Source organism: Sciurus carolinensis, chromosome 9, assembly GCF_902686445.1.
Source record: "Sciurus carolinensis chromosome 9, mSciCar1.2, whole genome shotgun sequence".
NCBI classification, from domain to species: domain Eukaryota; kingdom Metazoa; phylum Chordata; class Mammalia; order Rodentia; family Sciuridae; genus Sciurus; species Sciurus carolinensis.
In genome coordinates, this window is record NC_062221.1 from 71,211,519 (window position 1) to 71,316,356 (window position 104,838).

The 104,838-nt window shown below is 39.9% G+C and overlaps 1 protein-coding gene across 4 annotated transcripts; it reads right to left on the reverse strand.

The window, feature by feature from the left end:
* Nucleotides 1-20,290: 20,290 nt before the first annotated feature.
* Nucleotides 20,291-86,648, reverse strand: Cd86 (CD86 molecule). Of its 4 annotated transcripts, none has more exons than XM_047562998.1 (7): nucleotides 86,510-86,648; nucleotides 45,535-45,584; nucleotides 34,935-35,270; nucleotides 32,266-32,574; nucleotides 29,433-29,585; nucleotides 21,957-21,990; nucleotides 20,291-20,407 (listed from the first exon to the last, which is right to left on the reverse strand). In XM_047562998.1, the coding sequence occupies exons 1-7, from the start codon at nucleotides 86,548-86,550 to the stop codon at nucleotides 20,308-20,310; spliced, it is 1,023 nt and encodes a 340-aa protein (XP_047418954.1). In that variant the 5' UTR covers nucleotides 86,551-86,648; the 3' UTR covers nucleotides 20,291-20,307. The 4 variants fall into 4 exon arrangements, with proteins under 4 accessions (XP_047418954.1, XP_047418953.1, XP_047418956.1 ...); XM_047562997.1 differs by having other exon boundaries at nucleotides 21,957-21,993; XM_047563000.1 differs by having other exon boundaries at nucleotides 21,957-21,993; nucleotides 29,426-29,585.
* Between the last annotated feature and the right edge of the window lie 18,190 nt (nucleotides 86,649-104,838).

The following is a 104,838-nucleotide window of genomic DNA, read 5'->3' on the forward strand; positions in this document are numbered from 1 at the left end:
TGATTTTTCCACCCCTAGGTGCTCCAAATCCCTTACGTTAGGAATTTTATTTTTCTGTCACCTGTTGGTTGGCTCAGTTTTCTCCGAACTTGGTTTCTCAGAGCCAGAGTGACCCACACCATGCTAAGTCAGCAGCCACCCCAGAGACAAGGAATGGGGTCAAACCTGGACCTGTCCCTGTTCGGGATGATGACTCAGAGAAGAAAGGTGTCAGACTAGCAGTGTGTTGGTGGCCAAGGTGTACAAGCCCCAGGGATCAGGCAATTAGAAGACAGCAAGAGGAATGCTGTCCCGGAGGTGCGCTGGGCAGCACCCACGTCTCTCACACACTCTGCCCGCTCCTCTCACACTTCCTGTGGTATGCAGTGGGTCTACACATCTGCCTACTTGTTCTATGAATGTGTGTTCCACAGACTCCACGAGCTCCGTGAGGGCCAGGCTCTCGTCTCCTTTACCCACTGCTGCATATCAAGGGGTAGTACTGTGCCTGGCCCTGGGGAAGTACTCTATGAGTGTACTTGAGTAAGTTAATGAGTAGAATACATTCATTCAACCACCCAGGGATTTGTTATCTCACAAGATGTGTACTGCATACTATAGGGTGGATGGTAATAATCAGGAGCAGAGAGAGTCAGGAAGGGGTTTATAGGCAACAGCAGCCTTTGGCAGCTTCTGACTTCTGTGCAAAAAAATGTGTGTTCTCTAGACAGAGCCTTTTCCAATAAGATACTTAAAGAAGGACTGGGGTTGTGGCTCAGTGGTAGAGTGCTTGCCTGGCATGTGTGATTCATTCTCAACACCACATTTAAATATATAGATAAAATAAAGGTACTAAAAAAAATTTTTTTTAAACATGCTCTCATTTTAGGGCCAGAAATTTAAAAAAAAAAAAAAGATACTAAAAGGAAGTAAAAGATTGATAATTTGAATACACTGAAATGAAAAACCTTAGTATGTTACATGGTGCTCCAAAGTTAAATGACAAAACAAACCAAAACAAAGCAATGAAAACATGTATAATAGGCAAATGATTTGTATCATATATATGTATGAAATAATTCTCACGAGTTAGTAAGTGAAAGACAAACGAATTACTAGAAAAGTGGGAGGGAGAGGTAACATCAATGGTTACTGGAAATGAATTTAAAAAGCTTCACTAACAATCAGGGAACAGCAGATTCAAACAAGAAGATGGTATTTTCATCCTTGGGTTATAAAAATATTAAAAGATTGATAATGTCCAGCATTGCTGAGGACCTGAGAAAACAGATATGGTCATACTGCTTGGAGAAGGGTAAATTGGTGCAACCTTTTGGAGGGTGCTATAGTTTGAATCTTAAGTGTCCCCCAAATGCCCATATTGGGGTACTGGAACCTTTAAGAAGTATGTGGTGGAAGGTCTTCTCACTATTTGGGGAATGTCCTTGGAGAGACCCTGGCCCCTCTCATTCCTCCATTTTTTGCTCCTGGTCATGAGTTTGCTCCACCACGCTCTCCCTGCCATGATGCTGCCTCACCCAGGCCACAGCAATGGGACCAATCAACCATGAACTGAAGCCATCAATCTTTCCTCTTTATAAGTTGATTATCTCAGGTATTTCCCCTCATAACACAGAGGGAAATTTGGAAGTACCATTAAAAAAAAAATCAAAATTCCACCTGGTAATTCTGCTTCTCAAAACCTAATGGCATAACTAAAAAGAAAAAGAAATCTACTAAAGGTAGAGAAATGCTTGCTTGTGTGCCAAAAAAAAGCATATACAAGGATTGTCATCAAAAATGTTTGTATTAGTAAACCAACTAGTATTCATCAGTGGAGGAATAAAGTAGAATGAAGTGGATTTATAGGTATTGACATGGCTTGAAATCCAGAATGCACTGTTGAGTGGGGGAAAAGGCAAATAGAAACTGTGCAATTTTTATGTAAAAAATTTGTACAAAACAGCACTATACACAATATACTATATACTTTGCATATCTACCTACATACAAATGCCAGAAATCATGAAATAGTACACTCACTAAATTGCCAACTGTGATTATGACTGGAAAGGAGACAAGGATTGAGGATGGTTGTCAAAGGACTTTCAATTTCTCTGTAATGTTTCATCTTTTTTCAAGAAAACTTTCATGCATTAATTATGGTATTAAATGATTTTTAAAATATGTACCTCTCTTCCACAAGTATTCTATTGGCCTATGTCCATGCGGAGGTGGGATGTCTGCATATGGAAGCAACAGTTTTGACCAGAGTCCTCCACTTTTTAAGAGGATGACAATTTTACTTCCTTTGTTTGGTTGAATATCCAAATGTATTCCAAATTTTATGAGAAAATAGAGCCATGACTTCTGCATGAATCATGGTTGAAAGTTTAATTTTGAGAGATAATGTTCATAGAACACTGCACAGAAGACATGCAAACTATTCTGCAGGTAGTTTAGATTTTATTCATAGTTCTAGTTTGACTGTCAAGAGCCCTTAATTTCTGGATCACATTATTTTCACCTATGTAAAATTGTTTCCGTTTGTGTCATTGTTCTCTATTGAGGTCATAGACTTCATGATTATATTTACTACCAGGATATTATTGATGATACTACCTGATATACCTCATGATATTCCCTTTTTACAATCTTAGGAAACTTTTTCATGTGTCTGTACTAAAATTAAATCTTGCTCCTCCAGAACAATTGGTTTAAAATCTTTTACCCGGTCATGTTTTTTACTTTTCTTTATTGGCTTTTGAAGCGCAGGTTCATATTGCAGCCTTCCTCTAGCACCCAAATTGTTTTTATTTGCATGAATATTGTGGATTTTTACTTTGATTCCATTTTATTTTGCCTGATTTAATTTCCTTTCATTTCAGTTTCTTCACCTATGGGAAAAGATGTTGTAAAATATTTTAAGACATATTTTTATAAGCCACCAAATCTTTTGGCAGTTTAAAAAACAAATGAAAGCCTAAAAATGAATAAAATAAAATCTATCTCTTCTGTTGGAACCACAAGAATCATGTAAAAATTCCCAGGCTGCCACTGGACAAATGAACAATGTGAATAGAAACCAATATGACAAAATTTCACAGGTCTCCCCATTTCATTTTCACCTGCATATCCTGAGTATGAGTTTTGGTTTCTACTGGAAATAACCTAAATTCAATAAGTGATGTCCTTCCTCAGAAACAGTTTCAAGGAAAAAAGTGGTCCAATCCCTGGAGAAGCAAGATGGTAGGTGTAGTGGGTTGAATAGAGGCCTCCAAAAACTTATGGGCAAGTCTGAACCCAAGAACCTATGAATGTGATGTTTGGAAAAAGAGTTTTTTTGCAAAATACAATTAAGAGATGAAATCTTTAGGAGATGGGATCATTTTGGATTTTCTGTGGTGAGCCTTAATTCTAACGGCAGATGTCCTTAAGAGTGAAGGAAGAGAAGACAGACACAGAGGAAAAGGCCACATGAAGGTAGAGGGAGAAATTGGATCAATGCAGCCAAAAACCAAGGAATATCTGGGGCCACCAAGATCTGAAAGAGACAGGAAGGATTGTCCTGTAGACACTTAGGGAAAGTGTGAGCTGGCTGCTATAGACTTATGGCCTTCAGAACTGTGGGAGAAAGTATCCATTGTACCAAGCTACCACTTTTGTGAATTTTAATAAAGTGATATGGAAAATGTGGCATTTCTATATATACTGAAGGGTTTAACTTACTTTTCAGATTTAAATAAAGATATTATTTTAATATGGGCTGATTTGTCTTTTCCTCAAGAGTCCTGAAGATTTTTCCTTGCAAGTATAAAGAAATAAATTGAGTCTTTTAGGAAGTTTCTCAGCAAGCTGAAGCTAATATTGGGGTTTTTTTGTTTTTTGTTTTTATTACCAGGGATTAAACCCAAGGGCACTTGACCACTAAGCCATATCCCCAGGCCTCTTTATATTTTATTTTGAGACAGGTTGTTAAGTTGCTTAGGGCCTCGCTAAATTGTTGAGGCTGACTGACAATCCTCCTGCCTCAGCCTCCCAAGCACTGGGGTTACAGGTATGTGCCATGGTGCCTGGCTAATATTGGGTTTTATGATCTCGGATGTTATATTCCCTATCAGAAATTGTCACAGAAACCTTGCTCTTGGAGAAATACACAGGCTAACCGATAAGAGTATATGGCTAATTCAGAAATCATAACAGACATAAATAGTAGGTAAAACAACATATTCAAAATATGTAGTTGAAGAATTTACCTTAGGGAAAAGGAAGACCAAAAATGATCTATCTCAAGTGGATTTGCAGCTTGAGTTCATGTCCCTTGGGTCATCCATATACCTGTGGCCATGAACTTGAATCAAGTTATTTTTAGTAAAAAAAAAAAAAAAAAAAATCCTTTCTAGAGAAAGAGATTTTCATTTTAGGTCATAAATAGCTCTACAAATTCAAGGACAATGAGTATCGCAAAGTCAAAGAAAACCGTGTCCAACAAGAAACAAGGCATATAGAAACAAATGCACAACGATTTTGGATATTGATATTAGCTTTCACAGTGATAAAATAACTGTTTGAAACATCTTGCGATAGGCTGAATGCTTGCTCCCCACTCCCAGATTCACATGTTGAGTCGTAATCTCCAGTGTGATAGCATTTAGAGGGGGCCCTTTTGGAGGTGATTAGGCCCTGAGGGCAGCATCCTCATGAATGGGATTAGGTTCTTGTATAAGGGACTCATCAACAGAAAAATGATAAAGAAAACATGGACCAGACTTGCCTGGTTGGAGAGTTCTACCATATTCACAGAATGGAAGACGTGACAGTGTGAAAAGATGCCAATTCAGTAAAATGGATTAATAGATTTAACACAAAAGCAGCCAAAATTCAAAAAGATCTATTTGTGATATGCGGATGATAAATATGTGTGAGAGTACCGATGGTTAAGAACAGTTGAGGTGCAAAGCGGGAGGAGTTGCTCAACTAGAATTGAAGATATTTTAGTAAGTCCTAGATGGTGTAGTTTGGGCATAAGAATAAAAAGTAGACAAATGGACAAAATGGAGAACCCCAGAATAGATCTATGCATGTTATGGTTTGAATTATAAATGCCCCCAAAGTTTTATTTCTGAAGGCTTGGTCCCCAGCAGTGTTGCTACCCTTGAAGGGAGTATCGGGCCCCAGTTCCACCTTTTCCTCTCTTGCATCCCTGCTATAAGAGGTGAGCAGTTTCCTCCACCATGCACTCCCTGCCATAACAGTATATTATTATTAAATCTCTTCTCCTTTAAGTTGATTATTAAATTATTATTAAATCTCTTCTCCTTTAAGTTGATTTTCTCAGGTTTTTTGTCACAGTAATGAAATCTGACTAACATACATGTTCATGTTAGTCATATGGACATGTGACTTATGATAGAAAAAACATGTCAGAGCAGTGTAGGAAGGATGATAGGAATTTATGAACAGCGCTTGGGAAATTGGGTATATGTATTGGAAAAATAAAACTGTGGGACATTTACTTCATACCATACACAACAGGTGGTACTTACATATGAAAGGAAAAAAACAAAAATATTTTAGAAGATAATACAGGAGATTATTTTTGTAGTTTGGAATGTAGCAACTGATTTCTTAAGGCATTAGAAGCACTGATCATCAATGAAAAGATTGATAATTTTGAATACATTAAAAGAAGAATTTCTGTTAATCTGATGATGCAATGAATAAAAAGAATGAGAAGACAAGTTATTGAGTGGGAGAGGATAAGTGTAACATGCAATTGACAAAAGACTTAGTAATCAGAATATTTAAAGACCTATGAACCCCCAAAGAGATAATCAAAAACCAACCAAACGAAAAACCCCAAACAAACTAAAAACAAAGCAAAAATGAAAAACTGAGCCAAGACTTAACAGGTGTTTTATAATTGAGAAAATCTACCCAACCAATAGGCATGTGAAAGAATGGAATTAGGAAGACTTAAATGAGAACTACAAATGAAATACTATCATGCAACCACCAGCTTAACAAAAATTAGTCTGACAATACCACAAGTTCATTAAGGATAGGGAGCAGTGGGAATTGTCAAACATGATGTGTTTAAATTGTCACAAACGCTTTGGAAAATAGTTTGGCTTTATCTAATAAGATGGAAACTAAGCATATCCTGTGATCCAGCAGTTTTAGGCACATTTGTGCATATGTGCACCAGGACGTGGGTATGAGACTGGGAATATTTTCAATTACCCATCAAGAATATGTGGATTTTCAGTCACATTGAGTGAAAGAAGCTAGTTGCAAAAGATTGCAAACTATGGCTTCTTGCAAATTAATCTGTCTATGAACTATGATGACAGAAAGCAGACCAGTGTTCACCTGGGGGCAGGCATGGAGGCAGAATCCTTTGCGGGCTGGGAGAGTAGCTCAGTAGTAGAGCACTTGCTGCCTAGTAGGTGCCAGGTCCTGCATTTGATCCCAGCACTGTAAAAAAGAAAATAAACTCTTAGAGGTAAAGAAATGTTCTGGATCTTGGATGTGGCAGCAGGCCATAGGTGTTAAAATTATACATTTTCAAATGAATACTGGCTGTAGACTACTAAAATAACTAATAAGTGGGTAAGTCAATTACAGGGTCAGGGCTGACCATATAATTTTTCAGGCCCATTGCCCAAGAAAATCTGAGCTGCCTTGTTCAAAAAGGAGGAAGAAATACGTTTTCCTTTTATTCCATGATCTTTCACTCAACCTGTCATGGTGTTTATGATTTGCTCTTTGATGTCATGCTCCTGGAACAAGGATGCTGTTGGGCAGGTGTAGATTCTCACTCCAGGACTTGGCTGAAGCTCAGGCATGAAGCCCACCAACTGCTGGGTTGCGCCCCCCACAGCTGCCAGATTTAAGCCCCCCAAATTTGAGGCAGTCATTTCCTCTTCCCATGAGCTGCCATCCCAGTGGCAACTCCCAATAGTATGGCAACTTTCATGCATGGACAAACTAGGTTCCTGCACAGGGGTGGGTGAGAGTCACCTCTAAATGCACTGTGGCACCGCAAGTCTAGGGCAGGGATGGCACCACCATTGCTACCCCGGATAATGCAGCTCACAGTCCTGACCCTTTCTGAACCTTCACTCAGGACGGTGGATGGTGGCAGCAGTTTCTGGGTGGGGCATGGAGAGGGAGGCCCAGGATGACAGGACTGAGGAGTGGTTGGCTGAAATCCAGTCCCAGGAGGTGAGATGCAGAGGCTCCAAGTGCTCGGCATACGTTGCATTGTTCCAGCAGACTTCCTTTATGAAACACAAAATCAAAGATAAAATTATGAAACCAAAACAGGCCCTTCCACATGTGGGGCCCTGTGTGACTATTCTGATCGCCCCATGAAGCTGGTTTCACATAGGACAGTCATAGAATGGAATGACACGGAGCAGTGAAAAATGAAGATCCTGTAGGCACGCCCAGCAGCGTTCTGAGTCTCATAAACATGATCTTGAGTGAAGGAAATTAGTTACAAAAGAAAACGTATAATATGCTTCCATTTGTATAAAATTTGAAAAACTGGGACAAATTAAAGTGCACACTTAGGCTGTAAAACAAATCAAACAAGAAAAGGATTATCACAAAGGCAGGATTAAGGTTACCTCTCCGGGAATGATGGATATGTTACCTCTGTTTTCTTCTCATCCAATCTTGATCCCTTTTGATCTTATATATTAAGCAGGGCCCTGATGGCTGTCTGTCTTGCTTCTAGAAATATCATATTCTATAAGACTTCTCTATGCATTTCTGCAGGTTGGGGCCCCTGGTGGCTGTTCCAATTTGTTGCCCATCACACTAATTATCAGCAACACCTCTGATGCGTAGGTGCTTCCCCTGGCCCTGGGGTTCCGGGATCTTGCTGTCTGAAATGCACTTTCCACTCTGGGTCTGCTTAGAGAGAGCACATGTCACTAGACTTCCAGTAGTGCTTGTCCTCCTGTCACGAGCACATTTCCCACTCCTTGGTTAATGGAGGATCTTTCAGGTCCTCCTGAGAAATAGAGAGATGGGTTTTCCATTTCATGTCGCAGGCTTAGTCTAACATTCCAACTTCCGGAAACCTTTCCAACCTTTCCTCCAGTTTGTTGTGGCAGTTCTGGCATCTCTATTTCATTTACCATGGGCCACAATTTTTTCTGTCTTCCAAGAGCCACCCCAGCAGAATTGTGACCTAGGATGCTTGCCAGGTGTTAAATCCCTTACCTAGATTTTCATTGTCCATCTCTTGCTCCAGCAGCCCCAGGGTTCACTCCTAGTTCTGGCCAGTATATCTGAGCCAGCCTGCAGCTCCTTTGGCATTCTCTCTCTCTCTCTCTTTCTCTCTCTCTCTCTCTTTCTCTCTAGCTCCATATTTCCCCAATCAGGTTCACTGACACTGATCTTAACAAAACTTCTGGTGGCCAGATGAGAGGTAGGGGAAGATCCTGAAGAGGGTAAGAAAAAAACAAAGGAGTCTAAGATACTAAAAAATTATTCATTGTTTATCTAAAAACAGAACTTAACTTGGTATTCTGCGTTCTATCTGGCAACATATTTACAGGGCACCACCTCACTTGACACCTCTCTCTAGTCCTCAGGCAACAGAAGGGCCCTATCCTATAACAAGAATCAGTCACTTCTGCAGACCCAGAGGTTCAGGCCACTCAAAATTCTCAATAAATCCTCAGTCTGATAGTCAGCGGAAGTTTCTCCCCTGCTGCAAGAAATGAGTCTTTAAGTGCTGTCAAGGTGAGACACTGATTCTAACACTTTGCTTCAAGTTGTCGATTCATCTGAGTCTGTGATTTTTTTTCTCTATGAAGAATCAATAGTGATTACCAATAGCTCTCCAATTCCACAGTCCTTTGTGGCCCCTTTCCTCCACCCTCAATTGCCAGAGCCAGTAGTTTCTAAACTTGTCAGCACATAGGAATTACCTGGGACCTCTAAAGATACTGCGCCTGTGTCCTGCCCGCAGAGATCATCATGTAATTAGTCTTAAGTGTGGCTGGGTGCAGGCATTTTGAGAAATTTCCAGGAAACTTTAATATGCAGTGCCCTGGAACCACTGGCTCAGGATATTGTAACAGTTAGTGTACTCTGGTACCTGTGTTTCATTTTAGCTCACCAAATGTTTTAGTAATCCACTATCATAGTGTCTTAGTCTGTTCTTGCTGCTACAACTAAACATCTTAGGCTGGGTAACTTATAAACAACAGAAATTTTTTGCTTACAATTCTGGAGGCTAGGAAGCCCAAGATCAAGCCACTGGCAGATTCAATGTCTGATGAAGGGTCACTTTTTTCTTCCAGGATGGTGTCTTGTTGTTGTGTCCTCACATGGCAGAAGAGCAAAAGGGACTATAGCACTCCTTTCTATCTATTTTATGTTTTGGGGGGTACCAGGGATTGAACTCAGGGTCCCTTGACCACTGAGCCACATCCCCAACCCTATTTTGTATTTTATTTAGAGACAGGATCTCACTGAGTTGCTTAGCACCTCATTTTTGCTAAGGCTGGCATCGAACTCACAATCCTCCTATCTCAGCCTCTCGAGCCACAGGGATTACAGGCATGTGCCATTGCATCCAGCCTCAATCTATTTTAAAAGAACACTAATCCCATTCATGAGAGCAGAACATTATTGATTGGATCACTTTCCAAAAGGTCCCATCTCTAATGCTATCACATTGGGTATTGGGTTTCAGCATATGAATTGTGGAGGGACACATACATTCCAACTATAGCAAATAGCATTCAGTATCAACAACTGGTCTTATTATCATCCAGCTGATAATTCAACTATAAAATCCCACCCTTGGTATCTACTTGTAGGACCCTGCCTGGTATTAGTCTCAGGTAGGCTCCCTTAGAAGCAGAGTTTGAGACAGGGAATCTTATCCAAGTTATTATGTGGAATTTTCTCAGGAAAAGAGAATAAGGAAGGCAGGCAGTCATATGGCATGGATAAAACCAACAAGAGTGTGGTCCTAGCTGGAGACTAACTTGGAGCCTGATCCTGTGGGGAGCTCTTGAACACTAATTCTGCCACAGAGTTAGCCCTACCTTGAGGCAAGGAGGTGACCTTTTGTAGCCCTAGTTAATCATTGTCTACCCCCAGAGATGTGATGAAGGACTGGAGTATAGCTTCTTAGCCAGGGCTAGGACTAGGGTGAGGTGAGAAGGGTAACATTTTAAAAGGGTGCCCCCCCAAACTCAGTAATATAAATGAATAATCTTAATACAGTATTTTAAATGAATAAAAATCCAAAAATTATGATGAACAAAATCAGATTTTAAATAAAGATAGAATTAAGAGAGGAGGTTGCTGTTTGGCCAACACCAAGTCTCAAAGAGAAGGCAGTTTTGCGTCAGTCAACACTCAAATCATCTGGGGATGGTGCATTGAATAGGTAAAGGGCACCTGAGTGGGGGACCAGTAACATCCATCTTTCCCTCATTCCATGTATTTAAGTTTGGGTTGACTCTATTCCCCTAGGATTTGGGGGAAGAATCATGGGAGAGCAATGGTTGGGACTATCTATTATTTAATATTCAATAAGATAATAAATGTCTGGCCTTGCACTTGCTTCCTGGATGAACTCGTGATTCAAGCCAAGCCCAACCAGGATGTTTCTGTCGGAGCTAACAGAGAAGATGCTCTGGACAACATAAGCTGGAGCTACCTGTAGCCATCTTTACCAGTTGCATGGAGGAAGCTGCCAGGAATGGGAGAGAAGGAAGACAACAGGAAAAGAAATACTGAGTCAGGAACTAAACTTCAGAGAGCAAAAGAGAGTGGCCTGAAAATATTCACTATGCCTTTGGAAACAGCTAGGTCAAGATTTAGACATCACTTAGGACAATTTTTGTTGTGTCAAGTAGAGTGTCTGACTTGAGGACTAAAACTAACTTAGGGAATAAAGACAGAGTGGGTGGAGAGATGGAGAGGGACAGTAAGAGAAAAACAAGGTATTAACTCATGAAGCTAGAGTCCAGGAGTTGTTTCAGGTGTGGCTGGAAACAGGCTCTTAACGACCTCACCCTGCTTGCTATCTTCGATCTCCTCTCTTAGGACTGGCTCCATCTTCAGGTGAAACAAGGCGCAGACATTGAACACCTGGGTGATAGATATTCTGGTTTCCTCAAAAACTGCTTACCCACTTTGGACAACAGTTCCATGATTCCTGCATCAAACGTGCCTGGATTCTTCCATTCTTTAGAATTAACGATTCATCCTATCCCCTGCTTCCTGACACTAGTTCTGTCTACATGATGGCTTATGTCTGAGCTGTAGTGTCAGGCCTCTTGGGCATGAATTGCACTTCCTCATCCTGCCCTAAGATGACAAAGCACAGTTTCACTGTTCTGCTGCTCTCATAATTTTTCTTCTGTAAGTTGAAAAAAAAAAAAAACTTTTTCTTGCAGTGCTGGGGAGCAAACCTAGGACTTTGGGCAGGTCAGGTGAACACTCTGCCACGGAGCCACACCCAGTTCGTCCCTAATTTCTTACGCTATTTGACTAGTTTCTTTTGGTTCCCTCTCTCTTCTTAAAACAACTTCTTAAATTTTCGAGATGATGCTTCTTTTCTTCTTTCTTCCCAAGATAATGTACATAACCTGTTTTGGGAGCACAGAGTGCTTGGGGACATGCTGTGCTCAGTAAGCATGGATGATGACCAGGGTGGACAATGAGGCAAGGCCGCTCCCTTATGCAGGTTTGGGAAGATTATCAATTTTTTTCCAACACTTAATATCCCAAAAAATCAAGGTTTTCCTTATATCTTACTTATATTTCCTGTTGAAAATAAACCATTTCTAGTAATTTCTACAAATCAGCGATTCCTCAGAAAGAATGAAAATTCTTAAAATTCTTATGGATCTGCTTCTTCAACTCTTGCTACAATACTTATTTTTCCAGTTAGGATTCTTTAAACCACAAGGATATTTGCACATGTTGATATGCATGGCTGGTTTGGACACAGGAACAAATTTATTTTTGACATTAAAGGAAGCATTCCTTTTTTTCCCTTTCTTTGTAATTTGATAACAAGAGTCTCACATATAACTCCAGGATTGTGAGTCTGAGAGTTCAACAAATACATTAAGAATTGGAAGAGAAAATAGTAAACCAGTAAAAATAGAAAATGTGAAAGAAGCGATTTGCTTGGCTTTTTATTTTTATCTTTTTAAGTTAAACAAACTTGATGTTCTGCCATTGAGTGGACACAGCTCAACTGTTCTTACAGAGGTTAGGAGGCCTGAAGCCTGAGGGTGAATACTTGATGTGTGTAGTTAAAAAGTGGCAGGTGGACTGGTAGAAACAGCATGTAACTAGTTTGTGTTACCAGTCAGCATAGTAACTACACCCTGACATGTTTTAATAATAAACTTTCTTAAGATAGAGTTCAATTATCTGGCAGCCAGTGATATGGAAGCTACCTGCCTGTTTCCTAGTTTGCATCTGGATGCTCATGCCTGACATTAATCCCTTCCCTAACCTTGTGTTGCATCTATGACAGAGAAAAAAGGATCTTTTCACCATACTACTACATGGAAGACTGTGATTTATAATACTATTCCCAGTTTGCTACCAGTGCCCCGATTATCCAGGCTTCCCAACATCATATTTTAGGATATCTTCCTTCTCATTCAAATCAAGTGCAGAAAGTTCCTGTGGACCATCTGTCCAAAACATCTCCCATAAATTTCCATTCCCTGCTGATGTCTTTCCTTTTCTCTTCTTCTCTAACCTTGCCAAACTCCACACACCCTCATGCATGCCCATCTCTGAGTGAGTGTTTTCCACTCCCCATCTCTCCAGACCCTGCTTCCCAATCCCTGTGGTGCCCCACCCTTGGCTCTTGGGAGGGTGTTTGCTCAGTACCTTTAAATGTTGGATATTTGTAAATTGCTTTTAATTTTATAGGAGCTCTCGATGTGAGATTGCCTTGAGCCTCAAAGACACTGGACTTGAACTTTGAAAAATCTCGGAACTGTTGAGACTGTGGGGATTCCTGGAAATAGACTAAATGTATATTGTATTGTCAGATGAGTGTGAGCTTTGGGGGGCCAGAGTGGAATGTTATACTTTGGATATGAGGTGTCCCCCATGTTCATGTGTGTGACAATGCAAGAAGGTTTCGAGGAGAAATGATTGGGTTGTAAAAGTCTTAACCCAATCAGTGATTCAATCCCCTGATAGCGATGAATTGAGTGGTAACTGAAGTGGTAGGTGTGACTGGAGGAGGTGGGAATTGAGGCGTGGCTTTGGGGTATGTATTTTGTATCTGGAGAGAGGACGCTCTCCCTCTCCCTCTCCCTCTCTCTCTCTCTCTCTCTCTCTCTCCTTCCCAATTGTAACGTGAGTTGCTTCCCTCTGCCACACTCTTCCACCATGATGTTCAGCCTCACCTCAAACCCTGAGGAATGGAGTCGGCCTTCTATGGACTGAGACTTCTGAAACCATGAACTCTCAAACTTTTCCTCCTCTACAATTGTTCTGGTCAGATCTTTTAGTCACGGCAGCGAAATAATTGACTAAAACAGAGGGTCAGGGTCTGTTTGAGTCCTTTTAAGTTCTAAAAGTGTAAAATGTCATAAAATGAGAGGTTTTGCTTTAGTTAAAAAAGAGGTCTTCTAAAACGGAGGGATCGATGCATGGCACGCCCTGACCTCCGGGGTAGGGAGCCATGTCCTCTATCATCCTGCTTCCTGTTGGTTGGGAAGAACTGGTGGATGAGAATGCTCTGAAATAATGGGTCCTGGAGGATGAGATGAGTGGGCAGATGCTTCTCCTGGATGGCCAAAGGCAGTTCTTTTGTTTGTAAATCTAAGTCATAGAGTGGGAAGCCAAGGTCCTACCCTGGGAGGAGGAACTGGTTATGGGGTCTAAGCATTGTGGCTAGCATAGGCAGCAAGGATAGGCAGCAACTGGGAGGTTAGGAACCAGAATAGTTGGAAAAAGTTGGAACATATAGGGGGAAACTACCCAGACCAAGAGGTTTAGGATTAATTCTGTGTACAAACCAAAACACTTGCTTCTGGGGAAGCTTGAAGCTCCTTTGTATGGCTGTAAGTGGGGTAGAGGGGAACTGGGACAGAAATTAATTACTGTTAGAAGGTGTATTATGACCCAAGGATATGGTGTCAGTTGTATGCAGACAGGGTAGTAGTGAGGTGTGCAGACTGATAGAGGTAGTTGTGTTTAAGCTGTGCTTAAAAATGAGCAAGAATGTAATTAAATGGGAGAAAGGGGATTCTGGAAATACAGAAGGTCATCAGTGAAGATGACCCAGATAATACCAGCTGTATTTGGAGAATGATGAGTATTTAAATCTAGCAGGATCATGGTTTTCTAATAGAAACAGGAGGTAAAATAAGATTGGTAAAGGGTTAAGTTTGAAGTTGATGACTTTGAATTTTAGATTGAAGGCAGCTCATGGTAGAGTTCTTGAAAACATTAAGTAGTAGAATTACAAATAAGAGGAAAGATTAAATACACACATCTAATTTCATTCCCTCTGAAATTCCACTAAAACTAAAGAAAGATCATTTTAAAATTTAAATGGCAACTAGTTTTCTCTTGTGAAACATATTTATTTTGATATTCTGTATCCTTGTATTTGCTTTCTATTTTTTGTTGTTTTTATTGTTTTATTGTTTGTTCTATTTAGTTATACATGACAGCAGAATGCATTTTGATTCATTGTATGCAAATGAAGTACAATTTTTCGTTTCTTTGGTTGTACACGATGTAGAGTCACACCGTTCGTGTAATCTTACTTGTACACAGGGTAATGATGTTTGTCTCATTACACCATCTTTCCTTCCCCCTAGTCCCTTCCCACCCCTCATTTCCCTCTACACAATCCAACATTCCTCCATTCTTCCCTTACCCACCCCACCTTATGTATCAGCATCCACTTATCAGAGAAAACCATTCAACCTTTGGATTTTGGGTATTGGCTTATTTCACATAGTATGATATTCTCCAACTCCATCCATTTCCCTGCAAATACCATAATTTTATTCTTTTTTATGGCTGAGTAATAGTCCATTGTGTATATGTGCCACATAAATGCCAAAAATTAACAAGTATGAGAATAGGAAATACAACAAAACTGACAACCATTTGGAATCTGAAGTGGGAACACCTAGAAAACAACCCAGTTGACATCCCAGGATGCCCAGAAGACACAGGAACTGGCAGAACTGGAGACAAATTTAGACTTACAGTGGGAAGAACAACAAGGGCTAAAAATAAGGAGGATTGGGTGACTGTTGTTTGAACCGCAGTTAGCGTCAAGTCTCCTCTTTCACACTACCACTGGGCAATTTCTTTCTCCAACCCTGGTAGAAGTCTGGAATCTTGTTCTCTGGGTCAGATAAAGCAGAGAACTTGAATTGGGAGAGACCTCACACATTTGAGGATGGGATTGTCATGCTGACAACACATGGATTAGGTACATTCGTGCTCAGTGAATGAAGACGGCAGGTGCCCCACCCAAACCTAGCTCCTGCACCCCTCTTTTCCCACTTGACACTCAAATTCTGGAAGCCAGACTTCTACCTTTCAAACAGGAGTGGAAAACCACCAGGTCCAGCGGAAAGATGTAGAGATGGTTTCCCGACAAAGGACCATCCCAGATCCCCTTACAGAGAAGCTGGGGTTGATATGTCCATCCATCCTTTCAGATCCTCCAAACAAAATTTTAATTCCTACACGACCAATGAAACTCCACATCATGTACAACTAGAATGGGATCCTAATTAAAATAAGCTATGCTCCATGTGTGTATAATATGACAAAATATGCTTTCTGTCATGTATACCTAAAAAGAACAAATATAAAAAGAAAAAAATTAACTCCTCCACTCTTAATCATGAACAGATAATCAAGGATCATCAACTATCTGAGGAATATTTTAAAATGAATGATATAGATCAAAAGAAGAACCAATTTGGAAAATAAAACTTTAAGAAGAAAAAAATGCCTGATACACTGATATCCTTAGAGAGTTACAGGATGACATTGCAGTCATTAAAGACAGGCTCCTTGCAAGAAGAAACATTCTTAAAAATACAACAACTAAGGAGTTCTGGAAATAAAACATGATAGCAGAAATTAAAATTTTAAAAGAAAGTGTGACTGACAAAATTGAGGAAATCTTTAAGAAATGGAACAAAAGATGAAAAGATAGACAACAGGCAAGAAAGATAGGAAAACAGGAGACTTAAGTCAAAAGACTCAACATCCAGGAATCTAACCTTCTACAATGAGAGATTAGAGAAACAGAGGGGAGAAAATCATCAGGGAAGTAATTCAGGAAAAATTCCATGGAGGAAAGGACCTGACTTTCCAGGTAGAAAAGATCACGTAAGTGTTAATCACAAGTGATGGGAAGACATTTTATGACAAAATTTTAAAACTTTGGACAGAAGTTTCTAAAAGCAACCACATCCAAAGGAGTTGGAAAGTTTGTAGATTTCTCAATAGCAACGCTGAAGCTGTAGACGACAGAAATTATTTCCAACCCCAAATTCTATAGCAAGCCACATTGTTAATGAAGTGAGAAAGTAGGATAAAGACATTTTCAGTACACAAAATCTCATTAAATTTACTTCCCAGATGTTCTTTCTAAGAAGGCTGCTAGAGGAGATGTTCCCTCAAGGTAGAGAGTAAATCAAGAAAGACAAATAATGGAGCATAGGAAGTAGAAGATCCTGTTCAGGGTGACTGTTGTCCACCAGATTGAGGGTAGGATTTGTTCAGATTGGAGAAGGGTTGGAAATTTGTGTCTAAGGACAGTGCAGGACTCCATGTCTGTATCTCCTTCTGGAGTGAACAGGTAGACACAGTAAGAGCCAATGGAACCTCACTTTAAAATTTTTTAAAAATTTGTTCTTTTTAGTTATACATGACAATAGAATATACTTGGCATATCATACATACATGGAGTATAACTTCCCATTTTTTGTGGTTGTACATGGTGTAGAGTTACACTGGTTGTGTATTCATATAAGAATATAGGAAAGTTATGTGTAATTCATTCTGCTGTCATGTCCATTTCCATCCCTGCTCCCTTCCCTTCATTCCCCTTTTTCTAATCCAATGAACTTTTATTTGCTCCTGCCCCTGCCTTATTGTGTGTTAGCATCTGCCAATCAGAGAGAACATTTGGCCTTTGGTTTTTTGTGACTGGTTTATTTCACTTAGCATGATATTCTGTAGTTCCATTCATTTACTGACATATGCCATAATTTCATTCTTCATTGTGACTCAGTAATATTCCACTGTATATATGTATCACATTTTCTTTATCCATTCATCTGTTGAAGTCACCGAGGTTGGTTCCATAGCTTAGCTATTGTGAATTGAGCTCCTGTAAACATTGAGGCAGCTGCATCAGAACCTCATTTTTAAGACCCCCTACTTGTTAGCATATGGGCAAGGCTGAAAACTCATAAAATTGCATGTTTTTAATATGAAGCATTATGGTGAAGTCTGGTTTCTCTCTCAATGATCCTAGCAAGAGTCATCTGAACTTCTTAGACTGCAGTGTACGAAGAAACAAATTTGCTCAAGTAAGGGTTGGGTTAACCACTGTGAGGATGTGGCGTGGAGGACACTGGTTTCAGAATGACCGAGGGAGAAGGGTGGATCACAAAAGCATCACAAAGGGCAGGGGTGGAGGGGGAGGAGTGGAGGCAACTAAGAGGTTCCACTTTTCCTCTAACTGAAAACCTCCTTTTCACTGGTCTTACCATGTGCCTTACCCTCCACAGCTACTGACCTTATCAGATGAGAGACCGGCTGTGCTGAGCAATGCCGAGTCCTCTGGAGTCACCACTGCTGGGCTGAGGTGGTGTAGTGCAGGACCCTGTGCCGGCGTCCCACCTGTGAACAGCCAGAGAGGCTGAGAAATAAAGTGGGGTGTCAGGGTGGGGGGTGTCTCACAAAACTTCCCCAGCCCTACCCCTTACTCAGGTAACAACATGGGGTCCACTACTTGGACATCTCTGAGCTTAGCTTTCTTCTTCAGCAAAATAGGCATAACACCCCATTGCCTCCCTCTCAGGATCGCTGTGAGTGTTAGAAGGGATGATGAGTTCAGAGGTTTTGAAGAGCAGCTGTCACAGAGTACACACGCAGCACCCACACTCCTGCTATCATGACACCCCGTGACCCCTTCCACTCCTTTTTGCTGTCTCTTCCCCAACACCTGTAACACGGCCGGTCTGGAGAATTCAGCATACACGGGGTGATGCTTTCACCAAAGGGCATGTTAATGTCCGTTCAATCTTTAAGCAAATGTGTTTTTGAAGCACTACGTTTGTTGACTGGGATCCAAGGGTGAAGTTAGTCACGTCCCTGCCCTGACAGAGTCTGGTTTTCTTTTTTCCAGAAACTTCCTGTCTCCTCTCACATGCTATAGGTCTATATACATGTTTCTTTTTATTTTACAATCAGGGTATTTTCTGGAAATAGTTTACATTTAACAGTTGTTTAATGTACATACAAGCCCATGATTTAAAAATTACTCGGTGTGAAAGGTTACAAACTTCAAAGTAAGCATCCTTCTTATTCTGAATTTCCCAGTTGTCCTTAGAAGCAACCACTCTTACTTGGCTTTAAATGTTTCATTACTGAGATGACTATATAGAAGTACTTCTGCAGTGGCCAGGGGGAAGGAAGGAGAGGAGTCAAAGACTTCCAGCCCTGAAGATGCTGGAGAAAGACGTGCATAAAAGGACGAAGGGGAACATCAGGCTACAAGGCTTGGGTGTCACTGTGGAAGTGGGAACAGAAGATGTAGACAGAAGTAATTGTACCAGAACTTTATTGAGAACTACTCTGTATAAAACATGCTAGCAACCAGCCAGGTGCAGGCAGGGGCATGGATGGTAATATCCCAAGGATAAGCCCCACTCGGATAGCAGTTGGCAACCCTTCACAGTCTTTTATGCAAAGTACAAAGAACGGTTTTTGTGACTTGGGTCTCCTAAAGTTCTCTCGGGGCCTGGGCTGAGGCTGGTCCCTCCTTTACTGTAGAGCCAGTCTTCCCAACTCCTTTCTACGGGGTTCTCCCTCTCTTGTATCCAGTTTTCCGGTCATTGCCTTGAACATAAATGGTCCTCAGTTGGCCAGCCCTGCTCTGGGCCATCCATATCCCCGAGGACATCTGCAGGCTAAGTTGGCCTGGTCTTCCTACTTCTACTCCAGCTCTTCTCTCTTGACCAGGGTTGAGAGAGTCCTAGGCCTCTTTCCATTCATTTCCTCAGAACGAGAGCTCTCTCCTCATCTCTGCTTCCAATCAGACGAAGCACCACAATAACTTGGGTACCGTCAAAATCCCTCACTGACCACCAGGGAAACTTCTAAGTCCGTTTGGCCCGACTATCCATCTTAGCTTCTTTTGAGACTTGTCAAAGTGCTGGACAGACCGTTGGCTTCCTGCGAATCGGTGTTGGCTGAAATCTGTCGTCTTCTCAGGCGCGTTGTGGTCTCTCTTGCAGAGCTGCCACCACAGCCCTCCCCTGCTCTCCTCAGTGCTCTCTGCCAGCCCGTGTTTAATGGCTTGCTGGACAGGTGGATCCTCCCAATAATAGCCGCAACCTGGGCAGAAATGGCTCAGGATCCAGAGCTAGTTTCATCTCCGTCTTTCCTGATTCCCCAGCATGGCGGTGCTCCCCTCCCGGGGCTTGTACTCTAACGGGGTCATTGTGTTCTCTGCCATCCTCAAGGGGAAGCATTCCTTACAGCTGGCAGGCTTTTCTCTAGGGTACAGTAATTACATCATCACAGTACACATTTCTTTCTATTTTAAAATATTAATATGAACACTATAAAGTTGTAAAATAACATAACTCCCACTCCGGCTGAAGAGGTAGTTGTTCAGTTCCAAGTACAGATGAGGAAATGAGGCACCACCTTGGAATGTGGGGGGCAGATAAAAGGTACTGTTCCCGGAACTAGGAGTTCCACATACAAACAAATTTCGTAAGACTAAGAAAATCATCTGATGGGAAGGAGGAGGTGTGGGTCCTAAACTGGCAAGGAGCCAGTCAGGGGGCCTTGGCCCACGAGTGGGATCTGGAATTAAAAGAAGCAGATGGAGAATTGAAGTCTGCTCACTGGCACGGGGAACGGGACTGGGGTTTTACGGAGGTTATTTCACTTAGAAGGAGCCCGGAGACCCCGTTACTACTGATGGTAATGTTCTCTGATTTCCAGGGAGAAATAAAAAAGGCTGCCCAAAAACTTGAAAAAGAAAGGGTATAAAACGTGGATACTTATATGGAATTTGTGCTTTAATTAAAAGTGTGTAGCATTTCTGTTGCCCGAGGGTATCTTTGAACAGTGAAGGACACATGGGGCTTCTTCGTCATCTTGTTCGGGTACGTGACTTTTCTCTCTGGAAAAACAGAGAAGAGCATTGGGTGAGATTTCATGTAGAGCCACTTTCTTTTTTTAGATTTCAGCGATAAGGCAGACATAGGGGACGATCACAATAACGATAAATAGAAATAAATTATTGAAGGGAGAGATGGAGAAGGTGGGAGAAAAGAACCCTGGTCTATACTGTCATCCGTGCCTCCCTCAACAATGAATGACCTTGGCATTTTTTAAATTTTTTTGGGGGGGGATGGAGGGGTTCCTGGGATTTAATTCAGGGTCACTTAACCACTGAGCCACATCCCTGGTCCTATTTTGTATTTTATTTAGAAACAGGGTCTCACGGAGGTGCTTGGTGCCTCACTATTGCTGAGACTGGCTTTGAACTCTCCATCCTCCTATCTCAGCCTCCCAAGTCACTGGGATTACAGGTGTGCACCACCATGCCCGGGCCAACCTTGCATTGTTGTCTGGCCCTGCCCCTGCCTGTGTTGATTCTCTGCTGCCTTCTTACTACAGGATTTTCTACGCCATCTCTGAACTGAGTCTGACAGGACAGGCAGGACCCCGTACTCTGGCTCCCCATCCAGGATGCCTGGAATTAGTCTTGCTGCTGGAATCACTGGATTAGTGTAGATCACTCTGGTGGCTTCAGTGCCCTGGGCATCATGACTCTGTCTCTGTGGTCAGGTTTTTGATTGAAGGTTGTTTGACTCTATGTCCACACAGTCAAAGCCTTATTATTCTGGAGAGCCTAATTCCTCAGAAGAGATGGGAGTCCAGACAATATGGTGTATTATGTTGTGAAAGGACTTATAGTCAGGAACTTTCATGCATTCTCTCATTCTTTTAGCAAACTTTAATTGGGCACCTACTATATGTCAGGCACTGTGCTGGGTGCTGGGGGTGCAATGATAGTCTTATCTGCTAGGTCTTTGCCCTCCATAGAGTTTAATTTAGTTAACTTCATAGAGTTTAATAAGATATTTCACAAATAGGTTAGTATGATGTGCTGTTATGAAGAAAAAGTCCAGGGATCCACGTGACACTATAACAGGTGGACATGATCTAGTTTAGGGAAGTGTTTTAAGAAAGTATTGAGGCAAGATCTGAAGAATGAGATGAAGCAGTGGCAGAAGAACCTTCCAAGCAGAGGGCACAGCATATGCAAAGGCACTGAGGCTGAGGAGAACATGTTGTTATTCCTCCATTCTTCATTTATTCAGCCCACATATGCAGGGCATTCACTAGCTCAGGCACTGTGCTAGGAGCTGAGTTCCCAAGGTGAACAAGATGCAGCCCATGGTCATCTCATCAGAACCCTGCGTATTCATTTTTATGTGACCAGACTTGACTTGCCATGACTCTGGGCATTGTGTGGCACATACCCTGCTATCCAGTTACAGATAGGCCACTTCCCTCCCGATCCTAACCAGTCTCACTTTCCTCTCTCTCCCCATTAGCTTCTGTTTGCTGAAGTCCCAGCATGCTCAGACTCAGGCCTATTAGAACCGTAGGCACTCTGGGGATCAGACCTCTTTCAACAGAGCTGCAGGGTCAGGACTCACCTTTCTTTGGTCTCTTCACTCTCCGTGTTGATGGCTTCTGAAAGAGACCAGAAACAACCTTAGGAATTGCATTCCTCACACATAGGAAGAGAGGGAAAATCTGAAGAGTCTTTAAAGTCACAGGACTCAGAGAGACATTGTGATGATCTCATACATGAAAGAGATGGTTACTAAAATGATGCCATTTCAGAGGGATTGGGAAGGAGTTCTTTGCATCCAAAAAGTAAAAGCCTTCTCTTGATCACTGTGTCTTAAGTGCTAATGTTGGACATAGAAAAAAAATTTTTTTCCACTTAAAACTCTATCCTTGCTGAAATAAAAATACCACCAGGAAGGGTAACACATTTTGTTTTAGCAATCATTTAGTGGTCAAAAAAGAATTTCCAACCCTTTTTTTTACAAGCAAGTTTCAGAAGGTGAAGGAAAGGAACTTTAGAAGATGTTGATGCCCAAAGGTGCCACCAAATAGTACCTGCTGTTGTCTGCACGGCCCTGTGGAATTCTCCAGTCAGTCAGAGTTCCCAGTGATAATTGCTATTTGTATAGACTTAACTGCAGATGTAGTCTGGGGTGTATTTCCTCTAGTTTTACTTAACAGTTGTGTCAGCATTATTGTCCCAAATCAGAATCTCACAGTAAGGCATCCATGGAGGAATTCAGGGACCACAGAAATCTTCTCGACAACAGCCCTGTTGGTTTTGTGACTCAATTTTTTACTACAAATAAAGTCATTTGAACACTTCTGTCATTGACAGTTTTATGTGTGTGTATTTTTAAAATGATCATCCGTATGGAGCTACATTAATGAACAGTAAAATTCAATCCTTTTCAACATAAAGTTTGGTGAGTTTAAGTATACAGTTATGTACCAACCCAAATCAAAAGAGAGACGTCTGTGTCTAAGTTTCCTCCTGCCCTCTTTCAATCAATATCCTTCCCCTATCTTTTTCCCTAGTAACCATTGATCTGCTTAATGCCACATTAGTTCTGCTTTTTCTTGGATTTCGTATAAATAGGATTGTAAAATGTATTGTCTTGTGTGTAGTTCTTTACTTAGAAGAATGCTTTAGGAATTCATCTGGATTGTTACATATTACCAGTGGCCCATTTCTTCCTACAGTTAAGCAATTTTTCATTGTATGAATTTGTTCTTTTGTTCAATGATAGACTGTCTCCTTTAATCAGTAGTAATATAGACTTATACACTCTAGAAATACATTCTTTATCAGATACATATTTTACAAGTGTTTACATTTTCTCCCTGCCTGTGCTTGACTTTTTCTTTCTTAACACAAAGAGCACATGTTTTTAATTTTGATGAAGTCCAGTTTATCAATTTTATCTTTTAATATGGTTTGCGTTTTCTGGGAACTATCTTGGAAGATTTGCCTAATCAAAGGCCACAAAAATCTTCTCCTATGTTTTCTTTCCTAACTCTCTTAATCTTAGCCCTCACATTTGCATTTATGATCTACAATAAGTCATTTTTGTATGTACACATTTCTCCATGTGGCTATGCAATTCTCCCAACACTGTCACTTCATGGAGTTACCTTGGCATCTATGTCAAAGCAGTTGACCATGTGTTTATCTTTTTTTAACTTTGTTTTGTTCCATTGATTGATGTGTCTATTTTTTCCAACACTATCACACAGTCTTGATGAATATAATTGCACAGAATCTTGAAGTTAGGAGACATGTCTCTCATCTTTGTTCTTATTTTTCAGAATTATTTTGGCCATGTTAGCTTCTTTTCATTTCCACATACCTTAGAGCTGATTTTTGATTTCTACTAAATATTCTTCCAGGATTTTGATTGATATTGCTCTGAATCCACTAATCAATTTGGGGAGACTTGATATCTTACCAATATTTGGTCTCCTGATGCATGAACCTGGCTTTTATCTCAGTTTATTTAGGTCAGCTTTTGTTTTCATCAATTATACTGCTTTGCAGTTTTTAGTACACAGGTCTTGTACTTGTCTCATTAAATCTATTTGTTTCAACATACAGGTTTTCTTTGTTAAATTTATTCCCAAACCTTAATATCACTGTAAAGGACATTTAAACATTATTTCAGTGTTTGATTGTTTGCTGTTACTATGGAGAAATACAATGGATCTTGATTTTGTATCTTGACCTTTATCCTGTGACTTTGCTACACTCATTAGCACTAGTAGCTTTTAAATAGATTATAGTCTCTTTTTGCAAACACAGTCATGTTATCTGTCAAAAAAACACAGTTTTCCTTCTTCCTTTCCAATCTGTGTGCCTCCCCCCCCCCCCACTTTTTAAAGTCTTGTTGTGCTGGCCAGTTCCTTCAGCTGAACAAAGGTAATGACAGTGAACGTCCTTGCCTTATTCCCAATCTCAGGGGAAAAGCATCAGGCTTTACCAGTAAATATGATGGTAATGGAAGGATTTTGGTAGATGTCCTTAGTCAAGTTGAAGAATTTCCCTTGAATTCCTGCTTTTATGAGAGTTTTTCTTCCTTTCTAAAAAGTATGAATGAGTATTAATTTTGTCAAAAGGTTTTTTTTTCTCTGTATTCATTGACATGATCACATGGTTTTTCTTTGAGTCTGCTAATGTGGTAAATTTTACTCATTGGTTTTGAATATTCAGCTTTTCCCTGTCTTGATTTTGATGTGGCATGCTTTTAATACATTGCTAGGTTTCGGTTTCTAATCTTGTTAAGAATTTTGACCTCTATATTCACAAGGGTCGTTTGAGTCTTTTCTTGCAATGTCCTTTTCTAATTTGGGTACCAGGGCTCCCCCTACTTAAGAGCAACCCAGAGAGTAGGCAGTAAGTTGGGGGCAATCATAGGACTCTTCTCACCTTTACCCTTCTCCTAGGGCTAAGGTTGTCTAAGGTCTGAAAAGAGCTCTTACATTTATTTACTTATTTTTTTCTGATTTCGTGGCAGAAGGGCAGTTCTTATAGTAGTGAACATTTGTGGAAGAATGCAGAAGTCCACTTCTTCCATACGATTTTAAGAGTTTTAATTGTTAGGGAAGTGTCTCTTGTTTCTTTGGACCTTCTTATAACTTTCACTCCCTGAGTTGCCCTTTGGAGCCACACATTTAAGTGTGATCTTTGCACCCCATGTCAGCTCTTTGGATATTTTAGGTAGCACTTCTCTCTTCCTGGGCTTTTTCTCAGCTTAAACATTTTCAGTTGCTTGATGCTGTGGTTTGGATATGGTCTGACCTCTAAAGATCCATGTGCTAGAAGCTTGGTCTCCAGTGTAGAGGTAATGAGAGGTGACATAACCTTATGATGTGGGACCTAGTGGGAAGTAATCAGGCACTATCCTTGGAAGAGATTAATGCCCATCTCCTGGGAGTGGGTCAGGTCTCATGGAACTGGGTTGGTTGCTGCAGGTTGCTACAAAGCCTGCCAACCTTCCCTTGGTTTCCTCTTAGGCATGTGCTCTTCCATTTACACTACTTTTGCAAGTACTTGCATCACGCAATGCTATGTGCTTCACCAGATGTGGCTGTCAAAGCTTGAAATTTTTAGCCTCCAAAACCATGAGCCAAAATAAACTTATAAAGCAGCTGATCTTGAATATTTTGTTATAGCAACAAAGAGGAACTAAGAAACATGAGCTCTATCTTGTTTAACTGACTTTATAGATCTGGGTTAGGTTCTATTACTGTCAAAGTTCCTCTTGAAAACATTGGCACTTCTAATAAAAAATAATAATGGTGCTTATAGCTGAATATAATGTTTCAGATGTCTGTAGACCAACATAGAGTAATTATACTATCCTTTCATATCCATTGCAAAACCATTTTTTTTAAAAAAGCCCCTATTTAAAAGTGAAAGCAGACAATAAAAAGGCCAATTCTATACTTTTGGATTTGATTATAAATTTAGCATTTTGAAGGGCGAACACAATTATATCATCAACTTTCAGTTTTTAAACTCTGTGAAGTTTCCTGTTTAAAGGTTAGCCAAGGGTGACGTATTTTGTAAAAGACACTTGGCCTTTAAGAAGTCATTGCTGAGAGAGATGAGACTCTTCTGTTTGCTCAAGGAAGGTGATTGTAAGCACTGCTGGTTGCTTGAGCATTATTATACACAGGCTTCAGTCACACAAGTCCCAAGTGGATAAACGGCTGGGGGCAACTCTGATGCACCAAGACAGTAACTCATAGTTATAGTTTCTCATGCCTTATCTGCCCTATTTGGCAGAAAGAGAGGAGGAGTGGGGAGGGTAGGAGTGGGAGGAGAAAAGAAGGGATTAGAAACCAGCTAGGGTAACCATGGCATTTCTTTTTTACTCATTTACATGACCTAATAAGGTGCATATGTATAGTTAGGGCATAGAAAACTAATGAATGAACTCTGGATGTGACCTTTTTTTTAAAAAAAAAAATTTATTTGTAGATGGACACAATACCTTTATTTTGTTTATTTAGTTTTATGTGGTGCTGGGGATGTAAGCCGGTGCCCCACATATACTAGGCAAGTGTTCTACCACTGAGCCACAGCCACAGCCATGGATGTGACTTTTAATGCTTAGTTTGAGGGCTATCTCCTCTGAGAAAAGGATTAATGTTAGATTAGGGGGAAGTTCCATTTTTAGAGAAATTCCTACTGGTTATCAATAAGCTTACGTTTCTGTGGTTGGATTATGACTGCTTACATGTCTGTCTATGACTGTAGAACTAAGATCCCTATTTCCTTATTGACTGACTGTCCACTGAGGGCCATTTCCATCCTTTAGAGGTGGTCCATATTCCTTGACTTATGGGTTTCTTTCTCCAAGTTCAAAACCTGGGAAACATTCTCTGATTCATGCGATTAGATTGAACTTGCCGGGATAACTCAGGCTAATCTTCCCATCTCAGGCTCAGTACCTTAATTGCCAATGCACAATCCCCTTTGCCATGTAAGATAACATATTATAGGTTCTAAGGTATAGGAGATGGATATTTTGTTGGGATCAATATTCTACTTATCACAAAACCAAAGCCAGAAGCAGCCACAAAGCAAAGGTAGGTATCACTGAGGTTACAGAACTCAAATTTACAAACATCTTGTATTTATGTGACTTGGTTATATGTGAAATGCCTCCCTCCAGGGGTATCAGGGTCTCTTTTTTTGGCCAAACTCACTGGCACAGATAACTAACCCTAGAACTTTTTCCTACCAATATCTTTATCACTTTCTTGAAGGTCATGTATATGCAATTATCTCTTGTTTTCTGCCTATGTGCGTGTGGTGGGTTGGCAGGGGCACTAGGGAATGAACCCAAGGTGCTTTATGAACTGAGCCACATCCCCAGTCCTTTTTATTTTTTATTTTGCAATTTTGAGTTAGGGTCTCACTAAGTTGCCAAGGCTGGCCTTGAACTTGCAATCCTCCTGCCTCAGCTTCCCAAGTTGCCGAGATTACAGATGTGTGCCATTACAAGCATACCCAGCTACGTCTTTTGCCTTTTATATAGTGACCATTTTATATACACACATATGGTTTCTTTAATCCCCCTTCAATTTCTGTCTTGCATACACATGCATCCTCTTTTAACTCACTTATCTAGTGTCCTAAAAGTTTTCTGAGTATCTCATGGGGAAATATTCTTAGTCTCTTTTTCTCAATCCTTTCTTCTTTGTTTCAACTGCAAGCTGATCATTTCAACGTGAAAGCAAATTTAGGAAATAGCTTACTCCCAAGATGAAAGTTGCTTCTGCTTATTTGAGTAATTTTAAATGTAATGAAATTGAAAGAGATTGAAAGAAAGAGAAGGTCAAAACTCTCATCTTGAAAAATCAAAACCTGGAGATGCATAACGTGTCTGCACTTCTGACCCTGTGCTCTGAATATTATGCTTTTACATATTTTTTTGTCATAGAAATGACTCAGCTCACTCCATACTTTGATAGTTTGAATGAATCTGTTATAAAACTTTGTAGTAATTTATTGATATTTGATAATTATTCCTCAATTTTCCCCTCCTTTTTAAAATTTTGATTATTTATGAAAACAATTCTGTACCCAATCTTAGCCAAAAGGCCAAAAAGTTATCATTATTAAAGTCTCTTCTTATTTCAGTTTTTGTTTTTGAATTAGTACATCTCAATTATGTAGAATTGTGGGTTTCATTGTGTCATATTCGTGCATACATAAAAACGCAATTGGATCAATTTCCCTCCCCAACACCCCCGCTGCCCCACACACTCTCCCCTCCTCTCTCCCTGTGTGTCCCTCCCTCTCCTCTAATGCTGCCCTTCTACTTCCAGGGCATGCCATTCTCCCCTAATTTCCCCCTTTCAAAATACAGCAGAATGAAATGAATAACTGCTAATGTCATCGTCTGTTTTACAAATAGATCTTAAAATTAGTACACTGAAATCTTAAAAACAAGGCTGGCCAAATATGGTATTCATCTTGTGCTTTCTACCATCAATTATGTTACTTTCATTTTCAACACCAACCAAACTACTACTGAGGCAATTAGTGGTATAAAGCCTGATCTTATCTTACTCAGATCAGCACAAGCCACAAATAGGCATGGAATTATAGAGTCAGGGACCATTTTGCCCTCATCAGACACTGATAGTAGAAGTCATTGAGGAGGCTATTCAGTGCCATGCCTTTGACAATAGCAAAGCTATTAGAACAACCCAAGCATCCAACAAATGGGGTGGTTTAGTAAATAAATTAGGGCATGGCTACATAATGGAATATCTTGCTACCCCTTAAAATGATGCTGTAGAATGATATTTGTGACATTGAAAATTGTCTTGCTGCATTTAGGATAGCAAAGTTAGAAAACAGGTCATATGATATTATATAACATGTGAAAATAGCCCTTATTATAATATTATCCCAATTATGGATAGTAACATAGATTTATACATAGAAAAATCTGGAAAACACCTAAAATGTTGTCTGCATAACCATGTTTTTCTTATCAAAGGAAATGAGGTGATTTTTATTTGGGGTGTACTTGAAAATGGACATGTAGCACTTTGTATTCAGTAAAAGTTAGTATATTACTTGTAAATCAATGGTGAACAATGCATCTAACTTATTTCATAGGAAGTCTAGACCTTTAGAGATGACAAAACAAGCCTTGTCATCTAGCAAACACTCCTGCTGGAACACCACCAGGTCCATAACCTCCAACATTTACGAGTGTTTCACCATTTCACTTTATCACACTTATTGTCACCATAACCTCCTGGAGTAAGGTAGGTAAAGCAAGGAATAAACTGCTTTGGCAGGAAACCAGAAGTGCATGTGTAGACTTAGGTTAGAAATGCTGACTTTCTTAAAAGTCCAGGGCAACATCATCAGCCTGCAGAGTCCTACGGGGCCTCCAAACCCTGAGGGAAAACTTTTCCTTCAACAACTCACTGACTTTTGGCCAGCCTGGGCTCAGCCAATGAGTTCCAGAGGTAGCTGATTGGGAAGTACTACAAGGTGGCATCTACAGAGAGGGCAAAGACTCACTGATCACCTTCACGAGAGCTGGTAGTCTGCTGCTTCTTCTTCTTCTTCTTCTTCATCATCCACTTTATTAGAAGGAACACTAGCGCAAATCCGGTCAAGAGTACAAGGGCAATGGCAACGAAGTGCCTTTGGTCTATGACAGGTGAGGGATCTGGAAGAACTAGAAATGACCACACATTTCAATCAGCCAGAAACTCATTTATAAAAGGATTATATTTGCTGCTGTTCTCTTTATGTGCCAGCATTTCCCCAGGACTCGAGAGCACAAGGAGTCAAAGGAGCCAAAGGAGCGAGAAATCCACAATGTGAGGCCTTGGCAAGCTCCAGGCTCAGGGCTCAGTAGCTACCTAACAATAGAGCCAGTGTCTCTGAGCTTGGACTGAGCAGCCTTCCCCTCCCAAAGGTGGGAATGACATGACCATGATCCCGAAGTAGAGGGTCAACAGGGCATGATACAGGAATCTGGGTGAAGTATTTGTGGTGAGGCTCTGATTGCATTCATTCGGACTATGGCCTGCTATCTCGGCCCATGTGCAGTCCCTTGTAATGATCCCTCTGTCTGTTGGCCTCTCTACATCAGGTTCTAGACGCCTTTCACCTGGACAAGTGGAACACTTCCTCACAGGCCCCCCACCTCCAGTTTACATTTGTTTGGTCATTTTTCCCACTGAGATCACAGCAGGCTTCCCTCAGCATGACTTTTTTCGAGATGCCTTATTGACAAGAAAACCTCAGATACTTTTTTCATGCCTGAGGAGTCAGGGTCGGAATCAGCTCCCTGGAAGTCAGGTCTTACTTTCTTGCATGGGAACTCCTACATTTCTGGGAAGTTGAAAATTAAGCTTTGTCCTGGAAAATGGAGTGGTTCACTTTATAGGCATCTTGGGGAACAGTTCTTATAGTTAATCCCAAATCACAACAAAAAATAGAATCAGCTGATCTCCCATTAGCTTACTACAATTTTTGGACACTTACTCTTTGCCTGTTAGAGTAAGGACAGAAGTTGTTAGCATTGTGGGCAATGTTCAATTCCAGTTGAGTATGTCCCAGTTTATTACACTTGAACCTGTTTGGTAGTCCCAGTGAAAGGGGGTCTTTCAATATGGAGACTGCTACCTGTTGGCATCAAAAAACTTCCTTGGCTTGAGGTCTAACCTATCTCTAATCATCCCTTAGAACAGGGGAACAGAGAGACAAACCCCATCTTTCTGAGGTAGTTACAGTTGAACTGAAGCATTTCTGAAAATGGTGGGACCTGGAAAATTTTTGGCAGCAGTTGAGAAGCTATAGCAATATAAGCTACAATAAGGCCATTGTGGCAGCAAGCCCCTGGTCATTTGTAAACTGGAATCACGTGGAGGATCCAAGGCATGTCATGAATGGAGAAGCTGATGGCTATAGGAAGGTGCTGAGCTTCAGCTATAGCTTTGAGAGGCTTCTATCAGGCTAAGAGAAGCTGCAGTAGAAGCGACCAGGATGGGCTGGACTCTCAGAAGCTGAGCTCCCTGATTGGAAGAAATTAGTACCAGGAAAGGGACTGACCCAGTTGTAAAACTGGATTTTGGGAAACTAGATCTAGAGGATGTTCCTGAGAGTAAGTCCATAGGCCAAGTTATGTCTGAATGAGACACCAGGAGCAAGGAGGCAGCAAATCCAGGGCATGCAACAGGGGTCAAATGGATGTCATCAGAGGGGGCAAAGTAAAGGGCCAGAGCCAGAGAAAGGGCCAAGGCAAGCAGAAGGCAGATGGGTGGGAGGAGGGGTCAGGCTAAGATCTAACAGTGATGGGACAGTGTGGCTGCAGAGTGCCTTTATTCTGGGAGGAAAGTTTGCAGTTACTGTTCCTCAAAATGGGGTCTCAAGTATAGATGTGTACCTCTGAGGCAGAACTGGGGCTTTAAAACACCAGGCTCCTATTAGAGGGCGCTGCTTAGTTTAAGCCGTTCCTCCAGCTGGACCAGCTCCGTAAATCATGAACGTGCCACAAGCATTTCTGTCTTTCTTTGACATACCTCCTGCTCTAATATTGAATCAGCTAATCCCTGTGGTCCTCTGACCTGCTCAGCCCAGATGCTACCTCCAAATTTCTCTAAGCAAGAAGTCACTACTAATTTGAGAATCTGTCATCTGGAATTCCCTCCCCTCCCCTCCCCTCACCACACTTATTAAGCCCACTGATCTTTTATGGTTTTATAAGGTCTCACCATCTGTGGGAAGGCTTTCCCTAACCTCCAAATATCTTGCCTGTCCATGAGTGCCCATAAAACTGATTATCAGTTTGTTTTAAATTTAGTCACATATTTCCATGGAATATAATTTAGATTCTGATTCAATCTTTATAAAATTCAGTTTTCCATTATGAAGTTCAGATTCTACTGGAAGATCCTCAAGAACAGAGAGATATTTCTTACCATTTCTACTCTCGTAATCAACAACATTTAGAAGAATTCTGTTTTCCTAACAAGTACTTAATGTATACACTCAGGGTGTGTGTGTGTGTGTGTGTGTGTGTGTGTGTGTGTGTGTGTATTTTAATCAATGGAAGAATTCCAGCCTGGGGGAATTTCTGCATTTCCTGACCAACCTTCAGAATCCTCCATTCAAGTCTAGACCAAAAGATGCTCAGTTTCAGGGCTAAGCACCTGCTCCTTCAAGTGCAGCACAGGTTCATAGGCTCCTGGACTCTGCATCTCTCAGATGCAGCAGGAGCCCTCCACCTAGATCTTCCCTAGTAGTATCATAAAATGACCTGGGGTGAGGTTTCCTAGCAGGCAGCCATTTGCCTCAAGCATTTGTGTATAATACCTGATGAAAGAAATTGCCTTGGGAAGCAGCCTTACCTGTATTGAAAGGTGGAGAGAAAAACAGAGTCTCCCTTGAGTCCATGTATATGACACAGACTATGGTGACGTTGCTTGTGTCATCAGGGAACGGAACAGACAAGCTGGTAGAGACGTTGTACAGTTCCGTGTCATTATCCTGCAATATCTCCATGACACCATCATGCTCAACAGTTGAATTTTTGGTTTTTAGCCAAAAAGATATTCTTATAGGTTGTGGATAACCTTGACTAGATGAGCAGGTCAAATTTATGCCAGACTGTCTTGTTATATTAGAAAGTGGACTTATTTCAGGTTCACTGAAGTTAGCTGGAAGCAGAATAGAGATTTAAAAAAAAAGAAAGAAAAAGAAAAGAAAAGAAAAGAAATTAGTCTAAATTTAGACATATAAATAAGAAAAGAGTAAATAATGAAGTGCCTGATCGGAGAGCTCATTGGGGCACACTTGGGAACCCCAAAGTATCTAAAATATAGACCTTAGACTTTGGTGAGGGTCAATAATGACTATTTATTCTTCAAGAGTGCTTACTTCCTGCATATTGAAATTAAGGGGGTGCTCTCTGAGAGACAGGGCTGAAATGAACTCACCAAAGATTTACAATGAAGCCATTATTCTAGGGAGTGAAGTCTTTGGTAAGACACCTGGTCTGCTTGTAGAACCCAAATTTCTCAAGGTATTCATTCCAGTTCACCAGAGTAGGAGAGCAGAAAGGGACTGGATTAAAGTCTCAACAGAAACTAACTGACTTCATGGTGTAGGCATGCTCCAGGTCTCTTTTAGAAACCCTAGTAGGACAGTGGTGAGTGGGTGGGGCCTTTGGATTTAGAAATTCAGAATAATGATTTTTGGTATGACTGTCAGATGTCTTCATCACATACTGTAAGACGAAGGCCAACTCCATTCACTTTTAGGGACAACACATTATCTAAATGCAGGGTTTCTCCTGCCTTTGATTACCATTCTTGTTCTTACGGCTGGTGAGGACCACTGGCACATGGTCCCTAGGCCTGATACATGTGCCTTCTGCCTACCAAATCCCTTGCTCTTCTTCTACAGTTCCTAGCTAGTTTTCAGGTTCTATTTCCTAAATTCTAATTCATTATATTTTATAATTATATTTTATATACTATTTTAATTTATAATTATTGTATTTTATATTTTATATAATATTATATTCATTATATTTTTCTAAAATAGGAGTCATTTACTTGTCATTTTTCCAGTTTTGCTATATCAACATACTCCTTGAGTATTCTGCTTGTAGTTTATGTGGTCTGTGGAGGTGGATTGCCACACTTTATTTAGTCGAAATAGCAAATGAAGTCATAGGTTAAATAAGTCATAGTTCTTCTAAAACATGTTGAAATAAAAATGAAACTGTTTTGAAAGTGCTTGTCCCACCTAAATCATATAATTCTCCAATGGTACCTGGCCATACTCTGAAAACCTTGATTTAGAACTTGATTAAATGTTCAGAGAACTGAAGCCTAGTTTGAGTCACACAGGGCTTCAGGGGAGAAGCTCCCCAATCTTGGTCAATTTTTGCCTCCATTTTATTCCATGGTTTCAGAATAGGTGCTGATCTTCCTTTACCTGTTTCACAATCTGGATCCAGTATCTACCTTAAAGAAATGTAAACTTATGTTCACACAAAAACCCATACATACATGTTTACAGCAACTCTATTCATGACAGCCCCAAACTGGAAACAACCCAATGTCTTTCAATAGGTCAAATGGATGAACAACAGAATACAACTCAGCAATAAAAAAGAACAAATTTTTGGTACCTGCAAAAACTTGGATGAAACTCAGAGGTATTATACTCAACAAAAGAAGTCTTACAAGGTTATACACTGTATGCCTCCATTTATGTGACATTCTCTAAAAGAACTATTGGATGCATAACAAGGGTTATGGATACAAAGAGAGTATGACTCTACGAAGGGATGTCATAAGGGAAATTTCTTAGGGTGATGGAAATGTTCTGTACTCTATATACAGTGGTGATTGTGAATCTGCACAGAATCTATAAAATTAATAGAACTACTCACTAAAACCGAAACATTAATTTTATTTTACAACAATTTATTAAAAATCTGTAGTGACATTTAGGGTTTTCAAGATCTTGTGAAGCAGAGGAGCTAGTTTGTCTCTTTGAGGGTTATGTTTAATTAGGCTATTTCCCTTTTGTCTGCTGGGCTCGTGGTTGGGGCAGCAGATCATTCACAGCAACCTATAGAAGGTTGAGGGGAAAACCCAAATTAGTCAGCTGTTACTAGAAGTTATAGGCCAAGATTTAGTGAGTAGGCCTTCCTGGGCCGAAGGAGCAAATGAACGTACATGATTCGAGGCTGCTATGGCTAGACACAATTACCCATGGTTTGCATTTGGCCACATTACTTTTGTTCAGCTGGTTCTATTTTGTCCCCCAAGAATATTCCTTCTGATCCTGCTTCTTAAAACAAACTATAAAAGTACAAAGGACTTTCGGTTCCCTACTCTCAGACCCGCACTCCCTTCAAATGGACTTCCCAGAAATAGCCTTCTGCCTTCTCTCCATGGTAATTCCTCCCTGCGGTCCTTGGAGCTCCCACCCCAATGTTTCTCCACCCGTTTGCAGTCTTATCTAACAAGGCTAAGAATCTGAACACACATGGTCTACGTACCAAACACCGACAGCTCAGAAGTCATCTGGAATAGGGGAACAAATCCTCTGGGCCCTTTGTGATGGATGAAACATTGATAGGAGCCCTTGTCCTTGATCTGAACATTGTGAAGTCTCAAGGTCCAATTATCCTGGTCAAAGCTTGTGCGACCCATATACTTGGCATCCACATTGTCAGGCTTTTCATTGCCTAAATATGACTCATACAAAACCAAGTTTTGATGGTCTTGCCAAAATATTACAAGCTCCCCCAGACTTATATTTCGAGAGTTTGTAAATCGGCAAGGCAGGTCTGCAGTCTCATTGAAATAAGCCTGACTCTTGTGGGAGGCAGCACCTGGAAAAGGAGAGATAGGGATTAAGAAAGGAAGAAGCAAGAAGGAAAAACAACCAACTCCATTTCTTGTTATATGATACCAGATGCTATCTTATCGCCACTGATACTGAAGAGTTCTTTATTAAGATCTGGAACCCTGCATCCATGCTGGACATCTGGAGATAAGAACTTCTGTTATTGCTTCACTGCTAACTGAATGCATGCCCTTGCTCAAATTGCAGTCTTTATGAGTCTCAGTTTCCTCATCTGTTTGAAGAATGAGGTTGGGGAGGCTAATGTTCTAAGAATCTAGTTGTATGGGCCTGTGAATGTGGATTCCTGAGAGTTAGTCGACTCATTCAGTCACCTGTCACCTTCCTATATCATGAACATTGATTCTCATCACTGTAGCTGTAACAGGCTCCCTAACTGCTACATCACCCCCAAAGCCCTTCTTGACCCACCCTATCTCCTTGTCTGCTCTGGCGAAATGATTGATGCTAATACTAATAAGTTTGATATCTCTTCTTTTATTAAGTTGCATTAGTTGGGGGTCACATTGAGTAGTATCTTTGAAATTCCAGTAGTTCCCTTTATAGACCGCCCCCCATGACCAGTTTCCCCAGGACAGAAACAGTTTTGATTCAAATAGTTAGCCAAGGTCTCTATGCTCAGTGACCTCTCCAGCTCTTTCAGGGACCAGAAAGAGAACTGGGTGAAATGGGGATAGTTTTGGGATTGTGGTAGTCAGAGACCATTTAAGGCCCATGAGTAAAATGCTGGAAGTGAATCACAGGTGGGAAGGTGAGGAGTACTCAGGAAATCCCAGGTGACACAGACCTGTTGCTCCCAGGATACACTTCTCCTGGAAACTCACAATCCACAGGAGACGTGCTGAGAGAGCTCAGAGAAAGGCTTTGGTTCTCCAGGGCATATTGGTATTTTGGGGAGGGATATGTGTCACCCAACTCCTTAAATGTGATTGATCGCAGGGTTTTTGTGTGGTCTTTCCGGGTCACAGAATTACTTAAGATTTGGCGAAGAAGTTAAGTAGTGGGAGATAAGAAGTGCGGGCGGGTGGGAGGAACACCTTCTTAGATGGTGTCAAGTCAGGTGGTGCCCTGGGGAGGAAGTCAGATTGGGTTCTGAATAAAGGATCATCATTCAGAATTCCAGTGAAGGGACGGTGACATTAAGGAGGAAAGTTTGCATTGCAGCTTATTACATTACCTCGAACTCTGTGAAGCACTTCAAGTGCAGGGTGCATGCCGTATTGGAGGGAGGAGGGGATATCTACATGGGTACTCAGGACAGTGAAAAGGGGATCTAAGGAAGAGTGACTGTATTTGGTCATAACACACAAGGCAAACCTGTATCTTTTGCAGCACCTTTGCTGAGCTCTTACTAATAATGCAACAGTGCCATCTACTGTAAAAGCTTATGGCACTGTCTCTGGGGGAATACATTCTGATTTTGGTGTAATTTGCTACATAACAAAGGGCAGATGACTCAGCTGAAGCTTCTGCCCACTATTGATCAATGTTATGTTGTGGCTCTGCTACTGATTGTGCCTAAGGACTTGGAAAGAACCTCGTCCTTCGTTTCTTCTGTCTTGATTTACAGAGTTTTCGCTACAGATCTCCACAGTACTTTCCTTCCAACTCACTGTCTCCACTCACAGAACAGTCCGACTTGCTTTGATGCAGTCCTTTCTCCCAAAGATTGTAAGGGCTTTCTCTTCTCCCCATCTAACGGCTCTCCTCTTTACCTAACAACCGAGAGCGTGATCTGTGGACCAAGCCATTGGCATCATGTTGGGGCCGGTCAGAAGTGCAGAACCTCTGTCCCCACCAGAGACCTCCTGGTCAGATTCTGCATCATAAGAAGAACTCCCATTTGAGCAGCTGTTATAGACGATCTCTGTTTCCATCTCCAGAGCGGACCCGAGAAGACAGGGAAGATTTATTTCTAACCTTTCCTCCCCAAAACCCCTGTCCTCACCATGGGGTGGAAATCACTCTAGTCCATTTTGAGTGAAACTGAAAACATTTCACAAGTTCCATTCTGCAGCTCCTCACCAACCACTGGTTTTCATATCACTCAGAGCAAGACATGAAGTATCTGGCTAACCCCCTCCTGATCACATGGGGAAGATATGACTCATGATCTGTTTTCCCTATGCAGCTTCAGGCCTTCACTGTTAGGACCCCCAGAGCATAGGTCCTCTAGCAACTGTACCCACTGGGACACCATAGGTGGAAAACACTGAGAATCTCACCTTTCTTCAGCACTTGGGCGAGGAAAATGATCTAGTTATAACTGCTTGTTGCAAGGCTGTCAGAGATAGGTGATCAAGAACTCAGCTGGACATCTCCCTCATCAGCAATTTATTCCCAAGTCCACTTAAGGACCTTCTCAGCAACATACTATTCGAATGACACACAAAACCCATAGCCTGCTAATGTCAGTCCCCACCCCCACCCCACGGGGACTTCAGTCTTCTTGACCACCATCCCAAATGCAGGTGCCATATTCAAGGTCCTCTCTGTGTTTTTCTGTACTCGTGAATTTTCCTTCATTTACTAAACTTATTCCAAAGTTTTATGAGACCCTCTGGAAGCCTCATTCCACTGTAATAAATTCTTCAATATCCTTAAGTCCTTCAGTGAACATCTTCTTCAATGTTCTGCCACTGGAATCTGGTCCTACCCAAAGGAAGCCATTTGTCCCTGAGCCACTCCTTGTTTTTTTTTTTTCTACTTCATAGGGACTTCAAGCAACACTCTCCCCATTCGGAGTTCTTGTCCCCTCTCATTGTCGTTATTCACTAATCATTGGTCACTATTACCTTGCTCAATGAGAATTTGGGTATTACACGCAAGGTCTTTCTTTCTAGCCAATTCTTGCCATCAATTTGGTGCTTTCATCATGGATGTGTCCACCAACAACTTTGCCTCAGAGTTCTTTCAACTCCATAGGCTTTCATCCTCACGCTCCTTCAGCAACCCATGACATAACCCTGAACCTTATCATCTGCAGTAGCTCAACCCCTAGAATCCTGGCCTCCACACCTCCTCCCTGTCCAAAACCTCCTCTTCCTTCAGGTAGCACTGTTGCTTTCTCCTGCTGCTTCTGTTCTTTATCTTCATCCAGACCTAAGTTTATCCAGTCTAGATTCGCTTGTGTAGATTTTCCAAAAGAACCCTCCAGGGTGATGGAAATGTTCTTTTCCTGTGTTGAGCAATGCAGCAGCCACCAGCCACTGCAGCTTTTAAGCTCTTGCTATGTTGCTAGTGTAACAGAGAAACTGGATTTCTTCATTTTTTTTTTTCAGTGCTGGGGAGAGAAACTGAATTTTTAATCTTATTTAATTTTGATTAACATTTAAATAATCACCTACGGCTAGTGGTTATCATGTTGAACAGCACGACAACGATTTTTTGATCATTTCTTGCCTGTAACTTTCATAAATGTGTCCCTTTGTCTCTGTAAATTTCATCCTGAGGATACTCTAAAAGTCTACGTATTTGTTCTCACAACCAAGTGGTTGAGCACTCTTGAAGCAAACGATTCCATCGTACAGACTGGTGACATTGCAAATTTGTGGCATCCAGCCTCACTTAAACTGACCCCCAGGCTCACCACCCTGCCCACTGGCCTGTGCTTTCCTACAACATTTACTTCAACACTTCTTCTCTGCTCCTGTTTTTAGTTTCTTTTTCCCTTACAGTCACATGCTCTGAAAAAGTGAACAGAAATATTTGCCTTTACTCCCCATGGACTGAAACTATCCCGACAAAGGTGCCAGTGACTTCCCACCACTGCCAAGCCCAGTGCTCTTTCCTGACCTCAGCCCATTTGATGCTGCTGCTGAATGTAACACTGTTGGGGCACCTCTCCTGGAAACTCTCTCTTCTTCCCCAGGCTCCAACTTCCTGGTTCAAGTGCCTGTTGGATTTCTCACTCGCCATCCTCTCCCTGGCTTTTCTTCTCTATTCCCATGGATTCAAGTGCCAAGTGTAAGTTAATAATTCATAGCTGTTTATCTCCAGCCCATGACTGTTGCTAGAGTTCCAGTTGTCCATCTCCAACTGCCTGCTGCATGCCTTCCAGATACTCTTTCTCCCCTTCAAACCTTCCTCTCTTCTACCTCAATGCATGGTTTCTTCACCCACTGCTGTCCACAATCGTCTACATAATCTGTAGAAAATACCAAAGAGAGGGTCTGCACAGGCGTGACTGAGAAGATCTAGAAAACCACAGTCAGAGCTGAACTCTAATATGCTATGGGAAGGGTGGTGGCTCTGTATGAAGCAGAGAAGGAACCATCAGAGAAAAGGAATATGTGTTTATCTGGAGACCTGGGGGACATTATCTTTTAGGTGACTAAAGAAATTGTTTTGTTATAGGCAAGGAATGGTTTTCCAGGCATTTTCGTGATCCAGATGGTATTTCTGTTAAGATGATCTTGCTCTGATTTCATGTTCACCATGCATTCAATTACATAGATAAATACATTATATGTGGGACTGGGGTTGTGGCTCAGTGGTAGAGCACTTGCCTGGCACATGTGAGGAACAGGGTTTGATCCTCAGCACACATTAAAAAAATACGTTATATGTATAATTATGTAGATTTATATATTATCATATATAATATTTGTATTTATTTTATAAAATATAAAACATATCTGATGTCATATGAAATATTATCTACTAAATATATGAAACACAATATAACATGTAAAACATATTATTGTATGGTTGAAAACCCAGTTCCTTGGAAGCATATGCCATCAGACAGTACAATGGTCTCTCATTGCTATTGTTATTCATCTTTCTCCCACGAGTCCCCTAATTTATTGAAGGACCTGACTTGTTTCTGTCAATTTCTTCCTAACTTATCTCCCTGTTTCCATCTTGGCCTGAAGTCTAGCTTCTCAAGCCAAGATAACCCTTTAAAAACATACTTCTGGCCTGGTGTGTTGGCATATGCCTGTAAACCTAGTTACTTGGGAGGCTGAGATAGGAGGATTACAAATTCAAGGTCATCCTCTTAGTGAGGCCCTGTCTCAAAATGAAAATAAATAAAAACAGGTAGGGGTGTAACTCAATGGTAGAATGCACCTGGTTTCAATCTCCAGTACCATAAAAAAATACAATATATAATCTATCTATACCTATGTATATTCACACATACACATATACACATATATATGCATAATTCCCTGTTCAAAAGCCTCTGTTGACTTCCCATCCCACTGGAAATTAAATCCAAATCCCTTCCTATCACACTGAGGGCTATATCACAGCCTACAGGGCCTCATACAGTCTGGCCTCTGGTGCTTACAGACCTGTTCCCTCACTTACTCTGCCCTGGCCACACAGGATTCATTGACAATCCTCCACAAGGTCAGACATACTCTGTCTCAGGTCTTCTCAGATTGTTTCCTGTGTCTGGAAGCTACTTCCTCCAGACAGTCTCAAGGTTGCTCCTTCCCTTTGTGTAGGCCTCTCATCTAATGTCACCACACAGGATGATTTCTCTGAACATCTTTTGAAGATAGTATCCCTGTCACTGTCCCTTGGGATACTTTATTCTTTTTATCAAGATGCTTATCATGATGTGGTATATTTGGCTATTGTCTATTTCTCCTGAGTAGTTCAGTACCTAATTAAAACCTATGTGTGTCCCAGACAATGACTTAGAGCAACAAAATATTCTTTTAAAATCTTACTGCTCACAGTTACATATCATAAATAAAATTACCGTATATAAAAACAGACAAGCAAACAAACCTCCATGTGGTTTTCCAGACCTGACCATAGGCAATTACAAAGGCTTCCCTGACGGGCCTCAAGGGGAAAGCTGCCCCTCCCACACCAGACTTGGTGCCCAGCCTACACTGCGTCCTCTGGAGAGCCGCAGTCAGTGTCTCAGTTAGCCAGTCTTGCTCTTTCACACATTTGCACTCCTAGCCCCCACATTTATTCCTAGGTTTCTTTATCTAAGACCTTGGACAGAAGCCTTCTTCATATACCTATACTAAGCCTCCTTACAGTGGGGAGGAGGGGGAACCTGCAAGACAGTTTCCCCACTCTGACTCAACACCCAGGAATTTTCCACTCCTGGCCTCCCCCTTCATCTTGCATCTTCCTCCTTTGGTTTTCCCCACCCTTGGGTCCCCTGCCTCCCATCCATAAAACTGTCAGATCCTTTTTTAGGGGGCTCTCTCAACAGTGAGCCCCATGTCTGCCTGATCCATCTGACCCTTGACTGGTATACCGTTCATTGGGGGAAAATGGAAGAGGGGCAATCAGCCTTGCTTCAATTTTAGCCTCTTGCTTATACCATCACAGTAAAATATTAAAAGTTCAACTATTTCATTCTTGCCTCACTGCTATAATCAGCTGCTCTGACACCTAGCAGCTTGTCTGTCTCCCAGCTAAGCTATACACCTGACATCACCCATTAGAATAAGCCCCACGAAAGCAGAGAATGTGTCTTTTCTTCTTCATTGTAACATTTCAACTGTTCCTCACAAATATTAAGCACTTAGTAAAATACTTATTGAAGAAATTAATGAAAATATCTCAATAACAATGAGGGAAACGCAATTTAAACCTCAATGAGATACCATTTGCCTTCGCCTAATAGATTGACTAATATTTTAAAATATTGGCAATACCCACTTCAAGAGAGTGTGGAGAAATGGGTTCTCTTATGCATTATTGGTAAAACAGATAAAGTGTGTTGGAGGTCAAATGGTAATAAGTAATAAAATTAATGATAGACTAAAGCCTTGATTTAGCAATTCAGTTGCTAGGAATTCATTTTACAAAAAGATACATATGCACAAAATTGGATGTATACAGTTATTTTTGTTCATAAGAATATCCTAGAAGTAAGTTAAATGGCTTAATAAATAATGATGCATCCATTCAATAGAATTCCATATGACTATGAAACAGGACGCGAAAGGCACTATGCCATTATAGTTAAGAGAGTAGATTCTGGGAAGCATGAATTCAGTCTCTGCTCTACCTGTGTTACCTTGGGCAAATCACTTAACTCCTCTATTTCTCAGTTTTCTCTTCCAAAAAACAAAAACAATCATGGGTTCCTGCACTGAAAGGTTGATTAAAAGAGTTAATATTTCAGTTAGTATTTCAGTTAATAGTAACCCATGATAATCATTCTTTATGAGTTACTTAAGTTGATCTCATGTAAGTTGAGAGTGAAAAAGTTCTTATTAGAGGCTGGGGAGAGTAGAGGGAGGGAAGGATAGGGAAAGGTTGATCAACGGGTACTAGGTCACAGTTTGCTAGGGAAATAAGTTCTGGTGTTCAGTGGCACCATAAGGTGACTATAGATAATGAAAATACATTGTACATTCTTAAAAAGAAAAGATGATAGATGTTTTTACTACAAAGAAATGATAAATTTTTGAGAAGATTGATATTCTTACCCTGATGTGAACATTACATAGTATAATGTATTGGAACACCACATGGTATTCCATAATTATGCACAATTTTTATATGTCAAATTTTAAAGTTATTTCATTTTATTTTTTTACTTATTTTTAGCATTATTATTATAGATAGGAAACAATGTCCATGGACACAGAAATCATAACTTTTAGATAAATTTATTCTGAAAGATTTAAAAATATGTATGCCTAGGATTCTCTAAGAAATATGAAGTAATGTATTATAAAATATAAAAAAATTATAAAACATTGAAGAGGGAATATAATAATACATTTTTGAATGTTTTAGCAATTTTGGAAATTAAAAATTCAGATTGAGAAAAAACAAACAAAATAAAGTCTAGATTAAATACAATTAAAAAGAGAAGTATGAACAGGAAGATTGTACTGAGAAATTCACCCACAGGGAAACAGAAAGATTAAAAAAAATAGAAGAAAAAGAAGAAGAAGAAGAAGAAGGAGGAGGAGGAGGAGGAGGAAGAGGAGGAGGAAAGAAGGAAGGAAGGAAGGAAGGAAGGAAAGAAAGAAAGAAAGGAAGGAAGGAAGGAAGGAAGGAAGGAAGGAAGGAAAGGAAGGAAGGAAGGAAGGAAGGAAGGAAGGAAGGAAGGAAGGAAGGAAGGAAGAAAAGGAAAGAAAGAGTGGATTGAATCTTGAAGAAATAATCTGAGCTCTAATAGTTTCTGGAAGAAAAAAAATTGAAAAAATAGTAGATAAGAGATATTGGAAGAGATAGAAGTTGTGAATCTATAAAATTGAAGAATGACATGAATCCTCAGATCAAAAGTGCATTTTTTAAGTACCAAACAAGATAAATGAAAATAAATCTATAACTAGACATGTAGTGAGCCTGATAAACACAAAGTATAATTTTTTTTACCAAACTCAAAAATCAAAAAGAATAAAAGAGATTCTTTTGAGAATGAAGAAAGAATATTTATAATACAATGACCATTATCCTAAAAATGCTTTAGCAACCAGAACCAAAAAATATAATGGGAAAATAACATCAAATGAATAAAACACACAAAAATAATTAAAGCAAATTAAACTCTTTAATTCAAAAGACTATCGCAGTTTCAAACATTATAAAAATGAAAAGCATATAGAAACTTGAGAAAGTATGTATGAAACAATATTGAATGAAACATATTCAGGGATTTACATGTAAATGGTTTCTGCAATTGTATATAACTGTTCTTACTCTGTTTTTTTCTCCTAGCAAAGACTATAAAAGTGACTTTTAAATTATGGGAGAAATTTGAATAGATAGAGACATCTATCTATCCAGGAATAGGGGATGATAGAATGAGAAAGAATGAGCATAAGAATGGCAAGGGCTCTTAGGTATGGAAAATGTTTTACTCATTTTGAGGTCCCAGAACCTAGTCTTATGGCTTGGAAATGTAAAAGGGGGCACCTCTGTAGTACAGATCAACTACAGAGGTAAAATCTTGGCCATAAAGGAAGGGTTGCAAGTGTTTTCATTTTCATTGTTAAAAAATTAAAATGAAGTCACCCCTGCCAAAATTCCACATCTCTAAACTGGAACTAACTTGTTGTCTGACCTTCCAAGAAATCAGGAGAATGAGAGGTACTCAAACTTCTCAAACAGGCCAAATTAGCATGACAATGAAGTATCCTTTCCTTAATTCATACATCTTTTAATCATTGCAAAAAAATAATCTGATGTTGACCAATTGCTTATTTTTCTATTATCCTGTCTCCCTGCCCCCACCTTACAAGGAAAGTAACTTTGAAATGACCAATCTGCTTTTCTTTTTTTCTGCTTGTTTGGGCCTTTCTCCAAAAACCTCTTTTGCTCAGCTCCTCAGAGAAACTACTGTCGTATTTTATGAAATGATGTGTTTGCTGGATTCTAGAATTAAAAAATAAAACCAATTAATATCTTTAAATTGTTGTAAAGTTGATCTATGATACCATAAATCTCAATAATACTGAGAGGACCAAAATCCCAGCTTATATGTTATGGAAATGGTATTACGATTCTTCCTCTCACAAAGGAAAAATAAGCCACAGTCTCAGACTCTTGCTCCTTCACAAAGGAGCCTGCCAGTCATTGGTGCCTCTCTCTTCTCTACCAGTTTCACTCTTTATCTCAAACAATGATAAATGCATCCTATTCGGCTACCATCTTCCCCTACCTTAACTTGCCTGGCAGTTCATTCATCCTTTCTGGAAACTACTAAAAACAGTTTATTAAAAATTGATCAACTAATTTAGGGGCAACATACTCCTCACGGGGTAACATACATGTATTTCGAAAGACCCTGAAACAGTGACTTGACAGAGTGGAGTGATTCCAGCAGAGCTATTAGGCTCAGGGTCAATTCTGTGGGAACGGTAATTCATCTCTAGGCTTTTGGAAGCCCATCAGCTATTTCCTAGGACCCCGAGAGTACCAGAAATGGAGACAGAGAAGACCAGAAGGAGTATGTGTGGAGCAGAAGTCAAGTGACAAAGGCCTCAGTGCAGTGGCCAAGTGTCACTAGACAGGTCAGTCCATCTTATTCTGTGCATCCAGATCCCTGGGAGTGAGATGGAAGAGGATGCTCGCTTGAAGAGGGTTCCATCCCAGGCCAGGCCTGCCTGCCATCATCTGAGATACTGGGCTCAGTCATGACACTTCCTTGTCCAGGAAAGTCTCCTGGCACATAGTACCATGCAGTGTGAATCAAGTGAACAAGACCCACCAAGTGTCAGACTTGCAGAGGTCAGATGCATTGGGAGACAGTGCAAGGATTCTAGGACTTCATACAGCAGAAAGGTTCTTACCAGAAAGCAGGAGGGCTGCCACAAACAGAGTGATTCTCAGTCCCATGGTGCTAGAGTTAAAAAAGAAAAGATAAAACTTGGTTAGAAAATGAAACTGAAAACTGATGTTCATCAAAACATGACCTAGAAGCGGAGTTTGGGATTCACTTGGGTTCCTGGGTGGGGCAGAGACAATGTTATGTGCTCACCAAAGGCATTTCCTTTTCCTCTTAGTTCCACAGATGAGTCATATTTTTCTGGCCTCCCCTGATATTAGGCAGGCCACCTGACTGGGTTCCAACCCATAAAATTGTGGACAGAAAAAATGAATGTTACTTCCAGACATGGCTATCAAATCCTCCCCTCTGTTTTCTCTCCTGTCTTCTTAGATGTGGGGAATTCAGAGGAAACATTCAGGGTCCTAGAAGATGGCAAAATCTACAATGGAGGAGAACTGGTTTGCTGAACAAATTAGTAAAACTGTTCTTTCCACCCTTCCCTGACAACTGATCCAAATTGGACCTCAACATTAGCAAAAAAAAATAAGTAAACCTACTGCGTTAGGTAATGCAGTTGTGGCTATTACTTATTATAGTAGCTAGAACAACACAGTAGGTATCATGGGACACAGGGTGTGTACTTATGCTTAAAAATCAATCTTCCTTTGGTTTCCTTGTGGTTTTCAAATTTTAATGTGCATAAAAATTAGTCAGAGAGCATGTAAAACAGTTACCTAAGCTTTATCACAAAGAGCTTGATTTAGTAGATTGGGATGAAGCCTGTGAATTTTATGTCTAACAATCTCAAAGGTGATGGTAATGGTATGGTCCAAGGACCACACTTTGAGAATCACAGCAGAACATTCGCTTAATCTACATGATGGAACCTAAGACAATGACTTGCATGGCTTTATAATCTCTTTCCCCTTTCTTCCTTTCCCTTTCTCCTTCTTCACCACCCAACTTATACCAAAATGGGTGTAAAGTGAATTACAAGAAAGTACAGAAAAAAGAAAGGACCAACATGGGAAATAGGTTGAAAAGCAAGACTGTCATGGTTTGGATATGAGGTGTCCTCCTGCAAAATTCTTGTGTTAATACAGGAATGCTCAGAGGTGAAATGATTAGATTATGAGGTATGTAATATAATCAATGGGTTAATAATCTGAATGGATTCCTGGGGGAGGTTAACTGTAGGCAAGTGGGGCATGGCTGGAGGAAGCAGGTCACCGGAGGCATGCCTGGGGGATTATATATTTTGTCCCAGGCTCCTCTCATTCTCTCTGCTTCCTGGTTACCATGAGGTGAGCAACTTTTCTGCACCACACCCTTCTGTCATGATGGTATATCATCACCTCAGGCCCAAAGCAATGGAGTCTACCAGTCATGGACTGAGACCTGTGAAACCATGAGCCCAAATCAACTCTTCCTCCTCTAAGTTGTTTTTGTCCAGTATTTTGGTCACAGTGGCACAAGGCTGACTAACACAAATCCAAATACAGGAAAATAAAATGGAACCTGGGACAAGGCCAATGCTAAATGCTTACCATAGGAATTTGCCAACATGCAGTTTGTGGGGCATGAGTTTGCTTTTAGCTTTTTTATTTTATTTTAATTTTGTTTTGGCAGTACTGGAGTTGAACCCACTGGTGCTTTACCACTGAGAAATATCCCCAGACCTTTCTCAATTTTTAAAAATTTTGAGATAGGGTCTCACTAAGATGCCATGGTGGCCTGGAATTTGCCATCCTCTGTGTCAGTCTCCTGAGTTGCTGAATTATAAGCCTGTGCCACCACACCCAGCTGGCTTGTAACTTTTTAACAGGAAAAGGAAAACCTAACAGGTGAATTAATTCACAGGACTGTTCATTAATTCACAAGTTTGTTTATACAAAACAAAACTTAGAAGATACACGACTATTCTTTATCCAAGAGAGGAAATTTCTTCCACGGGGTGGTTTATCTAAAGTCCTGATCCCATGGGCTGTGCTAGACATCCCTTCCCTCTGCCTCCACGGCACCCAAAGCAGAGCATGGGTTAAATGGGTCTGTTATTTTTCTTCTTTTCAGACCATAATCTTTCTTTTCTTAATTAAAATTTTAAAATAGATCACACCTGAAAATAGTACTAAATTTAAAAGGTAAAGGTGACAAACAGTAGAAAGGAAAGCTGTCTGGCTTTTCCCTATTGATGTAACTGGAGGGACCACTGTTACCTGATACTAGTTTCTTGCCTCTGTTTGGAGTTATTTTAGGCAAAATAAAATCATAGACTTATACTCTATTCTCATTTTACATATTTAAATTTTATTTGTTGTAATTAGTTGTACATAACAGTAGAATGCATTTATACATTTTGATAGATCATACATAAATAGAGTGTAATCTCTCAGTTTTCTGATTATACATATTGCAGGATCACATAGGTCATGCAGTCATACATGAAGATGAGGCAATAATGTCTGTTTCACTCTACTCTGGTTTCTTCCCCCATACCCCTTTCCCTCCCTTCACTCCCCTCTACCTAATATAAAGTAACTCTTTTCTTCCCTAATCCCCCTCACCTGCATTGTGAATTAGCTTCCTCATGTCAGACAAAACATTTGGCCTTTGTTCTTTTAGGTTTGGTTTATTTCACTTACGTTATATCTCTAGCTCCATCCATTTACTAGCAAATGCCAGAATTTCATTCTTCTTTAAAGCTGAGTAATATTCCATTTTATTTTTAAACCCAATGGTAGCATTCTATACATAATTTTGCACACCTTGGAGATTGTCCTGTGTCAGTATGTAATGAGTATTCTCACATTAAGAGTTGCATATTATTCTACCATATTCTATCGGAGGGCAATACTTTATTTTGCCAGCCCCCATTAAGGAACATTTAGATTGTTTCCAATCTTTTGTTGCAATGAAGAAACCTTGATTATACACCACAGGAGCTCTTGCAGGAGTGTGCTATATTCCTTGCTTGACTTGTTAAAGAGTAATGCAATTTTAGTTTTTACAGATATTGAAAATTTGTCCTATCTTAAGATTGTATGTTAATGTTCCCATCAATAAAACATGAGAGTGCTTATCTTCACACTCTTTTTGCCAATATTATGTTTTCTAATTTGTGATATTTACCATTAGGGAAGGTTAAAATGGTATCTCATTATAATTTTAAAAATTATTTTTTGTGGTAAAATACACATAACGCAAAATTTACTGTCTTGATAATTTTTAAATGTACAGTGGCACTAAATAGATTCATATTGCTGTGCAACTGTCACCACCATCCAACTCTAGAAGTCTTTTAATTTTGCAGAACTTTAACTCTGTACCTATTAAGCAATGACTCCCTGTACTCCCTTTCTCCCATGCCCTGGAACCCACCCTCCAACTCAATGCATTTGACTACTTTAGGTGTAAATGGGATCATACAGCATCTGTCTTTCTGTGACTGGCTTTATTCACTTAGTGTTGTCTTCAAGGCCCATCATGTTGTAGCACATGTCAGAATTTCCTGATTTTTCTAAAGCTGAATACTTGTCCATTATAAGCTGTACTCCATTCATCTGCTGATGGCCACTTGAGTTGCTTCCACTTTTTGACCAATGTGAATAACAGCCGCTATGAATGTGGGTGTTCAGATATCTCTTCCAGACCCTTCTTTCACTTCTTTTATGTACAAACCCACAAGTGAAATTACTGGATCACATGGAAATGTTATTTTTAAGTTTCTGAGGACCCACTGTACAAGTTTCCCACAGCAGTCACACCATTTCACAATCCCATCAATGGTGCACGAGAGTTATACTTTGTCCACATCCTTGCCAACATGCATTTTTTTAAATAGCAGCAATACCAATGGGCATGGGTGGTTTTCACCATCATTTAAAATGAATTTCTTATATGAATCTGAACATTTTTTAAAATGTATAAGAGATAGCATTTCCTGTTTCGTGTGCTGTCTATACATGTATTTTGCCCACTTTCAATTTGAGTCTTTGGCCTTTTTCTTATTGATTTGTAGGAGCTCTTTTACATTTAAAAAATTGGCACTTTATGACAATGTTGGAAATATATTTTGTTGTTGAAATATGTAGTAGGAGTTCAATATATGAACTGAGTAGCTAGTTCCCAATTTCTTCCTCCCTTTCCGTTATTTTAATGGGTTTTGGAGGTTAGGCACCACCTATTGAGTCAATGCTGACACCACTCAAGGGCAGAGCCAGGGAGATCCATCCGTGGACACTTCCTCATACTAAATCACTAACAGCATCCTATTTATCATAGACTCTGAGGACTGGGGCTCCTTTGAGTCTAATTCCCCACCTAAATATAGGAAGTCCTTATTGTTTGCAAACTAACAAAAAGCCTGCTTAACTTAACCAAGACAATTTTGTTTTCTGGGGTGACATGTCAAACAGGGACACAAACTCAAATCATATTTTGTTATAAATTTCACAAATCATCTTTAATTCAAATAATTACATGAAATCAATATGGCCATGGGAAATCTTTGGCCTTAGAAATCTTAGACAAAATGTAATTCAGGGGAAAGAAGCACTGGCCCTGATAAGGAAGTCAGTATCATTTTGGACTTCTCTATTTGAGAACTCTCTCTTCCCCTGGTTAGAGACGGCCTTTCCTGTACTTTCTTTCACTAATAATGGTTTCGTCCTCTGAAACTACCCAGAGTGAGCCTAACATTCTTCAGTCAAAGCCTTTCCAAGGATTTGGGGACAACCATCATAACCCCCTGCAACATCCTGGCCTGGCTTAGCAGAGACACTCCTTCAGGAAACTTCACTACTGTTAATCTGTAGATGGCACACCATTCTGGAAAACACTTTGGGTACTTAGTTTGTCAGTGATGTTATTAAATTATGATGCTCAAATACTTGAGATTGACATGAACCCTTTTTTAAAAAAATTAAGTATAAATGTCCTGTGTGAAGAATGTTTCTCAACTCTAGCCATTGCGTGTGTGTGTGTGTGTGTGTGTGTGTGTGTGTGTGTGTAAGAGAGAGAGAGAGAGAGAGAGAGAACAAGGGTCTGGGTTGGGAAGCTGTTTACTTCAGTGTTTTTGGCACCAAGGAAGAACAGAAATACCACTGATCCTTCAGGAATGAACCCCAGCCACAGTCACTAGTCATAATTTTCTCTAGATGTCCCAAAAAGTGGAAACTCTTATCCTTGAAGGAAGGGGGTGTAAAAAGGGGAATGGGAGAGGAAAGAACCTGGAAAGAAAAGATAATCTCTTCAACAAATGGCACTGGGTAAACTGGAAATTCATATACAGCAGAATGAAATTGAACCCCTATCTTTCACCCTGCACAAAACTCAACTCAAAGTGGATAAACCTAGGCATTGGACCAGAGACCCTGCACCTATGAGAAGAAAACGTAGGCCCAAATCTCCATCGTGTTGGTTTAGGAACCAACTTCCACAACAAGACTCCTAAAGCACAAGAAGTAAAATCAAGAATCAATAAATGGGATGGTCTAAAACTAAAAAGCTTCTTCACAGCAAAGGAAACAATCAAGAACATGAAGAGAAGCTGCCATACCTGTAATCCCTGCCACTCAGGAGACTAAGGCAGGAAGATTGCGAATTCAAATCCAGACTCAGCAGTGTAGCCAGGCCCTAAGCAACTTGGTGAGAGACCCTGTCTCTAATAAAATATACAAGGTCTGGGTTCAATCCTTGGTACAAAAAAAAAAAAAAAATGTGAAGAGAGAGCCTACAGAATGGGAGAAAATCTTTGCCACTTGCACCTCAGATAGAGCACTCATCTCCAGGTACATAAAGAACTCAAAAAACTTAAACCCACCCCCTCAAACAAAAACCTCCCAAATAACCCAGCCAATAAATGGGCAAAGGAAGTGAACAGGCACTGAAGGGTCCAGATAGTGAACTTCCTAGATAAAAACTTTGAATCAGCTGTTAGAAGTATGTTTGAAGAATTGAAAGAAAACTGTTTTTTGAAGAATTAAAGACTATGATAACAGTGCCTAACCAAACAAACAATATCAATGAAGAAAAAGAAATTACAGAAAATAGCCAGATAGAAACTCTGGAATTGAAAAGTACAGTATCAAATAAAAAATTTGCTAGAGTCCTTTATGGTGGAAAGAATGAAACTAGATACTAATAATTTTAATCCATATGAAGGAATAGCATCAATAAAGGCAATTACAGAGGTAAATATAAGGGATAGCATAAAATACTCTTTATTCTTCTCTAAGTGGTTTTAAAAGGCAACTGCATAGAACAATAATCATGAAAATGTATTTGAGGGTTTTAACATAAAATGTTGTTAATATGACAATAATAGAAGGAAAGAAAAAGTTCTATTAAAGTTTCTAATACTATTGAAATTAAGTTAGCATTAATCAAAACTCAATTGCTTTAAATTAATATGTATCTTGTAATCCCCAGAGAAACCATGAACAAAATTACTCAAAAAGTGAAAAAAACACTTTCCAACAAAGGACATAGAGTAATATACTTTAATATATATATAAAATATAATATATATATATATAAAGTATACATTAACAGAAAATATGGCAGAAAAGGAGAACAACTAAAAACATGAAACATATACAAAACAAATTGCAAAATGACAGATGTAAATCCAAACATTAATAATTAACATCAAATATAAGTGTATTAAACCATTCTGTTCAAAGGCAAAAATTTACAACTGGATTTAAAAAACAGATCCAACTATATATCATCTACCTGTTTTCACTAGCAAAATGAGAAAATGAGAGTGTCCTCCTTTACCTAAAAATTCTCTTGTGCACCAGAATTCCTTAATTCTATCAGAAACAGTGGTTCTTTCCCCCTCCATCACACAGGATATGTCAACACCACACCCCGAGATTCTAGATCTTAAAGGAATGGAGAAAAATCCAATCATCTATCAGAGACATAAAAATCTACTTTTAGATGAAAAAAGAATACAGTTTGGTAATCCAATAACTAACACATTTCTATGGAAAACTAGCATAGTGTATTGCATCCCTCTTCATGCATAATTAAGCCTTAGCAAACAGAGAATGCCCATAATGCTAATTTGAAATAAGGATTGTAGTTCCTCTTTTGATGTGTTTTCATTTCTCTTAAAAATTCAAAATCAACAAAGTAAACCAACTTGGGCAGTCGGCCAAAACAACCATTCTATCTTTTGAAGTCCAAAGTAAAGGCAATAACATATGAAACTTGATCCCTTGACTTATGGCTTCTTAGCTTTAGGTGACCCCAAATATTTATCATTGCTGTTTGGTTCCCTAGTTCTCCAAACTATGGACTAATGTATAATGGGGTACTGCAACAAATTCACACAGACTAGGCATGTTTTAATTTTTTTAAGAGACACATATACCAAAATCTCTTGGACATTATATAAACTACTACTTCAAGAGAGTTTGTAGCTTCAACGTTAAGGCAGATGACATTCAACTCACTGACTGGTCATTACAGAATCAGTTTTTTGGTGGTTGCTACTGGAAAGAACAAGTACCACACTAAAATCATGAGCATGGCATTAACCAACCTGATTCTAGGCTTGGACAGGTTGTGCAGTGCTCAACAAGTACACTTGTGCATCAGTAGGCACTGCTGCTATTTAAGAATGAAATGAAAATATTATTTTACAGAAAAAAGCACAAAAAGCAAAGATTACATAAGCCCCTTATCCCCTCTCTGAACCACAGATTCTCCTATAATTAACATCTTGCATTAGGTTATGCACTTGATAGAATTAATGAACCAATATTGATACTTTATAACTAGGATCCGTAATTTACAGCAAGGTTCACTCTCTGGGTTGCACAGTTGTATGGGTTTTGACAAATGTGCAATTCCATGTATCCACCATTACAGAATTATACCAAAGAGTTGCCCTGAAAATGCCCTGTGCTTCTAATTTGTGGCAACCACTGATATTTGATAGAGCTTTGCTTTTCCTAGAATGCCACACAGTTGAAATAATACACTAGGTAGCTTTTCTGGACTGACATTTTCACTTAGCAAAATGCATTTATGGTTCCTCCATGACTTTTCATAGCTTGACATTCCATTTATTTTATCACTGAAAAATATTCCATCATATTGAGGTACCAGTTTGGTTAGTCATCCACCTATTAAAGAATACCTTAGTTGTTTCCAAATTTTGGCAGTTATTAATAAAAATGTTGTAAAGGTCCTTATGCAGGTTTTTGTTAGATGCAAATATTCAATTCATTTTGGTAAATACTACCTAGGAACGGAATTTCTGGATCACATAGTAAGCCTATTTCTTGTTTCTTAAGAAAGTGCCAGAGTGTTTTTCAAAATGCATGCAGTTTTGCAGTAAATAAGGATTCTAGTTGCTCCACTTTCTGACCAGCATTTGGAGTTCTCAGTGTTTTTTATTTTTAGGCCTTCTCTTAGGTGTGTGGTAGTATCTCATTGTTTTAATTTGTAATTCCTTAGTGACATATGATATTAAGCATGTTTTCAGAGGCTTTTCTATCTTATATCTTATTTTTCAACTGTATATCTTTGGTGGATTTGCTATCTACACAAACCTTGTGTCTATTTTTAAATAAGGTTATCTGTTTTCTTCTTAATTGTGTTTCAAAAGTTCTTTATGTATTTTGGATACATATCATTTCTCAAATATGTGTTTTGCAAATATTTCCTTCCAGTCTTCAGCTTCTCTTCTCTTTCTCTTAAGAGTAACTTTTAAAATTAAACTAAATTTGGTCCAAGGATGACTTTGCACTTTGAGTCCTCACATAAAGAACCACAACTTAATTTAGAATGTAAACTAACTGAAAACCTGACTTAGGAATATACTCTTGCAAGAGATAGCTGACTCTCAGCTGATGATGGCAGCCAAACTTCAATCCCAAGTGACCAACTGATCCAACCACGTGCGAAAGGCGATATCCCCAGCTGGAACCAACCCAGCTGTTTCTGTACCTCACTCCCTTTTTTCTGACCATCAATGCTGCCTGTCCACATTGTGGGGCAGAGCTTTCTGACCTTCTTTGGGTTCTGAGGGCCGAATGATTTGTGACTCTCTTTGCTCAGGTAAAATCAAACTCAACTGGTCTAAATGTTTTCATTTGAGTTTGCTTTTAAACAAACAAGTTTAATAACATGAATAGCCTCAGTGAGCATGGGAGGTACCCAGAAAACAAGTCCATCTCTACTAGGTGGCTTATGTAGCATCTTCAACAAAGAACACAAGTTTTTAGAGAAGCGATAAGACAAAGGAAAAGAGGTGGCAGGTAGTAGGAAGGCAAAAAAACAGCAGATGAAGGCTCCTAAGTAAAGCTTGTTACCTAGATACGCTGGTGCTGAACCTAAGGAGGCTGACACTGGCTTCAGTGATCAACTTCTGCCCTTGGTGGATGGAGAGGGGAGGACGGGATACCTTGGTAAGTTTATTTCGGGTCCTTTGGCAAATGGGGGAGAACAGAAAGTTCTCCTTATATCTGCTTCCTTCTCAATTTCTTGCAAAATGAAATAATCCTCATACCAATGTGGCATAAGCTGGGTTGGTATATTCTGGTCTCTCATGGTCCCCTTTTTGAATTTTATTTTTAGAAAGTTTCATGTATTAACAGCTGAGCTGGTAGATTGCCCTGTGTCTTGCTGAACCTGAGGATAGGCCACTTGAGTTGAATAGTCGGGGTCATTTCAGGAGCCAGTGTTGCAGGTGGGGTCCCATCTGAGTTATGCCTTTATAAGGTTTTAGCAAACAGGTGTTAAACAACAGGCATTTCTATGGAAACATGCCACTACCAACAAAAAAGGGTAAGTGGTTGAAGCAAATTATAAACCAGTTTCTGCAATCAAGAATGTGAAGAGAGAGCCTTCAGAATGGGAGAAAATCTTTGCCACCTACCCCTCAGAGAGAGCATCAATCTCCAGGATATGTAAAGAATTCAAAAAACTTCAGCGTGCACGCGCGCACGCGCACACACACACACACACAACCCAATCAACAAACAGGCAAAGGAAATGAACAGAAAGAAGAAATATGAACAGTCAGAAGAAGAAATATGAATAGTCAACAAATATATGAAAAAATGTTCAACTTCTCTAGCAATCAGAGAAATGCAAATTAAAACTACACTGAGATTCCATCTCACTCCAGTCAGAATGGCAGTTATGGAGAATACAAGTAATGAAAATGTTTGGCAAGGATGTGGGGAAAAAGGTACCCTCATACATTGCTGGTGGGTCGCAAATTGATGAAATCACTCTGGAAAGCAGTATGGGGATTCCTCAGAAAACCTGGAATGGAATCACCATTTGATCAGTTATACCACTCCTCGGTATTTACCCAAAGGACTTAAAATCAGCATACTACAGTGACACAACCACATCAATGTTTATAGCAGCTCAATTCACAATAGCTAAACTATGGAACCAACTTAGGTGCCCTTCAACAGATGAATGGATAAAGAAAAGGTAATATATATGTGTAGTGGAATACTGCTCAGCCATAAAAAAGAATGAAATTATGGCATCTGGTAAATGGATGGAACTGGAGACTATCATGCTAAGTGAAATAAGCCAAACCAAAGGTTAAATGTTCTCTCTGATATGTGGATGCTAACACACAACAAAAGGTGGGGAGGGAAGAATAGAAGCTCATTATTATAGAATAGAAGCTTTGTACTATACAAAGGGGAATGAAGGGAAGAAAGGGGAATAGGAATAGGAAGAACAGTTAATGAATAGGACATAACTTTCCTATGTTCACATATGAATACACGACCAGTGTAACTCCACATCATGTTCAACCACAAGGATGAGATCCCAATTAGAATAAGTTTAACTCCATGTATGTACAATATGTCAAATATACTCTACTGTCATGTATATCTAAAAATAACAACAAGAAAGAGATTTTGGTTGCCTCTGTGGATCATGGCAGGAAAAATTGGTAATTGATATATCCTGAGCAAGCCTGATTCAATTCCTTTGTTATAAAATGTGTTTACTTTGTAAGAATTCATGAAAGTTAACAAAAAAGAACCTAAGAATTTACAGGGGGATTCTCTGAAAGGAGATTTCTGCCAGATATGAGCAGAATAAGTTCTGAAGTATGTGAACTATTCAAAAATCTTAACAGATTAGCCCCCAACTGAGCAAGTTTCATTCCAGAAACCAAAAAGCACCGGACCACCCACTCTTCCTTTGTGATGCGAGTCCTTCACAGAACATGAGAAAGAGTCAGGTGAATGATTAATTACACTACTTTTCCTGCCAAGGTGAGAAGAATTGCCCTAGGCCATCCAGCTAGCAAAGGGTAGAGTTGAGATTCAAACTGACTCAACCTCACTGACTTCTATTTGACATTGATGCAACTCCTTTAAAAATACCCATCAGCCTCAGCTGTGCTGTGGGAGCAAACAGAATGGATTCAGATTCTATGCACTCTTGGGCTAAGAGGTGGGGAGCACATCCCAGGGCCAAGTGTGATGGCGGCTCCCAGAATGACAGTGGGACACTTGGGACAGGCTGGGCTCAGGGTAGCAGGGGGTGAAAGAAATCCCTTATATGGTAGGGGTTTCCATCCTGAGCTGCCATTCATTCTGCAAATATCATGGAGCACCCTCTATGTGCCCAGCGGAGAGACCCCCTCCCCGCTCTAACCCTGTCAGCTAATTATGTTCCCAAGTGGGCGTGGCTTCAGGCACACCTAGAAGAGCTCTGGGGAAATGGAGTAGCAGAGAGGAAATGCAGGGGAAGGAGAAGGGGGTCGTTTGGTCTTGGGTCTGAAGGAGCAGGGGGATCTAGTACAGGCAAAAGGCAAATGAGAGGACACATGGTGTGGGTGGCCACGTTTGGGGTGGGTCAGGAGAGTGCAGGTGTGATGAAAAAGGATGTGAGAGAAGAGTTCCCAGGTAGAAGCTGGAGGGCAACAGAGAAAAAGATTTCCTAATTCACAACTTTGTCTAGAATATTAGTGGTAATCAGGTAACAGGGGAAATGTTGAGCAGTTATCTCGGGAAGATTACTCATTCAGATAGTCTTTCAGGCGCCCATTTACTGAGTTTACTCCAGAGCAGTTTTGTTCTAGAGGTTTCAGGTGATGTCAAGTTGTGTGGGCCTTGGCCCCTCATCTAGTACTAAAAAGAAAGATGGAATGTCTCAAAGTAACTCCAAGTCAAGCTCCAGGACCAGTGTGGAAGGCAGCAGGTGCCTATAGAGTCCTTGTTCCCAGCAAAGTGGGAGATGCCACCCCTCTGTGGAGGAAGGACTAGGTCTACCTCAACCCAGTAGCACTCAGGGCCATGCCCATTGCTTCTTGCAGTGCCTACTTGTGGCTGGACGAGCCAGGCTTGCTGGGCTCCTACGTGAGCTGGGTGAGGAGAGTGGTCAGCAGGATCCTGGAACTCCAACTGCCTGGGGCCTTGACTTGGCTCTGGGTGTGGCATGCTTCACTGAAGTGCTTATGCAAGCTCCAGAACCCAAAGATACATGTTTAGAATAGCTATTAATATCTTTGAGGCACTGGGCAGAATAGAGCAGGCTTATTTCCCTTTTTTATAAAGTTTCTAAACTGCAAAATAAGAAGGTTGATGGGGAGACAATGCATCTGAGTTTTCACAATGCTTCTGACAGTGTCTCACCATGCTTGAAAAAGCAATATGGAGAAAAGTAAGATCAATGGAATCAATACAAGAACAGCTACTAATCATTTATTTGTTCATTCATTTGTTCATTTATGAGTTCACCACACAAACATTTCCTGAGCCAGTTATTGTGCTTAGAACTGGAAATACAGTGATGAGCAAAACCAGAAGCAACTTGTTTTTTGTGGTTGCTTGGAGTTTAGTAGAGGAGCAAGATAATGACCAAGGACTCATATAAATGAATGTAAAATTATGACCATAATAAGTGCTAAAAAAGAGGGGTTCCTGGTACTCTGAGAATCTATTATAGGACTAGTTTTAACTGACATTCAAAGATGGAATGTGGACACATATTCTTTGCTATTCATCCTATGAAGAGGTAGAATCTAATCTCTCTTGAATCCAGGCTGGCTCTCATGACTTGTTTGATTAAAGGAATGCAGCAAAAAGAATATCCTGGGATTTCTGAAATGAGGTCATGAGAAACTTTGCAACTTCCGCTTGCCTCTCTTGGGGCCTATTTCCTGGGGATCTGAGCCCACCACGTAAAATGTTCTATTGCCCTGACACCCCAGAGTCAAAGAGGCCATGTGTAGTTTGGGTTCACAGTCCTAGCGGAGCCCAGCCTTCCAGACATCTCTGTCAAGCCACCTGATGGGAAGAAAATCTTGAATCTGCCAGATCAGGGTCCAGCATACTGTAGCCTCCAGACTAAATCTGGCTCCCATCTATTTTTACAAATAAAGTTTTATTGGAACACAGCCAGACTCATTTATTTAATTATTATCTATTGTTCCTTTCACAATGGTGGAGTTGAGCAGCTGTGACAAAGACTATATAGCCTGCAAAGCTGAAAACATTTCTATCTGGCCTTTTGTAGCACTGTTCAATAGGAATGCAGCGCAAGCCACAAATGTGAGCCCTATTGAGAATTTGAAAATTTCTTGTAGGCGCTTGTGTTAGTCAGCTTTTCATCACTGTGACCAAAATACCAACACAAGAAACTTAGAGGAGAGAAAGTTTATTTTGGCTCACAGTTTCAGAGGTTTATTCCATGGTGGGCTGACTCCATTTCTCTGGACCCAAGATGAGGCAGAATAACATGGCGGAAGCATATGGTGGAGGAATGCCACTCCATTCATGGTGGCAGAAAACAGAGAGAGAGGCACGGGAGGGGGTCACAGGGAAGATGATCCCTTCCAGGGAATACCCTTAGGGGACCCAACTGCCTACAGTTACCATCTACTTGCTGCATTCAAACCGATGGACTGGTTAGGTTATGGCTCTCACTGTCCAATCATTTCACCTCTAAACATTCCCACATTCGCACCAGAAACTTTGGGTGACACTTCAAATTCTAAACTATAAAACCACATGAACAAATTAAAATAACATAGGTGACATTAATTTTAATACTCTATTTAATCCAGTATATCTAAAATATTATAATGTCAACATGTAATCAATGCAAAAATTATAATGAGTACTTCAAATTTTTTATACTGAATATTCAAAAATCTCGTGGGTAATTTATACTCACAATACAACTCAATTAGGATCCCTTGATCATTTCAAGAGATCAGTTGTCACTTGTGACTGGTGGCAACTGAATTAGTGTGTGTCTAGACCAACCCACCCATTAGCTTGCTACCATAAAGTGACCTCAGTTGATGCTGTGAGGAGTGGAAGAATCACTGTAAGGCCTGCTCAGATTCCTGACCCACCACACTGTGAGAGGGTAAATATTGAGGGGCAGTTTGTAATACACCAATAGGTAAATAAAACAGATTGAATAAGGAGATGAAGGGTTGGCAGAGAGTGTGGCTAGAAAGGATTCTAGGCGAAGGGAAGAGCATATACAAAGGCTCTGAGGCAGGAGGACACATGAAGGAAGGTAGGAGAAGGTTGATGTGGCTAAGGTGAAGACAGGTGGAGGATAAGGTTGAAGACCTAGGCAGGGGCCAGACCATACTTGCCTTATGGGACAGTTAAAGATTTTGGTCTTTCTTCTGAGAGCAAGGTGAACCACTAAAGAAATTATAGTAGAGTCGTGCATAGTGGTACATGCCTGTAATCTCAGTGGTTCAGGAGGCTGGGGAAGGAGGATCACAAGTTCAAAGCCAGCCTCAGCAACTAAGTGAGGCCCTAAGCAACATAGGAAGACCTGTTTCAAAATAAAAATAAAAAGGGTTGAGGACTATAACTCAGTGGTAAAGCACCCCTGGGTTTAATCCCCAGTGCCAAAAAAGAAAAAAAGAAATTATAGAAGAGATGTGACATAATCAGTTTTGCTTTTGGAAAAAATGACTCTAGTTATTATGTAGCAAATAAACAGTAGGGAAGCCAAAGCTGATGCAGGAAGGTCCATCAGCTGGACATTGAAGTTGCTTAACTGAGATGGCTGTTTGGTCTACAATGATAATAGCAGAAATGGAAGGGAGTGGGTAGAATAAGAAATATTTAAGATTATAATTAACAGAACATGGCATGGATTAAATGTGAGGGATGAGAACAAAGTATTGATTAATTTATTGATTCATTTATTCATTCAACAATTGAGTGCCGAGAATCATTCTTAACAGAGTGATTCCTCAGTGGGTACCACCAGGACTCTCAGTTTTTTAACATTCACTTTCATATGCTTAGTAAAACTATGAATGAAAGCAATGGAAATTATACTTCTGTTTTCAAATATGCAGATGACACAAAAATGAGCCCAAAGTGGGTCAGCTGAATTAATATTCATAAAGTCTAAAAAGAGAGTAACCTTATAAGGGTAAATGTAAAGACTCATACTTAAGTACAGATGCTAGATAAAGAACTTATCTGTAGTAAATATAAAAATCACATAAATATTATTATGACATGGCTATCTAATATTAATTCAGCCCTTTTTTGGAGGGGTGGGGTGCATTGGATCCAACTCAGGGCCTTGCACATGCTAGGCAAGCGCTCTACCACTGAGCCGCACCCCAGCCCAATTAATTCAGTCTTAACATAGAATTAGCTCTCCGTACTCTGCTAACAGACCACATCACTTGTGGTATCACACTGACAAAATTAGGGTTTATCAAGTGAAAGGGCAGCACAGTTCACTAGGGAATATTAAAATTATGTCAAATGAGGAACAATTTAAAAGAGTGGGGGTAATGAACCTGAAGAAAAGACTGAATACACTGCGGCCTTCTGAAAACATTTAAGGGACCTCCTGTGAGAGGGCACACATGTCATTGCTGAAGGGCAAGCAGTTCCAAGGGAAGTCTTAAGGAGCCAGATTCCAGCTCCAGATGATGATGAAGTTTAATGGAGAGCCACAACTTTCTTGTTAGGTCATAAGCTCCCCATTCTCAACACTGCTCAAAAAAAGTGGGGTACAACACACAAGAGAGATTTTGTGGGGAGGGATTCCTTGTTATGTAATTGAATTCTATAACTTTTAAGTCCACCTCTAAGATCCATTCCCAGGCAGGAAAAGGGAAAAATAAAGGAAGACACCAGAGCGTTCCGTCTCTGTCTCCCACCCTGAATTTTTTTTTTTTCTTTCTTATTTTAGCATTAGAAACCGTATAGTATGTTTAAAGGACTTTCCTGTCTGGAGAGAGTCTGTTAAGCTGACTATAGGTGACCCAGGGCTTCAGGCGACACAGAGAATAGCAAGCACTCCTCTGGCCCCGAAAGGTAGGGAGAAGATGGTGGTATCTGAACTGGGCCTTGACTGAACTTGATATCTGAACTTGGTCTTGAAATTGTACCCTAATGGCAGGAACAAAGTGAATCAGGCATGCTAGGGATTGCAGTAGTCAGTTTCTGTTACAGTGGATGAAGTTGTACCCAGAAGTGGCTCCAACTAAGTCTACTTATTTTGATTCTTGTGCTCATGAGTGTTTCAGCCTGGGCCACTGCATTGTGGAACAGTTTTCCTCTTAGTGTTGCTCTCCTCCTTTGACATTAGCAATGATAAATTTCCTAGAACTTAGTGTGAGGATCAGCTGCCCTTGAAAAGACCTGCAAACTTTCAACAACTCTATTAAATGTTGATTGGGTATAACTGGCTAAGCCTTTCAGTCACATTCTTTTTCGGGGGGTGGCAGGTACTGGGGACTGAACTCAGGGGCACTCGACTACTGAGCCACATCCCCAGTCCTATTTTTTTATTAGTTCTAATTAGTTATACATGACAGCAGAATGCATTTCAACTCATTGTACACAAATGGAGCCAACTTTTCATTTCTCTGGTTGTACATAATGCAGTCACACCATTCATGCAATCAACATGTACATAGAGTAATAATGTCTGCGTCATTCCACCATCTTTCTCACTCCCATGCCCCCTCCCCTCCCCTCGCTGCCCTCTGCCAATCTAAAGTTCCTCCATTCTTCCCTTGCCCACTCCCATTATGGATCAGCATCCACATAGCAGAGAAAATATTTGACCTTTGGTTTTTTTGGATTTCCAGTCCTATTTTGTATTTTATTTAGAGACAGGGTGTCACTGAGTTGCTTAGTGCCTCACTTTTGTGGAGGCTGGCTTTGAACTCATGATCCTCCTGCCTCAGACTCCTCAGCCCTTGGGATTGCAGGTATGTGCCACTGCATCTGGCTTCAGTCACATTCTTGATATACATGCACCTGTGCAGAGAACATCAGGCATAACCCTGGTTTCCATGTTCTTTATTAATATAATATTCTTTAGCATTTTTCCCTTTTAAATTTTTTTTATTTTTAAACAACACATAATAATTTTACATAAATATGGGCTACAATGTGATATTTTAACACATTTATGCAATGTGTAATGATCAGATCAAGGTAATTGGCAAAATCATCTCCTTAAACTTTTATCATGTCTTTGTGTTGAGAATATTCAAAACCCTCTCTACTACTCTGGCAAGTTTCTGGGATACAGTCAAATAGAATCTTTTTTAGGGACATACGGAAATGGAGTAGGAATGACCATGGCCTTTGCATGGGACAATAAGAAAAGCTGACTGGACTGGAGGAGAGGTTGAATTTGCACAAGTAATGGGAAATTAATTTTTGTAAGTAGATCAGAAGTGTGTAACAGGATTCGGAAAGTCAGATGAGAAGTTCATATTTGATTTAATAGGAAATTGGGAGTTGGGGATCAATAGTTTGAAAGTATAAAAAATAATGTAATGGAAGTTTGAAGAAACTAAACCAGTGGCCCAAGGAAAGTTACGGCTGGTATCAGAGTGATCAAGAAAGCCAACAGTAAAGCTCACGGACCAGTGCGGAGGCAGTGGGCACCATGAGAACATGAACACTTTGGGGTGCACACTTCTGATCTGGTGGACCCCAGGGACAACTGGCTATATGGACACACCATTCCTGCTGATCTCCAACACACCAGCTCTCACCAGCTCTATCACCTTGTAATCCAGGCCTGATCATCTGTCCAACTCAGTTTCTAATTTCTCCTTGGAGCAAATCCCTCTTTGACCTCCATCTGGGAATTCCTCCATCTGTGGGGAATTTTCTTACCTAACTCTTGGATTCCTTTCATGAGCTGTTTCTTGTCCTTGTCCATTTGGAAGGACAGCATTTCCACACAGATATGAGGAAAGCAGCATCAAATATGGTACATAGAACAAAGATGTGCATTGATTCAAAGAGCAAATGTATTAGCAGATAGGAGCTGAGGGAGGCTTTTACTCACCCTCTGATACTGTGGTAACTCAAGTATCAAAATTAAGACTACATTACCCTCTGGGTGCTGTAGCACACACCTGTAATCCCAGGGGCTCAGGAGGCTGAGACAAGAAAAGTGAGGGACTAAACAACTCAGTGAGAAGCTGTCTCTTGTCTCTAAATAAAATACAAAATAGGGCTGGGATGTAGTTCAGTGGTTGAGAGCCCCTGAGTTCAATCCCTAGTACCAAAGAAAAAAAAAAAAAAAGAAAAAAGAAAAGAGTACATTACCCTCACCAGCCCAGAATTGGTGCACAGCAGAGCAATAGCTTTTAGATTTTCCTGTCCCCTAACAAGAAGTTTGTGTTTGAGACAGACACCCAGTTCTCTTAACTGTATCTTTTTGGAGTTATGGTTTATCACCTTCTAAAAATATTGATGATTTTCAAAATCATTTTTCCCTTTTTGGCCAAGAAGTACCCAAAAATAAACATCATGTAAAATTTTATAGGTGCCTGTCCAGGAACAAAGCCCTTAGAAATCACTAAAAGGCAGCCATGTCCATCCTGCTCACTAAGGGAGCTTCTTTCTCATCTAAGAACCAGAATCACGGTCAAAGAGAGAAAAACCAACCGTTTTAAAGGCACAGTTTGAGGGACAGCCCCTTTTCCCCATCTGAGTACCAGCCCTACTCCAACACTTGGAATTCCCACATTACTCATTCCTTGGGGTCAGGCATTTTTTGAAAGCTCCTGTTAAAATGCAAATGTGAGTTAGAAGGGAGAAATGGGGTTTTCATTGCTGTTTGTAACCATAAGGAGTTAAGTTCAAGGTGATTCATCTCAATAAGACATGGAACTCAGGAACTCAGAAAGGAATCACATCCCTGGATGGAAGAAGACAGTGCTGAAGTCTCAGGGCCTTGGTGGAGAGATGCACAGTGCTGAACACACATTCTCTTCTTCTACACATATTTGAAATGACATCTATATCCCAAACTGCAGCCTGCGTATCCTCCAATGTACGAACAGTTCAGAAACAACTCTCTGTGGGTTAGGGAAGGGTCCAATGAGGGGTTGTGCATTCAGACTCTGGTCCTATCCTTCCTGCACCACTGGAATGTTCTTATCTGCCTGATCATGAAAGGCAAATGGTCAGCACTTGCCTGAATTCTGGAAAACTGCCCAAGAGCCTCCCCACTAAGCCAGCTTGTTTTAGTTCTGTCTTTTCTTTTCTGCATCCTCACAGCTTCAATCCCCTGGCCCAGAGATCCCTAACCTCAATTCCTACTTGTATCTGATGTTTGAAACATGGTGTTCAAATCTTTGATTTTTCTCCTGAAGAATCTGGAGTGGCTCACCTTTTTATCTTTTATAATTTTCTTCCCAGTCCTCATCTCTACCCAGGATGGGACATCCAATATCCAGGGATAACAGAGTTATGAAAATATCAAACATAAAGAGAGGGGCTGGGGTTGTAGCTCAGTGGTAGAGCACTTGCCTAGCATGTGTGAGGCACTGGGTTCCATCCTCAGCAGCACATAAAAATAAATAAAATAAAGGTATTGTGTCCATCTACAACTAAAAAAAATTAAGAAAAAAAAATAGAGTAATTAATCAGCACAGTCACCTAGAGCCATTTCCTTTCCTTTAAAGCACTGTTGCTCATAGTAGTATTAATGTGTCTATATTGTGCTTTTATTATTTTCCCACTGGGCTAGAAGCTTCCCCTTATGTCATTTATGTTCCTCATTAAAAACCCAGTTCCTAGGACAGAGTAAGCACACAATATACATATTCTGAATATATGAATGAACAGAGATTCATAAAATCCATTACACATAGGATAACACTAATGGTGTCCTCAGCAGCACACAACAAACATAACACAGAACTGGGAATTTGAGTACATAAACGTACCCATTAATAGTCCAGAGCCTCAGCCCCAAGATTGAAGTTAGACATAACAGAAGCAGGCCTTCTCCTTAGTTATTACAATTTGAGAGGAGTGGGAAGTTCCCTTGACCAAAAATTATTTTCACCTGTCTCTCCAAAACCTTAAATTACTATTAGTAGAGGCGATATTTTAGACCCATTTGCAAATGCAAATGTGTTCACAGCATGCGGAACATGTTAAACCACTGCCCAGGCACGTTTTTGACCAGAGTATTTCTTTCCAAATGACCTATCAGTCTCTATACTGGAATGGGGCAGCTAGAAGGGAAGAAATGGGGCGGGGGTGGAGGGGATAAGCATTTCTGGACCAGAGGAGGAAAGGTCAAACAGGAAAGCAAAGGACTTTACAGAGAGACTGGGACACTGCCTTCCTTCTCTAGATTTCCCACAGTACGTGGGGCGCAGTCAGGGCCAGCATCCTTGGACAGATTCTCCCAGAGCAGAGCTGCTTGGAGCTCCTAGCACCCCAAGACCAAGGGCGGCTGCCAGCTGTTTGGTAAGTGGTACCTTCCATTCCTCAGCCTGTCCTGCTTCTTGGCCCACTAAAGCCCAAACGGGGATCTGGCTGGAAGAAACTCAGTTTTCTAATATTCCACCTCCAATGTAGCTAGTCCCCAGGTTAAGCCCGATGGTCGAAGGTTTGAAGCATGTCCTCTGCCCTCCCTGCGGTGCATTCCCTTGCCAGCCACCAGTCCCACCTCTTCACATTAGCCCCCAAAGCAACCTGCTGTCATGCCGTGCTCCCCAGGGCACGTGGGCTTCAAAAGAACATACCTGTCACTGATGCCCATCCACCGTGGCTCCCAGAGACCAGACACATAAGCACAGCAGCATTCCCGAGGGGTACGGGAGCGAGGCTTTAAAAATATGCTAAGAGGAATCTTTGCCAGCTCCTCAGGCCTCCTAGGACTCCTCTTGTTGAGAAAGAACAGTCTCAGGACTGAGTCTAAAACTCAAATACAGAAAGGGGAACTGACTAGAGAGAAACAACACCACAGACAGGGCCAGAGTTCTTGCATGGTTCCAGATAACTTCTGCTGGCAGGTGGGCATTTCCACTGATGAGAATGACTACAAATGCAGCCTCGGACTGCGCAGGAGTGTAAAGCCCTGAGGAAACCCCCAAAGACAGCCCCGTCCACAATCACAACAGACACCTTCCCTGACAGAATGGTAGAGAAGGGAAGGGCAATCTTGAAAGCCCATGGGAAAAGACTCGTCTCAGTTCAGCCAATGTTTTACTGAGCAGCCACATGCCAGGCACTGAGTCTGGCTCATCTGCATGCAGGAGATGGTCCTCAATTAGAGCAGAGACTGAATCATTCATTCCTCTCCATGGATCCTGCTAGAAGCCAAGTCACATATGCAGCCCTCCTTGTCAGATTATCCTAATGTAATCTGAATCGTATGAATCTGGAATGCTTCTATTACTTTGGTCCACTATTCCTGGAAGTGAATGGTACTTTTGAGTTCAGGGACTAGTCACAAACAGAAGTGAGAAAAGTGGGTAGATGCCCAGTACATATAGTGCTTCCGCAGAGATAGGCTTCAATTATAGAGAGGGAGGGACCCATACAATCCTGCCCAGGAGCGGCTCCTTTTTCAACCCCATCAGGCACTGCAAAGCCTTCTGCTCAGTGGTGGTGGTGGTGATGGTGGGCATTTATGGGTCTCTGAGGTCTGCAGCACTTGAGCTCAGAAGAAGCAAGGCAGCCCTGCTGAGAGAGCTTCCCTGGCTTTCTTAGAGACTAGCTGCAGCCTGCAGGGCTGGAGAAATGAAAAGGGACAAAGTGAAAGTCGGTTTTTGGTGACCCGGTTGAGGAAGCTCACCCTGCCAAAACTTGTGGTGCCGGGGAAGGACCCTGGGCTTGGAATCGGTGGTCCCAGGTCAGATACTGTCTTGACCACTGGATGCAGGGCAAGTTCTGGGCATCCTGCAGTCTCGATCTTCTGTCCTATGAAATGGGACTAGTAATAGCTTTCCTTTCTGCATTGTTATGAAAGACAAGGCATTCTATGCAAATCATCTGGTACTACCCGCAGCTGTGTAGTCTTTGTTATTAGTCTCCTTTTTTCTTTTGAATCCTCCCCAATTCTTTCTTTGACCTTTCCACAAAGATCTTCCCCTCAGCACTAATGAGGTGATGATAGTTCTTCCCAAGCAGGTCTGTAAGCCCCTTCACCTTCCATCTGGGCCTCTCCAACCCACAGGCTCCTGCCCGGGTCCTTATCCTGACTCACTCAGGCATCACTTCCCTCAGCCGCTCTACAAGCAGATCTTAGACACTTCATCCTTTAAATGGATAGGCTTCACCTGGGGGTTTCCTCTGGGTTTTACAATCACGATTTTCTTTTAGTTGAAAGTGCTCATGTAGTTTTCTTATTGTAAAACATGAAATCACTCACCTATCAGAGCACAGAACTCATTCATATTTCATTTATTTTCAAGTGTCTTCCTTTTCCTTGTACATGGTCGAGATTCAAGACATGCTAAATTGAAAGTGCTGCTATCAAGATATTTGAAGTTGTATTTCCCCAACTTCAGTCATTCTAAGTACTAGTACCACTTCACATCCATGTAAAGTCTGTACTATTCCTTTTACAGTATTTTTCTCTTAACTTACTTGAAGTAAACTTATTTAAAAAGAAAGTTTTATGTTAATACTAAGAATCAAAGAGAGTAGTATCATTTGCCATAAATGATGTCATATCAAACTGGGCTTGAGAATCACAGAGACCAGTGTTCATTCTGTGGTTCCACTACTGATACCTGTGTGTTCTTAGGGAAGTATTTAACCTCTCTGAGCCTTGGGTTCCTCATAGATGTAACACTGTGCTAAATATCTCATAGGCTTTCCCTGAGGATTAAACTGGATGACATATACATGGTGCCTGAGATCCTGGCAAACTGGAGGTTATTTTTTCTTGATTTTAAAAGACTGTTTTATTGTTTTCCCTTCTCCATATCCCACTGCAGTTCCTGCTTAGAACAGCCTCCTCAACACTGGAACAGAGAAGTATGTTAGAGGAGGGAGATGAGTGGCAAGGCCAGCACCAGAAATAAGGGACCATATGGTGTCATGGAATTCTCTGTCTGTGACTTAGCATCGCAAGGCTGTAAGAAACCTCAAAAACTATCATTCTGGTCTTTCAAGCAGGGGCCCCTCTGTCATCTCTGCTGGAGGCCTGGGTGAGCTTTGCTTTCTCATTGGTCAGACTGGAAAACTCACTACCTGATAGTTATAGGAAAACTAATACTCCCTTATCTACCAGTCCTAACTCCCCAGCTCCATAAGAAACATCCTGTTGTCCTCATCATCTTTTCTCTAATTACCAGAATATATTCTTGAACACTTTTAGGTCCAAGTCTCCAAAGAGTCGAAAGCAGATATTATAAATCCACTCTCTGCTAAACATCAGCAGCCTCCTCCACCAGTCAGTGGGATGGGATCTCCAGGACCCTACTCCACTGGGCTCCCACCAGCACCCTCCTCCCTGAGTGAGTCAACATACCTTCAGCAGAGAGGGCTCGGGTGGCATGGGGCAGGCAGTGACTGATGATTTTCATCAATGAGTCAGGGTCACATTTAGCTTTAAACAGTTATAGGAGGTCGGCTGACCATGATTATTTTCACACATTAAGTCAATGGCCGCCCCCTCACCCCCTCTTGTTGGTGTGCCAGTGTTTAGGGTCAGCGCTCAGTCAATCAAAAGCACCGTGGCTACCCTCTGCACCATCAGAGCCCAGGGTGGACAGGATGCAGCAGCACTGGGGGCACTAGCATTGAAGGCTGGCAGGAAGCTGTGCAAGATGAAGATCTGCTCCTTATGCTTGGTCAGGAGGAAGTTGCTGGTAACCTCAGAAAGCTGCTGTCTGTGTTAGCTTCTTCCTCCACTGCCTCATTCCCGGATGTTCTCATGTCTAAGGCCAGTCTGCAAGGAAAAGTGGCCGGACAGGGAGAGGCCACTGCACAGGAGACAAAGCTGTGGGGACATACCCTCCTGACATCACAACCACATCTTCAGGATCTGCTGTGTGACAGAGCCAGACACCTGTGAGCATTTAGAATCATCCAGTGCTTAGCTTGCATTTCCTTTTCAGTCATATGTCTGTTGCCTGTGACCCGTGGCAAGGGGCAAGGGAGCAACCTAAAAGTATTCTAGAGAGTGCTGGAAGCGGCAGTTCCAGTGTAGGATGGACCGTTTCTGCTCTCCTAGTGTTTGTTTTCTGAGCTTTCTTTGGAACAGATTTGTGTAGGTGGGGGTGGGCAGAAGAGATCTAAAGTCAAAGGCTCCTCTGAGCTTTCTTGAAAGCCCATGAAGGAGCTGATGTGGGTGTCCTGTGTTTCATGCCAGAAGAAGGAAGGGAAAGGGAGAAGTGTATGGATCCTATGAGCCGTGGGAACCCCAGAACCCCTTGCTTGGTGCTCCCAGAGGATTGACAACCTCAGGGTGATGGCTGTTGCCCAGAGAGGCAGTGCCTTCAGCTCAGGCAGCCCAGACTGCAAACACTCATTCCCCACTGTGGTCTGCGGGCAGGGAGCTGCCAGACTTCAGAGACCACTGTGGGCTCAGAGTGAGGGCGAGGGCACACATTTATTAAAATGGCTAAAATCCGAAAACCTGACAGCACCAAATACCACTGAGAATGTGAAGCAACAGGCATTCTCACTCGTTGCTGGTAAGGATGCAAAATGCTAAAATTACACTGGTTGTCAGTTTCCTATAAAATCTAGCAAACTTTGACTCCATAAACCAGCAAGCACACTTCTAGGTACAGTGACTCAATTGAGTTTAAAAACAAAAAACAAAAAACAAACAAACAAAAAAACTGCAAATCCTACACACAAAAGTTTATAGCAGCTTTGTCCATAAGTGCCAGAAAATTGGAAGCAACTAAGATGCCCTTCAATAGGTGAATGGACAGACAAACCATGTACATGAATACGTGGACTTTTATTCAGTGATGAAAGGAAGTGAGCTATCAGGACATGAAAAAGGATATAGAAAACTTAAGTGTTTATTGTTTAAGGAAAGAAGCCAATCTGAACAGGCTACACACCGTATGATTTCAAAGACATATTCTGGAAAAGGTAATAGCACGGAGATAACAATAGAAAAGATCAGTGGCTTGGAGGGAGACGAGGAGGGATAAGCAGGTGAAGAACAGAGGATTTTTAGGGTGATGGAACTATTTTCTATTATGGTTTAATGGTGGGTACATGGTATACATTTGTCAGGGCCCATGGAACTGTATGACTCAAGGAGGAAACCTTGATATAAATCACCGACTTTAATAATACATCAATATTGGTTCATTAATCGGAATGATTGCAAATATAGGGGAAACTATGCCCTGCTAGAGGGTAGATGGGAATTCTCTGTACTATCAGTTCAATTTTTTTTCCCTTTTGGTAAGTCTAAAACTGTTCTAAAAATAAAGGCTATTAATTTAAAAACACACTCACTCTAACCACATGCACTGATTCCTGGCAAAGCGACTAAATTAATGATGTGACATTTTAAAGGGCTCCTAAACTGGTGGGAAAGAAAATTAGCAGCATCAATTTCACAGTTCAAAGATTCACTTCCCCATGGTGCACACTTGTAATTAAATGCCACACATACAATGTTTAGAAAAATCTCCAGTTTTTTTTCAATTACTGCCCTCTGTTTTGACACTTTATGCATATTTTGGTGCAGAACCATAGATTTTTTATGTCAATTCCTTAGGTAAATTAAAGAAAAAGCCCCACTGTTTTCTTAGGGTCAGATCAATTTAAAAAAATAGCTTTCAGTTCCATTTTTCTGGAGGAACATTCTTAGAAATGTAGTGGGTTTCTTTTATCTTTGAGGGGGGATGCTATGGTATCCTACACTGAAAGCATATTTTAAATAGTTAAGAATTAAAGGTCGAGTCCTTTTCTTTACCCCAAATTTGCAGCCTTGGTATTTATGTCACTGAGGTAGAGAAGGACCCTGACTCTCACACTTGCACACAGATGCTATGCGCATCCTAGGTTGGCTTTTTCTATCTCCCTAACTGCCCTGGGCAATCTTTTATTCACTTTCTCATGATGCAAATTCATACCCCTCATTCATGCGTGCTAGGAAAGAAGCAATGTGTATTGTTTCTTAACTCGTATTCTATCAATTTCTGAATATGGAACCTGGGTCCTGATGACACACTTTTGCCTAGAGATCCTCAAGCGAGAAGTCTGAAAGGCAAGGGACACCCATAGGTATTTGCAGGATTCTACCAAGTGAATGGAAACACTTTGTCTACACTTTCTCTCCAAAATCACTCAGTGGTTCTGGGTGTGGTGGGGCATGCCTATAATCCCAGCAACTCGGAAGACTGAGGCAGGAGGATCTCAAGTTCTAGGCCAGCCTCAGCAATTTAGCAAGTCCCTAAGCTACTTAGTGGGATCTATGCAACTTAGCAAGTCTTAAAATTTTGAAACTTAAAAAAGAAAAAAAAAAAAAAAAGAGTTGGGGATGTGATTTGTTGGTTAAGTGCCCCTGGGTTTAATCCCTAGTAACAAAACAAAACCAAAAATCTCATAGTGGCTCATAGTGGCTTTAATAAAACATACCTGAACTTCAGCAGCAAAATACATTTATCTGGATTGAAGAGTGCAGTTTCTTATATTAGAAGGCAGGTTATGGGGAAAATTGTCAAAGGGGTAAAAATGGTCATCAAGGTGCATTTTAGGAAAAAAGTACTGCCGTGCCAGGGATGGTGTGACCTCGAGACATACTGTTGCTTTCTTGGTACTGGCAATGGGAAGGAGGGAAAAGGTGGCCTGGGGGGCCTAAGGCTAGTAAGAACCACTGCAGCAGGTGAGGATCCCACTGTTCAATGTCCAAGGTCGGGGTGAGGTCTGTGGTCTGGTGTAGACATGGCAGAGTTGCATGGGGGCATGCTGGGCCACAGGCAGAATCGGAAATCTCTGTGAAGTGTATGGAACAAGGCCCATCACTGGGGAACTGAGAAGCCAGTGGAGAACTGGACCACAGATTGAGAGAAGGACTGCAGGGCAGGGAACCCAGGGACTCATGACTCACTCTGTAGACACAGGAGAACAGGATGCAGCCACAAGACCACATGCAGAGTACTCTTCCCACCTCACCGTATCCCAGCTGTGTATCCCAACACCTCATGAGAGGAGCGGGGGGGGTCAGGAGTCAGGGTTGTGAGGGAACTGGTAGTAACTCTAGACTCTAATGATACACAAAGACACACATTTTATGCTCCTCCTTTGTTATTACCCATCTCTGTATCTCAGTAATAGTTTTGATCTTCCCCAAATACTTTAAAATCCATGAATATCATTGCACCACTTAAAATTTATACTTTTTAATCTGCCTCCATTCATTTAATAAATGCTTTATGAACCCTGACTGAGTACAGGCCCTGGACAGGGATCCAGGATTAACTGAAGAAGAGGGGTCCCTACCCTTCTGGAGTCTGTAATTGAGGGCAGGAGATCCATCTTATTATGTCAGGGTACTGGCCACCAAGGGATTTTCAGTATATACAGCTCCAGTTAGGTATGATGTCCTTATGATTAAGTAACCATCTTAGGAGTATGAGGTAGACTCTATGTCATGTAGTTCACAACTAAGGAAAGTTTCTGCAGGCCCTCTGGCTCAGGAATAGGCTTCTCCAGTAGGTATCAGTTTGAAATGGTCATGGTGCCTACATAATCATAGTCACAGATAGCACAGCAGGGAGAACCTAGTGGGCCAAGGATGGACTAAGTCATCCTTAACTTCCCCTCCCATTAATAATTCAATATTCTAACTGTTAGGGCTGGAGTGTGACTTGTATGTGAGGCCCTGGGTTCAGTCCCTGTTACCAGAAGGAGAAATTACCATTCTAGCTCTTCAGTAGGTGTTACAATCTTACAATCTCAGTATTTCCTCTGATAGTTTAGCAAAAGATGGCCTATTGTTTTACAAATAAAACTGTAAAATTTTCCAAGACAAACGAAATATATGTGTGGTCAGTTTAAAAGTGATACTAATAAACTACCAATATCTACAATGTCACTTTTTAGAACTCAAAATAAATATCTGATTCCAATTTTACTAATCTTTTGATCTGTAGCGAGACTTGAGACCCTGACAGCCAAAATTAGATGGCAAGAACTCTGTGACCTCTTGGTTTAAGGGATATGCACTTACATGTTCCGAGAAATGTCATTTCCTTTATATTTTCATTTAGAAGAAATAAAGTGAGGTAATATTCTAAATGTAAAATGTTAGAAGAGTTAAGTCCATATTTTTTTCCTCTGTGTGCAGAGAAGGTGATTTCAGACATAACAAAACTAACTAACACATTTTAGCAAATAGCAGCATATTCAAATTTAGGGAAGCATGAGATCTGTAAAAGCACCTTATGCAAAATATTTATGTAAGAGTAATGATAAAATGTGCACTGCAAAGTAAAATAAAACAGGGTTATACAGAACACACCAATATGACTAAGCTTATTTAAAAAAAAGATGAATTTTTTTAAAGCTTCCATTTCACAACAGGGGTGGAGGATGGAGCTTGCACACTCAAAGGTTCATTTTTCTGTGGCATCTTTGAACCAGAAGCAATGCACCTAAGACTTGCAGACGCTTGAAATGTGCATTCGTCCACCTGGATCTAGTTTTCAAGTTGGTGGTACAAAACCATAGAAGTATAATTTTTGCAGTTTCCTTCTACTCCCTCTTCCCATTCCTTTATCTGGAAGATTTTAAGGATCCACCACAGAGGGGTGTTGCTCCTTGAAAGAAATTTTCCAGTAAAATAAGATGACGCTTCTCCTGTTCCTCACTTTTGAAGAGTGCCTCAATTTGAGCTTATTTAAGGCTGAAACAGTCTTAAATAAGCCAGGCATTGTTTGACTAGTCTTCTTGGGAGCCTTTGGAATTTTTAAGAAGGGCAGCACTTATAAACCAAGTAGATCCTCTTGTTTCATAAATTGGAGATGAAATATTGCATTGGAGTTGCGCTTTCACTGTGCACGGCCTATTTGCATACAAACAAAAGAGATTATTTTTAAAAGAGGTTTTCTGTGTTTTTGTTTTGGTCCCGTGGGATGACTGTGGTTGGAAGAAGGGCCCAGGCCATTTTCACACCTCGAATGGCACGCCTAGTGTTCATGGCAACCTCACTTTGCCTTTCTCCCTCGCTGCCCGCTTCCAAGTCCTTGGCAGCCAGCTTGGGTGTCTTGGTCGCTTCTCACCAGTACTGTTCCACAGCCTCCTGCTGGTTCCTTCATTTATCTTTCCTTTCTAAAATTTTTTTTTATTTGTTCTTTTTAGATATACATGACAGTAGCATTTATTTTGACATATTATACATACATGGAGTGTAACTTATTCTAATTAGGGTTCAGTTCTTGTGGTTGTACGTGACGTGGTTATATTAGTCCCCGAAAGCAAAGGCCACATGTTCTCTCTGATGTGTATGCTAACACATAATAAGGGGGTGGGTGGGGGAATGGAAGCTTATTATCTTTCTTTGAAAACAGTGTGGTTATGAAACTTCCTTGCTCTAAAGACCTGCTCCTTGTTCCTCACAACTGGTGGTCACAAGGCCCTTCACAACTTGAATCCAATTTTTCTCTTCTGTTTTTATCACCCACCCCATACTCCTCACAATGATCACCCTCTAGTTGGTCACTATTCCTGACTTCTACCCTGCCCCTGGGACCCTTTGAAAATTTTTGTGTCCTTCCCCTTTGCATACCCTGCCTTCTCAACTGCAAATCTGTACTAAGATCCAGACCCTGCCCCAGTAAAGCCTTCCCTGCCAGCTTTCCCTCCTCTCTCTCACCCTGTCTGCCTATTCCTTGCTCCCAAACTGCCCTGCTTGTTCTTCAATTACAAGAGTTTCCTTGTTCTATTAAAATTTCGCCACTCAGATGGCTGTCCCGTCCTGATGCCCACAAGGGCGGGGAGCACACTGCATTCCCCATTGCTTTCCTGGGACCTGGCATAGTAACAGGCCCAGAGTGGGGCTCAGTACACGTGCACCTATCAAGGTCAATATCTGTAAACTGACTGCTACAAGGTGGACACTCTACTAAGGCACTAAGGCATTGTGGCTATTACAGATGCAGTATTTTATTTAATCTTAGTGATCAATAAAAAGTTTTACAGAGGAGGAAACAGTTTGACTTGCTCAGGGTCACATAGCTAGTGACCTCAAGTTTTAGAGGACAAGAATTGAATCTGTCTTAACTTCTACGTGATTATTGTGAGAATGTCAGATAGAGGTTAGCATACTTTTTTCCCACAATGTCCATAGATGTCAGCACACTTTCTTTCATCTGACTGATGAATGGTTGGGTACTGTTTGAGTAAGTCTCTTCACTCTGCCTTTTACTAGTAGTCCGACTTTATGTGCTAAACCTCTCTGAACCTCAATTTCCTCATTTCTTTTCAATGGGGAAAATAATATCTCCCTCATGTGGTTGCCGTAAGGATGCAGGGATGTCTCCCACTTAAGCTCCTGACCATCACAGCATCACGTGCTCCATTCTACCCTGAGCCATGCTCTTGATAGCCCTCAATTTGTCACCTAATCCTTACCCTCTGAAAGTTTGGAACCATTGAACTTGCTAATAATCAAAGAAACCGAGGCTCAAAGAAGTTAATAACCTATCCAGAGTTTCCATCTATGGAACAATTTTCCCCAAAGCCCTCCAGAACTGAATAGAACTCTCCAGACAATACCTAAACAGTGTATCATGTGAAAATGCAACTAGAGATAGGTAAGAGGCTGGGTTAGGGATTTGTGTTTTCCTAACTTTCCCTTGCCAACCCAGAACCATGAACTCTTAACAAGTCAGACAATTCTGGCAACAGATTCTTGGCTCAGCCACCCTCCGGGCACATTAACCTTCCTACTCCCTGCTGCCTCGCCTCTCCATGACCTTCAACTTCCCATTCAACTTCTGGCTTCTTCAGGGAGGTGGCTGGCCAGGTCCAGACTTTTTCATCACCTCCAGTGTGGACTCCAGCACCCCGCTGCTTTGTTCACTCATTACTCCTTCTCACCGGGTGCTGCCTCTCTTTCTAGAGCCAGCTCTCAGACTCAGGTCGGGTGGAGTCCAAGCAGGTCATCTAAAGGAGTGAAGCCAGCCACAGAGGAAGAGGAGAGTTTATTCCCTATTAGAACTTGGGCATCCTCCGCCAGATTCACCAGTTGTTAGCATGTGGGAATGGGCCCTGTTATCAGGTGTTCTGATTCTCCAGATATCCACACCTGGGCAAATTCTCTAGATTTTTGAAATATTTGCAAATAATGATGTTCAAGACTTCTGTTATTTTACTATTCTCTGTGGTAGTCACATGTGGTTCAATCTCTGAAATAGTAAAAATGTTCAACCTCTGCTTCAGATTTTGTTCCTGCTCAAGACTACTGGTTCCCTCCCTGGCACTTGCCTTTGTCCTTTGGTTACCAGAGCTTATTTGGTAACCAACACAGCTCTCTCTAAGTTCTAATCTTTTCATCCACAAATCTTTCTTGCTGCTAGACAAAATCACTCCCTCCTCTGATCTCCAGTGATATTTAGATAATGTGGTTATTCAGAGCCTGGGTCTGGAATCAGATAGGAGTTTGGAATCCTGGTTCTGTTATCAGCTATGTGACTCAGTTTTCACTTGTGAAAAATCAGGGACAATAATAGTATCTACCTCCCGCAGTTGAGAAGATTCAATGACGTTATGTTATATACCATAACTCCTGCCAGATGGGAAGAAATGTCAGCTACTTCTTCCCTGCTGTAGCTTCTATCTAGGGTTTCTATATGATTCATCTTCATTTTCTCAACTCTAAATAAAACTTTACTGAGTAAATTAATAAGCATATAATCAGAGCCCCCTTCTTTCTAGTTCTGACTCACTATAGTCTGGGCCCCAATATAATATATTCCTAAACTATTCCCTCCACAATTACCTCACTCTCCTTGGACCCTCTGTTGCACTAACAGAAGTCAAGGCAAACCTTGTAGCCTAGGGCAAACCAGCCCCTTATAGACATTGAGCCATTTTATAAAATTAGAATTTTTAAAATATAATGTTTAAATAAGTTTATCTTTCTGACTTCTCTTAAAAAATAAGGCTAAGCTGTCCAGACTCACATCCTTACATGCAGGGGAACAGTGTGCTGACCAGCAGCACTCCCGGGGACGGGCCTCACTGGCAGGGTGGAACACTTCCACTGTTCACACGTCATGGAACCAGGCAGAAACCACAGGCTGATGTCACTCACTTCTGTTCTCTGAGAGACTGTGTTGGCCACTCCTGGATTAGAGGCTGTGTTTTACCATGAGATTGCTTTCTGACTTGATTTCATCCATGTTAGCAGGACAATACATGCTCACTATAGACTTGACAATTTCTATCAAAGAATTGCATTTCCACAATCCCACCAACCTGTTCTGACATATTTGCTTGCTATTTTGTTTCTGTACAAATGTACAGAATAATTCCATAATCTTATGCTGGCTTCTGTTTTCACAAAGTCACTGAAAACTTCAGTTTTTAATTTACTTAAACATCCACCTATGATTAAAAATTTAGGTAGATGCTTATTCTTCCTTATATTAAATAATACTGTAGTAAACATTTTTGTGTACAATTTTGTTTCTATACCTTTTATTATTTGATTAGCTAGATCCCTGGAGGTGGTATTATTAAGGAATGATGTATAAGAATTTTGTATAAAGAAAAATGGCAATACCTCTACCCACCCATGCCCCGATTTATATATCTTCTAAAATTAGAAGTATGCATTTGAACAGTTAGCCAAGCTAAGGAGCAGAAAAGTCTTTACATAAATACTTGAAGTTCAAAAAACTAAAAAGATTCTCATAGACAATTTCATGGGGGAAAAAAAAAAAACTCATAGTTTTCCAAACCCCATATACCCAATTATACCCAATATAGGGTAGGATTTTGTTGTAATGTTTTTGGTACCCCATCTTACATAAAATGTAGTTTAGATGACTTTGTTGTTTGACTTTCACCTTATTCACCCGCATTTAGCCTGCCCTTCTCATCAATAATCAGGAGGTCAATCATAGCATCTCCTAGGTTACAGGTAAGGTTCTATAAGCTAGAATTCATCAGAAAAGGCAGAGATAAAGAAATTTAAGACAATTTAAAATATAAGAAATGATAGATTTTAAAGAAAAATATGTGAGTCCTAAAATGTTTTATTTGCACAAGACACTACATCCATATAAATTCTTATAACCCTCATGGCATTGGTAAGTACTAGTAACTTCATTTTATAGAGGAGGACACTGAAGTTCAGGGAGTTGGATGCTTCCACCAAAGTGGCAACCCTAGTACTTAAGTAGAGAACTGTGTATTAACTGCTTATTGTGTGACATCAACAGGCTTTAAACCTGGGCATTTATCTAAGACACAATACTCCTACAGATAGGTGGAAACTAGCTACCTTTATGCTCCTGTGAAAGCATGCACTGTTCACTGCATTAAAAAAGCATTGCATTGGTATGTTTACCGCTAATGAGCTTCAGGAGAACAGAACTTGTTGACTCATCTCAGAATTCTTTCTACTGTGCAGTATGGTGCCTGGAACAAAGGTGCTAAATGAACTGAAAAGAAAATTCCCTAAGAACAGAGGGAAATAAACCATTCTCAGAATGGGTGTCTCTGGTGTAAGCATTTTAAGACTTTGGATATAAGTTGACAAATTGCATACCAGAAAGGTTCATACCCATTCATATTCCCACAACCACCAGTTTATCAAAGTACCTTTTATAATACACTCATTAGAATCAATACCTTTACCCACCCTTGCCCCAAATCCATGATTGCTAATTTGATAAATAAAAATATCTTATTGGTGTTTGAATTGGCATGTCTTTAATATTGAGTAAAGATGAGCATTTGAGTTTTTAAAATTATTTTAATTTAAAAACATTTTTAAATAATTATATATTGAAAGGAAGTTGAAAAAATCATATAGGGAAGTCCTGTGTACCCTTCCCACTTCCTCCAGTGGTAGCATCTTGCATAACTGTTATAGTACGTCAAAACCAGGAAATTGACATTGATGTAATCCACAGAGATTATTCAGATTTTGCCAGTTTTACATGCACTTGTGTGTGTGTGTGTGTGCATGTGTATGTAGGTCTATGCAGTTTTACTATGTGTAGGTTCATGTAATGACTGCCACTATCAAGGTACAGAGCTATGCCATCCCCACAAGCATCTCTTGCACTGTCCTTTTATAGCCGTATCCCCCTACTCTCCCTACTACCCCTGACCATGGCAACTTCCAATCAGCTGTCTCCATAGTTTTGCTATCTCAGTAATGTCATATAAATGCAATTGAGCAGTATGTAACCTTTTGAGATTGGCATTTTTGCTTAACATGATCTGTTGGAGATTCATTCAAGTTTTTGCGTACGTAAACAATTCTCTCCTTTTTATTACTTGGTATTCATGGTACGTATGTGCCACAGTTCAAATATTCACATTGAAAGACAATTCATTCTTCAGTTTTTGACTACTATAAATAAAAATGGTATGAATATTCATGTGCCAGTTTTTGTGTGAACATAGGTGTTCATTTCTCTGGGAAAACACCCAGTCGTGCACATACAGTGTCATAGGGTAAGTGCATGTTTCCTTTTGTAAGAAACTGTTGTTTTCCAGAGTGGATATAACATTGCACATTCCCAAGAGCAATGTACGCATGATCTATTTTCTCTCCATTCTGCCAACATTGATGTTATTGCTAGTTTTTATTATTTTAACTATGCTGACATCTCACATACTTTGAATTTTCATTTCCGTAATAGTAAATGATGTTTACCATCTGTTAATGTGGTAATTTTCCATTTGTCTATCCTTTTTGGGAAATGCCTTTGGAAAAGTATGTTTTGCCCATTTTTTAAATTGGACTGTTTTACTGTTTAATCTGATAAATGAAAGTATCTCATTGGTGTTCGCATGAGCACATCTTTAATATTTTGGGAAAATGAGCTTTGTTGTCATTTATATTTCTTTGTTAAAAATCAGTCAATGATTATTTACATTGAATTTCCTTTGTCATTTCATAATTGTTGGTTTCTATTCCCAATAAGATTATAAAAATAACATATAATCTGATTCATCTATATTCACTACTGTGTTTTAAAAATGACCAGATTCATTAGATAGCTTTGTTTAGTTGGTTGAAAATAGTTGTAAGGTAGGGGTAATGATGAAGTAGTTTGTGTAGGTGTGTATTTCAGGTTTATCCAGTTTTCCCAGTTTCTGACTGGCATTGATTAATCAGTTTACTTAAGTAAATGTTCATTTTTATTTTTATCAGATCTTTTAGTACAATTAAATCTGACTAATTTGGCCTCAAATAATATAGAACTGTGACATTTGGGCTATTTGTCCTATCATTTCCCTGATACTACAGAAAGCAAATTTTAGATTTCTTCTGACTCAAAATTTCCTAAGAAACTGTTTTAACACTTCTTTACTCCAGTTCTACGACTTTATGTGTTTTCTTGCTTGTTGACGTAAGTTATAAGTGATCATAAAATTCTACTTGAGCTTGTTTTCCTCTTTACACCAGAGGCTTCATCTCTGATAGACGTCAAATAACAGCTTTCCTATGACCTAAAAATTTGGAATAGAATCTGTGTCAGGACCAAAACCCAATATGTCAAATGACAACTGCAAAAATCCTTTTGTTCTTGAAATCCTTTCCAACCCTGTTCTGGGTAGAAAGAAGTAATGACTTTCCTCTCCTTTGCTTAGCTTTAAAGTAGAGAAGATTCCAGGAGAGAAGATTCTAGAGACTGCTCTGACTCTAGGTTATTTCCACATAGCTCTTAGTGAATAGCACAGGGGATTTGGCTCCAGGGAACAGGCGCCATTTAGCCACCAAGCTTTTTGCAGGCGTGATACATCTGAACTGCCTCAGCTCTTTAAAGCTCACTCCCTCTACTCAACCAGAAGTGCCGCAAAGGTCACTGAGGGACTCTGGACTGACATTTTCAATCATTTTCCCTACTTCATTTTTCTGCAGAATTTGACACTGTGACTACCCTCTGCTTTGTGAAATATGTTTGTCCTGTTAACTTAGGTAAACTAATTCTTTTTTTTTAAGGTAAAATTAATTTTAATAATCTATTTGTAAGAGTTCTATATAATTAATATAGTATATTTCATATCCAAGTATCATTTCAGTATGTCTTAAATATAAAGAATTACAAATTAGGTGACATATATTTTTTCTTGTTCTATGTTTTTGAAATTAAGTACATACTTTATATTCACAGCACATGTCACTTTAGCCTAGCTGTATTTCAGGTGATGAATAGCTAACCGCTACTGTATTTAACCTAATTCTTTTTCATTTCTTTGTTCCCTTCTCACCTCTCTGATATGATTATCCGGTTTCTCTGACTCTCACCAAGTGCATGAGTTTACTAGGGCTGTGGTAAAAAAGTATCACAAACCGAATAGCTTTAAGCAATAGAATTTTGGTGTTTTGTTTTTGTTTTTGTTTTTCCTGGAAGCCAGAAATACCAAATGAAGGTACCTGCTCTGCTGATTCTTTCTGAGGGCTGTGAGGGAAGGATCTGTTCCAGGCCTCTCTCCTTGGCTTATAGATGGCTATTTTGTCTTCTCTCTACGTATGTTTCTTTGTTCAAATTTCTCTTTCCTTTAAGCACACCAGTCATCTGGGAATAAGACCCACCCTAACAACCTCATTTTGACTTGATTACCTCTATAAAGACCCCATCTCCTAATACGGTCACATTCTGACGTACTGGAGGTTAGGATTTCAACATATAATTGTTGGAGGTGGGTCACAATTCAACCATTAGTACATAGTCACTAGAGTCAACTTTCATGTTGTATCTCATGGGCTCAGTGCAGAACTTTGGCAAATCTGCTTTGTCTTTCCATGGACACATCCTCTTCTTTCCTGCATCTCTCTTCTCCCTTAGTTTCCATAATACCACTTTTCTCCTGGTTCTGTCCAGTCTCCTTGAATTCCATTGTAGGTTCTTCAACCTCATCTCTTTCCTTACCTGTCAAGGTTTTCCAGTTTCCATCTTGTCTTCTCAATCTATTATCCCCCCTCTCTGGTGAACTCATCCTCCCGAGAATGTAAACTATAAACTGGACTTATACTGAAGACTCTTAATGTCCACCCCAGTTTGTATTCCTTTCTTGACTTCTGCACCTGAATATCTCCTCTCTACTTTGGCACCTCCATTCAGCTGCTCTGCAGGCATCTCAAATTCAACATGTTAGAAAATGGATTCAACATCTGTCCTTTCTCTTCCCTTGCCCCAAACTCACTCCACTTCCTATATCCCCAATTTGTGAAGAATGCTACTGGGCACTTAGATCTCTTTTAATCCCCCAAGTCTCCAAATGTGTTAAAAATGAAACCTGGTCAAGTTTGGTGGTTAAACATTTTTTAAATGAATCCTCTCCTCTCTGGTGCCACCATAACTGGTCTCTGAGCCATTTCCTCTCTTGTACTCTTTGCTTCAGGTTTGTTCCTGCACCTAACTTGGTCTTTAATTTCTTTCACCTCACCCTTCTTCCCAGTATTTGGCTTCCCATTGTGATCAGAGTTACTCCCTGGAGGCTGTCCTTGTTCTTGAGCACTACCTATTTTAGGTCAGTCCCCTGAAAGCCCAGCTTAGGGTTGTCCTGGCAGATTCAGAGGGTGCTGAACACTTGTTGAGAAAAACTTTTCTGCATTCTAGTCCTAGAAATGCCATTAAGTAGTTGTGCAATCTTGGACAAATCACTTCCCTTCTGTTTCTTAATCCTTGCAACAATAATAAAAACAACTGATAATAATAATTACTGAGTATTTACCAGAAGAAAGTTCTAAGGACATTATATGGATTATCACATGAAAATCTCACAACCACCCCATGACATATTAATTATCATCTTCACTTTAGAGACAAGAAACTAAACATTACAGTGGTTGAGCAACTTCTCCAAGGTCATACAACTAGAAAGCAAAGGAGCGGGTATGCAAGCCCCAGCAGTCTGGTTCCAAAGTGTGGCCACTTAACCACCATACTGTCCTCTCACTCAACATGCAACTCACTGGAGAACCAGGCCTTCACACCTGTAAAATAAGGAAACAAGTGCTCTGGCCTCTTCCAATTTTTTTGCTATCAAAACAGGCCTAAAAGGACTGAAAGAGTTAAGGTTGTAGTGAGCACATTTTGAAGAGGAGTCAAGACATGAAAAAGTTAAACACAAAGGACTAAAGCCCCACAGTGGAATCCCATAAATTACGAGTGATCACACACCAATAAATAGTTTTAAAAAATTATCTAAGCTATTGGTTTAAAAAAAAAAATCTTGTTTTATTTTTCTGCCTAAAGACATGATTCAAGTTCAAAAGCGCACGGTAGAAAATAAAAACCATGTGTATTTCTGATTAACATTGTATCACTGTACCTTCTGCTTACTTTCCCCTTAAGCTAACACTTTATGAAGTGTTCTATAAAAGAATTTTAATGATTCCATGACATTCCATTATGGATGCTCTAATCACCTGTGTTTAGATATGTCAGTTATCTCAAAGATTTTCCCTATTAGAAAAAATGGTAAGAAAAAAATCTACATCACTAAATCTCTACAGACACATATTATTATATCCTTAGCATAAATTCCCCAAAGAGGAAGTGTTTGGTTAAAGAACATATACATTTTTAAGGGATTTTGATATATTTCACTAGATTATTGCTCAGAAAGATTATGTAAACTTCAGTTGGCAATAAGGGTATAAATGTTCCTCTCTCCTCAGCAATGTGGAGGATTTTTGCTTGTTTTATTATTTAATATTTGCCACCTTGATAAAGAAAAGTAATCCTTCCCTGTTTTAATGTGTATTCATTTTATTTCTCATAAGACTCAACATTGTTTATTGGCTATTTGTTGGATTATAAGAAATTTTCAGGTACTGAAACAAAAAGAATCTTAACAAGGACAAAATAGACAATGGCCTGTTTTCCTATACGCCTCTGCAGGCAGAGCTAGGATTATTAAGTTGCCTCACCTCTGCAACTCCACAAAGATTCTAAGTTCTGAACTTTTTACATATGCAGATAAAATTTCAAAATTTCACTAGAGAGAAAAGTAATCTTCACTTAAAGATGAAATTCTAGTCTTCTGATTAAAAAAAAAACAGAAAGGTTATTTCCTAAGCCAGTAAGTGCTGGGTAGATAAGAGGCTCCACCATACAAGAGAAAGGGGTGTGTATGTGACTTCTTCCAGGAAGTCCCTACCTTGGGAACCTGCTATAGCTTGGAGAAACCCTGTGGTGCTCACCAAGGCTGGCAAGAAAGACCTTGTCTCTACCCTTTATGAGCAGTGTGACCTTGAGTGAGTTATTTAGCCTCTTTAAGCCACTTTTAGCTCATTGTAAAACAGCACAATGAGATGATAATATCTGACCAAAAACCATCATGAGGATTAAAATTTAGTGACATAGCACTAGTAAAGTACACAGTACATCATGCATGTTCCATACAGAACAACTAGTTGAATTACCCTGCCTCTTTCCACTACCCCATCCTGCCCAGAATCTCCCAATTTCCCATGGCCTGATTGTGACTCATTAACTGAATTTTGCATTTTCTCCTTATACAGTCATCCCTTGGTATCCATGGGGGATTGGTTCCGGGACTTCTATGAATGCCAAAATCTTGAATACTCAAGTTCTTTATGTAAAATAGCATAGCACTTTCATATACCTTATGTACATCCTCTCATATACTGGGCTGGGGATATAACTTAGTTGGTAGAGTGCTTGCCTCATAAGCACAAGGCCCTGGATTCAATCCCCAGCACCGCAAAAATAAATAAATAAATAAATAATAATAATAATAAATAGATAAATACACATTCTCTCATATACTTTAAATCACCCTAAATTACTTAAAATATCTAATGCAACACAAATGCTATGTAAATGATTGTTATACTGCATTGTTTAGGGACTAACAACAAGAAAGAAAATGTCTATACATGTTCAGGTCAGACACAACCATCATACGACTAACTGCAATTCCATCTTCAAGTGGTTGGCTCCATGGATGGGGAGCCCACAGATACTTACCACCCGCCCCCAACCAGCCCCCTGCTATACCTCTTCTTCCCCTTCCTTTTCTTTGACTTTTCTCATCTTGCCTTCTCCATCTAGTTCTCCACTCTTAGACCAAACTGACCATGATGTACCGAAAACTTTTCCTTCTCATTTGTTATATGTATGTAGACATTTAAAATTTTCCTCATTCTTCACTTAGAATCAATGACTGTAAACATTCAATATTTGAAAAACAAATTTACAAAACGAAAATTAATCATTTAAAAAAAATGCCAGTAAACTGTTTTTGGCATCTCAAATAATTTCACTTTCATGTGCCAAAGATTTCTTGAAGAAAAAGAACATTAACGTTCCATTACTCTAAGAGCTACGGAATCAACCTAGACAGAGGCTCCAAGAAGGAGAGAATGACTTCCGGACTTCAGCTAATTTTTCACATTACATACGGCTCTCCCTCCCAGGGATTTTCACCTGTGGCCTTTGACTAGACATGCCCTTCATACATATCAGCGTTCTCAGGCAGGAAGGACAGATGTCAGGGCACCGTTCTCAACCTCAGCCTTTTGCTGAGGTCGTAAGCCTTAATTGCTTTGCGAAAGGTAAGCGTGACCACACTTACCACCTGGGATCCATCTTGGCTGCTTCTGCTGTGGCCCACATTTTGGAAATAAACCCACTTGTTCGTCCGGCTGTGCTGCTCTGAGTTCTAGCTTAAGAATAGCAGCCCTTCCACGCCTGTGAGAGCCTTCCTCAGCAATGATCATATACCCTGCTCACTTTCTTTAAGAGGAACTGTTCCTCTTTTCTCTTCAGACTTTGCCCACACTTGAGGAAGATATTTAACCCTTTCCTTACTTTTTAAATGCATTGACCTAGGTCTAAATATATTTTTATAAAACAACTCAGTGGTTTGAGTTCCAGACATGATGTTAAGATGAGACTGACCAAAACTACCTCCTCTTGAAAATCCCTCCCCCCAAAAAAAATGAGAAAATAAAATTGAGAAAGAGGGGGAAAAAAATCTCTGCCCCTACTAAGTAGAGTAAAAGGACAATATAGGTTTTGGTTAAATGACCAAAAGGGTGATGAACTGAGTGTGGATGGGCATGAGTAGCCTCCCCTTGTTAATTTCCATCATTAAGATGAGGGAGGATGTATTAGCCAGGATGGGGAGAAATGTCCTCCTGCAAGGTTGTACAACCAAGGAGGGCAAGCACAAATGACTACTTCCATTGGCTTGGGCCCACCACGGTCAAAGATTACCTTGATGAAAAAGGATATTCTGCAATTGAAACCAGCATTAGAAAATTAACTAGATGTAGCTGAGAAACAGAATTCGTCAAGCAGAAACTATAGTAGAAGAAATTTCCTCATATGAACCAAATGGAACACCATTTAGAAACTGAAATTTTAGTTCATCACAGCAAAGTTTATGAGCTGGATTCTCATCCAGACAAATCAATGAGAACACTTTAAGTTCCAAAGACAGAGAAAGCTAAAAATTAAATGGAAAAGTAGTGTGAATGTAGAGATACAAAAACCTACGTGGCCTTTCTCTCAACCCCAAGTGGCAGAAAATGGCAGAATAATGCCTAGAGAGTTTTAGGTTACCTTTACAGATAAATAAGATGCCAGTTAAGTGTGAAATCAATAGAAATATATTACTAAGTAGATAAGAAAACAATAAAAATTCCATTGCCAAGATACTCTTCCTAAATCCATTACTTAAAGTTGTGTTCCAGAACAGTAAGAAATGAATCAAAACTGAAAGCCTAAGGATTTTAGAGAAGTCATGGCTGATAAAAACCAGTGCTGAGCTTTAAAAGCAGTTAAATATGTAGAGATAAGATTGGATAATTGTTATAAATTTAATGCAGAATGCAAGTAAGAAAAATTATTAGAAGTAAATGATCTATATTATTTTTAATAATAACATGATATCACTGCTAACTGGAGCAAAGAAGTAAAATTAATGAATTGTTAATCTTGAAATTAAAAGATGGAGCAATTATGTGTTAATTCTGATTCCTTCCTTCCTTCTTTTTAGAAAAAGCATAAAGGATTTATTTAGTGAAATGAAAATATGCTCTGGGAATGGAGGATGAGGAGTGGACCATCCCAAGGGAGGAAGCAAATAACTGATAATTTCATCTAGATTCAAACATAATTTTTAAGTATTAAGATAAAAGCAGTTAAAATGGATTGTATACCTTTCAAATGATTGCAAAGTAAGAATGTAAACATAGTAATATTTATAACAGTAACAAATATAAATATAGTAATAAATATAAATATAGTAATATTTATAACAGATACTATAACAAAACAAAACGAACATGAATCCATATAAATCCAATTTGTCATAAATATTAAAACTGTGGAATTGTTTTTCAGTTTCTTAGTATCAGTGTATAGTTTACTTTTTACTTAAGATAGCATAAGTGTCTTTCTCATATTCTTATAAAACTTTGGGTAGGCATTTAATAGCATAATAATAGTCTACCAAGTAGATATATTGCCATAAAATTATTTCCTTAATGTCACACAATGTATATAGTTTTTAGTATTTTTATATTGCTAACAATTGTTATTAATAATATTTGTATATGAGGTTTTAGTATTCATCTCTCATCCATAAAAAATTATCCCAAAACTTATTTGCTCAAAACCACACCTGTTTAGGGGTTGATATCCAGAATATATAAAAAATTTCTACAACTCAACAACAATAATGAAAACAAAAACTCAATGTAAAAAGGGGCAAAGGACTTGAATAGAGATTTCTCCAAGGAAGATATACAAATGGCCAATAAGCACATGAAAATACGTTTGAAACCACTAGTCTTCAGGGAAATGCAAATCATAACCACAGTGAATGTCAGCAAGATGGCGGAATAGGAAACCCCAGTCCCTCTTTCCTCCCATTCAACAATACACAGATAAAAATCTCTTTTTGAGAAATTCAGAAGGCAGTTCAGAGGCTCCTTCTCACCAGGTGAATTCAAAACCTACTACATCAAAGCCAGTAGGGACCCTGATCGCACACTCTTGCCATAGTCCTTCCCCTCAGCACAGCACCCCACAATTAGGAGAAGACTCCTAGTTCCTAGCTTTTCCCTGAGGAAAGAAAGAAGCCAGGACCATATAGTTAAAGTTCTGACTTGTCACAAGAGCTGCCTGAGGTACTTGCTTCTGTCTTGTCTGTTTCAGATTGCTGCTGGGACCCAGCATACTCTAAATGCCTAGGGGCCACTGGAGTAAAGAGCTGGGTGATGAGTCATTGGTCTAGAGAGCCCTTGGTATACCAGAGGCAGGCAGATAGAGCCCAGTGGCCTTTCCCTCAGGGGTCAGGGAAGATTGGAGTATGTGTCCAACATTCCAGATTTTTAGGGGATAAATGGATGCTCAAAGGTTTGGTTTCTTTGCATGTCTTGATGCACTCACAGGACCTAGCATACTCTAGATACCTGGCAATCACTGGAAGAAAGTGCTAGGTGTTATGCTTCTCTAGAGGACCTGTGGTACAGCAGAGGCCAATATAGATCGGTGGCCTCTCCCTCAGAAGGTAAGAGTCGAGTATGTGTCCCACATTCCAGTTTTCAAGGAGCTGGCCAAGGAACAGCTTTCACTGGAATCCAAGATGGGGTACAACATACTCTAGATGACTGAGAACTGCTAAGAACAGAAAAGGTGGACATTGTGTTGCTACATCAGAGGACACACAACAAAGCAGACAGACACCAGAAGGATCAAGAGATATGAGTCCCTGAGACAGAAAAATTGCAAATCCCTTTAATTATGAAGCTATCTGCACAAGTTAGGGGAAGACATATTCATAGGAAAGGTGTGAGAATCCACCACCCAATCTTTTGCCAATCTGATAGGTAAAACTCTTTACCTATACAGAGCCAGTCAGTAAAAACTAGAGATGTGGTTGTTTTTGCAAATGTATAGATAACAATACAGATCTATGAGGAACATGTACCAACAAGGAAAATTGTCAAATCAAAAGAACAAAATAAATTTCCAGAAAATGACCCTAAAAAACAGAGGTACATAAATTAACTAAGAAAGAATTCATAATAACTAACATATGGTGTGCAATGAGTCCAGGAAAATTATGCATGAATCAAATGAGAATTTCAGCAAAAGATAGAAAATATCAAAAAGGATCCAGCAAATTTTGGAGCTGAAGAATGCAATATCTGAACTGAAAAATTCACTGCAGAGGTTTAAAAACAAACAATCAAACAAAAGAAGGAACCTACAATTTAAATATAGGTCATTTGAAATTATACAGTCAGAGGAGCAAAAAGGAAAAAAAGATGGAGTTAATAAAGCCTAAGAGACTTATTATGGGGCATCACCAAATGGGTTAATGCATGGCCAGGTAGGAGAAGAGAAGGGAGGGCACATAAACTTATTTAAAGAAACAATGGCTGAAAATGTCTCTAATCTGGGCAAGGAAATGGATGCACAGAATAAAGCCCAATAAAATGAACCCAAAGAAATCCACACTGAGACACATTATAATCAAATTGTCAAGAGTCAAAGGGAGAATTTTGGAAGCAGTATAAGAGGAATCATCCCATACAAATACACCTCCACAACAGTGGCAATGAACTTCTTATCAGAAATCCCACAGGTCAGAAGAGAATGAAATGATTCAAAGTGCTGAAGAAAAATACTGTCAACCAAGAATACTCTCTTTGGTGAAATGGTTCTTAAAAAAAAAAAGGTAAAGGAGATAATTATCACTAGACCTATCCCTCACAAGAAAAGTTAGAGTTCTTCAAGTAGAAATGAAAAGATGCAAAACAGCAACAACAAGACATACGAAAGAATAAAAAGCTCACTAATAAAGGTAAATGCATAGGAAAATACAAATTACTACATTGCTATAATGATGTGTAAATCAGTTAATTCTGGCATAGAAGTTAAAAGACAAAAATATTAAAAAAGAACTATAACTATAAAAATATAATGGATATGCAATATAAAAAGATGTAACATTAATAACAAAGTCTGTTGGGGAGGAAAATATATCATTGTATATAATTGAAGTTAAGTTTCGTTAGCTTAAAATAGGTTGCTTTATCTATGAGATGTTTTATATAAGCCCCATGGTGATCAATAAGAAAATACCTGTTCAAGACATTCCAAAGAAAATAAAGAGCCAGGCATGGTGGTTTACACCTATAACCCCAGCAGCTCAGGAGTCAAGGCAGGAGAATTGCAAATAAACTGTTTAAAGGAAGTAGAGTGATTGCAAAAATGTGATCCAGTTCTATGCTGTCAGTAAGAGATTTATTTTGGATATAAGGATAAACATAGGCTGAAAGTATGGAAAACATATTCCATGTAAATAGTAACCAAAGTAGAGAAGGGATGGCCATATGTATAACAGATAAAATAGACTTTGTTTCTGGCCATTTGTGCTGCTATAACAAAATTCCAGAGACTAATTTATAAGGAACAGAAATTGATTCTGGAGATTCCCAGCAATCAGGAAGCCCAGGATCAAGATGCAAGCATTTGCTATCATCTGAAGGTCTTCTTGCCATATCCTGACAGAAGGCAGAGAAAGGGTGGAGAAGTAGGGAAAGAGGAGGAAGAAACACTGTGTCTTTATGTGGCTGAAGAGTAAAAGAACAAAAAGGTCCAAGGTGGTTCTTTCCATCCCTTGTATAAGGCACTCACCCACCACAATGAAGATTACTTTTGAACACATATATTTGGAGGGACATTCAGGCCACAGCAGATATTAAGACAAAAACTGTCAAAAGAAACAAAGAAAACATTTTATAATGATAAAAGAGTCAATTATGTGGAAGATAAAACAATTATAAATTTATGTGCATCCAACATTAGAACACCTAAATGTGTAAAGCATAAAGCAAACATTGACAGATCTTTGGCCTATTTCATTTTCTTCTTGTATTCTAGAATTCTTCATACATTCTGTACAACAGTACTTTATCGAATTTGCCTTTTGCACATATATTCTCCCAGTCTTGAGCTTCTCTTTTCATTCTCTTGGCAGTGTCTTTCATAGAGCAGAGATTTTTTTTTTTAATTTTAATAATGCATAGCTCATCGATTCTTTCTTTTGTGGATTTTCCCTTGGGTGTTGTATCTAAAAAGTCCTCAGCAAGCCCAAGACCATGTAGATTTTCTTCTATATCTTCTAGAAGTCTTCCATTTTACATTGAGTCTAGGATTCATTTTGAGTACAAGGCAATTTTCATGAAAGGTATGAATTCAGTATCTAAATTCATTTTTTTGAACGTGTATTTTCAGTTTTTACGGTATTGTTTGTTGCAAAGACCACCTTTTCTCCTTTGTATTTCACTTTCTCCTTTGTCAAAGACCAGTTGGCTATATTTGTGTGGCTCTATTTCTGGGCTTTCTGTTCTGTTCCATTGATCTATTTGTCTATTCTTTAACCAACATCATATTATCTGGATTACTCTAGGTTTATGGTAAGTCTTGAAGTTGGGTCCTGTCTGTCCTCTGGCTGCTGTTCTTCTTCAGTATTGTAAGACATTAACCTTTATGTTTTCTGAGTAGGTTAGCATTTGAGACTTTTTTTTGAAATTCAGATATTTTTACATATTTTGTTGTAAAACTGTGGGCATTTTTCTTGTAATTTTTTCCAACCTTTCTTAACCACTAACAAAGTTTTATTAGAAATATAACTTTTTTTAAAAATCTTTTTATAGCTTCTGAGATTCAGTTCAAGTCTTCAACACAGGGGCCTTTGCAGGACATCCAAAACCCAAACTACAGCAATTTCCATTTGATTCATTTTAAAAGTTCACCTCTTTCTGTTAATTACCTCTGAGGCTTGCCTGCTGTCCATCTTTTCCATTACACCCCTTAACATATTAATTATAATTTAAATTCCCTGTCAGATAATTCCAAGATCCCTTTCATATATGTGTTTGGTTCTGATAAATGCTTTGTTTTGTCAGATTTTTATTTTTCTTGCCATTTGATAAACCTCATGTTTTTGTTACAAGTCAGAACTGTTGTATTATAACAGATAATAATAACAGAAAACTGAATAGACGAGTAAACAAAAGAATTCACCAAAGTCCCAAAAGGGATATCTAAAAGTTCAAAAATCTAATAACTATATGAAAAAGCACTCAACTTCATTAATCATCAGGAAATGCAAATTAAACCGCAGTGCTAAAGCACACCCACAGGAAGAGCTATTATTGAAAAGACTGTTGATTCCAAATGTTATCAAGTATGTGAAACAACTAAAAATCTCAAACGTAACTGGTTTGAGGAAAAGCTTTGGCATTTCTACTAAGGCTGAACATATGTATACTATATTGGTTATCTATTACTGCATAATGTATTATCCCAGCACTTAGTGATTGAAAACAATAAAAATATCCTTTCACTGTTTGTGTGTGCCAGAAATGTGACAGCAGTTTAGCTGTGGGGTGGAGGGGTTGGATTATGGTCTCATGAGTTTGTAGTCAAGATGTCAGCACTTCTGAATACTTGACTGCAGTTGGCCAGTTTGCTTTCAAGATGGCTTACCCATGTGCCTATTGGCAGGAGGGCTTGGTTTCTCACAATATGAACTTCTCCACAGAACTACTTGAATGTTCCCATGACGTGGCAACTGGCTTCCTCCAGAGTGTGTAAGAGAGATGCTAACAAGCTTTTTATGACCTAGTTTTAGAATTAATACTCCGTGACTTCTGCTATTCTATTCATTAGAAGTGAGTCACTAAGTACAGTTCACATGTGAGGGTTGTAGATTTAACTCCTCACATCTCTGCCCCCACTTTTGAATGGAGGAGAGTTGAAGAATTTATGGACCTCTCTCAAAATCACCACACATACCATATGACCAAACAATTTTACCCTAAGCTACAGAAGCAAAAATGGGTAGGTGTGTGGCTCCCCAAAGTACAGGAATGTTCGTGGCATCGTTATTCATAATAGCCAAATAGTAGAAACAAATTGAAAGTCCATCAATAATAGTGTAATGGTGGTCCACTTCACCTTTTGACTATAGCCCTTGCTGCTTATTTTAAAAGGGACATGTTTTTCTTTTCCTCTTCTCCTTCTCCCTCTCCCTAAACTTGCGTTATCTGTTCTCCACAGGAAGATGTCACCAGAGGAACTAGGAAGTGATTATCTCCCAAATTAACAAGTGAATTTCAACACACCATCAGGGCACAACTAAAATGTAGCCTTTGAATAGCTTCCTTAAAAGTCCTCTGTTTTCCCAATAGGAGCAGAACAATAGCCTCTAGGACTGGAATCACTTGTGTTTCTCCTTTACTAGCAATGGAATAAAATTTGTTTCTTTTTTCTCGAAACCATGTCCTTATTATTAAATTGGCATGAATTGGCACTGGGGACAAGGACAAAGCTTTCGGTAACAGTAGCACAGATAAATAAATTGTAATATATTCTAATACAGTGGAATACTATTCAGAAATGAAAATAAACTACAAATATGTCCAAAAACAGATGGATCTCACTAATGTGCTATTGAACAAAAGAGACAAACCCCTCCAAATATGGACTGGATTATTTATTTTATACAACTGTTTAAAGGAGGCAAAAGCAATCCATAATGTCAGAACTCAAGATGGCAGTTACCTTTGAAGAAGAGAAAGGAAGGAATAATGAAGAGGGGTTCCAGGAAGACCTTCTGAAGTGACAATACTGTTTTTATATCTTGCCAGAGTTGTGGTTGCAAAGGTGTGTTTACATTGTGATGGTTCATTGAGCCATATATCTCTGATTTGTGTGCATTTCAGAACTGCCCTCTACCTCAATTTTCAAAAGTCTTTGAAAGATATCAAGGAAAGAAAAGAGCACTCTTTGGGCAAAAGCAAAATAGCTCTGTGTTGGATTTGGCTTGCCGGTATAGTTTATAATATCTGATTTAGACCAGGGTTGATGTCTTAGTCCATTGGGGTTGCTATAAAAACTACTATTAGACTAGGTAGCTTGTACAAATTTGTTTCTCAAAGTTCAGAGTTTTGAAAGTCCAAGAACAAGGGGCTGGCAGATCTGACACCTGTAAGGGCCCACTTCCTAGTTCACAAATGGCCATCTTCTTGCTGTGTCCTCACAGGACAAAAAGGGCAAGGGAGCTCTCTCTTAAAAGGATGCTAATCCCATTCATAAGAGCTTCATTTTCTTTACCTAATCAACTCCCAAAGATCCCATCTCCAGAGACTGTCACTTTAGGAATTAGGTTTCAACATATGAATTTTTGTGGGGACATAAACATCCACTCTACAGTAGCCAGTAAATACAATCTTCGGCTTCAAAGCATATGGTTAAGGTAGACTTTGGTTGTAGCATCAATCTATCCCTATAGAATTTAGAACTATAGAATGTTGATTCTGGAAAGGACCTTCTGGATCATTTGGTCCAGGAAATTTCCAAACCAATTCCCTTGGTAGAATGTCAGAGCTTCTCAGAACATAGTATGAAAACTATCGATCTGTTAACCTACCTGGTGTTACAAATAAAGAAACTGAAGTATTGAGAGGCCATGTTACTTGTTTGGCATTACACAACTACTTGGTGGTAATGTCTTGAGATAGACTCCCATCTGAATGGACCAGGAAAGTGTTAAGATGTGCTGGTGGAGAACAAGAAGGGAGGAAAGTTACACATTTCAGTGTCACAGGAAAGAAGAGAGTTGAAACTCCAAACCTCAGTTCTTGTGTTCCAATGAAAGAAAATCAGACACCAAAAGTCATGCAAGAGAACTTTATTATAAGTGAAAATGAGATGAAAGTAAAATAAAAGCAAAGTGAGTCTCAAGCAGAGAGCACTCTCAAGAGAAAGAGTAGGTGACCTCTGAGCAGAGAACCACAAAGGAGACAATGTTACTGCCAAATTTCTTACGGTTTTATGGTTGACTTGAAAACTGTGGTTCTCCTTCAGCAAACTTCACCAATCTGGTGTTCAACTCCTTCTTCACATTGGGTGGTGGAGTTCTGGACCTTAGTTGATCTCCTCCAGAACTGTCATATCAGCCATCCTATTTAGGGGAGCTTCATCCACAAGTCAATCCCATGTTAATGTGGACACTGGGGTTAATAGCTGGTCAGAAGTTACCTTAGTGCACCTGAGCTACAAAGGAATCGTCCTTCCCAGACAATTGGAGACACCTGTATCCATAATTCCTAACTTCATATCAACTTCAGTGGACCCTGTGCTTGATGTATTTTACAAATAGCTCCATTGCTTTTTTTTTTTTTTTTTTTGTAGATTAACTGCCACCATTTGATTTATTAAAATAGTTTAAAGGACCCTAAAGTAATTTAAAGAACACTTTATGACCTTACCATAAAGGACCCTAAAGTAATTTAAAGAACACTTTATGACCTTACCATGCATTTCACTGCTCATTGCTAGCTACTACCTAATATCAGGATGATTAACTTTGGAGTAGAAAGGTTCCCATTCTGTCAGTATAGGTGGTAACCAATCAAAGTTAACTGAGATAGGAAATATGTTGGAAAGTGTTCCATTTAGGGACTGCTCTGGGACATGCCCTGTTTGGTCACAAATATGTGGGGCATTTCCTCATTCAACTCACCCTTTAACTAGATTCTCAACTCTGGGTACACATTAGAACCACTTGGGAACTTTTTAAAAAATACTGTTTCCTGGGCCTCTCTATAAACCAGTTGAATCAGACTTTCTGAAGTGAGCTGGAAGAACTGGGTATTCTAACTCTCATCAAGCGTTTGCTGAAATGTACAGGGAATGGGCTTTTCTCATCAGAGAAGCTGAGTCTAAACAGCAAACTGGGCCTTTGCTTCCTCCCTCTGAGGCTGAGCTCCCAGAGTTAAAGGAAACCATTGAAACCAACTTATCCATGGTTGGCTGTAGTGAGTGGTGGCATGATCCAACAAGAGGTCTTCAGATCCACTCATCAGGTCTCTTACATTTTGGTCAAGAAGAGGATACACAGAGATGGGGAGAAGGTGGCAATTGGCAATGGTGGGAAGGAGAAGAGCACATGACTGAGTGGTGTCATTTCTGGTTCTTTGCTGTATTATTGATTCTCTCTATTCTTTTATGAACTTCACATTGTCAAAGGTATGGGTGGCAACGTACAGGCTCTCTACCCTGTTGCTACAACTTGAGGACTTGAACCTCTTTTCTGTGGCTCTATCCCTAGTGCGTTAGTCAGTGTTCCATTAGTGTAACAAATGTTAGAAATATAACAAAAAGAGGAACGTTTTATTCTGATACAGTTTTGGAGATTTCAGTCCACGACCATTTTGGCCCCATTGCTTTGGGTCTGTGGAGGCACAATACATCACGGCAGGAGCATGGGGTGGAGCAAATTTCTCACTTTGTTGCAGAGAAGCAAAAGAGAGAAAGAGGAAGGGGCATGGACCCACTATCCCCTTCAAGTGCACACTCTCAACAACTCAATGATCTCCTACTAGGGTACCCCCCTCTTAAAGATTCCACCACCTCCTGATTCAACCCCTCTGGGGATCAAGCCTTTAGCCTAGGGTTAATTTAATATTCCAACTATTAAGCACATAGGAATGCAGTCCTCCATTTTTTCCTGATTTCTCTCCTTATTAGAAAATGTTGAGAGAATCAGATTCTTAGGCCTTACCTGGAAAATGCAATAGAAGTATTCTGGTTTCATGTATTTGGCAGGGCATGAAGTCTACATCTCTGCTTAGAATGGTGGGATACTAGCAAGGTGACCCTTAGAAATACTCCAGTTCTGCCTTCCTTCTCTCCCTCCAAGGGAGCCTGATACCTTCCTAATCTGGTTCTTCTCGCCTTTGAACTACAGAATGCTAGAGATGAAAAGGGTCAAAGAGGCTATTTCATCCAGTTCACCATTTTATAGATAAAATCATTCTTAGACAAAAGTGACTTATTCCAAAGTCACATAGTATGTCAATGGAAATGTGAGAAGACATTCTATGCTGATTCAATACCCAGTGCTCCCTCTTTTTCACCTTAAAAGTATTTTTAATGATAAAATATGCCAAAGATACATGAAAGTACATAAAATACTATCATTGGTACCACGTATTTTATACTACCTAAATTTGATTTGACACTTTTGATGTGTTAGTGTCATATATTTGTAAGAATAAAATGTTAAAATGTTTAAACATTTCATTCTTAAAAGACATTCAAAGTATTCCCCAACTCATTTCTTTTGCTCCCTCCTTTGGGAGTAACAACACTATAAGATTGGTGAGTCACAGTCCCCTGAATATTTTTACACACACATGCATACACACACACACACACACTCACACACATATCTTTCATAATATTCATGATATTGTTTTGTGTCTTAACAGTTGACATGATACTATAGTCTTTTGTAGCTTTTTTATTCATAAGAATATTTTAATATTCATCCATGTTGTATATCTCGATAATTCATTTTAACAACTGTGTACTATCTCATTACATGATGAACCTCTTTTATTTATTATGCCTCCAGTGGAAAGTTGTTTCCAAGTTTTGCACAAATTGTTTTGCAATGAATATCCTTTGCACATGGGTTTCTATGCAGGCTTACAAGGCTTACAAGGGAAATCTAGAGATCCTAGGATATGTACACCTTCAGTTGTACAGGTGGTTGTCAAATTGGTCTCCAAGGTGATGGAACCCATTTACCCTTTTCACACCTTTACCAACATTTGATTGGTTCAAATTTTTACAATTTAAACATCTTGATGTATGTGAAAAGCATGAATTGTTCTAATTTCTATTATCCTGAGTAGTGGTCCAAGTTGAGCATCTTTTAATGTTTAACAGTGAATTAGATTACCTCTTAGGTGAACTGCCTGTTCGTTTGAATTGCCTGTTTGAGTTGTTTCCTACTGAATTTTAAAGAGTTCTTATATATTCTAGTTTTGTTTTTGTTTTTGTTTTTGGCCTTTTAATGCACAAGAGATATCTTTTCCTAGTTTGTGGTATGTTTTTTTCATTTTGCTTATGTTGCCTTTAGTTTATAGAACTTCTTAATTTAATATAGTCTCCTCTAAACTCTCAAACAATAATGCACTTCTGACTCCAGATATGACTATTTTCCACACAAAAAGTAATTCTCCATTTCTCTGAGAACACTAACTGGACACCCTACAATTTAACTCAACTCTGACACTGTGTACCTGAAGTAAGGAGAGTCAGATCCCACAGGTTAAAGTCTCTGTCCTCCAAGACTATGCTCTCCAATTTCAAGTGCCAATTGCAAGTAGAGATTGTCATGTGATTCTGATTGGCTCTAAGTTCATGGTTCCCATAAATCCTTCCTTGGGTTCAATAATTTGCTGGAATGGTCTATGGAATTCAGGAAAACAGTTTACTTACTAGATTTCTAGTTTATTTTAAAGAATACAACTCAGGAATAGACAAATGGAAGAGATGCGTAGGGCAAGGTAAGGGAGAAGGGGTATGGATCTTCCATGTCTTCTCTGAGCACAGCACTCTCCCAGTACCTCCACGTGGTCAGCAACCCAGAAGCTCTCCAGAGCCCATCCTTTTGAGGTTTTATGGAGGCTTCATTACATAAAGCCACTATTGATTAAGTCTTTGGCCACCTTGTGATTGAACTCAAGCTCCAGTTTCTCTCCTCTCTCTGGTAACTGGGAGGTGGAGCTTAAAGTTCCAACATTCTTCTCACATGGTTGGTTCCTGTATTAGTCAGCTCTGCACTACTATAATGAAATACCCAAGATGGGCTACTTACATAGTAAAAAGAGACTTGTTTTGGTTCATGGTTCTAGAGGTTCAAGTCAAAGATTGGGCAGCCCCATTGGTTTGGGCCTATTGTGAGGGTGGCACATTCAAGACAGGAGCCATGTGTGGCAGTGAGTACTCACATCATAGCCAGGAAACAGAAAGAAAGCATGAAAGATGAATGGGATCCCATAATCCCTTTGACCTCACACCCCTAACAAACTAAGGACATCCCAATAGGCCCCACCTCTTAAAAATCCAGAGAACCCATCGATGATATCACCCTGGGGGTCAAGCCTTTACACATGGGTCTTTGAGGGACACCCATCCAAACCACAGCATTTCCCCTGGCAACCAGCTCCCACCCAGGAGCTCCCTACCCCAGTCATCTCATTAGCTTATAGGAACATTTGGGTTTTAGGATTTATATTCTAGCAGTGGGAGGCTGGAGGTATGGGTGGAGAAGACGAAATAAATATTTCTTATTGTGTTATCACCGTCTTATGTTTCTTTCTTAATGAATTATCCTTTTAAATTTTGGTTTAAGTGTCATTCTTTTCTTCAAGGTCATATGGATATTCTATCTTATTTCTTCTAAAATCTTAAAATTTTTGCTTTTAACATTTGAATTTTAACAAGTTTGGAATTTTTGCATGCAGTATGAAGAAATGATACATATTTTTACCTTTTAACCTACAAGAAGGCATTCGTCTCAGCTTCACTTGTTGGATAGTTTATGGTTGTCCCACTGGAATGTGCCACCTCTGTTACATATCAAGTCCCCATCTCCTGGGGGTCTACTTCCAGAATCTCTTTTATGTTTCACTTGTCTGTCTGACTCCTGGGATGCCAACACCACACTGTTTTCAATGCTCTAGCTTTCTAGTTTTGAAGTCTGTTAGAGCAAATGCCCCTATTTCCTTCTTTGAACTTGTGTTGACAACTTACTCCCTATAATTTCTATTCAATTTTAGGAAGAGTTTGTGAAAAATTCTGGGGAAGCTATTTTTGTTAGAAATATATAGAATTTATTAATTTTGGAAGAATTGCCATCCTTAGCAGTGTTGAGTACTCTCTGCAAGAACATGACATATCTTCGGATTTATTTAGATCTTTAAAAAATGTTTTTAGAAACTATTTGTGATTTTCTTAAGATATTCTACATATTTCATTAAATTTATTTTTTAGTTACTTTATAGGTATATTGTTATTCTAAATTTGTATTTTTAAATCATAATCTTTCAGAATGCATCTTGCTAGCATATTCAAATGTCAGTGACATTAATATATTAACTTTGTTTCCAACAACCTCATTTGTTAGTCCTTATGTACAATGCATAGATTCTCCTTGATATTCTGGGTAGATAATCATAATATTGTAAATAATGACACCTTTATTCTTCATCTCAAACCTTTTCATTCCTTTTTTCTTATTGTGCTGATTATCCAGTGAAATGTTGAATAGGATTGGTAATTATGAACATACTTGTTCCAACACTTCTTTTACTAGATTCTACCACTCTCTGACTTTAGCCCAACTTCAAAATGGACTGTTGCATTATATCCTATTAAACAAAAAAAAGTCTCCCCGACCCTACTGACCCAGACCTCCCCACATATTTATGAAACCCCTACCAAGCTCATTCAGCCACTTCCACTTAAGAAAGTTGTCCAACCATCCACAGGATTTTTATTTGGATGATCCACTATTCTCTCTGGTGCAATGTGTCTGAAGTGATTCAAAATCTGCTATTCTTTCTGTGTATCTATATTCTTTACATGTATCACCATTCATCCAATGTCAACAGACAGAAACCTATGTTCTTTCCTCAGTCACCACTAATGATTGGTTTGGGCCCCCAGTATCTCCCACATTAATTATAGTTACAATTGACTCATTAGTCTTCCACTTTCGGTCTCATTTTCCACCAACCATTTTTCTTACTGCTGCCAAGTTTATCTTTCTACAATGCACTTCTGCCTCACCCAACTTAAAAATGCTTCATTGGCTCCTCATTGTCTATTGTATAAAGACTTATTTCTCCAGCTGGTCAAACAAGGCCCTTTATTCACCTTGGCTAGATCTCTACCATTCTAGTCTAGCAAAACTGAAGTACTTATAGTTCAGCTGTGCTGTTCCTTGGTGCCATGATTTTTTTGCATACTGGTCTCTCTGCTTGGATTGCTCTGCAAAGTCAGACTCATTTTCAAACACGGATCAGATGTCACTTCCTCTTGGAACTATTAATAAAAAGCTAAACAAATATTTATTGAGTGTTATCTATATGTCAGGTACTATGCAAGTTCTAGGCACATAAAAATACATAAGACATAGTCCAAGTCTGCTAGCATTAGTTAACTACTCTCATTTCTTGCCTTCCTTTAGCCCTAAGTGCCTAGTGCATGATTTTTACTTACATTATTCTTCACTATCTTGTGAGTCTGACAAATAATTGCCATTTTTGATCAATACACTTAGAAATGAGCAAATATTACATTCTTTTGACTACAGAGGCATATGTACAGTATTCAGAAACCACACAGTATTCAGCAACACTCATGGATTCAGTTTCATCTAAGAAGTATGATGATAAATGATGAGATTGCAGCTCGGCGCCTTGTATTCAGGCCCTGGCTCAGTCAACACATAGAAGCACAGTATGAACAGGGTAGTGATTAAGAGTACATGCTCTGCAGACAGACTGCCTGAGTTTGCATCTCAGCTCTGCTACATATAAACTGGGAAAATTTGGATAAGTTACTAAAGCTTTGTGTCCTAAGTTTCTCCTTTGTAAAATAGGGACAATGATAGCTCATTGCCTAACAGTGTTGTTGAGAAGATTCATACCAAAAATGATCAGAATAGTGCTGGTGCAATGTAACTGCTTGCTGAATGGGAGTTATTGTTACTTTGTAAATGAGGAAAGTTGTCTCTTACTATCAGCTGGTCAAGCAATTTTTTTTTTCATGTCTAGCAAAGAAACAACTGTCTGTTGTTCTGAGCCAAATAAATATTCTTAGCTAATCTTGATTGATTTAATGGCACATGTTGGAAAAAATAACTGGCCCAAGAGAGTTCAGAGCTTAGAATTGAGATTTCCTTTATGCAGAGTTAAAAGACGTATGTGGAAAAACCTGTATTAGCACACACTGATAGAGTTGGCCAGTTGTGAACACAGATTGAGACACACAGGGGTGAGGGTTAATGGAATGACAGCTAAGCTACAGTCAGACTCTCTCACCTAGACTCATTATCCACCTCTGACTAGCTTTGTGATCTTGGGCAAGTTATCTCTTTGTTATCTCAGTTTTCACGTCTATAATAACAGGCCCTCTTTCATACAGTTTTTGTGGGAATTTGATGAGATAATGCATGTGAAGCACTAAGAACATTGCTTGGTACATGCTACATAATAAATGTGAATAAATAGGGTGCACATAGTAGACAGAGAACAGACTGAAATAAAATTAACCTAAGTGTTCACCAAGGAAAGTGATGGAGGTATTCAACTGAATGAGTAACTCCCAAGAGAAAATAAGGAAAGTCTAGTTCTCGATTAAAGAACCACCAAAGTTTCCAACTTATCTCAATTATGTCGGTTTAGAACACCAGGATTTCACAAAAAGTGTTCTAAAGAATATCTGCCCTAAAATATCTGTAAGAAAAGGGTTTAGAATTTAGGTGATGCTGCATGCCATATTCCCTTGGAGATTCAAGCATACAGTAACACTCCAAGGGTTTAGTAAGTCCTGAAAAACCGTTTCATTTAGTTTAATCCAGCTTTTCTCAAATTTATTTGACCTTCGAACACTTTTTAAAATAAACTATTAAAATTCCATGAAGGGACTGAGATTGTGACTCAGTGGTAGAGTTTTACCTGGCATGTGTGAGGCACTGGGTTCCATCCTCAGCACCACATAAAAATAAATAAATAAAGGTATTGTGTCCCTCTACAACTTAAAAAAAAATTTTTTTTTTAATTCCATGAAACTACTTCTCTGTGGAACAAACATAAAGAAAGGATTGCTTAGATGAGTATTACAGTGGCATTTATACCAAAACAGGGACTGAAGGGCACGGGAAGCAAATGTGAGGAGGAGTATTTTTTAGACTCAAGGTCACAGACATCCAAACATGCACAATGTTCCTGGGTATGTGTAGGGAATCCCTGGAGGGGGTTAAGCCAGCCCCTCCCTCACACTGCTGCCTCCTGCTGCTGCTGTGCTGGGATCTGACCAGGGCAGATCTGAAGTCTGTTACACATACTTGACCATCTGCTTTTAGCCACACACTTCCTGAATTTACTTCCTATTTTCTGGGAGAGACTATAAGAAAAAAACATTTAAAGTGAAGGGGCCCATTGTGGGAACCAGAGGCCAGACCCAAGAGTGGGTGGGGGTGGGGAGGAGGGGCTGAGTTGAGATCTCAGAATCAGAGGGACAAGCCTGTCCCTCTGAATGGAGGTGAGATGAAGGACACCAGCAGCACCAGTGAAGAGGACCCTTCACAGCAGAGCAGGGCAGGAAATGTGCTTAGGAGAAGTAATAGTGATTTCAAAAGTAGTGCCCAGAAGGGGAGCCTCCTGAAACTATGTTTAATGTATTTGTATTATTCTATTCTTGAAGAAAAAGGTGATGGGGGTGGGGTGTTTGTTACAGAAGGGGGAGCAGAGTCAACGAAAGAGCACGGAGCAGAGACATGAGTATCTGTGATTTTGCAAGTTAATGTTGTTGCTCGGTTGGTTCCCAAAGGCAAGTGTACCTTTCTCCCCTTTGCCCTTCCTGTGGGTCCCTACTTCAGATGACAGACTGAGATTCCCTCCTAGGTGGCAGGGCGCAAAGAGACCTAGTTGTTTTTTTAAGTTCAATAGTCAAAACCTTGACCTTGGGAGGGCTGCTGAGAGGCAAAGGATGGGGGCGAGGGGCCCATTAGCGATGCCTACCTATGGATGGTGGGAGAGGGCAGTTTTAGAGTTTCATTACATTTTTCTATAATTTAAAAATCCTGTTAATTTTACAATTGTGGAAAATGGTTTATGTCTGTAGTTCACACCTCACTTTGTAGGCTCTTTAGTTTCCAGAAAACTTGAACAGACATCGCGTATAAATTTCATTAGTGTTTTTTGTGGGGAAAAAATTCTTCTAAGTATCTATGAGGGAACGGAAGTATAACGCAGGAAATACAACCTAGAAAGTTATATCCACATAATTCTA

Excerpts from the sequence above, each read along its gene's own strand:
- Cd86 (XM_047562997.1), bottom strand. The coding sequence starts at position 86,550 with ATGTGGGCCACAGCAGAAGCAGCCAAGATGGATCCCAGGTG. Across the intron at positions 45,585-86,509 it reads GCCAAGATGGATCCCAGGTG|CACCATGGGACTGAGAATCA; the intron begins GTAAGTGTGGTC and ends TTTTAACTCTAG. Across the intron at positions 20,408-21,956 it reads AGTGAAGAGACCAAAGAAAG|AGAGAAAAGTCACGTACCCG; the intron begins GTGAGTCCTGAC and ends CTGTTTTTCCAG.